At 54.1% G+C, this 115,283-nt stretch overlaps 2 protein-coding genes across 4 annotated transcripts; one reads left to right on the top strand and one right to left on the bottom strand.

The window, feature by feature from the left end:
• The first annotated feature begins 12,015 nt into the window (after positions 1 to 12,015).
• LOC111139268 (B9 domain containing 1) lies at positions 12,016 to 26,152 on the top strand. 2 transcript variants are annotated; one of them, XM_022491507.1, is made up of 7 exons: positions 12,016 to 12,197; positions 13,806 to 13,874; positions 15,436 to 15,547; positions 19,142 to 19,238; positions 19,923 to 19,985; positions 23,686 to 23,753; positions 26,058 to 26,152. In XM_022491507.1, the coding sequence occupies exons 1-7, from the start codon at positions 12,135 to 12,137 to the stop codon at positions 26,075 to 26,077; spliced, it is 492 nt and encodes a 163-aa protein (XP_022347215.1). In that variant the 5' UTR covers positions 12,016 to 12,134; the 3' UTR covers positions 26,078 to 26,152. The 2 variants fall into 2 exon arrangements, with proteins under 2 accessions (XP_022347215.1, XP_022347214.1); XM_022491506.1 differs by lacking the exon at positions 26,058 to 26,152 and adding an exon at positions 24,084 to 24,398.
• Positions 26,153 to 28,899: 2,747 nt separating this feature from the next.
• Positions 28,900 to 111,959, bottom strand: LOC111139248 (epsin 2). 2 transcript variants are annotated; one of them, XM_022491466.1, is made up of 10 exons: positions 111,907 to 111,959; positions 74,686 to 75,450; positions 72,745 to 72,915; positions 53,033 to 53,145; positions 51,171 to 51,263; positions 49,951 to 50,125; positions 36,144 to 36,317; positions 35,462 to 35,548; positions 33,454 to 33,669; positions 28,900 to 31,748 (listed from the first exon to the last, which is right to left on the bottom strand). In XM_022491466.1, the coding sequence occupies exons 2-10, from the start codon at positions 75,278 to 75,280 to the stop codon at positions 31,450 to 31,452; spliced, it is 1,923 nt and encodes a 640-aa protein (XP_022347174.1). In that variant the 5' UTR covers positions 75,281 to 75,450; positions 111,907 to 111,959; the 3' UTR covers positions 28,900 to 31,449. The 2 variants fall into 2 exon arrangements, with proteins under 2 accessions (XP_022347174.1, XP_022347175.1); XM_022491467.1 differs by lacking the exon at positions 72,745 to 72,915.
• Positions 111,960 to 115,283: the final 3,324 nt, after the last annotated feature.

Here is a 115,283-nt window from a genome sequence, read left to right as displayed (position 1 = left end):
GGTGCTACATCTGTCCCCCATCATCATGAGAGCAAATGCCTTCCTGGTAGCCCCCAGCAGACGTATACTTACATCTTAGAACTGTGTCATAGGCTATCCCCAGGTGCAAGAGAGGCTGAAAAACCCGGTACAGGGATGCCTGAGAGGCTCAGTCAGTTAAGCAGCTGCTTTCGGCTTAGTTCATGATCCCAGAGTCCCGGGATCGAGTCCCGTATCAGGCTTCTTGCTCAGCGGGGAGCCTACTTCTCCCTCTGCCTGCTCTGCCTGCTGTTCCCCTGCTTGTGCGCGCTCTCTCTCTCTCTGATAAGTAAATAAAATCTTAAAAAAGAAAGAAAGAAAGAAGCCCAGTGCATCCATAGGCACATTGCGGCCCCCCAAATCGGGGTTTGTTGGAAGAGAAGTGGAGAGCAGGTACTGAGTAGGTAACTCATAGGTAAAAGGGGAAAAGCCAGATCTACTGGGCACAAGGGCAGGCGGGAGGTGTCCTAGTGCCCAAGACCAAGACAGGCCTCTTCTAGGGGCCCCTGAAGGTTGGCAGCCCGGGCAGGGTCTAGACCCCCCATTTGCGGTCCATTTTCTCCCCAGGGCAACCATCCTCCTCATCTCTCCCAGCCTTTGGGACTCCCAAGCTCTTTCCAAAAGGTAGCAGCTGCCAAGACTGAGCACGGCCCAGAGCCTACTGTCTCCCCAGCGACAAGCAGGGCAGGGTGTGAGGCTGGTGCTGGCTGGCAGCTCCAGCTTGTTCCTCTGATCCCCAGCATTGCCAAGCCCCACAGGCCATGCACAGTCATGCCGTGACACATATGCACACCAGCAGTCAGCCCCCGGGGCCCACATGGGTGCCCAATCCACTTAGGTTCACAGACGTACTTGTACTCATACATGCAGGGACTCACAAGACACAGACACTGCTATGTACACACACACACAGGGGGGTGGGGACACACTCTCGCACGCACACTTGCATTCACACTCACAGAGGCGAGCAGAGACACATCCATCCACACAAGAAATATACACATGCAGGGACATGTCCACATGGAAATATACACACGGGACACAGGATATGACAGAGCTAGACCTTAGTGTGGCTGGGGGTATTTCAAGCCTGCCCCCCCCCCCGCAGGAGAGGGACACCCCCCCACCCCAGGCTGGCCTGTGAGCTCCCTGTGGTTTGGGTGGAGGGGAGGACAGGAAGCTTGCCAGAAAGTTGCCATCCCTGATTCCCAAAAGCTTGGGCGGGTGGCCTGACCTCATGGCCAGACGGCTGCAGTTGGAGGTAATTTGTGGCTTCTGGGCACCCCTCTTCACCCCTGCTTCCACCACTTCAGCTTACCCAAGCTGCCCAGGGATCTGGTTGGGGATGCTGGGGTTGGGGGGGAGTGGATATCATCACAGCTGTCCCAGTGTCTGGGGTCCCACCATTGGGGCTGCCATCCTTTGTGGTCCCTGGGGAACCCAGTAGTTTGGCAAACACACTGAGGCTGACCTTGCCCGGCCCAGGACACTCCTGTGTCACAGGCCTGCCTGTGATTGCCCAGAGTGTGGGGGGTGGAGAATTGTATCTGTTCCATTCTTGGAAAGATCCCAGGCCTGCTGGGGAGACCAACCCAGGATGAATGTCATCAGGAACATCAACCTCATAGCAACTCCCCTCTCCTGATTTCCCCTCCCGCCAATTTTCTGTCCTTCTCCAGAATTTTGGTATCTCAGGGCTCAGCCTGGGCGCCTGTCCCTTCCACACTCTGTTCCTCCCTGAGATCTCTGCACTGACCAGTTTGAACCCTGCTCCAGCCTGGCCCTCTCCCCAAGCTCCAGACCCAACAGCCAGGGCTCCCCAGATATCTTCCCTACAGACACCCCACAAGCCCTCCAATTCCTGTGTCAAACACCACGCTCACTGGCTCCCCATCCAGAGGACATGGTACCTCTATCCAGGCAGGCACCTGGGAGTCACCCGTGATCCCTCCCTCTCCCTCCCCCAGCACCCCCCCCATCTACCCCTCCAATCTACCACCTCCTACAGACCCAAATCCGAAACTGCAGTCACTGACTCCAGGATACAGAGCACCTAGCACATGCCAGATAGACACCATTTGGGGGTGGGTTTCTCAAATAAATAAAATCCCAGTTCGGGGGGATTCGGGATGTGAGACAGACATAAATCTCTGCCTTGAGGAACTCAGATTTTGGTTGGAAGAGAGCAGCACGATCAATCAACTCAATTACATGGTGTCTTAGAAGGTCACAATCACCTTGCAGAAAAACGAAGCAGGGGACGGAAGTAGGAAGTACTGATGGGGGCGGGGAGGGGGTATAATTTTCAATAGAATAATCAGGGAAGGCCAGACAGAGATGGTGACGTTGGAGCAAGGATTTGAAGGAGGAGAGGAAATGAACCCTGTGGAGATTTGATGGAAGAGCAGTCCGCGCAGAGGGAAGGGCAAGTGCAAAGGCCCTGAGGCAGGAGTGTCCCTGGTGTAGTTGAGAGGCAGGAGACAGGAGCTGGAGTGGGGTGAGTCGGGGAGCTAGAGTAGGAGAAGCGCCGTCTTTCCTGCTTACAGCCTAGTCCCACTATAGTTGTCTCCCATTGTCCTCTCGGCTTCCTCTCCTTCTCCTATATCCTAGTCCCTGCACAGCAGTCTGAGAGACCTTTCGGAAAACACAGATCGGATCATGTCCCTTGCGGGAGCTTCCTCCTCCCAGAGGACAAGTCCATCACCCAGCCCTCCACGCCCCTCTCGTGAAGAAGGAAAGGAGGTAGAGGAACCAGCTTCCCCAAGGTCTGAGGCCGAGTCCAGAATGCAGACAGCAGCTCACCTGGTTTCCTGTCAGATCAACCCCGTCACCCATCTGGGATCTGCTCCCTGCTCAGTGTTCCCCATCGGATCTGCTGGGGAAAGCTGGAGGAAACGGCTGCGGGTGTGCACAGGTCCAGGGTTCCAGGGTTGTCGGTTGGAGTGTGGGCTGGGTCAGCAGGAGGTTGGTGGGGGTCCTACTCTGCACACCCCAGGAGGGGGGAATGGCCATAAGTGAGGCTCCCACCCAGGGACCGGGCAGCAAGCCTTCCAGAATCAGCTGTGGACAGCTTCCTCTTGCCTGGTCCTTCACACCAGGGCTGCAGCTAAAACACAGGATGCCCAGTTACCTCAGACTTTCAGATAAGCAACGATTTGCTTTTTGCTTATGGGTGTCCGAAATACTGCATACATCCCATAGTTTCCTTTGCTCAATCTGGCAATCCTACCCAGATGGGCACATCTGCTTCCTCCCAGCTTCCCAGCTCCCTCCCAGCCTCCCAGCTCCCCGCCCCCCACCAACACACACACCCATGGTCTCTTCCTCACATGGTGGCCCCATACTCTGGTAAAACCCAGGCCACTTCACATTCTTCCCCCCGCCTTTTTTTTTTGGCACCACTTCAGAGGCCCTGGTGAGCTCTCTAAACCCATCTCCTACCCCTGGTGCTATGCTGTTGAGGTGGCTCTTGGGAAAAAAATAGAACGAAAATAAAATATAAAACATCGAAAGCCATGGACTGTGTGGGTGGCTCAGTCAGTTAGGTGTCCGACTCTTGATCTCAGTTCAGGACTTGATCTCAGGGTCATGAGTTTAAGCTCCATTCCCGTGTGGAGCCTTCTTAAAAAAAAAAAATTTTTTTTTAACTCAAAAGCCCTGATTTTAGCACTTGCCAATTTCTATGGTATAAATACTCCCTCTGTGGCTGATTTCATGCTGCCTACATGACATCCCTGAAGACACAGTTGTGCACAATTGTCTCTTGTGAGTCACTGCAAGTCAGCATGAGCCAGCTCCAGGCTGCCTCTCTGTTCTCCAGCGCATTCCACCTCAGGGCCTTTGCACTGACTGTGCTTTGTCTGGAAGTGCCCCCCCACCAAGCCCTTTACCCTGTTTTATTTATTTATTTTTTCCCTAGCAGTTATCCCTGTCTCACACCATTGTGACACCTGTTGAGTTGTCTCCCCTGGCACCAGTCAGTCAATCCACAAGGGCAGGGAGTGTGCCTGTCTTGTTTTCAACTTCATGGCAAGCGCCCAGCACAGTGCCTGCCACACAGGAGCTGCTCAGTAGACACCTACTGAATGAGAGGTAACGCTGGGCTCTCATGACCTTGGCGTTCAGTTTTTATGCTCGGTGGGAACAATTGCAACAGCCCGCGAGCCTCCGGTGGGAGGGGCTAATTGCTCCGCCCCCCAGGCCACGCCCCCTCGAGCCCGCCTGAGGCCGGCCAGCATTCTAGCTCAGCCCCCTCCTACCCCACTGTGCGGTCTGTGAGGCTCCCTGGGTCTTGGAGCCTCGTGGCTTTGTTCCCCGTGAGGGAGCTGCCGACTTCAAACTCCAGGGCTATTGCCGGGGATCAGGCGGCTGAACGGATGGGAAAGCACTTGCTAAAAGTGGCACTGGGAACCCCACGCACCCCATTTTGTAGCTATGAGCAAGGAACATCCTAGAACAGTCAGAAGTACTTATTATCGGCCCCATAGGATGTAAGAACATAACTCCCGTTCTTCTTTTACCGGTTACAATGTGATTTTACATGTTATCAAGTAAAAACCCAAGTTGGTTTGTTTTTGTGTTTTTTGCCCCTTTCAATGCGTGTAATTTCAACAGTCTGTCAAAAAAGAGCCAACAAACAATATCAACTTACATTCTGTTGGGTTTATTCTGTAACAGCATTTTTAAAAAAAGATTTTATTTATTTGAGAGAGAGAAAGAGAACATGAGCAGGGGGAGGGGCAGAGGGGAAGCCGACTCCCCGCTGAGCATGGAGCCTGATGCGGGGCTCCATCCCAGGACCCCAGTATCATGACCTGAGCCTGGGGCGGATGCTTAAAGGACTGAGCCATCCAGGCGCCCCTCCAGCTGTTTTTAAAGCAGCAACTGTGGATCCAAAGCTTACAACGGGGGCTGGTATCCTGCCGGCGGGAAGCGGTGTGACCCACCAGCGGGTGTCCCAGCAGGTTGGTTGGGCATGTTTTTGTTTGTTTGTTTGTTTGTTTTCTAAAGATTTTATTTATTCTCTTGACAGACAGAGATCACAAGTAGGCAGAGAGGCAGGCAGAGAGAGAGGAGGAAGCAGGCTCCCTGCTGAGCAGAGAGCCTGATGCGGGGCTCGATCCCAGGACCCTGGGATCATGACCCAAGCCGAAGGCAGAGGCTTTAACCCACTGAGCCACCCAGGTGCCCAGGTTGGGTATGTTTTGATCAATTGATCATCTAATTGCATGGGTTGGTGCCCCCCTTCCAGACTCATTCAGCATTCTAAACACGGCCCCCATCCTCAACAACTGCTTGAGGCGAAGCGGCTCCCATCATTTTCTTGCTTATTTCCACGCCTGAGCTTTTTCGCTTTCTTAAAGCAGAGAAATACTTCTGGCAGCCCAGGCCTTTGAACGGAGGAGGTAAACAAGCTAGAAGTGGAGATGCGCTTGTTAAGATCAACAGAAACAGGCATGGTTCTTGATGGAAGTGAGGACTTGGCTAAGTCAACACTCATTCTAACTGCCTTGTCCCTTGCTGTCCTACCCTGGGGAGGCTGGACAGAGAAACGCTCAAGTTCCCAGACTCCCTTGCAGCTAGACGTGCCCTGTGATGTGGGGCTGGCTAACGGGTTGTGTATGAAAGCCCTCATCCAATCAGCGGCTTGTAGAGGCTGTCCCGTCTATGTGCCAAGTCTTGCCGGAACCCCCTTGTCTTTGCCCCCTTCCTCTGCCCAGAACACGGCACTACCTCTGTACCTGAATGGGCCATCTTGTGGTTACGGGAATAGAAGCCACATGGAAAGAAGGTGGAGAGGGAAGCTAGAAAGAAGCTGAGTCCCCCGATGGCAGAGCCGAGCCTTACTGTCAGTTGAGGACTGTCTGGATGTTCGAGACAAAGGACCTCAATGTATTTAAGCCCCAGCTGAGTTTTCTGCTCCAGGCAGGCTCACCGCCACACCGTGTGGCCACCGTGTGAACTCTTGGCATGCTTCGGGTCCCTGCCTGGCTTTGGCTGCCATTGTGTGTAACTCCAGATTAAAGATGAAAGGTTTTTATTTAAAAAAAAATTTTTTTAAGATTTTATTTATTTATTCATTTGACCTACAGAGATCACAAGTTGGCAGAGAGGCAGGCAGAGAGAGAAAGGGGGAAGCAGGCTCCCTGCTGAGCAGAGAGCCCGATGCGGGGCTCGATCCTAGTGTCCTGGGATCATGACCCGAGCCGAAGGCAGAGGCCCAACCCACTGAGCCACCCAGGTGCCCCATAAAGATGAAAGGTGTTTTTTTTTTTAAGATTTTTTATTTATTTGACAGAGAGAGAGATCACAAGTAGAGAAAGAGAGAGAGAGAGGAGGAGGCAGGCTCCCTGCCTAGCAGAGAGCCCGATGTGGGACTTGATCCCAGAACCCTGAGATCAGGACCTGAGCCAAAGGCAGAGGCTTAACCCACTGAGCCACCCAGGCAGCCCCAAGATGAAAGGTTTTTAAAGACTTACAGTGTTTTCCAGAATTTGGCCAGCAAGTCAACTTTGTCTACAAGCAACATGGGCTTCAATCACATCACCGTCTTCACCGTGGAGATGCTGTTCCCACTTACTGTGCCCGGCTAGATAGGGGTGCCTGGAAAGCCGAGACTCAGGGCCACAAAACCCTCAGCCCAAGCTCATACGGCTACTGAGGGCCAGAATCTGAATTAGAACCCGGTGCTGTCTGACTCACGTCTCTACAGCTCCCTCTACTGGTTAACTCCTGGAAGAAGCCCTTCCAGTCGCTTCCTCCCTTGACCTTCAGGGATTAAGAGAGCATCCCCCATCCCCGGGCCAGGTTTGAAGAGGACTGGGATTGCCCCAGCCTTTCAAAGGACTCAACGGGAGAATGAAGAAGTCAGGACACTGCTCTTCTCTTGCTAATGCAGACCCTTTTGTCCAAAATAGGACAATCACTTACCCAGGGTCATACCGAAAACCGGGGACAGGTTGGAGATGGAAACTGAGGGCCTTACGCTCTATGCTGGGCTCTGCCTGAGACCCAGCCCTGATGATTCTGTCATGCTGCTGGAGGCTGGGGTCCCTCAGTCTTCTCCCCGCCCCCCCCTAACTTGAATCTACACCTTCTCTCTGGCTGGAAACTGCAGGCTCAGCCCTGGTCCTTAAGGCTGCAGCCCTGCCCCCTAAAAGGTCCCCCAAAGACCTCTACTCATTTACTCGTTCGCGCGATCATCCGACAAGAGCTCCAATGTGCCCTCCCTCCACGGGCGCTCTTGGAGTTCTCAATGTGGTCCAGTGTGGTCCACCACTTTGTGGCGGGGCTGTGACAGAGGGGCTGAGGGGTCCAGAGAAAAGGCAGGCAGAAGAAGGGGACAATTATCTGGACCTTGAGGTTGTTCAGTTAGAAGCTTTCAGGTAGCAAAGGGGGAAGGGCTATTTCAGGCATGAAGGAACTGCAGGTGGAAAGACAACAGGGCACGTTGAATTTTACCTTAAACATGGTTACTTTAGGGGAGACTGGGTGGCGCAGTCAGTTCAGCGTCCGACTCTTGATGTGGGCTCAGGTTGTGATCTCAGGGTCGTGGCATCAAGCCCTGTGTCGGGCTCCGGGCTCAGCACAGAGTCTGCTTATTTCTCTCCCTCTGCTCCCCGCCTCCGGCATTGTGCGGGCATGTGTGGGCACACACGCTCTTTCTCTCCAACACATAAATCTTCAAAATAATGGTTGCTTTCATGTTTGTGAATTCCACCTCAATGAAATATAAATGCATACAATTTGCAAGAAGGCGGTGTGTGTGCAGGGGTGCAGTACTGTGAGGCTGGGGGGCAGGGGATGGTGGGGCAGCCGCAGGAGGGACACGGGGTGGAGAGGGCCTGCCGGGCCATAAAGGACCTAACTTTGCATCTCCGGGTCCAGCCCCTCCGCAGAATAGCTGAGAGCCTGAGCCAGGAAGGGGGACCGATAAGGGCAGGAGAAGAAGGATATAAGGACTTGGAGTCGCCCAGACCGTGATTTGAATCCAACTCGGCCTCCAACACACTGATCTGGCCAAGCCATTCACTTCTCTGAACCTCAGCCGCCCCGTCTTTAATGGGGGGGGCGGGGGGCACGGAGCACCACTCCTGTGGAGTTGCTGTGAGAGACCCTCAATGCGGGCGCCCCAGAGCTCCGTGGGATGTCGGGAAAGGGAGGGTGGGAGTCTCCTCACTGCTGTGGATTGTGGCCAGCTGCCATCTCTGTCCCCTGAGACGGGAGGCAGGCCGGGGAAGGAGCCCCTGGCCCAAGTCACCGGGATGGGTCTGGGTCTGTAAGCGGGACACCTGCCACCCCCCCCAACCCCCAGCATCCAGGCCATAGCAGTTTCCTTTTCCCCAGGCACCCCTTTGCCCACTGACATGAGCCTTGTGTGGGTGGTGGGGAGGGAACACCGGAGAGGTGAAATGTCCTGGGGTGATGGAGGAAGACAGACCCCATGGGGACGGATGAGACCCAGGGCCGGCTGTGTAAATGTTGGTGGTGCTGGTGCTGCTCCTCTCTGGGGAGGGGCTGCGGGAAGGGGGCGGGGACAGGGGGCGGGGCCACCCATCCCTTGAGGACTTAGAGTCCGCATTCTCTAAAAACTGTTAACCCAGGCTTGCGTTCCAGTAACAGGAACTTGGGTGCGGGACAGAGATGGTGACAGGTGGGGGCGGGCGGCCCCTAGTCTGCAGGGAGGAGCTCCACGTGGATAGGGCTCCACCTCTGAGGGTGGGACCAGGTGGACAGGGTGGGCTACCTAAATGAGACCCAGCTGCCTCAGTCAAGAGTGAGCTCCCTGTCTCGAGAGAAAAGCAAGCAGAGCTGGATACCCCGCCTACAACCAGCTTCTAGGGAGGAGGGTGAGGAAATTGTCCCGGGAGGAAGATGGTGAGGGGTTGGGGAGAGGAGTTCAGAGAAGACTTCACAGAGATGGGCTTTGAAGGTTGAATAGGAGTTCTCTGGATGGACAGGAAAGAGATGATGTGCTGGATAGAAGGAAGAGCATGAAAAGGCATGAGTATTGCAAGAAGTGCTTTTAATAACAAGAAGAGTTAAAATACATCAAGCTTCAGTCTGCTCTAAGTATCTGACCTACGTTATCACATCTAATCCTGACCACAACTCCCCGGGTGTAACCAGGAAACAGGCTCTGAGAGGTTGAGTAGCTTTCTCCAAGTCACACAGGATCACATTGCAGGCAGTCTGACTTCCAGCTGGAGGGGTGAGAGGTAGGAGAGGGGCTGCAGAGCTTAGCAGGGGCCTGGATGGAAAGGTGGGGAGCCAGATAGGAAAGAGAGGAAGGCTACACGTCCCGGGTCAGGGGCCCCATGCGAAAGCATGTCCCATGTGGAGGAGCTGCTCCTGTCCCCAGGGGAGGAACTGCTCCTGTCCCCAGGAGGGTGTGAGGGCTCTGGCTCTGGCAGCCTGGCCCTGGCCCGGCGGCCAAGGCCACCATCTCTCAGCAGTGCCTTGCAGCCTGTCCCTCTGGCCACCCGGCCCTACCCCTTCCTCCTGTGGCAGCTCTGCAGGGGCCCAAGGATTTGAAGCTAATTTCTGCAGGATGGGAGTGGAGACCTGGGATGGTTGAAGGCAGCAGCGGTGCTGGACCGGGGTGAGGCAGGCAGCCAGGGAGGAGCTTGGGGCTCCTGCAGAAGCAGTAATCCCAACAGTCCCTGAGCCCCAGGAACAGCTGAGGCAGGGCGGAGGGGGAGCACGGATACCCGACTAGGTCCGAGTCAGCCCCCAGCCCCCGTGGCAGGCAGTGGACACCTTCCTGGTCCCCTCCCCAGGCTTAAAGCTTCCCTGGGAGGACTGTGAGAACGCAGGAGATGATGGAGCCCTAGTAGAGGCAGGTGGGAGTGGGGAGTGTCCGGGAGGATGTTCAGGGAAGGGCAGGAAATGGGCAAATCTGGATGTCAGTCCTGGCTGAGGGTCTGCCCCCCAAAACCCCCCACTACCCCCCACCCCACCCTCCCAGAGCAGATCCCTGCTGCACAGTGTCCACCCTGACTGTCCAGACCTGTAGGGTTTCCAGAGCACCCAGCCCCCTGCCACCCCCTTCCCCAAACTGGTGATAAGGGTTCCAGCTGGGCCCTGAGCAGGCCTCAAGATGCCCCTCCCCCTGCAGTCCTTCCTAAGCTTACCAGACCTGGGAGAGCTAGGCCTGGCCATCCTCCCACCCAATCCCGGGCCTCCCATTCCATATCACTTGGTTAGTGGGCTGGGCGGGGTGCAGAGGGAGAGACAGAAGGAGAAGTAAGCTCCCCGCTGAGCAGGGAGCCCGATGTAGGGCTCGATCCCAGGACCCCAGGATCATGACCTGGGCCGAAGGCAGATGGTCAATGACTGAGCCACCCAGGTGCCCCTGACACAGCTGGCTTATAAACTACTGGAAGCCCTGGTTATTTGATAATCACAAGCATTCTGCTGACAACCGACTTTTGTGTGATACTGAGCCTCAAAAGCCACAAGGAGGAAAGAGTGGTAGAATCCATGGGAGAGAGCATTTGAACTGGAAAGAAGGTATGAGGGGTGGGGGAAGGGATATGACCAAGTCCCTGGAAAGGCAGACAACTCTCACCCTAGCTCTGAGCTCCGCGTGTGGTTGCATTGGAGCCCGCACCCATCTGCCCTCTGCAACCTCAGAATCTCCCATCACACGTGGGAACCCTGGCTGCCCACAGCCCCCTCCCCCAATCCATTATCTCTGCTCACCTTTCCCGGAGTGGTTGGTGGGTCTGGGCTGACTTTGAACTCCTCCTTCCCTCTCCTGCACAGGTGCCTGAAGGGAGCCCCCTGGTCTGCTTCCAAGTTAGCAACTGGCTGCTGCAGGGGCATCATGACCTGGGGTCCCTGCTGGGGGCCTGAGCTCCTGGAAATCTATACACCTGTGCCTCCCTTCCTTTCCTGGATCAGAGCTAAGGTCTCTAATGCCATTTTTGGACACCATGGCCAAGAACTGGCCCGGGACCAGACAGAGGAGGCATTGAGGCTCTTTAGTCTGTGAAGTCTTGGCAGTGAACCCTGATTCAGCTACTTCCCTGCTGCTGTGACTGTAGCCCAGCCACCTCCCCTCTGTGATTCTCCTTCATTCATTCATCTAACACCGTTACCAGGGCTTCCGATGTGCCCCGAAACCAGAACACAAGATCAGCGTGGCCCCTGGGCTCCTGGAACAGGCGGGCTGTCTAGGGGAGGGGAGCCAAGCACTAGCTCGAGTCATATAAACCATGGTGAGTGCTCAGAGGGACAGAATACATGTGTTAACAGAAGCTATGACCTACTCCGGGCAGCCAGGGAGTAACTGTCATGTGAACATTAAGTTAGCAGAGCCGTGGACTCAGGCTCACTCTTCTTCCGATGGCTAGATGGCTGGGATGCCAGGTGCTAAGCCCTCCGTGGGCCTCAGTTTCCCTCCTTCACATGGAGGAGCTGTGGCTTGGACTAAAGATTTTTTTGAGGTCCCTCTCAAGTTTGTTTAATAAACTTTGGGGGGGCAGGGGTCCTCAAAAGCCCCAAGGGAGCATCCCTCTGGCCTGCGCACGCAGCTGCTGGGCCCCAGCTGGGGACTCTCCAGAACCCGGGCGGCCCCGCCCCTGGTGGGCCTAGCGGGCCTCGCGCGTTACTGCCGACTCGCGGTGGTAGTGGTGCACCTGCGCCCTGCAGTCTCCCCCTCCGCAGTCCTCCCAGTAGCGCCACAGCGCCATCTCGTGGCGGAAGGCATCTGTATCACTTGGTTTCCGACCGGCCTGAGTCAGGGAGTGCCTCTGCGCTTCGGGGCTGGCGGGGCCGAAGCCGAGCGGACACACACTCCCTGGGAGTGTAGTCTGATACCGCGGCGTGGCTAGGTTCCACGCAATAGGCCCATGCTCTAACCCAGCTCTTGTGGACTGCCCCAGCTTCCCCGGAGAAGGGTGGGGCTGCGAAGCCCCGCCCCCCAAGCCCCGCCCCCACACCAGCCGCCGCTGGCTGCGCCTGCGCACTACGGCATACACGCTTGCCTTAGCGAAGGTCCCATCCCAAGAAACGTGTCCCACGCGCCACGCCGTCGGTTTCCAGGGCAACCCGGAGCCTCTCCGCAATCCCGCGCGCAACTTGGGTACTTTCCTGGCGCCCCCAGCCTGGCCATGACGGCCGCGGGTCCCAGCGTCTTCCTACTCATGGTCAACGGGCAGGTGGAGAGCGCCCAGGTGAGCGGCCGTGGACCTCGCCCGGCCTACCCCACTCTCCCCGGAGGCCCATCCCGCGACCTCCAGGGCTGCCGCGTGGCCTCGGAGAGGTGCGTCGTTCCTCCGAGCCTCTGTCTCCCATGGTTAGGCGGGGGAGGGGAACCAGCGTTTGAGAGGCTTGCCTGCGAATCCTCAGCCCCGATGTGCGCGGGTGGAAGCCGACCTCGAGAGGTTGAGCTCGTGCCGAGGACACGCTCGGCCAAGACTTTGAGACCCCGTTCGGATCGTGTCCAGCTCGTTGAGTCACGGACAGGAACCTAACGCGGGTGTAAGGCGGGTAGCCGAGACTCGACCGGGACGCTGGGCCTCGGTCCTCGAATGCTCTGCGCTCTGAACTCTCAGATCCTTGAATTTGGGTCAGAACGGAGGTGATCTGTTGGAATCTGATCCAACGATGGGGGTGGTGGAAAGACCCGGGGAGAGTCTGGTCAGTCTGACAGAAGGGGACGCTACTACACTTTGTAAGAACCATTGGTCGTAGATAGATAAGTTCACCATGAATTCGCCCTGAGCCAGACTTGGTGCCCATCACTGCTCATTCGGTCCTCGCAACAACCCTGTGAAGTGGATATTATTAGCGTCCCCATTTTACAGATGGGACACTTGCCCAAACAGAGCGGCAAAGCTGGGATTTAAACCCAGGTCTGCCTGCCGCCAAAATTTTGATGCATTACCCTTTCAGGCTGTTGGAAGACGGTGTTTATTGTATTATTGTGAGGATTAAGTGAGATGGTTTGGGTAAAGTTCTGGGTCTCTCATGCCTCCCTGTTTCATTGGGCTCATGTCTCCATGCTCCCACCCTATCCACCTGCCCCTTGGCCTAGTGTCCATGACTACCTTCCCCTCGTCTCTTCTGTCCCATTAGGAATGGGACCCATTAGGAATGGTTCCATTAGGAATGGACCCCTTGGCTGGGCTGGATCACATCTGTGCACTGTCAGCACCCATGCCTGCCTCCCGGGGCCTCCCAGTCAGTTCTGGTCCCTCCCTCTCTCCAGGCCTTGAGCTCCAGTCTCTTGTAGGCTTCGTGTCCCAACAGCATCCTTTCACTTTGGCACCATTCCCTCAGACCTCTGGGCCGACCCTTGTGCCAGGCACTGGGGACACAAAAATGTCATCACACTTGTTCCCTGTTCACAGTCAAATGGGGTTGACAGAAATAAACAAGCCATCAGAGCTTTGATAGAGGGAAAGACCAGGGGCTGACAGAGCCAGGACAGGGGTGGGGGGGCAGAGGGGAGCCTGGAAGTTAGGACAGGCTCCCTGAAAGGTAAGTTTTGAAGGATGAACCGGAGTTTGCCAGATGGAGTAATGGGAAGGGCATGCCAGACAGAAGCCAGAGCTCAGGCAAAGGCTCAATGGCAGTAGCAGCCTGGAACTGTCCCTTGGACTCCCACATCTCGGGCCCCAGCCCCTATGCTGCACCCCGTGTCCTCAGCCCTGGCTGTTTCTTAGACCCACTCCAGGTGCCTGGTGCTCAGAATTCCTATTGGCTGCCCTTACGTAGTCAACACGTTGACCTCACCACAGGTCTCCGTAATCACAAGCTGTGTGTGCTTCTTCCCGCAGTTTCCGGAGTATGATGATCTCTACTGCAAGTACTGCTTTGTGTATGGCCAGGACTGGGCCCCCACGGCGGTAAGCTGGGCCCTCGGGTGTCCCTTATGCACAGGCTCCATGACTGATGGGGTTTCTGAAGGTGTCCACCTTTCCCCTTCCATTCCCAGTTCAGAACCCATGGAGAGGTAGACACTGAGTTCAGGGGGTTCCAAGTATGACTTTGTTCCTGGAAAAGCTGGAGCAGGGAATGCAGCCATCGGCGGGCTCCCGGGATCAAAGCTGCACTCGCTCACGTGCCCCGTCCCGGGAGCTTGCACGTGGCCTCGAAGAGGAACGTGTGGGCAGCCCGTAGAGCCTCTAGCCCTCTCCTAGCCCTTGGGGAGGACTCTGGGGAGCCCGAAGGCAGAATAGAAGCTCTCCTTGCAAGACTTGCCTCAGAGCAGTCTGTCTTCCCCAGACAGCCAGACGAGAGCCCCAGTCTTTGTGGAGCACACAACCTTGTGTGGCGAGACAGACAATAAGTACCAGTGTTCTAGTATGTTCTAGCATACTAGCAAGGGCCAGAGAGGGAGACCCTGGACAGCTGCCAGAAACTGAGGAGCGAAGACAGCACGTAGATGAGGTGCGGAACCAGGGATGTGGCAGGCACTCGAATTTCCAGTATATTGTGAAGGTGGGGGCAACAGGGTTTCCTCTTGGGCAGATGTGGGGCACGGGAGAAAGGAGTTAAGAATAACACGAAGCTTCTTAGCCCGGGAGCCTTGGGAGCAGAGCTGCCATTCGATGAGAAGACTGGGTAGCCAGATCTGGGAGAACTTTCCAGAGCTCTGCCCAGCATGTTTGGAGGTTGAGGTTCCCGGTAGACATCCAGCCGGGGTGCAGGGTCAGCAGTGGAGGCTGGGCCGTGGCGCTCTGGAGGTCAGAAGTGAGGACCGGCCTGCGGGTTTGGGAGTCCCTCTCCCCCACATGAAGAGGAAGTGGCGAGGGCAACACTGGGCCCCCCCACCATGAGGAGGAAAGACCCAGACTATGGTGTCCCAGAAGCCACGCAGGCGGAGTGTGTCCAGTGCTGCTGCTGGGTCAGGTAAACTGAGGACAGAGAAATGTGCGCAGATACAGCAACCCTGGGGTCCCTGGTGCTCCCCGCCAAAAGCTCTTCGATAGCACGGGCACCTGTGGTCAGACGGAAGTGGGTTCTCGAGAGGGAAGCGAGTAAGAATGGGGCCGGCGAGTGTGAACAGCTCGTTTGAGGAGTTGTGCTCGGCAGGGGAGCTACGAATAGGTTGGTGGGTGGAGGAAGACATAAGGCCAGCCTCGTTTCCTGATAGAGAAGCTCACCCACACGCGTGCACCGACGTATGTGACCGTGACTGAAGAGGGACATGACCCGCGGCTGCTTCCTCTGGTGAGGGGGCGAGAACCCGGGCCTGGGCCGGGTGTTGACGAAGCCAGATCCGACGAAGTGAAACCCAGAGAGGCTCAGGAGCTGCCCTGGTGCCCCAGAGTTCCAGGCATGGGAAGTTAGCGTGATGGCAGAAGGTAGTGAGGAAAACAGCCCTCCCACCTGCCCACCCAGGTCAGGGGAGCGGTGTGGCAGCCGGAGCATGGGCACCAGCTGTCGCCATCCCTGTCCCCACAGGGTCTAGAGGAGGGCATCTCACAGATCACGTCCAAGAGCCAGGATGTGCGGCGAGCGCTGGTGTGGAACTTCCCGATTGACGTCACTTTCAAGAGCACGAACCCCTACGGCTGTGAGTCTACAGGGGCCTTGCAGGGACACCCGGGTGGGGGCGGGGGGAGGTGCCCCCAGGGCCATCCGCTCCCAGCTCCTCTCTGCCCATCCCCTGGGCCCTTGCGACAGCCCCGTCCTCTGCTCTCTTGCCACCTGGCCGATTCCCTCCACCTCCCCCCCACCACCCCTACCCCGGTTCGTGGACAGGCGACAGAGCTGACCTTTAGGAAGCTCAGAGAGTATCAGTGCGGCCCCAGCCTGTGGCCATTGTGGCCCAGGTGGGCTCGGCCTATGCGGTGGACAGATCACTCTCTGTTTCTTTTCTCACGTTAGGAAACCGAGGCCCAAAAGTAACATCATTTGCCTTTGGCTTTACATCTAGCAGCTGAGCATGGATTGGATTTCAGGCCCATCTGATTTCACAGTCTGAGCCTCTCTGCTGCATGTGGCTTAGGGCCTAGGCTTGCTGGGTACGGGGTTTCCAAAGCAGGGGCTGCCTGGCGGTCCTCCTTGTCATTATCCACGAATAAGAGCACTTCCATAGGCTTCCTGGGACAGGGCACTGGATGGTGGGCCATCTCCTGCTGTTGAGGAAGGCTCGCAGAGGCAAATACAGTAGTAAAAAGCAAAAACAAAGCACAACTATTCCAAGGTTTCAGAGAGCTAGCAAAGTATTAGAGATTTACCAGGCCACGATCCCGGAGAATATAGAAATCTAGAGACGTGATCCCACTCACATCGCCTCGAGAGTATTTGTTGATTCCCTTAGAGGTGACTTAGAGGCTGACGGAGGCTTTTGACAGCTGCTCTGGGCTCGGGGCGGAAAAATCAGGAAAATCCCTGCAACTTGGACAGAGACCTCAGAGCGCTTGGTGGAGCCTGGGAGCTGCGGCCCAGCCCCAGATCGTTCCCGACCTTGAACATGGTTACAGAAACTCTCAAAATATTCATAAGCCTAATCTAGCAGGATGTAAAAGGGATAACATATGAACAAGTATGGTTTATTCCAGAAATATAAAGCTTATATAATATCCGAAATCAACCAGCGTGATTCACTGCTTTAAAAAGAAGGAAAGTCACGATCATCCCTATAAATGTAGAAACGATGATAAAATTCAGCATCCATTCATGGTAAACTTTGACAAACTAGGAATAGAAGGAAGCTTGCTTTTTTTTTTTTTTTTTTTTTATAAAGTCGTGGAGCCCACTGTGGGGTCTGAACTCATGACCTGAGCTGAGATCAAGAGTTGGACCCCCATGGGTGCCTGGGTCGCTCAGTCAGTTAAGCATCTGCCTTCAGCTCACGTCATGATCCTGGGATCCTGGGATCAAGTCTAGCATCAGGCTCCCTGTTCAGTGTGGAGTCTGGTTCTCCCTCTACTACCCCCGCCCCGCTCATGATCTCTTTCTCTCCATCAAATAAATAAAATCTTAAAAAAAGTTGGGGGGCACCTGGGTGGCTCAATGGGTTAAAGCCTCTGCCTTCGGCTCGGGTCATGATCTCAGGGTCCTGGGATCGAGCCCTGCATTGGGCTCTCTGCTCAGCGGGGAGCCTGCTTCCCCCTCTCTCTCTTCCTGCCTCTCTGCCTACCTGTGATCTCTGTCTGTCAAATAAATAAATAAAATCTTATTAAAAAAAAAAAGTTGGACCCCCAACCAAGTGAGCCACCAGGGGCTCCTGAAAGGAAACTTTCTTAATTTGATAAAGGCTATCTACAAAAAACTTAGAGCAAACATTAGCTTTTCTAAGTGAAATGGTGAACGATTTCCTTGTTGCTACCACCACAAACAAAAGGCATAAGAATTAGAAAGAATAAAACTGTCATTTTTCACAGGTGACATTATGTGTGTAGAATTTGCAAAATAACCCACAGATAAGTTACTAGAAATAATAAGTTGGTGTGAATGCCGGATAGGAGATACACAGGCAAAAACCAGTGGCTTTTTGTATGAAAATAAATGGACTATGTCTTCTCTTGCGCACACATGTGATTCAAAAATGATATATCAAAAAGAAATTCTTCACTCTAATATCAAAATATAACAGAGCTGCAAAGACAGGCCACGGAATTCACACACATACACACGGCATGTCAATGAGGAAAAGACTGGTAGAAATACAGGCAAGAGGCCGAGCAGGTCCTTCACGGAGGAGGGTATCCAAGTGACAGAGAAACAGAGCAAGGGCTTTACTTCAATGAGAAAGATTGCAGTGAAGGCAAAGGCAAGCTGTGGTGAGCTGCCACCCGTGCCCACGCCCAAATAACTCCAATCAGGAAAACTGAGGAGCCCTGCTTTGTGAGGACGTGGTGTGACGGGAACTCCAGGGCCTAGCAGGGGTGTGGGGGTGTCTGGGACGCGTGCCCAGCAGAGCCGTGTGCGTGCATGGGGCAAGGCTTGAACGAGAGCTCACAGCCTCACCACCTGGGGGCTCCCCAAGGAGAAACTGCCCACATGCCCATCGGCACCGGAGCAAACTCTGTCCTCCTGGTCTGTCCAGAGCCAGAATGTTCTCTAGCATTGAGAACAAGCAACATCTCCTACATGACAGTCTGAACGGATCTCACAGACACGACATTGAATTAAAGAAGCTGGGTACCAATACACAGACTCTACGATTCCATTTGTATAAGGTTTTATTTATTCATTTAAATGGGTAAAACCAGGGCACTGGGGTGGCTCAGTGGGTTAAGTGTCTGACTCTTGGTTTTGGCTCAGCTTGGAGTCCACTTGGGATTCTCTCCTTCTGCCCCTCCCCGTGCTCGCTCACTCACTTGCTCTCTCGCTCTCAAAATTAAAGCCCTTAAAAAAGTGGGTAAAACCAAAGTACCATGTTTGGGATGCCTTCTTTGGCAGGAAAGGCTTACAAGGAGCGCTTTCTTCAAGTCGGAATAGGGGCTCCCTCTGGGGGAGGGGGAGTGATGGGAAAGGCCCTGAACCCGTGTCTTAGGCTCACCGAGCACCTAACGCAGGGCACGGAGGTCGCCTAGAGGTGAGGGACCCGAGAGGCTGGGAGGTGAGTTGTCCGATGGCCTGAGGCCTGTCCTACAGGCCGCAGGTGCCTAGGCCTCCCTGCCTCACCCCAGGCAGCGACTTCTCCCCTGCCTTCAGAGGACGAATAGACTGACCCCGGAGAAAGGACCCAATGTACCTCCATGTTTACAGGGAACCGGTGGGATCGGCGATCACTTAAAGGAAAATGTGAGGAAGGTCTTTCTTTCCCTCTGACCTCCCCCGCGGCACCCCAAAGCCAGACCCTGTGGGCTGCAAACCTGGGAGGCCCACACTTGAATCTGACCACCTGTATCAGAAAGGAGGCTCCCAAGAAGCGGCCCCTTTGCTCACTTCCCGGCTGGGTCCCTGTGCCTTGAGCGAGGAGAAGAGTGCCTTTGGGGTTCCTCCCTGTATTGTCAAGGCACAGGATCTGCCGGGCATCTGGGCCTCGCCAGGGACCTCGCCCACTTGTCGCGTTCCCCACTGCTGTCCCCCCCTGCCTCCCCGGATTCTGGGTCGGCAGAAGCCCTTAGTGGAGAAGGGGGAGGGGTCCGGTGTCCACTCCTGTTCTCTGCCCTACACCTTCCGCCTGCTGACCCCTTGTCTTGTTCTTCCCAAGGGCCGCAGATCGTGCTCAGTGTATACGGACCAGACGTGTTTGGGAACGATGTGGTCCGAGGCTACGGGGCAGTGCACGTGCCTTTCTCACCCGGCAGGTGGGTTCTGGCTCTGACCAGGTCCCTGGGGCCACAGTCCGTCCCTTGCTGGGCCATGCTGGTTTAGGACCAGGGCACCCCCAGCAGGGCTTTTTCTGGGACAGACTTTGCCGCTAGGCTGGAAGTGTGCTGGCGTCCCCCTGGGGCCTGGGCAGCGGGAGCTGCCAGAGGAGTAGAGACACGGAGAGACGCGCAGTGACAGCTCTAGACAGGATTCTGGGATGCAGATGACAGGAGTTCGCCTAGAGTAGAACAGCCAAACGTCCAGAGTATTGTTGCTGAGACAGAAGGTGCAGGATGTTGGGGGAGGCATGTGGAGAGGAGGGAGGGCTGGGCAGTGAGGGCCAGGACCCCAGGCTTGGCGGGGAGGACTAGGGCAGGGGGCAGCAGCGGGGGGAAGGCGCAGGGAATCGCGGGGGGCTTCCTGGAGGAAGGGCATCCAAACCGGGCCTTGGAGATGGTGGAGGATTTGGAGATGTGGGGGACAGGGCTTCTGAGGGGCCCAGTGGGAGCTGGGCCCCCAGGAGTGATGGCTCTACCCCAGCACCATCCCGAGCCTTGACAAGATGCCAGGCCCGCAGGGACCCTGGGCCGTTTCCGGCACCTCCTGCTTACCAGACGCTCGGAAAGTCCCACCACTTTTCTGTTACTCAGCACATCTGTTCGTGAAAACATCTGTTTCAGGCACAAAAGGACCATCCCCATGTTTGTCCCCGAATCCACGTCTAAACTGCAGAAGTTTACGAGGTGAGTTTTGACATCCTCCTGCCAGCGCCTGCTTCTGACCTAGGGAGTCAGAGCGGAGGGAGGGAGGGGTGTCCCTGTCCTCCCTCACTTGCACTGGGTAACCTCATTGGGTCTCCCAGCTGCTTCGTCTTTGGGGCCCCGGGAAGTGGCGGCCGTGGGCTCCCGTCAGCCGCTGGTCCAGCCACATGAGGCCGGACACCTTTATACTCTGTGCCCCATTACTGGTCTTTGCGCCAGGGCAGAGCAAAAGCTCTCGACAGATGGGGAGATGCTCACGACGTAATAGGACATTAAAACATGAAAAAGGACACAGGAGGATACAGTGGTGTGGGAGGCCTCCTGGAGGAGGTGACATCCGAACAGAAAGTAGAGCGGAGATAAGGGCCAGTGTGGCTGATCTGGGGAAGGAACATTCCAGGTGTAGGAAACAGAGCAAGGTCCATGGGCTTAGTGTGCTCGGAGCAGCATGGATGTGGTGTCGCTGGTAGGTGGTGAGCAAGGGGAGTGTGGGGGAGACACCAGGGAAGCAGGGAGCCTCTTTCCCCTTACCACATCCACGTCTAGGCTTAGAGGGCTGCCAACTGCCTCAAGGTTGGCGACAGACACTCTTGTCCGCTCAGCTTGGCTGCGAGCCTCCACTGCTCCCCACCAGGTCAGCCAGGAGTGGGCCCTCTGTTCACAGCCAGGATGGGGGTGGGGGGGGAAGGAAGGCTACCCGGGTGCCCAGGTGCAGCTGACGAGCGGCCCCCCCCCCGCAGGCCTGGCCGGTATCGGGGTGAGCCTTGGCCGGAGTCCCGCAGGGCAGGACAGCGTTGGGCCTGCGCAGAGGAGGCCTCACTGAGTTCTGAGGCCTGGAGGGGAGAATGTGGGTGCCCCCCCCCCGAAGGCCCTCGAGAAGCCCCCATGATGGGAAGGTGCCCTGGGCCATTGTAAGCTAGACGGGACAGCACCCACCTGCGGAACTGTGGGGAAAATGGGGGCCGTGCCCATTAGTGGGGACAGGAAGAATTAAGGGCTTTGAGCCCATGCTGCTGTCCCGGCCGTGGCGTCTGTGCTGCTCTGCACCCCACAGCTCTGAGGGAACCTTGGGTCTCAGGGCTACGTCCCTCTGAGAAAAGAGTTCTCCATGCAGGACAAGTTTCTGGGTGTTTCTGCCAGTGCCAGAAGCTAGCAGCTGGGGGCAATGGGCAGCCTCCCCCGGGGAAGGCGTGTGTTTGCAGTCCGGACAGTGGGGAATGGTCTGATGAGCGAAGGTGGTTTGGTCAAAATCTTCCCAGAGCCTGTCCATAGAGGCCAGCCTTTGCTCAGCCCCCTGCCTGCCCTCCTCCCCTCAGCCCTGTATTAGTTCCTGGGGCTGGTGTAACCAACGATCACAAACTTGATGGCTTCAGAAACTTAATTGTCTCACAGTCCAAAACCAGTATCAGTGGGGTGAGATCAAGGTGCCCGCAGGGCCGTGCTCCTCCCGCCACCCCTGCACCCCCCGCCAGGCTCTTGGAGAGCATCTGCTCCTGGCCAGCTTCTGATGGCTGGGGCCCGCCTGGGCTTGGGGCCCGTCGCTCCAATCTCTGCCTCTGTGGTCATGTGTGCAACCTCACGTGTCACCCCCTCCCCTGGGTGTGTCCCCTCTCCCTCCCCCTCTTAGAAGGACACTTAGGGGGCATTTAGGGTGAACCCAGATAACCCAGGATAACCCCCCATGTTTAAGATCTTTATTTTAGTTAGATGTGCAAAGATCCTTTTCCCAAATAAGGTCACGTTGGTAAGTTCCAGGGACAAGGACTGCTGGGGCCGTTATCTAGCCCATGACAGCACCTCCCACCCAGCCTTCACAGAGTGACAAAAATGGTTTTCCTAAACACGCTGCTTTAGAAACACATCAAGCACATCTCTGCGTTTAGGATCAACTTTAGCGAGGGTGCTGGGCGACCCCGAGTTCTCCTGCCCTGCTCACCTCCGGCCCTCCCTGCAGCCCGCATGTCCTCCAGCGCACCGGGTCCTTCCTGGCCTCAGCTCTCGGCTGGACACTCTCCTCCACCCTGAACAGCCTGTCCTTGTAGACCTCAGGACAGAGCGGTGGCTGCTTCCCCTGCCTGTGAGGTGGAGAGAACCCCCTCCTCAGATGGAGAAACTGAGGCACACAGACGCAGTGGACTGCCATCCAGCCCTGGCTGGAACCCTAGCTTCCCAGTTCCCCTCCCATCCCCCTCCTGAGGCTTGGAGCCAGTGAGCCCCCTTACTGGCCTACAGACAGCAGGGGGCAGTCACTGCTTTGTCCGGCATCATCCAGACCGGAGCCCCACCCCTGGGCAGCACCCAGTGGACACCAGTGCCCTCGCTGGAGGCTGCACCCCGGGGGTCGGGGGGCTGGCCCAGGAGGGGTGGCCTGAGCCAAGAGGAGACTCCAGCGTGGAGCTGGAGGGCCTGCTGGTGGGGGAGGGTGCTGGGCAGCCATGGGGAGGGTGGGGGTGCTGGGGGGGTGCTGGGGTGGAGCACAGGCCTCCCGGCCCTCCCAGGTCAGCCACTTTAGCCGGAAGGCCGGGCGGAGCCTGCTCTGGGAATGTGGGACAGACAGACCGAGGGGCCTCCTGGGGCCTCCACTGCCCCCAGCTGCATCACTGGCCTCCCCCCCGCCTTCCTCCCGCAGGACCCTCCGAGCACAGGCTGGAGGTGCTCCTGGATCGGTGACACCCCCACCTGCCTGGCCCACCCCGCAGGGAATGTGCACCCAGATTGCTTCGGGCTCTGGTGGGTTTGGCGGAGGCGTGGCCTCTGGTCCGGAAGGAGCTGCGACAGGCTGTGGGGCCTGGAGTGGCAGGCCCGGGGATAGCAGCCCTAAGCATCCAGCCCGCACCTCTCTGCCTGTGGCCTCGGGCACATGGCCGTCCTGCTCTCAGCCTCTGGAAGATGGGGGTGTTTACAGATCCGGGCTCCTGGGAGGGACGGGTGGACAGCCAGCATGTCAGGGCCCTCGGAGGGCCGCACCCCTCACCTGTGACTGGGGTGAGAGGATCCAGTCAGGCACTGCGGAGCGAGCCCATCCTTGGGGCACCTGAACCTCATAGCGAGAGCCATGAATAAGAGGATGACTGTCCTGTCCCCCCGCCCCGCCGCCCCATTGCAGTTGCCAGAGTGCCTTCTCTAGCTCTGGGAGTTCATTCCATACCGCCGGGAGGAAGCCGGGCTTGGGCTCAGAGATGGGAAGGGACTTGTCCTGGATCCCACACTATTAAAAAAGAAAGTGGAGAGCCTAGATCCGGCCCCTCTGCCCACCACTCCAGGATGGGCCCTTCTTCCCCCCGGGAGGATGGAGGGGGTGTCACACTGCCCACCCCCAGCTGCTGTCCCCTTTCTGGGATTTCCACCTGGGCTCCCACTGTGCCCCCAGCCCCACATCTCCCTCAAAGCCACGGGGGATCGTGATGGGAAAGCTTGGCATGCAGCCAAGGAGGGGTGGGGCACAGAGCACCTCAGGCCTGGGGGGCAGCCTGCTGGGCCTCTGTGGATGCTGCCCGTGGCCCCCAGCCTCACCTTTCCCCAGCAGAGGGCGGGGGCGTGGAAAGGTTCTGCGAAGGGCCGGGCTCTGGGGGCAGGGGTTGGAGGGCTGCTGGTTTCTGAAGCCAGGAGAGAGCCCACGTTTCCGGTCTGAGGGATAGCCAGGCCGAGGACCTGCTCACCCCATGTCCTCCTGTCCTCCCAGCTGGTTCATGGGACGCCGGCCCGAGTACACAGACCCCAAGGTGGTGGCCCAGGGTGAAGGCCGAGAAGGTAAAGCTTGATCCCCTCAACCCCACCCCCTCCCCACAGGCAAGCTGGAGCCCGGGAGGGCCTGGGTGGACCCCTAGGAAACAGGGTGGAAGCCGGGGACCTGCCACGCACAAGATGGACTGTGGGAACACCCCAGGCCTCTCCCCTGAGCACTGCTCCCGCCTGGGCCTGGCTGGATCGTAGAGGGTCTGCCAGGTTTGTCGGTCCCTGGTGCAGCCCCCATACCTCCCTGGGGGGGGCATGGGCCAGCTGGCCATTCCCATTTTACAGGAGAGACTGCTGGGGCTGACACCCTAGAGCAGCCTGGCTGATGCCGCCTTCTCTCCCCAGTGACCCGCGTGCGCTCACAGGGCTTTGTCACTCTCCTCTTCAATGTGGTGACCAAGGACATGAGGAAGCTGGGCTACGACACTGGGCCTCCTGACACACAGGGCGCCACGGGGCCCAGCCCGCCCCAGGGCATCCCCCGGTGAAGGCCCCCACTGGGCCACGGCCACAGCCACTGAATTTGGCCATGCCGCCGCCAGAGAACGCAGGGCTGTCCTGGAGAGCTGGCCAGGGATCCAGCTGCTTGATGTGCAGCCTCGGGGGGGCTAGGAGGGTGGGGGCAGATTTTTATATAATAAAGCATCACCTTTCCCCAGAGCCCAGGCTCGGAGCTGCCTCCTCTCCCTTCGGCCCTGCCCCCCACTCCTTGGGAGCAGGTCACTGGGGCCGGCCTGCCTGCCTCCCTGAGCTGGACCAGGACCTGTCCTCCGCCCCGTACTGCTTAGGGCACAGAAGCTGCCCGGAGAGGCACACGAGACAGCCACCTGGGTTGTGAGCTCTGGTTCAGCCCCGCTTGGTCTGTGCGACCCTCCCCACACTCTTGCCTAACACAGGAGGGAGATGACAAGGTTTTGGGGCTCAGGAGCACCTGGCCCTTGTGCGAGGAGAAGAGAATCAGATCGATGGTAGCCACAGGGAGAGGGCCCCCGCAGCCCAGACACCAGGGCTGAAATCCTCCCAGAAGCCGGAAGCTGCTGGAATCTCAGCTCTCTGGGCTCACGGCAGGAGAGGAGAGTGGGCCCCTGCACTCAGTACCCAGCACTCAGCACACGGGTAGTGGAGCCGTCCACACACAGGTCCCCGCGGCACTGCTGTGGCAGTCACCCTCCCAGCCTGTCCCCCCTCTCTCCCGGGCATGGGGCCCACAGCCCCTGGATCTGCTTTCCACCTGCATTTTTTTTTTAAAGATTTTATTTTTTTCAAGTAATCTCTATCCCCAGCGTGGGGCTGCTCGATTCAATGGGAGCCACAAAGCCCCCGCCACCCAGCCTCAAGACCACCAGCCTCACCACCTCCCCCCCATTGCCCTGGCCGTCCGTGGACCCTGCCCTGCAACAGCACTGCGCCTGCCCTGCCCCTCCTCTCACTTAGCTCTCTGGACACCGGAAGTCTATGCAGCCCAGCCGGTCCCCCCCCCCCCCCCAACCGGCTCCCTGTGTGCTCTGTGACTCGTGGTCTGGCGTCAGCAACATTCCTGTGATTCTGACCCTCTTCTCTGAATGGAAAGTTCCCTCCATCTCGGTCCTGTGCCAATGCCTACACTGGCCCTTGCGGCCCTCTTCTGCTGCCCCGGCCCGTGGACCCTGGGCCTGGAGACGAGATTTGTGTCCGGACCCTGACTGGCATTTCCACCTCCCCTGTCCCAGCTCCCCAGACGCCCGGGGCCGGCGACCAACTACCGAAGCCCACCGAAGACCTGACCACCTTCCCCTGGGGCTTCTACTCCGGCCATTCTGGATACTACCACCTCTCCTCCTCCCCTGTGATGACCTTGGCCTTGCCCCTCAGCAACCACCCATCCCACAGCCTATTTCTTGTTACCAGTGATGCCACTGCCTCCAAGATACGCCCCCAATCATCCGCGTCCCCTCCTGGTGGTTCCTGTCCCATGGTCCTCCCACCAACAGTCCTTCATGGCCTCAGGGCCCCACAAGACCCCCCCCCCCCACCTGTCCCCACTTTGGGCCGCCCGTCAGCCCCTCCCTCCCTTTCCTCCTGGCCCAATTTATAATTCACAGGGGTCATTACAGGTACTGCCATCCTGCACTGCTGTGCCCCTGTCCCTGTTTAGCCACCCCACGGGCCTGTGACAGCGAGCAGTTGGCCGGGGCACAGTCATGATGGCCATCCCAGGACTGCCTTGCTCAGTCCACAGCCAGGGCTCCCTCACAGCAGCAGGCAAACCCATCTCTCCTCCTCCAGCTCTCCTCACCTCTCGGAGAAAGGGCCTCACCTTGTGTTTCTTTGCATCTCCAGTAGTGCTCACCCTCAGCTGAACGGCTCATGAGGAAACGGAAATGATCTAAGAGGGGTGCCTGGCGGGCTCAACTGGCGGAGCATGCAAGTCTTGATCTCGGGGTTGTGAGTTCGAGCCCCATGCTGGGGATAGAGATTACTTGAAAAAAATAAAATCTTAAAAAAAAAAAAAAATCCAGGAGCTTCCTCTTGTTCCAGCCTCCCAGAGACGCTGTGGTCCCACCTGAGGTCCCAGGAGACCCCATGCCTTCAAGTTGCTCCCACTCCTCCCCCCACTGTCCATCAAGGGCTTCCCACCTGGCAGGATCATGCAGTTGGCCTCTACCAAACCTGGGCCCCCTTCTCTCTCCCCTGCAGCTCTGAAAGGCTGAGCAACCCCCTGCCCCTGCCCCCCATCCTTGCCCATGCCATGCCTGTCGGCCAGCTCCCGCCGCTGCCCAGAAACCCCTGTCCCGTCAGGCCTGGCCTGCCAGCACCTCTGATGGAGTGGTCCCACCCCCTTCTCGTTCTCTGCCATCGTGCTGTCTGCCACCTTCCCACACTTGTGTTCTCATCCCTCCTTCCCTCCAGCCTGGTTCTAGTGCATTTCCAAGTAAGTCGCAGACAGCAGTGCGTTGTGGCATGCGTGCCTGCGACCGGAGCTCTGCATTTGTTTGTGGGCATCATTTGTGTCTCGCGGGACCACGGATGTGGACCGAAATGCACAGATCTCAAGTGTACTCCACACCGAGTCTTGGCCAATGTGTGCCCGACGCCCGGTCAGGGTCTAGAAGGCTACCGCCGCCGCAGAAAGCCACCTCATGCCTCTCCCAGTCAAGGCAGGAGGACAGAAACTTGGGAAGCTGCGGGCACTCTGCGTGGGGAGCGGGGTGGAGACCTGGGACCATCTACCTGAAGAACAGTCAAGGTGGGCAGCCCCAAGTTCAACCCCTACCATCCATTCTGTCCCCTCATGCTCATAAGACTCCATTCCCCGGGCCCCTTGTATCCAGGTGGATCTCTGGGAGTAGCGCTGGCCAAAGAAATGTGGGTTGAAAGCCTGTCCGGCACTGAGAGTTCTGATCAAAAGCTCCCCAGGTCGATCCTTCCGTCCTTCCCCATGGCACCCTGGAGAGCAGATCCTGAAGACGGAACACGGCAGCAACAGCCAGGAATGTCTCCACTGGGCAGTTTAGGAGCTACTTTTACCGCATTCTGCCACAGAGAATTTGGGGGTGGTTTCCGCAGAGCGTTCCGATCTGATAAGGAAATTGGACTCAGGAGTGGATTTCTGCCATCACCCAAACCCAAACCGAGTGAATGTGGTATTGGCTTAGCAGCTGGGCAACAGGCAGGCAGAGCACAGAGAAAAGGCTGGACAGCAGGAGAGCTCCATTATGCAAGCACAAAACTGGGTAAGACTTGTGCCAACAACATGGGAGGCAGGTTCGGTGCCTGGTGAGCCAACTCCAGGGGCAGGCAGGGGTGGGTGATATGATGCATGGGGCGGGTTGGCCGCTGTGGGCTGCATCTGGAAAGCCAGCATGGGAAGGCAGTGAGCTCAGGCAAAGAAAGGCCCGTTTGCAAGGCCAAATGACAGAAACAGAGAATCCAAAACTTTGGGGGCCTCGAAAGGTTGGGAAAGGAGACTACTGAGTCCAGAAGGCAAATGGGAAGAGATGAGAAGGAAAAATGCTTCGAGCACTCAAGTTCTAGTAAAAACTTCTCATGGGGCCAAGCAACTCAGCCACCTGGTTAAGCATCAGTTTTCAGGAGTTAAGCTCACTCCTACCATTATCCCCAACGGCCCCAACAGGAGCGACCAGGAAGCTGAAAAAAGCATGGGGCAAGGCAGCAAGGAGGAATTTTATGTGCGTGCCTGTTATCTGCTGCTGTGTGACAACTATCCCCAAACACTGTCGCCTAAGACCGCCATGTGTGATCTCCTGTGATTCTCTTAGAGACTCTACGATACCTCCCTTGGGGGAAAGGATATGCTTCACGTGTGGGGGAATGAAATCAGTATTTGGTGACCAGAAGGCCAGCTGTGGCAGAGACCAGCTGTGTGTGACCCTAACCCACTTCCCGGCCCCCGGGACACCAAGGAGGCCTGCATTTCCCCCAACCCCTGCTCCCAGTTGCCGCCCCCGGGGCCGGTGCTGATGAGGGAGGCAGTCAAACCCCCTGCCCGCCCTGGCCCCCTACGAGACCTCACACACTTCTCACTCTGCTCACTGCCCACAGAAGCAGAGCCAGCCTACACGGTAACAGACTCTGTGAGCGCAGACCAGGATGGCTAAGCCACTGACAGGGCAGCGTAGCCTAGAGCACCGTGACACAGGCCCCCCTCTCCTGTCCTGGGAGTGGCAGGCCCCACTGCTCCCAGCTGGGGCAAACCCTCCCCAGGATGCCTGTTGAGTCCTGCTCCCTGAGTGGCCACCAGGGGGCCAGGGCGGCCCCAGAGGCCAGAGCTGGGGGGGTCCTCTCAAATGGGAAGCCACAAGGCCGCCCCAGGCCTCCCTCCCCACCCCATGCTGGCCTCTGCCGTACATCCTCCTGCTGTCCAAACACCTCTTCCATCCCTGCCTGGAAAGGAAGGAGTTTCTGTCCTTCCGCTGTGGTGCCGCCTCTGATCACAGGATCCCAAGTCTGCGGGTGGGGAGGGGCACCCACCCACCCACCCAAGCCCTTGCCTTGCCCACCACCTGTCGTGGTGCCCCGAGGGCTGCCTCCCAGGCAGCCTCCTAGGCAGCCTCCTCCCCTGACCACAGAGGCTCACACAGGCACGAGGACCGGCTCCTGCCCACCCGTCTCTGGTGGGAGACAGAGACAGGGGCAAGGAAGGACACAGCCAGAAACCGCATCATGATACAAATGATAAATTATATTTGTACAGTAAATAAGTATCAATAGTCAACACACGTTCAAAACCAGCCACCGGCCCCTGGGACTGAGAAAACGGCTGGGTGGCGCCCCCTACCCCAGTGCCCATCGGGAGGGAGCATGACGGCACTTGCGTCACACGCGTGGCAGCGGCCGGCAGCTTCATGATCAGTGCAGCAGGCAACAGGGACAAGGTGCCTGGGACAGGCCTGTGCCCGGGTGGGAGGGGGTGGGGGGAGGGGGCGCAGTGGGTCTCGTGGGGCCTCGGTGGCCCAGTGGCTAGAATGCTGGGGCCTCGAAGTCAAGTCAGGAAGGGCTCTTGACTGTTTACAAAAAAGAATCACCGACGCAGTAGTCAGGTCTGGGCTACTGGCCTGTGAAGGGGTCCGGGCTCGCACCATGTGAGTGAAAGCACCTCCCGGGGGGAGCCACCTGCTGGGCCCCACCCTGTCCCCATGCTCCCCCAGGTCGGAGGAGGCCAGAGTGGGCTCCAGCCCGTGGTCCAGCCCCAGCTCTCTGGCTCTGGCGGAGGCATGGCCGTTCAGGAGCTCTGGGGGTGGCTCCTCCGGCCAGGGGACAGCCTTGGGGAGCGGCATGGGTGAGCTTTTAAAATGAGGAAACAGGAGAGGCCAGAAAAGGCTGTTCAGGACTCCGCCTGCTCATCTCCAGGCCTGTGCCCTGCTCAGGGTCCGACCTCCTCCCAGAACAGGCCACGGGAAGCGGAGGAACACCAGGGGGTCAGCTGTCCTTGGAGTTGGGGTGAAGTCCACAGTGGAAAGCGAGACTGCAGCGCCCACAGACAAGGTGACCTGACCGGAGGCAGGTTGGGGGTGTGTGTATCGGGGGCGGGGGGGGGGGGCTTCCTTCCCTGGGGAGAAGCACGTCTTTTCTGCTCTTTCATGAATTCATACTTTTCTTCTAGTGGTGGATGGGGCGAGGAAAGGAGGGAGTTGGGAAAGGGAGGTAATATTAGTGCATGTTTGTTAAAAATCCATGTGAGAGAATGACTTTTTTTTTTCTTTCTCTCGGAAACAAGAGATGATGAGAATTTTAAGTCTGCAGTGTGTGTCTGGAGTTAGCAGGAGGTGGGCCCCGGGGAGCCGTGGGCACTGAAGACACCTGCTGTCTCCACGCCATCCCCATCCTTACCCTGAGTGCGGATTAAGACAGAGAGGATCACAGACACACAAGGTTCAAGATGCCTCTTCCGTTTCCGATTTGCACGGGAAACGGAAGTCCTTGTTGATCCGTGCATGCCTTCAGTTATAAAAGGGAATTAGCAGATAAAAACTGGTGTGTCACATCCATCCATCAGATTTTTTTCCCTTTAACTTGATGTTGGTGTACCAGTAAGAAAAACAGCCTCTCTCAGGATCCAGCCCAGAAGGCTGCGGTTCAATCTGTTGGGTAAGTCACCAAAAAAGGGAGTAAAAGAAAGGAAAAGGCAACTGGAGGCTGGGTTTTTGTCGTTGTTGCTGTTGTAGGTTGTTTTTTTTTTTTTCTTTTTAAATAAACATCATCTTTTCTGTGTAATCAAATTCCCGTATTTTTCCCTATAAAGAATTTGCTTTAGTTTTTTTTTTTCATAAGGCATTTTTTTTTTGCTTCCTATTTAAATTTTCTTAGAGTTAAAACCATAAATAAGAGGGTTTAAACCACTCACATGACACGTGCCAATATCTTAATTCAGCCAGACCTGGTAAATTCTATCAAAACTAGACAGTTAAATAAGAACCACGTTATAAAAATATTAGCCAAAAAAAGACTATTAGGTAATTCTGCAAACTCAAATATGAAACTGTACTAAACAAATTATGTGCAAACGTATACAAGCATAGAGCCACGTGGCAGGGGTTATGCTCAGATTAGTTTAAAGCTCGCTCTAGTGGATTTAATTTAAGAGTTGTTCCGCGGTGGTGGGGTTTGCTTTGAACTCACACACGAGTCAAAGAAAAATAAAATATGCACAACCACTTCCCCGGAAGGTCAGCATCTCACGGAGCCGGTGCTTCATTCCATCCACACCTGGGACCGCCTCGGGTGTCGCTAGGGCTGGGGGGGGTGGTGGGTCACAAGGAAACGGCGGTGGCCGTTCCTAGGCCCAAGCCAGGCAGCGTCCCAGAGGCCCTCAGGCTGAGGCTCTGGGTGAGGTCAACGCTGACGACTCCCGCCCCCTCGTCCTGGGCCCCGGAGAGCTAGCCGGTCTCCAGGACCAGGACCTCGGCGCTCGGGAGGAAGTGGGGAGGCCACTGGGTTGGGCCCCTCCCGCAGGCAGCGGGCTGGGGACAGGCGGGTGGGCAGCCTCGGAAGGCGCGGAGACCCAAGTCTGACGTCTAGCAGGCCTGCTGCGGCTTGAGTCTGAGGGTTGGGGCTGTGCAGACAACCCTTCTATCAGGAAGCTGGAACTGGAAAGCCCTAACACCCACACCCCCACTCTCGGACACCATTCCACAATCGAGAGTCCCTGCTCGGCGTCCTCAGGCACGGAGGCTCTGGGCATGCGCTCTGTGGTGGGGCCCCGGCCCGGGCACTAGAGAAGGAAAGGGTTGGTTGTGCCGGTGGCCTGAGCTGCCGAGGGGGGAAGGCCCACGCTGCCCACCATGTTCATCGCGGTGGGGCCCAGGGGCGTCAGGGAGGACCCGCCAGCCCCCAGAGCCGGGTGTGGGGCCGTGGAGGTCATGGAGGTCACAGCCATGGGCTCCACACCTGGGCTAGGCCCAAAGGACGTGCTGGTCCCCAGGACAGGGCTCCCCCGAAGCTGGTTCAGCGTCAGCGGCTGGGGCTGGTTCACCTGGAAGGGGTTGACAGGGGCCGAGGTGGCGGCTGCACCTGGGAGAGAGGTGGGGCAGTGGCTTGAGTCAGAACAGACCCACCCCCAAGTCCAAGGGCGGGAGACGGGGGCGACCAGGAGCATGTGTGCACCTCTGGGGGACTGGGTGCTTCGTAGTGCCTGCTGCTCTGCAGAGCCCCGGCCTCCAGCCAACGCACGGCACACGTGCCCCCTGCCTACATCTCCAGCGTCTGGTCAAGGAGACCAAGGCTGTTCGAAGCCGAGTGGCTCATCCGGAGTCACCAAGCCTGACTGAGGCAGTGCCAGGAGCGTGCCTACTCAGAGCTGGCCCCCCAGGTCTCCCTCAGCAACAAACAGCTGGTCCCACCCCCCTAATCTGTCAAGCTCTGTGACCCCAGGTGTCCGGGAAAGAGGGGCACCATCAGGGAGCGGGGATCCTCAGCGTGCGGCCAGAGAGTGCCAGTCTCCACCCTGGACCCTGGGACCTGAGGGCTCGCAGGACTAAGGCTCTGAGAAGCCCTGCAGTCAAGAAGTGGAGGCAGCTCTGTCGTATCCAGCGTTTCCAGAAAGTACCATACATCGTCAAGGCTTTCTCCCCTAGCTTTTAGCAAAAATGTCTTTGGTGCACTGCCAAAGCCCCCGAGCGCCACCAGCACGGAGCCTCCAAGCAGCCCAGCCCTTGAGCACACAGGCTGCCCGCCGAGGAGCACCCTCAGGCTCCCCCAGGAGATGCTGCCCGCTCTCCAGCCCACCCTGGGGGGAGGCAGGCTCCGCTGAGGGCACAGCCGGCATTCCAGCACCAGCGCCGCTCCTAACAGAGCTCCTAACAGAGCAGCCCCGCCAGAGCTGAGCCAACCCGGAGGTGCCGGGAGCCCCCCTGTGGCGGGATGGCGGGACCCCAGGCAGGCAAGCCAGCCTGGCTGGGACACGGGGTTCAGATCTGGCTCCACCCAGGGAGCGAGGGGCAACCATGTCCTCGCCCTGCTCAAGACCACGGGGACTGGCTACAGTCCCCACCCTCAGCGCTTCTAAGACCCGGGGTCCATCTCTGCAGGATCCTCCGAGGAGCCGCGGGCCTGGGCGGCAGATTCCATGGTGTGAGGGAGGCTCTCAGACTGAACGCCCTGAATGAGACACACTGGGGAACCCCACGGCCCCAGGGACCCCAGACTCTAAAGCCAGGGCAGGGGGGCTTGTCTTGCAGCCCACAGAGCCTTTGAGGGGGAGAACAGGCATTTAGACGGAGCCTAACGGCAGAGAGGATAAATACAGAGGTGGGAGGGCAGGGATCCCAGCCCCAGAAAGACAGAATCCAGCACCTCAAATGGCTAAAGTGAAGGTCTGTGGGCCCCTTGCAAAGGGCCCCCTGAAAGGGGAATGTTGAACAGCAAACCCCAGCTCTTCCTCTCCCCGCCGCTGCCCTCCCGCAGCTGACCGAGAAGTGGTGCTGGCTGGAGGGTCTCCCCGGCCAAGGACACGAAGTGTGGGGCAGCTTCTGCTCAGTGGTCTCCATGGTGAGGAGGGGCTGTTTCCCACCCATTCCCCCAACCACACGTCAGCTTTCATGCCCCACCCCCCAGGCCCTGGAGAGGCCCAGGAATTCTGGGCATGCTTCCTGGGTAAGGCAGGAAGATCTCCGGAGGAGAGGCAAGAGGTGGAGGAGAGGTCAAGGCCCAAGACTAGCCCCAAACCCGTGGTCAGGAAGGGCAGACAAGCAGAGGGAGCCCCAGGAACTGAGCATACCTGGTGCCAGGAATGGGTTGAGGGACTGGGCTGGTGGGGCTGGCCTGGTCACCAGCGAGTCCAGGTTGACCAGGGCTGCATTGGGGCCCAGGAAGGACTCGGGTGTTTTCCGGGCGCTGCTGGGCTTGCTCGAGGTGGAGGTCAGGGGCTGGCACTCGAAGGGGTCTGGGCTTGTAGTTCCGTTGTTCTGGGACGGTGGCGAGGCCACGGCCTCAGCTACAAGACAAGAACACACAGGGGCACGGTGAGGATGGAGGGCATGGCCCCGAGACCCGCATGCAACACTGCTAACCCCAGCAGCATCCCACGCAAAGACACACACATTCTGGGGGACACCGGTGTCACCACACAGAAGATGGGGATGTCCACGGCAGTGTTGTTTCCAACAGACCTGGCCGGGGACAGTCAGCCACAGGGTAGTGTACAGAACCCTTGTTCGTGTACGCAAACTCAGAGCGCAGGGACAGGAGGCCTAGTGATGGGGAAAGAGGGCCGGATCGTGTCACGGGAAGAGCAGCAGTTGGCAAAAATGCATACGGCCCGGTCCTCCAGAAATATCAGGATGGTATTTGGGGCTGCGGGCCAGGTGCACGCAGAAGACGTATGTCGTGTGTTTTCACTATCAATTTTCTATAATGATCATGAATTTCTTGAGAGTGAAGAAAAGCAAAGACCATGTCAGCAGAGCTCAGAAAAACCGCTGGAAGGCAACACAGCAGCGGGGGGAGAGAGGTTTACAGAGGAGTTCCGTCTTCTTCCATACACTTTTCCAAATTTTCTACAGTGGAAACAGCTCTAGAATCGGGGGTGAGTGTTTGCAAGTGCACAGAAGGACTGTGCACGTTATAGGGCCACACTGCCTTCTCGCTGCGGCGCACCCAGGTAGGCAATGACCGCGAGGCTGCACTCCAGCCTGCAGAAGAGACGCATGGAATTTTGGGGTTTTTTTGGTTTGTTTTTTAAATATTTTACTCATTTATTTGACAGACACAGATCACAAACAGGCGGAGAGGCAGGCAGAGAGAGAGGGGGGAAAGCAGCCTCCCTGTCGAGCAGAAAGCCTAATGCAGGGCTTGATCCCAGGACCCTGAGATCATGACCTGAGCTGAAGGCAGAGGCTTAATCCACTGAGCCACTCAGGCGCCCCAGAATTTTGTTTAATGCAGCAAAAGACCCCAAGAAGCAGCACGTTCTAAGTTGCCTCTGGTCCCCTGAGCTGAGAGGGGGCCAAGCAGCAGTCAGGGGTACCAGGCTGCACAGACCTCAGATGGGAGGCCAGCTGGGCCTATGGCTGCCGCTGGGGGAAGCAGTGGGGGGAGGAGAGAGGGAGGTGAGGGGGTGGAGGGGCAGATGGAGATCGTGGCGGGGGCATAAGGTGAAGCAGAAAAGCTGCTCCATGTGGCTGGAAGATGTGGCCAGGAGGTGGACAGAGGCAGCCTGGCTCTGTCCCTGGCCCCCTCCCCCAGTCTGGACTCTCTGTTCCCCACCCTGATACCCTGCAGCCCAGAGGCACTGGGCTGGGGCTCTGACGGGCTGGGTGGAAGCCACAACCTGGGGTGATCAAGTAGAGGCAGAGACACCCTGTCCAGGCCCAGAGCAGGCGCTGTCTGGAAAAGGGGCACCGTGTGGAGAGGGAAGTTGGGAAGACGAAGGCATATGGAGGCAGCGGTTCAGATGGGGCGGTGGCGATCCAGGCTGGGCTGGAGAGGCGGGGGGAAGGGGGGGGGGCACCTGTGCAGGCAACCGCAAGGGGCCCAGGGGAGGGGCCGAGACCCAGAGGTGAATGAGACCGGAAGCATGGGCCCAACACCAGGAGAGGGTGAAAAAAAATCTCAACCGCATGACTTTTCACTCTAATGTGTGAATTCCTGCAACCAGCCACTTACAGCTCCCAAGATCAAGACACAAAGAAAATGCGCGAAGTTGAGAGGTTCTGAAAGCTGATTATTTCTGCCATAACTGGTCAAATGCACAGAACGTTATAGAAACAACCACCACCTTCACATACCTGTTTTTTTTGAAGTCCGGAGGTTGTCAAATTCAGAAAAGTCATCTTTAATGGTACCATTCAGATTACTGAAGAGATCAAAGGCCCCTGGGGGAACACAAGAGGCTGGTGACTGCAGTGTAGTTCCCCATGATTCTTCGTCCCGGTCTACAACCTAGGGCTGCTGGTGGCGGGCAGGGGAGGGATCGCTAGCCCCGCTCCTGGGGGAGAACTGAGAGCCAGAGGGCAGCTCGGGGTCACCGGCTGGTTTGGGCAGGGGCCGAGCCAAGAATCCAGGCCTCCCACAACCCGGCGAGGGGGCGTCTGCCTGCCCCTGCTCCCACCAGCCCCAGCCCAAACTGAAGGAGGGGCTCATGCGGGGGAGAGAGACTTCTGAGCCGGGTTTGGCGACGTGGATGGCCCCCACAGGAAGCTACTGGAAGGAGTGCCTAGAGCGCAGCCTGCCCAGGCGCCCTAGGGAAGTCCCTCTGGATGGCGTTTCAGGTGCCCCGGGGGCCTGTGGGCTCACTCTTCACAGTGGGCTTATAGCACTGGTGGTGGTTGAGGGGGAGGCTGGGGACAAAGGCCGCAGAGACAAAGGTAGCAAGAGCAGGCCACCATAGGTCCCATGCCGAGGAGCCAGGACAGGGGACAGCAGTGTGTCCAAAGGGGCTCTCAGAGCCCGTGCAGAGCGAGGTCTCACCAGAGGATGAGACGGGCTTGGTGGCCGAGGCTGCAGCCCAGGCGTCCGCTGTCTTCCCAGCCCTCAGGGCAGGCTGCTGTGGGGCCACCCAGGGGTCCGAGCCCTTCGGGCCGGAGTGTGTGCTGGCGCCAGTGGGCACACCCCACGGGTCAACAGAGGCAGCTGGCTTGGCACCTGTGGAAGGCAGAGTAGGCTCAGCTACGTCCTCAGAAAGTTCTGGGCAGCTGGGGTGAGAAAGGAAAGGATACTGGGCCACGTGAGCCACATCCGGGTCTGCCCCATGTCAGGACAGGCAGCTACCCTAAGGCTGCTGTCCCAGGCCTGCAAAGCTGGACTGAGCCGAAGGCCGGGGCTGACAGCCATGGGGGTTCCCACCCTGGGGGTGGGGTGTGCTGGGCCCAGACTACTGGGAAGGTACCAGACGGCACACAGCTGAGAACTTTCCCAAGTGGCTGCCACACGTGGTCTCACACACAGCTCCGAGCCATGTCCAAACCCGCCTCCCCAGAGTCCACCGGCCTCCTGTGCAGAGCGAGCCTTGCCCAGGCATCCGCCGCTGCAGTCGCGGGCCCCGGATGCCCCCTGTCCCCCACTGCTTTGAGTGGTTTCTGCTTTTGATAGAGGGTGAATAAAACAGATGAGGACCGTGTGAGGGAAGAGTAAACAAACGTCTATGTGCATAGCCGGTGTTTTCAGCCAGTGAGTGACGAACCAGTTTATGGGGTCACGACTGGCCTTTTTTAAGAGAGTATAACAGGGACACGTGAGCACACCTAACGGGCGGCATCCATCCAGCTGTGCGTACCTTTCATCTGTCATACGTAGATGTGGGCCTTACTCAGGCTAAGTGCGTACACGCCCCAAGCGTGCTTCGCCTTTGAGGACGGTCACAGCCAATGTTTAAAGGTCACCACTGCCTTTCAAGGAGCAGAAGGGCCTCCCCACTCCATGACACCTGTCAGCCCAATCTTTCCTTTGTGTTAGCCCCCCCTTGATCTTTCCTCTGGTTCTACCCTGCAGAGGTACCTTGAGACACTACTGATCAGCTGTGCCACTTTTTTCACTTTACACAAATGGAAACACTGCACACATTCTGTGTGACCGGCTTTGCTCACAGCGTACTGGCTATGGGAGATGTCAGCTGTGTTGACATGCTGCTGAAACCAGGTCCCTTTCCCTGCTCTAGAACCTTCCAGTCTAGCGGGGATCGGGCGAGGAGGAACCACAGCTGGTCAATCTGCTGAAGGTACTGGCTTGGTTTTGCTTTGGTGGTGCTGTTCTTTCTTCTCCTGTCCTGCGCACTCGTACCAGTGAGGACCTTGGCTCTTAGCTCCTTCCCCTCTGCCGGGTGACCCCAGTGTGGTCTCTGTGCGGTCGTGCCTTATGCTGTGTGCACACAAGTCTTAGCACTCCAGCAACTGGCCCCTCACCTCAGTAAGGCCTCCTGCTCACTTTCTGACACATTACAATCTGGCGGGCGTGCAAGGTCACCTGGCTGTTTCGATTTGCATTTCATTGTTCCTTAATGAGGCCGTGCCTCTTGCATTTGTTTGCGGGTCTTCTGTGATTCGCACCTATCCCAGTCTTTCTCTGCCTTCCTTTGGGTGTTTATCTTTCTCTTCTTGATTTGAGAGTTCTCATCAATAGGTGAGAATAGGGTTTTACTTGGGTTGCAAAAGCAAGGAAACTACCTCCCAATTTGTGGCTTTTCTTTTCTCTCCTTAAAGTAGATTTTGGGGGCACCCGGGTGGCTCAGTTGGTTAAGCAGCTGCCTTCAGCTCGGGTCATGATCCCAGGATCCTGGGATCGAATCCCACATTGGACTCCAGTCCCACATTGGGCTCCTTGCTCGGCGCGAAGTCTGCTTCCCCCTCTGCCCCTTCCTCTGCTTGAGCTCTCCCTCCTGCTCTCTCTCTCTCTCGGACGAATGGATAAATAAAATCTTTTAAAAATTAAAAAAAAATTTTTTTTAATTAAAGTAACTTTTGATGAGCAGACATTATCTGAAATTGGGCAGGGTGCAACCTATCAGTATTTTCCTTTGTAATTTGTGCTTTTCCTGACCTTTAGGAAAGGTTTCCCTACACCTCAACCATCTTCCTCTATAGCAACATCCAAAAGATCTACAGTTGGCCTTGCACATTCATGCGTTTGCCCCATTAGCAACTGATTTTTGCATATGGCACAAAATACAGATTTGATCTCATGCTTTCCTACCCCGAGTCGTCCTACCACTCTCCCCCAACGGACCTGCACACACTGCCGCCTCCACCACAAGTCCTGGCTTCACAGATTCATTCCTGGGCTCTCCCTTCGGATCCACTGACCCCTCTTTTCACCCCTGGGCTTTCTGGATTGTCCTCACGGATATTCTTATCATAATAAAAACGGCTCTCTGGTACCTGATAACTCGATCTTGTTCCTCGGGCATATCGTGGCTATTTCCAGCCCTTTGCTCTTCCATAATCATTTTAAAATCATGTCAGGTTAAAAAAAAAAAATGAAGGGACGCCTGGGTGGCTCAGTTGGTTGGGCGGCTGCCTTCGGCTCAGGTCATGATCCCGGTGTCCTGGGATCGAGTCCCACATCGGGCTCCTGGCTTGGCAGGAAGCCTGCTTCTCCCTCTGCCTCTGCCTGCCACTCTGCCTGTGCTCGCTCGTGCTCTCTCTCTCTCTCTCTCTCACAAATAAATAAATAAAATCTTAAAAAAAAAAAAAAGAAAAAGAAAAGAAGGAAAGAAAACCTTGGGGTGGGGGGCAGGAGCCTGGGTGGCTCAGTTGGTTAAGCACCTGCCTTCCACTCAGGTCAGGATCCCAGGGTTCTGGGATCGAGCTCCACATTGGGCTCCCTGGTGAGCATGGAGCCTGCTTCTCTTTCTCCTTCTGCCTGCTGCTGCTCTCTCTTTCTGTCAAATAAATAAATTAAACTTAAAAAATTTTTAAATTAAAAAAACAAAAACCTTGCTGGCATTTTGGTCAGAATTGCACTGAATCTCAGATCAGTTTGAAGTAAGTTCTTGTCACTCTAACAGCAAGTCTTCTGAAAAACCAAAGTCACAGGACATCTCTCCTTTCACTTAAGTCCTTCTTTAAATGAATGATTTCAAGTGAAAGATGTCAGTGAAAATCTTATTTTAATCTTTTATTTCTATAAGGGATTCATTTGTATAACTTCTGTAATACCTATTTCTAAGGACTGAAGTGTATGTATACACACACACACACACACACATATATATTTTTTAAAGATTTTATCTCAGAGAGCAAGCAGAAAAGAAGGGGGAGCAGCAGAGGGAGAAGAAGCAGGCTCCCAGCTGATCAGGGAGCCTGATGCAGGGTTTGATCTCAGGAGCTTGGGATCATGACCTGAGCCAAAGGCGCAGATGGTTAACCATTGACTGAGCCACAGGTGCCCCAGGACTGGTATATTTTTAAATTTTCATTTTTATTCGTTTATTGTATACAGAAAAATTTAATTTTATACACTGATTCTTATAGCCTGCAATCTTACTAAACTCTCACCTAATAATTAAAAGTAATGCAAATCATTTATTCTAAGGATTCTTATACCTCTTGATTCTAACAGAGTTATGCGAGTTTTTGGATAGTCTATGTACATGATGATATCACTGGCAAATGATGATGGTCTAATTTTCCCCAGTCCTTATACTTTTTCTTTTCTTTTCCTGTTCACTGTGCTGGCTGGGGCCACCAGTCCCAACGTAAAGCATGAGTGTGCAAAATCAGTGTCTCTGTCTCACTCTTCAGGATCCATTTTCAACAATTTAAATTAAAACAGTTGCATTTACCACTTGCAGGCTTTCTTCCTTCTGGAAGCCCTTTATCAGGTCATGGAAAATCCTCATCACTCCAACTTCGCTAGGACTTTTGCCATGAACGGCTGATGAATTCTGCCAACCGGTTTCTGGCCCTATTAAGATGACAGCACAATTTTTCTCTTTTGGTCTGTGATGTGGTACATGAATACGTCTTCTAAGGACCTGTTCCTTGTGAACAAAGCTTCTCATCATGTACTGTATCGTCTGTATATTTTTCAGTTTGGATTTGCAATTGTGTCTTGGCTTTTTCCGTCTGTGGTCGTAGCTAGCGGTGGCCTGGCAGGTCTGTTCTCACATGGTATGTCCCGTCTGTTTTTGGTGGTAAGGTGATGCTCATCTCATAAAACCAGGAGGGACACTCCCCACTTTCCTACCCTCTGAAGGAGTCTGTATAAAGGTGGAATTGTTTCTTGAATGTGTTAGAATTTGCCAGGTAAAGCCCTCTGGGTGGATCGCTGGGTGGGGAGGATTTTTGAGCTCTGACTCAATGCCTTCAATGATTATAGCACGATCCCTACCTTGGGGTTTTTCTATTGTTCTTTGGCCAGCTCTGCTAAGTTTTCCTTCTAAATTTATCCTCTTTACGTTTTCGGGTTTTGTAAGAACAGAGTTGATCAAACAGCCTCTCACTGCACGGGAATTCTTGGCAGTTATGTTCCCGTGGTTCACTCCTCATAGTGTCTGTGCCTTTCCTCTTACTATTTTAGGAAGGCTCCACGCCCAGTGTGGGGCTTTAACTCAAACCCAGAGATCGAGACTTGAGCTGAGATCAAGAGTCAGATGCTTAACCAACTGAGCCACCCAGGCGCCCCCTCTTTATTTTTTTTTTAAATTAATCTTGCCAGGGAATTTGTCTGTTTTATTACGCTTTCGAATTACCAACATCTGTCTTTGTGGATATGATCGTGTGTCTGTTCTAATGCATGGATTTCTGTTCCTATCCGTATTTTTCTTCCACTTTATTTGGGTGGCAGGCATTTTAGAATGCTACGAATGTAAACGCCGAAAAGCTGTCACTTCCCCCACACTGTCATTTCAGGCGCCCCACGAATTCTGAAATAAGTCTATCTACCTTATTGTTTTTGGTTCTCAACATTTTTGGTTCGCGTTATCATCTCTTCTTTGACTCAAGATTTCAGGAGTGTTTTTCAAGTGTCAAGTGTATGGAGTTTTTCTAGTTTTCTTTTAGTTGTCGAGGGTATTATGCTCAGAAAAGGTGCTCTGGGTGCTCCCAATTTCCAGAAATGGGTTGAGGCTCCTAGCCTTTACGCCCAGCATACGATCAAGTTTTTGCTAATATTCGAAATGTGTGTGCTCACTGGAAACAACAAATCCACGACCTCATGAACTGTGCTGCCCAAATTGTTACATTCTCACTACTTGTGGTGAAATACAATGAAATATACATATCGGTCTGCACACCCCCACTCCTGGCACAGAATTCCCGAAACCCCTGTCATTTCTTAAGTGACCAGGCACTACGAGCATCTCTTGCTTACTGAGGTGACCCTGAGTGGGTTCCTGGCCACCTCCTGGCTGAAGCCAGGATAACCAGAACCCCCAAGACTCAATAAGGAGCTGGGAACATTTCTGTTACCTGGAAATGTCGTGTTTTACCTTCCTTCTTCTTCTTTTTTTTTTTTTTTTTAATATTTTATTTATTTATTTATTTGAGAGAGAGAGAGAGAGACAGTGAGAGAGAGCATGAGCGAGGAGAATGTCAGAGGGAGAAGCAGACTCCCCGTGGAGCTGGGAGCCCGATGCGGGACTCGATCCCGGGACTCCAGGATCATGACCTGAGCTGAAGGCAGTCGCTTAACCAACTGAGCCACCCAGGCGCCCCTTTTACCTTCCTTCTTAAGGAACACCTTCACCGAATATACAATTCTGCAGGGTCACGGTTGTTTTGTTGGTGTTTCAAGATTTAAAATGCATTTTACCATCGTTCTTGGAAGAAAGAGGATTTTACTAGGTTGGGAATCCAAGGCAACGGTTTTTCTTCCAGTCCCCTGAAGATCTCAACCCATGGGCTTCAGGGGCTTGCCCCCCCTTTTCCATGGACCGTCTGCCCCCTGTGGGTTTAGCATGTGGGGAGTTCTTTTATTATATCCTGCTTACGAATCACTAGGCTTCCTGGATCTGAGAAGTAGCACCTTGCTGCAAACCTAAAAACCCTCAATCACTCTTTTTTCAAACCTAAACTCTTCTGGAACTCCAAAGAGAATGTGTGTTAAATGACCTCGTTCTGCCTCTGCTTCCCCAGCCACACTGACCTCCCAACCTCTCCCCAGATGCACCAAAGGGCACGTCCACTGCCTGCAGCCTCTAGGCCTCGAGGTCCCATCTTTCGCCCTCTTCTTGCCTTCACTAACTCCTGGAATCGTTCAGCCTTCCCTGGGCTGTGACCCCCCCTCGGGGCACAGGTGAGCCCCTCCCGCTGCAGGTGGGAGGGTAGCACCTGGGACAATGTGGCTGAGCTCCGATGCTCAGAGAGGGCAGGTAGGAAGGGCAGTGAATGCCAGTCTCATAGAAGACCAGAGATGCTCGCCAGGCCTGCAGGAGGACCCAGAGCCCAGAGCCCCATTCCCGGGCATGCCCCTCTTAGCACCCCTAGCAGTCGTGTGCGGGGACGGACATGTGGGGAGGATGGTCCTTGACTTTCAGAAACTTTCAGAACGCTGCTAGGTGTTTTGCTGTGCTGGCTTTCTCTCTTCTGGGCCCTGAGATGCTGAGTGCATTAGAGCGGGCCTGTCCAGCCCGTATTAGCCGCCACCTTGACTGTCTTCTCACTTCTGGCTGACAGCAAGTGGGAGGGGCGCAGGGAAGGGGAGGACAGGCTGCCTTTGCTACTTCCCAGACTTGTCACTGCAACCACAGTAACGCTGGGAGCTGGACACGGGCCAAGGCAGATTCTGACTTGCAATGTTCGTTCCCACCATCCCTGGGACATGTAAGCCTGTCAGCTCCTGTGAGGACTGGGGCTGCTGCTGCCTCAGACCCAAAACGCTCCAGAAACACCTGCCTCCCTCAAGAAGCTGCTGTGACCTTTCCCTCCCGGTCTTCTCAGAACCACACACAGAGCCACAGTGACGGCAACTGCTCTCCCCAGGCCCACCTCTGCTGGGCGTGACACAGGGCCTAGCAGGACACTGGGCCCAGCTGGAATCACACTGTGGGGACAGGCTGTTGCTCTGCCCCCACATGGTGCCTCGCGGGGCCAGGGCTCTGCAGATCAACTAGAGCAAAAAACACAGTAGAAACTATGTCCAGGAGAGAGCAGGAGTGCAAGGAGATGGGCTATATGCTCAGAGCCGTCTGGGATGCAGTGCAGAAGCCCTGGGATTGGGTCCACAGGAAGACCTGGGCCAGGCTGCTTTGAGCTTCCTGTGAGAGCGGGGGTGTTAACACAGCTTCTGCAGCCTCCCCTTGCTCACCAGCAACCACGACAACTGAACGCACTTGTGTCAGGAGACGCCAGCTACCCATTCCACAACCTCCTCTCCCGCCAGCTCACCTGCACCGGAAGGATATGGCTCGGAGTCTCACACGCATTCCCGTGCAGCCCTGACCACTTGGCACTGTGGGAGAGCGACTGTCCTTCCCTCCTCGCCCTCGTCAGGGGACTCCCGGGTGACTTTCTAGCACCCTTCCCCATTTCTCCTGAAAGACACCCTGACTTTCCTTGGGAGAATTACCCCCTCGCTTACTCCCAAGTCCCAGTCCGAGTGGAAATGACCTTGCTCTGGCAACAAGGGAGGGTTTCCACCAACTAACATCATCCTGCCAAGTTTGCCGCTCCCAACGCCCCACTCCCAAACCCCGGATGGTAGAGTGGCTACTGAGAAATCCTCCCCATCCCTGGACTGTGGACTGGGAACACGAGGGAGGCCCTAAGGCAGCAGGACCTGGGGCTTCTGAGGCCAGAGGGGAGAGGTCCCGGGCCCAGCGGGTGGGGTCCTGGTGATGATCTCTGAGCCAGAACATTAAGTTCCCCATCTCTCCTGAAGCCGTCTGCAGGGCAGTTTCCTAAATGGACTGCCTCCCCAAGCTGTTGAGGGTGTGGAGGGATTGGGCGCGCGAGCACGCGTGTGTGTGTTTGCCAGAAGGCACGAGCGCCACCCTATAGCCTCCACACGACCTCAGGCCACAGCCACCCAGCAGCCCCGAGCCCCTCATAAGGCCCGCGCCCCCTGCTCTTGCTCATGTGGGACTCTGTCTCCCCAGCTAGGGCGTAGTTCACAGAATGGGGCCAGGTCCGCTTGGCCCACTCTGCTCCCACTCCCTGGGCTCAGAACGGAGCCTCACACACCCAAGACGCTCAGCTGCTAAGCGGGGGCTGGAGGGAATCCCTGAAGGGTCGGGGGAACCACAGAACCCCGGGGCTGGAGGGACTTTGCACTTCCTATACTCAAACCGCCTCCAGAGAGGTGTCTGTGAACACTGGAGTTCAGTGGCCGCGTCTTCTGGACGATTCCAGGTAACCGCCTGCATCGGGCGTGAGACACACCCACAGGAGGGAGCCCTCCGGCCTCCAACGGTGCACAGAGTGCTCCCACACCTTGGACTGGGCAGCGTGTCCCTCACCAGGCTGTTCAGAGGCCCCAGAGAAGTGGCTTTGAACTGTGGTCATCCTCAGGAACCTCTGCAGCGATGTCAGGACAACACACCATCTCCTCCATTCACACACACAGACTCTGGCAGGGCCTGGGCATCTGGAGTCTTAGAAGCTCCCCAGGTGACTAGAATGGGCAGCCGGGGCGAGGGAGAGCCGCTGAGTTCCTGCACACTCAGGTGCCCGGCCAAGGCTTCTCGGAAGTTGAGGCCACCATTGGCGGGTCAGCTGGACACATAGGCCAGCGGGGCCCAGCCCTGCCCCCCCCCGAGATGGGAGGTCCTCGGAGTCACCCTGCTCTACCTGAGCAACAGCTGGCCGGCATTCCCCAGGCCCAGGCTCAGGTCCAGCCTCTGCGAGAGACACAAGAATGTATCCACTGCAGTAAGCACAGGGGGTCCCAGGGGCCGGTGACCACGGGATGGGGTGAGGCAGTCCTGTGGACCGGGGGACTGTGTCTTCCCGAGCACGATGCCTGAAGCGCGCATTCAACAGCACATAGGAGTTTACCAAGGTAACAACTAAGCACCCGGCGCTCATGAGAACCCGGGCAGCCCCGGCCCTCGGCCGCTACCCTCCCGGCCTCCGCACGCGGGCCGTGCCGTGTGCAAGGGCAGCTCTGGCCCGCATCCAGACCCTCTCTCAGACAACGGGGCTCCAAACATGCTAGCTTTTCCCTAAGCTCACAAACACAGGTAGGTAAGAGTTGAACCGAAGTCCTGCCATCTTTCTGGAAGTATTCTACCCACCCAAACGCTGCGACCTGCGAGGCCGCCGATGCTGTGTGCACCTTCATGCCTCCTCCCGGAGCCGGCACCGTGCTGGGCTGGGCACTGCCACCCGGCGGCCGGGGCCGTCCCCAGAGATGGTGGCTTGCAGGCGAGGCTTCTACCCAGAGCCCCCCACTGCTGCGCAATGCCACCTAAACATTGTTCGGGAGCCTCTTTTGACCCTTACAGTGACTTCCCACAGGCCCTGCTTCCCTGTGAGAACTTGCTCAAACAACAAAACCCACAGCGTGGCCAAGAGCTGTGAATCCTGCAAAGGCCCAGAAAGCAGCCTGGGCCCGCCAGGGCCGCCACGCTCAGGGAGCTCTGGACGCAGAAGGAAAGATGCCCTTGGTTCAAACCCTGGCCAGTCATCCAGATGACCCTGAATAAGCAGCGCTGGCTTGGGGAGCTTTGGCAGGCTTCCACGGGTGGTGGCGGGGACCTACGTGCGTTTGGGCCACCGTGCTGTCTGCTCCACGGCAGCCACGAGTCACGAGAGACCACACCGTGGCCCCTCACTCCCCTCAAACCTGGGGGAGACAGGGAACGTGGGCTACGCGGGCTCGCCCACAGGGGCTGACTGCCCAGCTAAGCAGGGCTGTGGGAAAGCAGGCGGCAGCGGGGGCTGACACGGCAGCCCCCCTCAGTGAACGCCTGCTGACAGTGAGGCCGCGGGACCCGGCCCCCCGCCTTCCTCCTCCATGAATGGACAGTAGCTTTGCTGCAAGGCTCTTCTGTGCTCTGTCCTTCAGGTCCTTGAAAGGGCCCGGGCCATGCCACACACCCAATAAATAAATGCTTGTTGAAAGCGCAAGTGAATGAGAGCAAAGGAGGATGGAACCCAGGGCAGAGAGATCAAGCAGCTTCCGGCCTCGTCCTCTGTGGGCCCATTCATAGTGAGCACGTGTCCCGGGGCCCCTCACCCGCCGGCCCAGCTCCTCCGAAACCCCACATATGAATATTCATGTGCCAGGGGGGCCATCACATGGTGGGGTCACAGAACTGAGGGGCAGGGGTCACCAAGAAACCAGCAGCACCACCTGCTGCCCCTGGGGCGGAAGCCGGCCTCTGTCCCGGCCCGGGCAGCGAGTGGGCCCGCGGCAGCCAAGGCCTTCTGAATCACCAGGCTGCAGACCCCTGTCTCCCCAGGTGGCTGCTTGTGCATCTGGAGCAGAGGAAGTGCCCAGCCGACCCGGCGGGCGCCAACCGCCCTCCTCTCAGCCCTCAGCACTTCCTCCCAAGGCCTGGTTGACCGAGCGGCTCCCAGTGCCACTTGGAAAGAACTGGAAATGGCAGGGCTGGCTACAAACAGCGGCTTTCCAAACAGTGCTCCTTTTATCCAGAGGGCACAACTATCAGGGCTCGGGCGGAGACTCTCGATCTTTCCAATTTATGAATGTGTTTCCGGGCAATGGGGTGGCCCAGGAAACATACCCAAGCAGGCTTCACTAGCGACTTGTTGGTACGTCTGACAGCATGTCTTGCTGTGAAGGATGGAGGAGAAGGCACGGTTCCCACGCTCCCACAGAGCTGAGAAAGCGGAGCACAGGAACGCCACCACCTCTGGGGACAGCCCTGAGCTGCTGCATGACAGTGTCCCAGCCCAGCACTGTCCCACTGGAGCCTCTAACGCTCATGACACAGTGCAAACGGAAATACTCCTACCTACTTGTCAAACTGTAGATACAGTATGACCAGAACGACGTACAAGCAAGGGCCCAGAAAATACAGGAAGCAAAGAAGCTAACGTGTAAGCACTGGTTCCCTCTCAACCCTAGAATCGGAGGTGACTTTTCCAGGACCTGCTTGGCCACAGAAGGTTTCTGCTGCGGTCCAAGATGGCATGATAAGTACTGAACCTACCCCTGACTTGCCCTGTGGCCCCAGAGGAATGAACGGCCTCTCTGGGCTTTGGCGTCCAGTTTCCTCCCCAGGTCGCTGGTTAAAATGCAAAGTGTGTCAGAACCAAGGAGAGGGCCCTGGGCTGGGCAGGAGACAACAGATGCCAAACTAGCTGTGCCTAAACCACACTGACCCCCACAAAGATATATTCCCCAACCATGTTCTCAATTTTTAAAATTCATTGTGACCATTTAAAAATAGATTTCGAAAATTTAGGTTTCAATCTTCTCTTTAAAGAATTGGATTCACAGTAGCCAAAAAGTGGAAACAACCCTGAAGTCCATCAGCTGTTAAACAGTTAAACACAACGTGGTCTGTCTATAAAGCGGAGTATCATTCAGCCAAAAAAGGGAACAACAGAGGGACACACGCTACTACACGGATGAACTCTGGAAACGTTATGCTCAGTGAAAGAGACAAAGGCCGTATCAGGTCCGACTCCATTACGTGTCTGAAACATCCAGAACAGACCCGGAGACAGAAGCCAGCAGCTGCCACAGGTCAGACAGAGACGCAGCAAGGAGCGACTGCTCAGTGCAGACGGAGTGACGGAAATGTCCCAGGATCAGCAGTGAGGGCTGCCCAGTACCATGAATGGCTACGAACTACCGCACTGTCCACCCAAAGACACAGCATCCCTCGGCGAGGGTTGGCTGCCACTGGGCGGCGGCTGCCTCTCCTGGGCTCTGTCCCTGTCTCCGGCTGGCTCCTGGTGTCCGCTGCGTGCAGGGGTGTAAGAACCCCAACAGCGGAAGGTGGCCCCACTCTGCCCACCAGAAGACACCCCAGCACCCCGTGAGGTGTGCTCAAGACACCCAGCTCCGAGGCACACAGTACCGTCCACCAGCCAAAGGAAGGGAAGAACCACCTCCTTCACAGAAAACTCGTAAATCTGGTCTCTCCCGACCAGGTAACACACACCCTTAGTAAATTAAGTGGAACAGTATAAAAAAGGTAGACAGTGGAAGTCTGTCCCCCACCGCCCCCCCCAGGCCCCACACCAACCACCTCCCATCAGCCACTGACTCAGCACAATTCAATCCTCTTCCGCTCTGGCTTCCACCCAGACTGCTTTCTCTCCTGGCCGCTAGAAAAACGTGCAGTCTGCATAATGACCCATTACACAACTGTGAAAGGGATCGAGAATCTTTCCTGAGGAACATCCTACCCATAACTCAAGGAGGCCAGCACCTTACAGAGGAACTATTTTCAGATTTAGCATAAAAGTCAAGAGCCACTGTCTGGAAGGGGCCCAGGTGGGCATTTCCAGAACTGCCTTTGCTATCCCCATGTAGGCTAAGCAAGACTTTAGCCCACAAGCTCCCAGGGCCATAGCACACAGGCCACCGACCACATGAACCGCCAAGCTCCCTGCCGCCATGCGACTCTGGCTTTCAGTGAGTGAGACCTGTAGGCCATTTGGCCTGCAGTCTGACTCCAGGCCCAGAGGGCTCCTGCCAAAGGGAGTCTGGGGATCTGCCCAGGTCCCCGCGGCCAACTGCATTGCCAAAGGACATCTGGGACTGACACAGCCTTCTGGACATGACTGCCAAGCCCCGAGTGGGCAGAGCCCTGACCCCACGCCCCTGCTCCCCATGGCGTGTCTCACACCCACCAAACCACTGCACACTCTTCGGCTCTCACAAGGCCAGCCCTCCACTGGGGACACCCTTGCCACATGCCTGCCAGCTTCCTGAACTAAGTCCCGTCCCAGGATGCTGGTATTCCCACCTTGCCTACACCCGCCCAAGACCTTGAAGGCAAGACCATTACCTGTTTGTGTCTGGGTCCCTGGATAGCACGACAGAGCCTGGCATTTGGCACACTTCGGCAAACGTCCAGGGAACCGAGCTGAATACGGAAGATGGTTCCAGTTTGGGGAAACAGAGACCCCAAAGAGATACAGGCAAGTTGCCACAAAATATACAAATGCAAGTTCCTAAACAGATCAGCTGAGGCTGGCAGGGCTTGGAGCACCCAGAGGGAACCTCCCAGAGCAGCAGGCTGGGTTGGAAGCCACCACCAAGCCCGCAGGCCAAGCCCTGCGTCCAGCGATCAGGAAACTCCATGCCCAAGATTTCTACCCAGATTATACTGATTGTGTCACACTCATGTTGCAAATATTCTCCCACAGATTCTCTTACATCTGGCATTAAACAGAACTTTAAAATAATCCACTTATCCTAGTAAACGGACTTACTGTTGCTTTAAGTAACAAGCAAGCAGAAGGACAGCAAATGTATCTTTTCATTAGCGATCACAGTACTCACATCCTAATTTCCACTAATTACAGTAACCTGATGGAGATGTTTCATGCTGTGTCTTACGGCTTCTTTACCTGGGGTGCTGGGTGCAATTCTGAGGCCAAGAGACTGGACACATGTCCCAGAAGAGGGCCAAGGCATTTCTGATGTGTGTAGGAAGCACAGAGGAAGTCAGCTTTCCCTCTACCGAAGCAGAAAACCATTCAAAACAGGAGAGCACTGTACCACAGTCATCAGGAGGATGGGACTGGGTGTTACAGTCTGGTAACACCTGAGAGGGGGACTGGAGAAGCCTGGGCACCCATCACCAAAGACCTACCCCACTCCCACCTCCACCTGGTGAGAGAGCAGGAAGCTCGGCCCCAAGGCCCTTCACACATCTAGCAGGCAGGCAGGGGACACAAATGAGGAGGGTATTTACCGAACGGTGGCCAGGGGTCTGAAGTGCTGGCTGGTGCCGCCGGCCCGCCCCAAGGGTTTGTCTGGTTAGCTGAGGCTGACCGGCCCCAAGGCTCTGCTTTCTGGGCAGCAGGGCCTGAGCTGGGGAGGGCGTCCATTAAATCCAACAGAGTAGTCTGCTGTGGGTGGGAGCCATGCTTTTAAGACAAAGAGAGGGGACAGGTTTTACTTTGCTACAGTTAACAGCAAATATCTATGAGTTAGCCATTTGACGTAAATACCATCCCTCTTGGGACTAGAAGCCCTCTGGGCGGGGCCAAGAGGAAACTGAGCAGGCCCCCATGTCCTCCCATCTCCTGCCCCACCCAGCCCACCACCCCACGGACCCACTCCCCCCTCCCGCCCAGGCTGCACCCACTTCCCCCCCCCCGGCCCAGGCTCCACCCACTTCCCCACCCCAGCCCAAGCTCCACCCACTTCCCCACTCCAGCCCAGGCTCCACCCACATCGAGCCTTTTACTTTGGGCTCAAAGCCCACCCGTTTGCTGATTTTCCAGGATAACACAGGCTTTGCACCAGGCTGCAGCATCCCTCCAAAATGCTGTCCCCACCCACCGACCTCGGTGTCCCCTGCAGCCAGCCATCATCCAGGGCCCCCTCTCCCAGGGCCTGCCCTGCCCTCCAGTTCCCACAACCACCAGAGCTGCTGTCAGGGACCCTGTGGCACCGTGATATGGGAGACCACCAGAACCCCGGCACAGTGATGGGGGCGGGGGGGGGGAGCCTGTCTTGTGACCAGAGGAGCTTGTGGGAGCAGTATCATGTCCTGGTCGCCTCAGGCCCCATGCGGGCAGCCTGGCGCAGGGTAAGGCTGATGACGGCTGCGAAGCCCAGCACTACTGAGCCTTTCCCTGTGCCAGGACTCTGTTCCAAAGCACCAGACGCTTGGCTCCTGTAACAGTCACCTGACCACAGGGCTACCACTCGCTGGTGTACAGGGGAGGAAACTGAGGCCCCGGTACACGGAGGCCCCTTGCCAGCGCCCACCTTCTCTCCGGCTGGTCTCGGGAGAGCCTCTGGAGGAACGGCACAGGCGGAGGTGTTTTCAGTCACGTCCTCCCCTCACTCATGCTCATCACGGAGGGGTATACAGAAGGCGTCCTGCCCTGTGGGTTGGGCTTGGACACTCGGCAACCACGGTGGGACCGGCTCCCACACTGACCTCTCCGATGAGGCGCTTACCTCCTTCTTTTTGGGAACCTTAACCGTGTCTCTTCGGCTTTCTTCTAGGGCCATCTGCAATCTGAGGTCGTCACCCCGCCTGAGGCGTTCTTCCTGCAGAGGACAATGGCACTGTGACAACATCACTGAGCGGAACAGGACAAAGCAACACCCGAAGCGAACATGGGTAACAAAATCTGACCACGCAGTATTGCAAAGGAAGATCAGAAAACAACCTGTAATACAGTTATTCTGTCCTGCAAGTGTGGCCCAGAGGGCTCGTCCCCCGCCCCCCCGCCCGGCCCATATGGTTTCCCTGGTTTTGGGGTCCCAGTGGGCAGACGGGTGGGGGGGAGGGGCAGAGACACCACCAAGTCCCGGGAAAGGGAACACTTATTCTCCAATGCTTTTATCTCAAAATGAAAATGGCTTTATATTCTAATTAAAGAAGCAATGCATCTCCTTGTAAAATACAAAAGCCTGAGAGCCCAGAAAGGAATCAGGAAGAGGGTGAAAATCACCTATCACTGCATGTTTATTTCTAGGATTTCAAAAAGAAAGGATTCATTATACAGTTGACCCTCCAACAACACGGGCATTAGGGGAACCAACCCCCACCCTGAAAATCCACATATAAATGTTGACTCCTTAAAAACCTAACTACTAAGAGCCAACCTCTGACTGGAACCCAAGTAAGTCACCGAATGCATATTCTGTGTATGTGTGACTATGCTGTGTTCTTATAATAAACTAAGCTGAAAAAATGTTATTAATAAATTAAGAAACAGGTAATAAATTTACAGCCCTGTACTTATTGACAAGAATCCACACTTAAGTGGAGTTGTACAGCCCAAAACTCGTGTTCTTTAAGATACGTGTTCACCTGTATCTAATTAATATTCGTTTAAGGCGAAGTCACCCCATGCAGAAGACTGGGCTGTCCTAGCTTTTATGTCATCACGAATCAGAAATAAGTTCCTTGCATTTTACTTATTACAAATATGATTAATCACAGAGATGAGTTATGGACGAAAATGGGCTCTGTCTGTCTGTCCGTCCCTGCACTCCTGCTCCTTCTTCCCGGGCCGTCTGGGACAGAGCCAGGCATCCACAGGGACGGATCTAACGGCTGGGCTTTCCCTACTGTGAACAGGGAGGCTGTAACAGAAACTGTCCACCCCCCTGAGGTTCAGGAGGTTCCAGTTATAGCGACACAGATCAGCCACCTCTGCACTTCGTCCAACTCTCCCTAATATCTGCATCTGTGCATCACTTCTAGGAGACAGAGAGCCTCGTGCTACCTGACTCCAACCACCCTCCCTCACCCAAGGTCAGCAGGGACAGACCTGATCACTGGGACCAAAGGGACGACAGCTCTGAAAGGTCATTTCCAACACGCCTTTCCCTCCTTCTCCATGCTAAAGGCAGGCGTGATTATTAGAGAAAAACAGGAACTGAGAAAAGAATTGAAACTGCACAAACAGCCGTCGTCGAAACATAATAAGGGTTCTTAACTACCTGCAGCTTTCCCTCCCAGCCTTGCTTCTCAGCATTCAAATGTTCCTGACCTGTCTTCCAAACTGCCTTCCCTGGGGGCTAAGCCCACATGCCTTGCACGAAGGGACCACGATATGTGGCTGTGTCTATAGCAGTGTTTCTGGGGAGCCCTGTGACCAGCTCACCCACTGGCCCACAAAAAGGACGCCTCCCTGACCGGGGGTGGGGGTGTGGTGGCAGTGGGTGGCACCAACACCGCTATGGCAACGCCCAGTCCCATCTCGGGAAACAATGAGGCCAGGGCCTGCGTCTGTCACTGTCCCTGCTGTGACCCACGCCCCACCTGGGGACCCCCCAGCGTGCAGTCCCACCTGCCTGGCACCAACCTGCTCAGCGACTTCTCTGCTCATGGCAAGTGCCAACTGCAGCTGTAGCTCCTCTTCTCCACTGGTCTGCGGCCGGGCCTGCTCCAGCTCAGAGGACACCCTCGGGGAAGTGGCTGTGGGGGAAATGCAAAGTCACCACATGCACAGGACAGGCTCCAGCTCGCGGTCACCTGGTCAGACCACTCTCCGTCCCCACCTCACACCCACAAAGCCCAACAACGTGGGAGCCGTACAGAGAAGGTCTGCGAGTACGTCCAGGTTAAAATCCAGTTAACGCCAACACGTGGATTTTCAGGGACATAAGCCACGTGGCCGGCGGACATCAAGCAAGAGGCCTTCCAGGGCAAGGGAGGATTAGAACCTCCGTCTTCACTGCAGAGCTGTCCTCCTTCAAAGAGAGAAACTAGCTTTTTTTTTTTTTAACAAGATCAGAAGTATTGCTCTTGAACATCCAGATCAGAGAGTGTCATTCATACCAGCACAGGGCTAGACCAAGAACTTCACTCAAGATTCCCACAACATTTTAAGAATCTCACTTTGGATCTCATGGTGGTAAAAACCATGGAAAATGAAGCCCAAGTGTTTCTGCAGCAACCCCAAAAGTTTTTGTTTTCTATGTAAAACTGCATCAACTTGGGAAAAACACTTTTTTTTTTTTTTTTGCTATTATCAATTAATAGTTAGCTAGTATCAACTAAACAAGTTAGCTAGTATCAACACTTGCAAGCAGCTCCTGGAAACAGTTTTCTGAAGGGATGAGATGTGGACTCCTGGCTGATGCAGGACACCTCCAGGAAAGGCATCTTTATGCGTTCACACTCATCACACTGGCCTGGGCCTCCCCAGACGGAAAACGTGGGGGCTCACACGGCCATCGGGATTTCGGTGCATCAGGGAGTGTAGGTATCTCCAGAAACCAGACACAAAACTTTGGGAGCACGGTGCCACCTCTGCCTTCACCACAGGAGAGGATCCACGGCTTCTCTGAAATTCTCAAAGCCAGGTCCCACTGCCTCTGATGGTTCCCCACTGAGCCTCTACGCACGCCATCCCCTCTGCTCACCCAGCCAACTCCTCCGTTCTCAGAGCTCAGCCCCGATGCCCTGATCCTCCTGGACCACCCTCCTCACTGGTGCTGGGTCAGCAGCCCCTCCCCGCCACAGCACTTCCCCTACCCTGCCGTTTGGTAGATCATGCCAGAAGGTACGCTCCTTGAGGAGGCTCCACACCTGTCTTCTCACCATTACATCCATCCTCAAAGTTTGGCAGAGCTGCTGGCAAATACCCACTGGCCAGATGCACAGAAGCATGCAGAGATGGATGGACGGACAGATGGAGAATTCAATTTCGTGGCAGATGGGTACTTGCTTGAAAATGCTCTAAGTGTGTATCAGTTTTCTTCCTTCTTTCATTATGTCCATTCCAGCAAACCCAACCATTACCACTCACTCACCCAAATGCTGCTCCCACCTAAAACTCCAATCTGAATTTGCTGCGTAGGACTGCCTCTTTGGGAGAAAGTAAATAAGGTCAGGAATGGTTCCTGGAAGGTGAGGTTTCCAGTTGGCTAGGCTCTGGTTATCGGGAACAAAACAGGAAAAGAGGTCTAGGTATAGTTAGGGTCATAGGAGGACCAGGCAGAGCTGCAAGGGGCAGGGGGCGGGGCAGGGCAGGGCAGGAGACTGTGAAAGGCAATGCTTTCTCGCACAAGTTTTGTGTCACACACACAAAACATACAGCTGTTAAGAGTTCATCCAGAACAGTCCCATGTCATGAAGCACAGTGCATTTGCTCTGATTTACTGTCAAGTCAAAGAAACAGGAAAAAAAAAAAGCCAGCAAACAGTTGCCCCACATCTACTCTAAGCTCCATGAACAAGACAAAGATGAAAGACAAGTTGAATCCCAGGCTAGTTATATCACATTACTTTTTCCAAAATACTTGTTTTAAAAATACAACTAGATGGTAAGAACATGTCAAGTCCACCTTAATAAACTGGCTCATTAACATACCAAGACAAAAGCCTTTTTTTTTTTTTTTTTTTTTTTTGCTGTTGCTGGTTTTGTGCCCAAGCCTCACCGATGGGTCACAGTGCTTAGGTCTTGGGCTTTCCTGTACCTAGAGGCAAAGGTGTCCCCACCCAGACTGCTGGAGACTGAAGCCGCACAGCACCGGGGAACGGCTCTGGAGGCTTCTTCCCAGCTGACTGTGGCTCTCACACAGATCCCTGACCACCGGGCTGCCTGCTCCCAGCCTCCTTCCTGATGATCTCGGAAGCGCACGTCACAGAACTCTCTGTTTAGAACGAACACAGCACACTCGGCACCTTCATTCACTACCACACGGAAATGGGGAGTACATAAAGAAGACCTATATCCCATCCCACACCCCGAAAAAGGGCTCTGAAAAATGAGCCCCATCTTGGCTCTCCCTGGCAGGGGAAGCTGCCACTTGGCTGTACCGCCACAGGGCCCGATTCAGCGCCGCCAGGGATGAATGGGACGGGGCTCTCAACAGGGACCTTCTAGAGAAATGAGCCTCCCTTGTCCTCTGACATCTGCAAGGCCAGACTGGCTTCAAATGCAAATGGACATGTTCCTGTCTGCCGTTAAGGGACGCCTGCCGAATTAATGCATAGCCAGCACGTGCGGAAATAGCTTACCACATCAATGTGGAAATTAAAGACAAAGGGTATTCCCCTAAATGCTGTGGTTTTTGTCAACGGATGTATGGCTCTCAGTTCCACAGATGGCAGAATTCACAGCCATCAGCCCCGAGAATCAGCTGAGCGCGCACAGCGGGCTGCGAGGGACAACACCCGCGGAGACGTTCTTGCCTCAGTGACGGCAGCCCGGCCCCCAAAAAGGGCCCCTTGTACCCACGTACATGACAGCGAACACAGATGTGCCTGTGAGACGGGACTGAAAGCTCCTTTGTGACCACCTGGGCCTGGCCCAGCTCCGAGGGGCTGCAGGTCCACGGTTCACAGGGACTCCTGGAAAACTCAGGTGGCCCAGCGACGGTTTTCCCACCGGCCGCCTCCTGGAGGGAAGACTGGGAACTGCCAGCGTAGGTGAATCACTAGTGGAACCACACACAGGCCATCACCCTTCTCCAACCACTAAGACGTCTTTCTGTGTACGGATCCTGCCTGGAGAAACTCGTCAAAGTCCTCACTTGCTGCTGCGAGAATCAGAAACATTGGCCAGGGCTCAATTTGATGCTTTCTGGCCTGGTACCGGGCTGAGAAAGCCCAGGGGAAGGGCTGAAGAGGAAGGAAAGCCTACAAAGGCCAACTTTTCCCTCCAAATACAGGCTAAGAGGAAGACCAAGAAATATCTCCCACTGCAGGGAGACGAGCCTGTCTGGTGTTCACGCCAGCCCCGGGCTGCAGGAGGGACCCTGGTTCCCAAACGCACCCCCTCAAGCAAAGGCTGGAAGATTTTCTAACAAAGAGGCTTCAGTTGGGCAATCTTGGGCAACTGCAAAGAAGAAATCGAAGTAGTCAAGGTAACAGGAAAATAGGAAATCACCACTTCTCAGGGCGTTTCGCTGTCTTCCTAGAAAGCACTACGCAACGTCTGCAGTCACACTGATTAAAGGGGACGGGGCGCCTGGGTGGCTCAGTCGTTAAGCGTCTGCCTTTGGCTCAGGTCGTGATTCCAGGGTCCTGAGTTTGAGCCCCACATGGGGTTGCCCACTCGGCAGGAGGCCTGCTTCTCCTTCTCCCATTCCCTCTGCTTGTGTTCCCTCTCTCACTGTGTTTCTCTTTGTCAAATAAATAAAATCTTAAAAAAAAAAAAAAAAAGGTAACAGACATCTCTGAACATGACCTGACCAGCAAGGGCTCTGAGTGAGTGACCAGCAGGACTTGGGATAAAGCACTCCGGCCACTTGAGCCCCACACAAGGTGAGCAGCCAATCCTGGGCGCACAAGGCAGAGCTGACACCTAGGGAAGAATGGAAGGTCACCGGGCCTTGGGGGCCGGAGAAGACCCCATCTGGATCTTAACACTGCTGCCACCTTTTATAACCCTGGGCGTGTTTGCAGACAGGTATGCTAGGGTTCAAACCCTGTCCTCGCCACTTACTAGCAGGGAGGTCACATGCAAATAAATGGCCTGCCCTCTCCAGGTTCCATACCCACATCTCTGAAATGCAGACAAACGGGGTCTGTGGGAGGGGCCAGGGATGCCCAACACACAGCTGGCTCTCCCCAGAAAATGGGCCTTGCCCCAGGTCACATCTCCCTGCTCCGACCCATGACCACCAGATTACCTAGGGACTGGAGCTGTCTGGCACTCCCACTCCCCAACTTATACAGCAGAAGCTGTAAATAGGTACCCCGTCATACCCTAGCCCTTCCCAGGCCTCCGTGAGAACGGGACTGGGGCCATGGTCCTTCAAGGGGGGAGACGGAGAGCGGACACTGACCCCACAGCCAGCTTCCGCCCTCCAGTGACCGGTTCCCCGGCCGGCTGAGTTCCTTCCTCATTACTGAACTGCACCGAAGTGCTTACTGGATCTTTCTCGATGTGGTGACACCTTCCTATGGCTCTATGGGCTACTTCCTGAGTCACCAGTGAAACCTCGGCCACCCCCACCCAGCAGCCTGGCCCGAGCTGAGGCTTCCAAAACCTGTTCCCACAAAAGACCCTCCAGGGTCTTCATCTTACCTCCTCACAGGGAGGAGTGGGAAAGACGGTCTTTAGTCAACTGAGGCAAATTATGAGGAAATAAGTTCAGACCACCCCAGGTCACATTAAAAGAGAAAAAATATACACACATGGTTGGAAAAGTCAAAAAGGTACAAGATGAAAAGTGCATCCAGTATCATCAGTCAGATCACTTTCAGACCAAAGGGTGTGTGTGTGTATGTGTGTGTGTGTGACTTCACAACAGAGGGACAAACCACAGCCCCCCATGCTGTGGCCACCCTCTGCCCGTCACATGACATCACCCACCTCCCAGGACAACTCGGGCGAAATCTCTGATCTGACTCCAATCCAGACCCTAGACTGATTCGGGGCTCACAGAACAACAGGGCGAGGACAGAGCCAAACAAACCCAGACCTAGGGACACTCTATGGGACAACTGGCCCAGTCTCTTAGCATATTAAGGTCACGAGAAAAAGACCATCTGCTGCAGACAGACCAAAGGGACAGGATGGTCAGAGGAAACTTGTGGTCCTTGGGGGAACAGGGGCGGGTGGGGGGTGTCCCCAGTTTAGACAGATCAGCTGCAAGACATGCTGGGGACAACTGACGAGACCCGAGTATGGACTGGGTACTGGTTGAGACCTGAGCATGGACTGGGTACTGGTGAATGTTGGGGCTGTGGGATAAGGGCACCGTCGCTCACTCTTGGGGAGGAGACACATACTGAGTATTTACGGGTGGATCGTGATGATGCCCGTAACTTATTTTTAAACACGACAGCATAAAAGGAAGCGGGAGCCACACCTCTCATCCTGCCCCCATTCCTCCCCCAGAGGAAACAGCTGTTGACATTTTCTTATGATTCTACCCAGAAAGCCGCTGAATGCCTACTCCGAGTGGCTATGCGTGGGCGCGCGTTTCCGACACTTAGCCCCGGGAAAGCACGTCTGTCCCGGTTATGCATGCCGCGTCTCTTTGCTGCAGCCCGATCTGGGCTGAGCGTTTTCCGAGTAAGCTACAGCCCAGCGTGGAGAGCAGGTCTGAAAGCCTGCGCTCGGATCGGGGCTCCACCACTTCTCACCCCGCGACCTCCACCTAGGCAGAGGATCCTCCAAGCCTCGGTTTTCTCATCTGCAAAATGGAGCCAGAGTACCTGCGTCCTAGACCCAGTGGGCTAACCTGTGGAAAGCATCAGACCAGCGCCTGGCACATGATAGTCCTACAGCTCTCCCTAGTATCTCGATGAACCCTCAGTCCTACTTACAGACCAGGGCTAGGGCTCTGAGGTGAAGGGACCCACCCACGGTCACTCAGCCAGGGAGAGACCAAGTCTGACCCTTACAGCCTCGTTTTTTAATGCCACTCTTTTCACAGAGGAGGTAACTAGAGCCCAGAGAGGCTAAATGACTTGTTCACAGATGAATTCAAAGCAAAGTCTTAGGGCCAAACCCCATGCTTGCCCAACATCCTAAAAGTACTGTGAGACTCTCAGTCATAACACTCAGTGGCCACCAGGCTCCGTGCTGCTCTAGGTCTGAGGGAAGTCCCTGTTCTCCTGGAGTTTGTGTACCTATAAGGACAGATGACAAGGGAATAAAGAAAGCAGGGGGACGGGGTGCCCAGGGCAGAGGAGAGCTGGGCTCTCTGTGTTCAGAGGTCAGGGCAGGCCACTCGGAGCTACTGGAGCAGCATGGGTTGGGGAAGGAGGCCAGACCAAGATAGGTGGGAGCTACACTCGGGATGGAGGGCAGAGGCCATGAGGCTGGTAAAGGCTAAGGGTGCCCAGAGGGCCATGATGGAGGAGCCAAGTGGTTCTCGGGGCTCGTGGAGGGACTTTGGAGAACGTGGGTCTATGCAGAGCGGTGATGCAATCTGACTGGTCCCAGGGAGAGACAGTGGGAGCACGGGGCGGGATGGTAGCTTTGCAGGTGAGCAGTGGCTGCATTCGGGATACATTTAACTGAGAGTCCATTATACTTGAAAATGCTCCTGACCGTCCAGCCTGAGGCCACAGAGAGTATCTGTGACCCTGCCCAGCGTGGTGCACAGCTCACAACTGAAGCAGGCCTTCAGGGTCTACGTCTGCAAGGGGCAGACGTAGGTGTTGCGGGCAGAGCTGGGTCCCTCGAATTGTCCCAGTGAAGTCCTGACCATCTGTACCTCAGAACACGACCTTCTTTGGAAACAGGGTCATTGCAGATGTGATTAGCTAAGATGAGGTCATCCTGAAGCAGGGCGGGCCCTAAATCCAGTAAGGCTGGTGTCCTTCCAAGAAGGGGAAGAGTCACAGGTGCCCGAGCGTGGGCACACAGGCAAGGGGAGGCTGCCCGTGATGGAGGGCAGGGACTGGAGTGCTGCCAGCTGCCAGCCCGAGGGACACCAAGGACTGCGGCCACTAACAGAAGCTAGGGAAAGGCAAGTTAAGAATTCTCCCCTCCAGGCTTCAAAGAAGTATGCGCCTGAGGACACTTTGATCTTTGACCTCTGGCCTCCAAACGGGTGTTGTTCTACGCTGCCCAGTCATGGTCAGAGGCTTTCCCAGTCCAACCTCAGGGTCTTCCCACCACCTGCCTGCACACACAGACGTGGGCACCCTCGTCACGCAGGGCAAGGAAGCACCGCCCCTCAGCTCCAGGACTGACTTTCCTCCCCGAGGCTGCTCACCAGCCTGTCCTCTTCCCAGGCAACCCAGCTTGCCAGCCTCCACACTGGGCCTAGAAGCCTCCTTCCTGCCTCTGTACCCCTCCTGCTGTTCTTCAAACAGGAAAGGAGAAACTCCTCATCCCAACTGTCAGCTCCAATGCCGCCTTCTCAAGCGCATCTTCCCCGGATCATGCCATTAGGACTCCTGCTGGCTCCATCCCCGCCGACTCTCACCCCGGCACTTAGAGCAGGTGGCCTTCTCTGACCCTCTATAATCAGTATTATGCATTCTACACTGTGGACCACAGTCCGGCCACCTCCCGACCTGACCTGGCCCAAGGCTCTGCATACACAGGGGCCACATCGGCGTCCACACAGACACAGGACATGAGGCCAAACACCTGTTGGCTCATTTTCAGGCTGGGTTTCCAGGGAAAACTAGCAATGGATGTAACCTCCAAGGGCACACTTCATACACTCCTCTGCAGCACCGTGAGACAGTGGTGCCGTGAACCCCAGTTCAGAGGCAGAAGCTGAAACCGGGGTGGAAGGGGGCTGAGCCAGAACAATGGCCACGTTCCTCCCTAGGCCGGGCTGGAGACTGAGCTGGGGGAGGGCGGAGCAGAGACAAAAGGCAGTCCTTTTATTTGTCTGAGGGATTCAAAGCCCATCCTCTGTTCAAAATAAAAGAGCAAGTTTGTGCTGTTCTCTTTGGGCTCCTGATGAAATTCTCTCCATGACCTGATCACCAGCTTGCGAGGTGGGGCAGGGAGCAATCCCGTCTCATTACTCTTCTCCCAGGAGTCCCTGTCATTCCTGTTGTGGTGAAAGTCACTCTCCGGGTAGAGCCCTGCAGGCGCCCACAGATCTCCAGGCAGGGGCTTGGGAGGAAGTGCGGGGGGGTGCTCGGAAGCCCGCTTGGTCCCAGTGGAGGTGAGTGAACACTGGCACCCAAACTTGTAAGCAGGCCTAGGGTGAAGCGTGAACGTTGACCAAGATGGAATTTCTCTCTTTAATTTTATTATTATTATTTTTATTTTTAAAAGATTTTATTTATTTATCTGACAGACAGAGATCACAAGTAAACAGAGAGTCAGGCAGAGAGAGAGGGGGAAGCAGGCTCCCTGCTGAGCAGAGAGCCCGATGTGGGGCTCGATCCCAGGACCCTGAGATCATGACCTGAGCCAAACGCAGAGGCTCAACCCACTGAGCCACCCAGGTGCCCTGGAATTTCTCTTTTAAAATGAGTACTCTAGGGGCGCCTGGGTGGCTCAGTTGGTTGGGTGACTGCCTTCGGCTCAGGTCATGATCCTGGAGTCCCAGGATCGAGTCCCACATCAGGCTCCCTGCTTTGTGGAGAGTCTGCTTCTCCCTCTGACCCTGCCCTCCTCTTGTGTTCTCTCTCTCTCATTCTCCCTCTCTCAAATAAATCAATAAAATATTTAAAAAATAAATAAATAAAAATAAAATGAGTACTCTGACAGTGGCTTCCATCTATGAAATTGGTGATGATCTGGGGGTCCTGGGTGGCGTAGCTGGAAAAGCATCCTACTCTTGATTTCGGCTCAGGTCATGATCTTGGGGTCGTGAGAGTTGAGCCCCATGACCAGGGAGTCTGCTTGAGATTCTCTCCCTCTGCCCCTCCCCCCACCTTGAGTATGCGTACACAGTCTCTAAAATGAATAAATATATCTTTAAAAAAATTAATCTGTGACTATCTTAAAAAAGAACAAATCACAGTACCCATGTTAAGTTCTTCAGCCGTCAACCGAGGACAGTCACCCATGCTGGAGGGTGCTGCACACGGGCACGATCCGTTCGGAAAGCATTTGTAACGCTTCGGGAGACAGAAGGACGCTCACACCCTTTCCCATTCATCTCACTGCCGGAGACTCTATACTGAAGACCACACTGAATCTAAAGACTCCTTTTATTTTTAGGTATTTATTTCTTTTTTAAGATTTTATTTATGTGACAGAGGGAGAGACAGCTACAGAGGGAACACAAGCCTCGGGAGAGGCAGAGGTAGAGGGAGAATCAGGCTTCCTGCTGAGCCGGGAGCCCGACCCAAGACTCGATCCCAGGATGCTGGGATCATGACCTGAGCTGAAGGCAGCCGCTGAAGGACTGAGCCACCCAGGGCGCCCCTAAGGACTCCTTTTAAAAGCACGCTTTCTGCCCAAAGTTCACTGCAGCATCATTTACACTGGCGAGAACCTGAAACAGCAATTCTGATGGCAACGATGATAGTAAATGACCCATTTATGGTGCGTTTCCTTTGTGCAAGGGAGTGTGTGCACAGCGCTATGTCAGCACAGGTAACTTACACAACAGTCCAGGAGAGGCTACCCTTACCCCTAGGTTACCAATTACAAGACTTAAACTTGCAGCAGTTAAGTCATCTACCCAAGGCTTAACCTGTCAAACTAAGGCTAACTTATGCAGCGACATGGAAAATGCACACAGGAAGTTGGGCGAAAAGATCAGACTGCCAACTGTATTATTTCTCATGGGAATCCTGAGTAAAGAGTCAGCTGAAGGGCAACCTCTGTCACACGGGGATTCCTGCCACCTGCGGTGACTGCCCACCTCTCCGCCAGCTCGCCCCGTCCCGCTAGGCGCAGTGTGCGAACAGCCACATGGACAGAAGCTCTTAGCCCCCTGCCAGTCCCCTCCCAGACACCACAACCGGTACACCCTACATGTGTCTGTCTCTCCGACACGGGAAGCCCACCAAGGGCAAGGCCTCAGTGGCTGACTGTGATGTAAGACCCTTGGTACTCAGCGTTGCCCCTGGCCCACACAGACTTACAAAATAAGAGAAAAAGGCTAATGTTTTGGGGACACCTGGGTGGCTCAGTCGGTTAAGGAGCTGCCTTTGACTCAGGTCATGATCTCCGAGTCCTGGGATGGAGCCCCGAGTCAGGCTCCTTGCTCAGGGGGGAGCCTGCTTCTCTCTCTCCCTGCCACTTCCCGCTGCTTGTGTGCACTCTCTCTCCCTCTGCTAAATAAAAATCTTAAAAAAAAAATAAATAAAAACTTAAAGTTTTGAAAAATGTGCTTTGCAAACGTCATGTGGTTATAAATGGCACTTGTATCTTGTCCTATTGTCTGCATAGTACAAACATGAGATTTGTTCTGTTTTCACGGAACACTGTTCAGACGTGTGACCCAGATCTGTCAGGACAGCTGCCCTTTGGGGATGTGGGTCCTGATCTGGCCTTCAGTTCCTTTCTACATCACGAACCTGTGTGCTCTGCCCACAGAAAGATGACCACCACGAAACCACATACACAGGGGCCGGAAACCCCCTGTGCTCATGATCCAGGTAGTGCACCCTGGCACGGAAAACAGCCGAGCTGTTTGCTGCGAGCTAGAGGAGTGAAGGCCCGTCCAGCATCAGGCCAGGATGAGCTAGGAAGCCCCACCCAGTGGAATGCCGAGTGCAGCTGTTAAAATGTTTACAGGGTGGTGGAGGAAGGGAGACAATGCTCCCGTTACAGGATTATGAGACAAAAAAGCAGGGACTCGAAGTTGCATTAGCGAGGGTACAATCCTGGAAAAGAAAATGATTGGGACAAAGTCCGTAAGGAAATACGCCAACACGTGAACAGCAGCTGTCTTTGAGGAATAAGATTATAGGCTATTTCTCTTCTTTTTGAACTTCCGACATGGTACTTTTATAATGAAACAACCAGCAGTTTCTTAGTTCACATCCACACTGGGTTACCAGTTAGTACTGGAGAGGTGGGCCACCGAGTGAGCTGGTGTCAAGGGTGCCAGACTAAGCTAGTCCAGTAGGAGACTAGCAGTCAGCAAGACGACACTGATTCCATAGACAACAACAATTTCAAGCTGCTCCAAGTCCAAATCACCCCTGCTGACGGCAACGTTCTGGAAGGGCCCTGCACTGGGCATCAGCTGGAGAGAGCGGAGGAACAGAAGCCTTCAGCTCCACAAAAGCTGACACAGAACAGACCACTGGAGGAGCGGTGCCTGGCCCCAGGCGCACACTGTGATCACCAGAAACTTCCGCCCACTGGGAAGCCTGGGCCCATCCCCGGGGTTCTGACGTCACTGGTCAGACGCGTAGCCCAGGCTCTGGGACATTTAAAAAGCTCAGGGCAGCCAGCTTGAGGGCAGGTGGCTGAGGGAAAAGAGAAAAGGCAGCTGGCAGAAAAGAGGAACAGCGTTTTATTACTGAACAAAAACTAGTGTCTACGAATTATATTGCTGCTAAACTCAACCTTACTGCACAAAGACATAAAGTATTTCTTTATTCCTGGAAAAGCCCATAAAATGTATTTCCAAGAGACTAAGGCTCATGCTTGGGCAGATACCAAGAGAGAGGAGCACAACACACAGAAATACCACCAAAAAAAGGAAAAGAAAAGAGAAAAGTAAGGGGCGCCTGGGTGGCTCAGTGGGTTAAAGCCTCTGCCTTTGGCTAAGGTCGTGATCTCAGAGTCCTGAGATGGAGCCCCACATCGGGCTCTCTGCTCAGCAGGGAGCCTGCTTCCTCCTCTCTCTCTGCCTGCCTCTCTGCCTACTTGTGATATCTCTCTGTCCAATAAATAAAATCTTTAAAAAAAAAAAAAGAGAGAAAAATTAAGGTTTATTTAGCATCTGTTCAGGGGTGCCTACGTGGCTCAGTTAGCCAAGCCTCTGCCTCCGGCTCAGGTCATGATCTCAGGGTCCTGCGATCAAGTCCCAGTTGGGCTCCCAGCTCAGTGGGGAGCCTGCTTCTCCCTCTCCCTCTGTCCCTCCACCTGCTTCTGTGCTCTCTCTCTCTCTCAAATAAATAAATAAATTCTTATTTAGCCCCCATTCATTCATTCAGTGTTTACTGAACACCTTTCCTGGGTCGGGCAGTGTGCACTGAGCACACACAAGGTGCCCTGCTCTTGGAGTGTTCTTGTGCAGGGACACAGAAAATTGAGTCATAATTTCAGATAGTAAAAAATACTGTGAAGACAAAATAAGAGAGTGACACGCTCTACAGTGATTGTAAGTCCATTACACAGTCTACTTTCCCATACCAAGAGAAATCTGTCTTCAGACAGTCCTTCTTATTTCTGCTTATATTATTTTTTAAATGCCCCCTTGAGGCTGACTATTCGTAACCAGCCACTGGGCAGCCGTGACTCAGACACCGTCACAGCTGTGTGACTGTTAGCGACCCTGACTTAAACCTCCTTTTTCCCCATTTCATTCTCCACTTACTGAGAGTTATTTACCTCTACTACAAAGGTGGCTTTGAAGAAAAACGGGCAGATACAAATATAGTATTCATAATTCAACTTTCTATGGCACAAGTCAGCACTGACCCTTCACTAATTGTCCCGTCAGCAATCTGGACAGCTGTGTCTCAGTCTCACGCTGACAATCACAGGAGCTCCTTAAAACCTGGGCCCCTTACCCAACAGTTTAAAGAGGTTTCCCTGCTTTCAAAAACCATGTAAGGGGGTGCGGGCGCCTGGGTGGCTCAGTGGGTTAAGCCTCTACCTTTGGCTCAGGTCATGATCTCAGGGTCCTGGGATCAAGCCCCACATAGGGCTCCCTGCTCAGCAGGGAGCCTGCCTCCCGCTCTGTCTCTGCCTACTTGTGATCTCTGTCAAATAAATAAATAAAATCTTTTTTTTTTAATGTAAGAAAAAAATTACATGAGATGGGCCAAACCACCTTAAAATTGCACTAGGTGTACACTGTATATTCATCTATTTTGTAGAACAACTTAAACATTACTTTTTTGTTGGGAAGTAGGAATACCGGAGTTCTGGGAACCTTGGGTTCAAATTCCAGCTTCACCATTATGACGGAGTGGATCTGAGTTAAGTTCAACGCCCCGTCCTTATCAACAAGGTGCCCCACCCACCCCCTCGGGCAAGTGCAGCAGCAGAAGGACCAGTCACAGGGGAAAGCAGAGGAGGGTTGGTGGCTCAGCCTTCCGACTGTCTCCCGCAGCTGCTGACTTGAGTGGCAGCCTCACAGGGCACATTCAGACCCCACGAAGGACCCAGCCCTCGTGGCAAGAATAAGCATCGTTGGTGTCAAGCCTCAGACAGGGTGTCCCCGTAGGACTAGGATTACAAACAGTACTCAGCGGCTTCCTCTGTGATTCTATCTGCACTTGAAGAGATTAGCTCCAGAGTAAGCTTAGTGTTGCTAGCCCAGCACCCGCCTTTGCCCTGGGGCGGGCTGCAGGCCTAAGATGCAGGGATCCCCGACTTACAGAACATGTTTACCCCAGCAAAAGAGAAGTAAACCGGATCCCATCTCCCACCAGATTCATAGTCCATCCCACCTGAAGAACTATCTGCCACCAGGTGAAAGGCCGCTGAGGGCTGGGAACATTCTCTACCCGGTGGCTGTCCCTGGCCTATCCCCGAAACCACTGGGCAATTATCTGGCTGTCAGCCAGCAACCACCTCTCAGCCCTGGGCGTGTCCCCCACCTGGTTCCTGAGCATTGTCACCCAGCCCCACACCTGGAAGCTTCACTCCCCTCCTCCTCCTCCACTCTCAGGAGGCCTCAGCTGACCCAGGCCCCTTCCAAGTCCACACCCCGGGACGGACAGGCTGGCTGGGTCTGATTTTTTTTAAACAATAACATATTGTTATTATATAGTCCCACATCCTCAAGTTTTCAAAAACAGACCTACGGAGGCCTCCCTTTCTCGGCTGCCTAGTCTGTATTAAAATGCCTTAAAATGTATTAAGTTAAATTGTATTTAAATTAAAATGGGGCGCCTGGGTGGCTCAGTGGGTTAAGCCGCTGCCTTCGACTCAGGTCATGATCTCAGAGTCCTGGGATCGAGCCCCGCATCGGGCTCTCTGCTCTCTAGGGGAGCCTGCTTCCTCCTCTCTCTCTGCCTGCCTCTCTGCCTGCTTGTGATCTCTCTGTCAAATAAATAAATAAAATTAAAAAAAAATTAATTAATTAATTAATTAATTAAAATGTAGTGGCGCCTGGGTGGCTCAGTGGGTTAAGCCTCTGCCTTCGGCTCAGGTCATGATCTCAGGGTCCTGGGATCGAGCCCCACAACGGGCTCTCTGCTCAGCAGAGAGCCTGCTTCCTCCTCTCTCTCTGCCTGCCTCTCTGCCTACTTGTGATCTGTCAAATAAATAAATTAAATATTTTTTAAAAAATAAATTAAAATGTATTAAAACTACTAAAATTAAATGTAGTAAAATTAAAATGCACTAAAATGTGAAAATCTGTATTAAAATGCGTGTGCAGGTGTTTACCCGCTCCAGCTGCCCTCGCAAAAGTCTGGCTGCCAGGGCTGGGGCCGCAGCGACTCTGATTTTCCCCTGAGGTCCCCTGCTGTGGAGAACCAGCTTCCCCGGAGAGTTCCGGAGGCCTGAAGCCTCTGGGCTCTTCCCCACACACATGTGAACCAGTGCACACGGCTGCTTTCAGACTCTCCCTAATGGGCTTACGAATGGCTGAGCGTGTGGAGGGAGGGAGAAGGCCGTGCCGTCCCCCCACTCCGAGAGACCAGGAGCTCTCCTGGACTCAGGCCAGGCTGTCAGAGTGGGGCTCAGGCCCGGCGTGGTGGCCCTGCTGTGGCAACGCAGTCCGGACCAAGGGCTCCCCGCAAGGGCCCACACAGGCTGCTCTCGGGCCCTGCTCTCCCCCTGCACCGGGAGCACCTGGCCTCCTGCGCTGGATCTGGACCTGGATCCTAGACTCTTGCCCAGAAGCTCAAGAGCACTTGTTCTCTTCCGGGCTGCTGGCTGAGAAGTTCAAAGCCAAATTTGGATCCCTCTCCAGCCCTCCTACGTGACTCTGGCCTTCTCTTACTTTCTCACCTTTCCTTTCAGCCCAATTCCTTGGATCTATTTAATCCTCTGGCACTGCGTGCGTTTTGGAGGGCAACTCCAACCCTTTCTAGAGAGAAGCAAGACAAATACACGAAAGGCTCGTCATCTCCAGTAATCACTCGGGGAGTCACCATCCACTGCGTGTGAGGGGGTGCCGGCCTGTGTGAGGGGCGCCCAGCCCGAAAGACGGGCTGACCTGAAGGAGGCACGGACATGTTCCCGGGAGCAGAGCTGAGCCACCCCACAGGAAGCTGCTGCATCAGCCAAAGGTGTCACCCAGACAATGGACCCATCAGGACAGCCTGAGACCTGGCCGCAGGTGGTATCGGGGACCTGGGACAAAGCACACAACTGCCCACTCTGGCTCTGGGTTCTCTGGTGGGTTCCAATTCATGTAGGGAATCAGAGGCCAAAGAGCAATTCTATTCTGTCTTCCTTGTTGCTTTCTCCTTGCTCTAAGAACAGGAACGCTGGCAGCTGGTCTCCCACCCAGGAATCCACAGTGCCCAGCACCACAGGACACACTCCTGCTGCAGCAAGGCAAGTGTGGCTCTGGCTCTGGGGGCTGCCAGGCCGAGTACTCCTTCCTTCCTGGGACAGCCTCCATCTGCAGAGGCCAACCCAGGAGAGAGAGCAGGAGAGCGGGAGGCCCGCCCTGACTGGACTGTGCGCATCAGAGAACAGCGGCAATCCTATATTCAAGTCTCCACCTGGACTCAGGGATCATTCTCCTATCCGCCCCCCTTCTCCCTAGGCCACCATCCCAAGAACTTCTGCAATTTCTCCACAGTCTGCTGAACGTCATAACCAGCTCCACAGAACATAGGAGGGGGGACAGAGCCAGAGTGGGCCGTGGGGGGGGGGGTAACAGGCAGGTGTCTCCCAGCCTGCTCGACCCAAGCCAGCTGCCCTGTCTGTGGTCTCTGGCAAACCCTGACCTCTCAGCCCAAAAGGCCTTCCCCCTGGGCCCCACAGCCTCCCCTTCACACAGCAGTCCTGAGCACCAGCTACCTATCAAAATCACATAGGCGGGGCCCCCCGGGTGGCTCAGTGGGTTAAGCCTCTGCCTTCAGCTCAGGTCGTGGTCTCGGGGTCTTGGAGCCCCGCATCCGGCTCTCTGCTTGGTGGGGAGGCTGCTTCCCCCCCTCTCTCTGCCTGCCTCTCTGCCTACCTGTGATCTCTCTCTCTCTCTCTCTCTCTCTGTCAAATAAATAAATAAATAAATCTTAAAAAAAAAAAATCACACAGGCAGCCATCACAGGCAAGCCCCAGACCCAGCCCTGGGTGGGGAGGGCAGTTGGGGCTCCAGGGAATACAGGAACAGGAAGGAAACAAGAACGCCAGGTGAGGCCAAAGAGCTGAAGGCCTCTCCAGCCCCGAATTCTCCCGCAGGCCCTAGACTTTTCAGACCTTCTCCACACTTCCACCTGCATGTCCAGTAGCACTCTGACATGTCCAGAACATCACCCCAACGCCATTCAACCTGCTCCACTCACAGCCACCATCTCCCACTGGCTTAGCTAGCAGTCCTCTACCGCTCCCTCCCCTATCCCGTCCTCCAGCAAGCCTGTCAGCCCCTCTTTAAGAGGTCCACAGCCCTGCCATCACCCACCTGGATCAGGGGGGTGGTTTCCCCACCCAACACACAGCCGGAGGAGAAAACACAGTGAGAGAAAGTAGTCAGAAAGCTTTAGAGCAATCTGACATTGCTACAACATCTAATCACTGATACAAAGTATCAGGCTGAGCCCATCCAGAATTGGAAGAGCTGTTCCCTACCAGAGGCAGTTTGAGAAGCTGCCCTCTACCTTCCCCGAACCCACACTCTGTCATACCCCTGCCTTGACCTCACCGGCCACTCTGCCTCACTCAGTTCCCGGCACCTGGGGCCGCCTTCCTGGTCTGCAAACACCCCTGAACACACCCACCCCAGGCCCTTTGCACTGCCTAGAATGCTCTTCCAAACCTTCACACAGCACACTTCTCATCCCCCTTCAGCCTTTGCTCCAACATCACTTTCTCAACGAGGCTTATTCTGACACCGTCCTTAACACTGCAGACCACCTTCCCTCCTCCCCAGGCTCGACTGGGTCATTTGGTTTTTGTGGGCTGCTTCCCAGAGCACTCGTCCTAGAACGTGCTGGATCACGTCTTAGGTTTATTGTGTCTCTTCCCATGAGGAGGGGCAGACGGCTCTGTGCTTTGTGCTTAGGCATACAATAGGAATTCAATACACACTTGTTGAGTGAACGCGGGAACTTGGGAGCCAGAGAGCAGCCAGGGCGGGCCGCACAGACAGCGAGCCTGGGAGCGGCCCTCCGGGCAGACCTCAACACATCTAAGCCGTCAGAGGCCAGCCAAGGACCATGAGGGGCGTTGTCTGCCATGTCAAAGACTGCACTGGATCCTGGGAGAGCCTGGAATCTAGGGGAGCTCTCCAGGTGGACACGGATGGGGGAGGCTAACAGCAAAGAAACCAATCAAGGAAAGTGGACACTGAATTGAGGTCATGGGACTAGAGATGAAGGGACAGAATTCGAGAGGTTTCCAAGGTCAGATCTACAGATGTCTGTGGGAGGTAAGTGGGAGGGAGGAGGTACGGGGAGATCAGATGGACAGGATACATGAAAGGAAGGTCCCCTCAAACATCATTATGATTTCTGTGGGTCAGAGCGGCAGCCAAGGTGAGGGGAGGCTCCCCACAGCACCTGCTCTCCCACGAAGGGCCTTTCTCAGCTATCTGCCCTCTTCCTCATGCCGATTCTGCACCAGTACCCACCAGGCCTCCCCTGCAGGGTCTGGGGTCCCAAGGGTGCCCCCCAATTCGTCTCCCCTACATTGCGGCCTGCATTTCAGAAGACCACTTCCCAAACAGCCAGCATCCACCTGACTCCCCCACTGCTGCTTTCCAAGCCGGTATGTCTGAAGGAAATGGCCGCTGTGCGTACAATCGGCACTTACCTTCCACTGAACGCCTGGTTAGGGGCCAAGGAAGAACAGATAGCCGTCACCAGCCAGGGTCCTGCCCCCCGCAACAGCCTCGGGGACCGGCAGCGTGTGAGATAACCCACGCATTAACCAGGTAAAGGATGACATGGTGACACTGTGTAACACTCCGCCCCAAACTCTTCTGGGACATGAGAAACTGTCAAACAAGACCTACTCGCTTTGATCCTTCATTTCTGCCAGAACCAAAGGAGGTGAGACATGCGCAAGAGCTGTGTACCTGGAGCCACCTGCCCGTCATGTGTGTGCAGGGGAGGTATCCGGTGGAAGAGAAGCAGACGGGACCAAGGCCCGCCCGGTGACACAGGGTGCGGTCCTTCCCAGCCACAGCGGGAGGGACGGCACAGAGGCTGAGGCAGGTCCGCCTGAGGTTAATACACAAACGTCCCAGGAAAGCCAACCTGCCACCAGTGAACCCAAGACTCGAAATAGACCTTCCCAGTTACTGACTCAACCCTGGAGTCCTGGGGAACCCAGGCAGCCTGCCCAAAACAGCCCACAGAGACCTGGGGGAAGAAACTGTATGTACCTGAAAGGCCTCTGCGTGAGCCTTCAGACTTACTTGTGACTGTCTGCACTCTCTGCGGTGCAAGGCTGGTCCTCCGTACAAAATCATGCATAAAACAGTGAGGGGAAGACAGGAGTGCAAAGGAAAACACCCCAGAGCTAAACCCAGTGATCACCCGCATACCCAAGTCAAACGAGCTATAATATTAATGAGGCATGAATGAACCGTAACTATCTCCAGGGCTGAATAAAGGCTAGCCACCTTATCAGGGAAGTCACACAAAGGCTCCTCGTCCGTGCCCCTTCTTGTAGGAGCAGAAGAGAACAGACAGCTTTCTTCTCATTTAGCCAGGCCCCACTTGGGGGCTGGAGTGGACCGGGAACGTTTTCTTATAGGCAACAGGAAAAAAAATCTGTTTTTACTTTAACCTGCAACAGTTGTAGACTCTGACCACCATACATTATTAATTAGTCAAAAGAGAAGCCCCACTTTTAGTTACCCATTGAATCAGGTTATCTTCACTGTGACCTAGAATTGACAGTACAGCTAACTCTCTGTTTACCATGGTAATGGGGATTTCTGGAAGGATGGCAGTTAATTGAGAAGCGAGAACAATCCCATTTTGTCCTCATCAAGGCACGTTATCACTGCATCAAGGACGATGGCTTCCAGCGACTGTCCACCGAGGGCCTCGGCTTTGCCTGGCGTTGTTAGATTTCAACCTCACTTTTCTGGCTCAACAAGCCAAGTGGTGTCTGGCCCCCCCCACACCTGGGCCTGGCCCACAGCAGAGCCCCCTCCAATTTTTCTGGGCGTGGGGACACAGGGAAAAGCAAGGGCAATCACCCTGTGCCTTAGCCAAATGACAGCAGAAGTTATACCAAGTGACAAAGATGGTCAGAGGGGAGCGCCTAGGGAGAAAGGAAGACAGGGCCCTGGGTCCGCGGGAAGCTGGATGGAGAGGCCCAGGAGGAGATAGGGAGAGAGTTGGCTGTACTGGACCCAACAAGCACACCCCCAGCAAGCTGCCCAGCATTTCTAGGAAGGAGAAAAGCAAACCGCCGTCCCACCTCGGGCTGCGCGGTCACAAGTGAGGCAGGGCTGGGACCAGTCGCCATTTGGGCGGGCAGCCAGCCCCAGGTGCGGCAGGAAGGGGTGGCGCTGGCTCAGCGGCTGCAGCTCCTCGCTCTGACCCAGCGGGGCCCCTGCACGGTGCTGGGGACACAGCGAGGCCTCGGGCGCTGTTGGGCAGGGACACACACACACATACACACAGAGAGAGACACGCCATTAGAGGGAGTGGGAGCGGCAGAGTGTGGGCTGGGGCCGAAGCCCCAGGCGCTCAGGGGTGGCCAACAGTCTGCTGACCACATTCTGACCCTGAACATGCAGCTCAAGCTCAAGGTCTGAGGGAACCGGAAACTGTGAGAGCTGGGACCGTGGCAGCAGCCATCAGCCCAGTGGAAGGCTGGCAGGACCTGTGACTGGAGCCCGATCCGGATCCTGCACCTGGACTATCCCACAAGCTATCAATGAATGGGATGCTGTCTCAGCTCCTGCTTTGTATCCTCTGGCTTCTCAAGAAAAGTGACCACAAAAGCGATGTGGAAAGCAGAGCAGCTGCCCATGGCGGGACAGCGCAGACGCAGTCACTTCCCAGAGGCAGCTTGAGACCGACTCAACCCACAGCGGGCCTTTCTGGGGGACGGAGAGGCTACATGAGAGAAACAACTTCCCTCCTTATAGGGCAATCTTCATTCCGGGAGGCAACCTGGCCCTGGCGGAGAGGCAGGTCACAGTTCATATCAGGCAGTTTCCCGAAGGTCACAATCTTTGCTTCAACAGAGCAGTTCAAACTAAGAGGGAAACAACAGTAACTAGAAACAGGACAAGAAAAATGCTAACCTCTCTGAGCCTTTCGTAAGAATTTGGAATTCCTAGAGGCAGGAAGTCTGCCTTGGGGATGCAAATCTCCCAGCCGCCACATCTCTCGAAATGCTGCTGGTGGCAGTAGGGTGTCACACGGAAGCCCGCAAGCAGGAAACACTAGTAGGTGGCCTGGTCACAGAGCCACCAACTAAACAAGGGCCAAGGGGAGTCTGCCAGGCGACAAACAACTTCCTTAAAACGAGAAAAAAATGTGCTGTTATGGCGACACGGTGTTACTGACTCCAGAAAGAAAGGTGGTATGGGGGCCTTCTGTTGTTTCAGCCAGAAAGACACAGTGTGTGCGCCACCCCCGCACAGGCCACCTGTCTTGACACTGCCCTGGGACAGCAGAGGGGCGCCTGTTCCCAGGACCACTTTTCGTGAATGCCCAGGAAGCCCACACGGCTCACAGAGACCAGCTTCCATCAGGCCCTGAACTCCACATCTCTTCCCTGAAATTTTGTCTGAATGTGGGGTAAGGACCCCTCAGATTCCCACATGCACAAATGAGCAAACAGAGCGGCCCCACCCAGAGCAGCCCCAGCCATGCAAGCAAATCACCAAGAACGCTCATCCCCATGTCGGAGGAGAAGGCCTTGCTCACACGGACCCCTGTGGAGCTTTCTGCCCTCTCCCTCTCTGACTGAGACACAGACCTCCCGTCTCCCTCCCCTGGGATGCTGAAGGAGAGTGATGCCCTGGGCCAGTTGGGAGACCCACAGCCCAGGCATCAGAACAACATCTAACAGATTAAAGAAACAAGGTTATCAAGAAGGAGCATCCATTTCCTCCTACCTACCAATCACCGGGCTCCAGCCCTGCCCAAGGGTCCTGAATCGGACCACAGGGCAGCGGAAGGTCTTGAGACTCCTGAGCCAGAGCAGCCAAGGGACCCAACACCCTCCTGCAACCATAAATGGGTGCAGACCACCGACACTGTTTTCCGGACAGCCAAAAGTGGAGAACGGAGGACAGACGCAAGCTCTGGCTTACCCCAGGGGCACCCACCCTGCCCACCGCCCAGCGCTTCCGTCTGTGCCCGGCACCCTCTGGCAAGGGTAGGGAGCGTTTCCATTACTCACAGCCGTGGTAGGAGGCTGGAGACCCCCCAGCCTTGCCGTACTCCTGCTCCGAGTAGCTGGTGGACAGGTTGGGCTGGCTGGAGCCGCGGCCAAAGGTGATCTGGTTGCTGCCCATGCCCGTGGCGACCTGGGCCATGCGCTCTTTGGTTTTGAGAGCCTGGGCCCTCTCGGCCTTCAGCCGCTCCTCGTCCTTGAGGAGGCCTACCAGCTGCTTGGACTTCTCGCGCACATTGATGCCCTGGTCCTTGCCGTCACGGTCGATGTACTGGAAGTCCTTCAGGGTCTGGATGGCGAAGATGTTCTCCCGGCACTGCTGGGCCACCCGCTCGGAGCCCGTCTTGATGAGGTAGTCCAGCAGCGTCAGCGCCTTATACACGTGCCGCCAGTTCTTGCCGTGGTCATTGAGGCGCTTCCACACCATGCTCATGATCTCCGAGAAGGCCACCACATTGTAGGTCAGGTCGGCGATCTCGGTCATCAGGGAGCTGGACGGGCCCCACGGGTCGTTGGAGGTGGCTTCCCGCACTTTGATTTCAGCTTCCGAGTAATTGTTCACAATGTTTTTCATTTGCCGTCTGATAGAGGAAGTCGCCATTTTCACGTTTCTTTGTGACAAATGTCAAGCCCTTCAAAGACAGAGACGCTCCTGTACTGGGCAAGTTCGTGCCCTGCGAAGGTTCAGTCTCCGTGACAGGCGTGGAGCACGAGCCTGGGCAGTCATTTCCTCCACTGAAGCCTCAGGTCCGAGGAGCCAGAAGCCATGACCTAGAGAAAGAAAGAAAGAAACACTCCCTGTAGCACAAGCTCCCCCAGGACAGGAGGAGGCTTGGCTCAGCCCTTTCTGTAAAAGGCAGGTACAGAGGTCTGGCAGGATCAGGGGCGCGGGGATGAGTGGATATGCCCCAGCCTCCAGAGGAGGAAAGAGATCCACCTTTTCCAAAATTACAACAAAATCAGTATTACAAGTTAACAGTGAATAAAATCTAAACTTGAGGTCAAGCCTTTGGCAAACAAGTAAACATTTTGACCGTTGTTCTAATTTTCAAAACACTTCCACTGGCATGGCTCTGCTCTGGGTTGTATTTTCACGCACAGCAAAAGCCAGTGACAGAAGAATCCTAACACTGGAGGCAGTCGGTCCTGACGAATTTTAAATTATCTGTGGGAGCAAGAAAGCCCCTCATTTCAGGTGTAGCTTACCTAAAAAATGCCCATCAATACCTCTTTCCCTTTTTAAGTAATCTACACCAACACGGGACTTGAACTCATGACCCTGAGATTGAGTCACATACTCTTCTGACTGAGCCAGCCGGGTGCCCCTAAGATGCCTAACTATGCCTTTGAAATTGTTCAACGTCTGGCCTTGGTCCACTGTGTTCCTACCTGCCCAGGACGTTTTCTGTGAGCACTTTTCTCCTGACTTTTTATGAAGGTTTCCAACTACTCTGGCAGAGCACAGCCAAGGCCTTCTGCTGGGCTTTCGAGGTCTCCAGCACCCGGCCTGAGCTCATACAACCCTAGAAAAAAATCTGGTTCTAGCCCACTCCCCTCATCTCAGAGGGGAAAAACTGAGGCCCTGGGTTACACAGTAACGGGTCCACCCAGCCCTCCCCAACGAACGCAAATCCCCTCTCTCCAGAGAAGAAATATTTACTGGGGTAGAGCTAGGTCCACATCTCTGACAACCCTGTTTGGTCCAAAAGTGTTGTCCTGTTCACCAGTGACCACCCAGCACCCAACACTGTCACTGACGTGGACAGAAATGGTGCTGAATAAATTTACAAAACAGATTGAAAACAGTGTCCCTGTCCTCAGGAAGGCCACAGTCTGGCAGGGGATAGAGGTGAGCACAGGGGGTCTGAGGATGCAAAGCTTGAACCACCAGCTCCACCGGCAGCTGGAGGCTGTGAAGGCAGGCATGGGAAGGAGTTTCTGCCAGAAATAACTCTCGCAGTTATGTCTTCAAAGCTGAGGAGGGCTTGGCGTGGGAGGGGGGTGGGGTGGGGGTAATGCAGATTATCCCTCATCTATAAAATGAGAAAACTAAGGTCCAGAAGACTCGGGGATTGCCCAAGACAGAGCAGCACAGCTGGAGTCTGGACACAAAGCAAGCGCCCTCCCCTTGCCCATTCCCCAATCCTACCTGATGGACACATTCTGGGCTTGGGCCAGACTCTACCTCACTTCATGCTCATGAAAACCCTCCAGTAAGGTAGAGATGAAGAGCAGGAGGACCTCAAGTCACAAGGTCAAGCTGACTAAGGTCTCCTCCTCCAAAGCAGCTCTCTGGGCGGTGTGGGGGGTGTGGGGGGTAGCACCTGCTCCCTCCTCCTGCAGTGGTCCTCGCTCTCCACACCAAGCTCCTGTGCTGCTTCTGCCAGGGAAACAGCCGACAGCCCCCTCCTTCCTCAACTAAAGCCTCAGGCAGGCAACAGGAACATCAAAAAAATAACGAAGTAAATGTAAATTGTTGGGGCTGGTGGTGGTGGCGGGGCAGGGGGTGCAGAGCCACAGGAAACGCAATGATCACTTACCACATATGACCATACAAACAAGAGACAGCTCACACAATTTCATCCTGCTGACAACCCATACATCTGCTACGGTGAACACAGCCTCCACTCCAGCCTCAACTATGCCAAGAATTCTGTCTCCATCCGAAGCTGCAGAATGGGGCTTCGGCAGAAGGTGGCCGTATTCCATCTCCCCACGGATCCGGCCTGCTCTGATAAACCCTCTAAAGCCTGTCAAAGGACAGGGATAAAGATTTTCACGGTGACCTGCACATTTGTTTCAGTTCGGTTTTTCATTCACAGCAACCTTTGCCACTGGCAGAGATGGGATGGGCCCCAGAAAGCAAAAAAGAACCCTTTGATTTTTAATGAGCATCGGCCAACTTACGGCGCAAATACTCATCAGAATCAGGAGTCACATTCAGGTGTGCTTAATGCCTAGGGGCCACCAGGCAGTTCCATTTGTCCCTCCATCTGGTGTGCAGCAGGTACAACCATCCCACCCTCTGAGAAGCAGGAGGAGCTGGGATCCGCCGCTGAAGAGGTCCTCTGCCACCCTCCTCCAGGTCAGGAAGCAGCTCTAAGCATGACAGCACATGGTCCTCCTGGTTAAAAGGCCTCAAATGGTTAGAACTATAATGAGAAAAAACAAAAACAAAAACAAACAAACAAAAAAATTCCCGAGGAAGAAACAATGCCCCAGGCTCTGCTGCCCTTCTAGTCCAGCCACCTTGGGCCCAGTGTCCTCCTCTGGAGAGGTCAGGGGGAGGCCATGAGGCTCAGCCAGGGCATCCACCAAGCCTCCTGGGCCTCTGGTGTAAAGAAAAGGCACCAATTCCTCTGATCAAGGGCTGGAGCGCCCTCGGCCATGCCAGACACAAGCTGGCAAAGGAATTTCAGACAACCGAGAGCCCAGGGCTGTGGACCTAGGCAGGGGTCTTCTCTAACAGGCTCAACTTGCAAAGACATCTGTTAGCACTCTCTTTGAAATGTTTAGGCCTTAAGAAGAAGGAAAAAGGTAATAAAACATTTCTTACAAGTCAGAAAAACATATAAAGCCCGTATAATTGGAACGGCTGCCTGCCACTTTCTGAAAGCTATCGTAGACCAGAGCGGCTTTCAGGATGGGCACACGGTGAGAATGGGGAGATGTGGGGAGAAGAAACTCCCGACAGGAGAAAGGACACCAAAGGCGCCTCCACGAAACCATTTCCTAGGCCAACCAGGTGATGCACACCTCACAGGGAGACTCTGGAGATGGACACCGCCAATTCCGGCCGTGAGAGAAGCTGGCGACACGGGAGCAGGCGGCAGGACCGAAGCCCCTGCTGCATGCACTTGAGGCTCTCCCAGGCGGCCCCAACTGAAGACAGGGACGTGGGCGGCTCCGTCGCACTTGTCCATGTGGGCCTCAGACCTTGCTCTTCCCATTTTAAAACTTCTCCCCTGTCCCAACCTCAGGACTGGGCTGTCAACACCTAAACATCTCCTCTCCCAGCAAACATCTGTCAGGCACGTCCTCCCAAAAGCCAGGCTGAACACACTCCGCCCTCAAGCATCCACCCTGCGCTATTTCCAGAACCTAAGTTTCGTTTTGTTTTTGCTTTTTTGAGCGGTGTGTGTGCCCTGCCTTCCGAACTTTCCCTCTCAACCTGCCAGTTTTCTTCCCTTTCCAGCTGAGCCTGAAGTAACCAGCACAGGACCATGTGTTACCTCCTGGGCTCCTGACTCCAGCTGGGGAAGCTGTGGTCGGCTCCCAAACACCCAATCATTTATAAGGAGCTTCTGCTCAGATATGGGGAAGGTGTAGGGGGCTGCCAAATCACGGGAAAAATAAACTTTGTTAAAGGTTTAAGACCAAGGGGTACCTGGATGGTTTAGTAGGTTAAGTGTCTGCCTTCTTCTCGGGTCATGATCCCAGCATCCTGGGATCAAGCTCCGCACTGGGCTCCCTGCACCTCGGGAAGCCTGCTTCTCCCTCTCCCACTGCCCCTGCTTGGGTTTCCTCTCTCACTGTCAAATAAATCTATAAAATCTTTCAACGAACAAACAAACAAACAAAAGGTTTAAGACCAAGACAGCAAAAAAGAAAGGAAAAAAAAAAGAAGGGGGGCTCATTTCCATAAATTACATACCAACAACTTGGGACAAATGCCATCAGAACATCTGAACCAGAAACGCCTTAAGAAATGGAAGTTCCATCAGGGCATTGGGGTGGCTCAGTTGGTTAAGCATCCGACTCCTGATTTTGGCTCAGGTCATGATTTCGGGATCATGAGATCATGCCCCACACCGGGCTCTGCACTGGGCATGGAGCCTGCTTACTTACGATTCTCTCCGCATCTCCCTCCCCCCATTTACCTGTGCTCGCTCTAATAAGAAATTTTAAAAATTAAAAAAAAAATAAAAGAAATTGAGTTCTATCATCAGGAATTACGTAGAACTATTTCACTGTAAGTGATAAAGTTTGTACAATTCTGTTACAACTTTAAATATTTTCTGAATGGAGACAAGTTAGAATTTCTATTCAAAGCAACACATTCTTCTGCACAGAGGCCAGAGGACGTCCATTTAGTTCCCTGGATGGTATGACCAGGGGCCCCCCCACAACCCCCGCCCCACTCCAGCCCCAGCCTGAAGAGCATGTTCCACAATCGTATTAATCATTCATTTTATTAAGAATCAAGGCTTCGGGGCGCCTGGGTGGCTCAGTGGGTTAAGCCTCTGCCTTCGGCTCAGGTCATGATCTCAGGGTCCTGGGATCGAGCCCCGCATCCGGCTCTCTGCTCAGCAGGGAGCCTGCTTCCCGGTCTCTCTCTGCCTGCCTCTTTGCCTACCTATGATCTCTGTCTGTCAAATAAATAAAATCTTAAAAAAAAAAAAAAAACTAAAAAAGAATCAAGGCTTCTAATGCACATGATGACCACCAGTAACCTCGCTGAATTGATAAAATTTTAAAAACGGCAACAAAACTGAACGTTTCAGCTGGCTTGGGGAAGTCTCACCATGGGCGATGCACATTACTGTCAGGCCTTCCAAAAGACCCTTGGGAGCTCTGGATCAAAAGCCACAGTCGCTTCAGTATAGAAGGAAACGCTCATTTTTCTACAGTCAGGCCCCAGTACTAGAAAAGTTTCTTTAAGCCGAAGAAATATTTCATTTCTGTTCTAGAAATGGAATCTGCTGCCTCTGCCTATGCAACATCCATATCCCCTTGTCTCAGAAAGATCCTTGGTCTTCCACGGGGGAGGTGGGCAGTTGCAGCCCCAATCAGAGTATCACAGCCTCCCACCCTGGGGGCTTGATCAGGGTCAGGTGCACGGTCCAGCCTCGGCTGCCCGAGCTGCCAGAAGCCACCAGAGGCCCAAGGTTTCCCTAAGTCTAAAGGGGACACCAAAGCAAGCAAAGAGCAAAGGGAAGGAGCAGGAGCAAGACAGAACAGGGCTGGAACCGCTGGGTCCACCTTCGCCAGAAGCCACTTCTGCACGTCTCTGCAGCAGTAGCCAACATGGTCAGCTGTGACCTACAGCAACGTGTGCTAATCAAGAAGCCTGAGCACAGCCAAACAGCAGATATACGGTGAGGGGGCCTCCCCTGAGCCTCCAAACAGGCCTCAGGTAGAAGCACAGGAATACCAACCAGCCTCTCCTCCGTCACACCTGACCTGTCACCTCAGGCTGACCCGGGAGCTGCGTCCTTCCCACGGAGGCTCGTCACTCCTCAAAATGCAGACACCCCAGCCAAGGTCTGGCCATCACCTTTTGTCAGAGCGGCTAATGATAAGGCGAGAGCTGCATCATGACATTTGCAGGGGCAAGCCGGGGAGGAAAACTTCTGAAAACACAACCAGAAATCAAAAGACACTAAAGACTGGAAACAGGCTGAATGAAACAGCCAAGAGAAAGAAACTAAACAAACAAACAAAAACTTCCAAGGCCAGAGTGGTGCCCCTGGAGGCAAGAAGAATTCCACGGAAATGTGCTCCAGGGGTTTGTGGAACTGGGTGGGGAAATTCCTTCCGAATTTTGAGTTCCCTAATCCCCGCAGGAGGAGGAATTTTGAGTTCCCTAATCCCCGCAGAAGGAGGCTCTCTCCTGCCCAGGTGGGTCTCTCCTCCCCGACGGGCTTCTGGGATGCAGAGGCGGGATTCTCACCCTGTCTGCTGAGGTCTCCGCCACATCCCTAAAGAGGTTTCTGCAGTGGCTTTTCAGGGATCGGGGACCCTCATCAGGGGTCAGGACCAGCTCTGAGGCAACAGCAACAATTAGCTCTCCCGACTCCCCAGAACCAGTCACGGGTCAACCGATCCGACTGTGACAGTCCGGGCAAGACCAGAAAGTATCACCGAGCGCCCTGGTCGGACAATCATCCCCCCAGATGACAGCCCACACTATCTGTGCCTGGCGGCCTCCCATGACTGCATGTGCACTTAATTCTCCTCCGGGCAGATGACAGGGAGAGCTGCGAGAGGGGGTACTGCTGCCTCTCCTACAGAGTCTCACCAGGGCCGCCCGCAGTCGGGCACCTACCAGAAGCTCCTGGCTCCCCACACACGGCACCTCGGGGGGCAGCGCTGAGGGGATGTGACACTCTGACCAAGCACCTGTGGGGACTTCTGAATATCCTGAAGCGAGTGCCATGGTGTCACCGTAGGACACACATGAACAGTAAGTTCTGGAACACTGTGCAAGCCTAATTGGCTTTCACTTTCCTCTGCATGCAATCCATGAGTGAGGAAACATCTCCACCTTCCTACGGGGAAAAGGGTACCACGACCATGACAAGGAGGCTCAGTCAGGGTTGGCTGAGACCACAGCTCACATGACCAAACCGAGCCGCTTTCCAGAAGACAACGGTCCAGTTAGGACAATATGGACAGTGCCACATTCTTCTCCACAGTAATCACTTCAGACTAAAGAGAAAGGACTATTATGAGCCTGCATCAGCCAAAAGCTCGCAGTAACTCAGAGCCTAATAACCATCGCTCATGCAGGGGGAGAAATGAAAAGGAAAAAACAAAAACAAAAATAAAAACAGAAAAACCCTTTACATCCACCAGAAAAATGGTGAGACTCAGCCAAAAAAAAAAAAAAAGAATGTTCTCTTCACTAGCTGAACAGAGAAATGGAATTTTATATCACCATCCAAAAAGTGGGATTTAAAAAAAAAAAAAAAAAGCTTGTTCCATTCATATACTTAGAGGGTAGGGAGAAAACAAACATGTTAGACTTGACTTCCAGATGATAAAGCAGGTCCCCTTAAACTGCCCCTGCACATCTCCTCGCTCCCTTCTAGGGGACAAAAGCCCCAAGGGGGTCCGTTAACCTACCACCAGGTGGAGGTGAAGGACTCCGGCCCCCACGTTGGGTAGGGCCAGGCCGCCCACGAAGCAGGAGGGCCTCCCGCACAGAGCCTCCTGGGCAGCCTCTGCCAGGGCCTGACAGTCACTGGAACAAGGCAGACAGCCTCCTACGACTTTCCGTGTTCTTAATTTTTCCAAAAGCAGAAGGACTGAAAACACACACGAGGTATTTCATCTTTCTTTACCAACGAGCCCCGAGCACGGGGTCTCAGAGACGAGCAGCCTGTGGGTACAGATTACACAGGTGTTGAAATGCACTCATTTTTCAAGATCATGTGGAAGTGGGCAGTAGGAACGCGCCTGGGTGGCTCAGTCGGATGGGTGTCCAGCTCTTGGTGTCTGCTCGGGTCGTGGGATCAAGCCCTGTGTCCGGTTCCACGCTCAGTGCACAGTCTGCTTGTCCCTCTGCCTCCCCCCACTTGGCTTGTGCACTAGCACACACAGACACACACACGTTCCCTCTCAAATAAATGAAATCTTTTCATAAGTAAGTGTATATGTACACATACATACGTATGTATCACGTGAACCAGGGTCAGGAGCCCTGTTCTGGTCATTCCGGCTGCACCCTCAGCTGACGCAGCCTGACACAGTTTCACTCCCTGATCAGGGACAGGGTGTGTCAAGCCGTACCACCCCTGCAGGGTCAAGGATCAAACACCTTGACAGTTGGACCAAGGCGATGCATAAACATGCAATAAAGGAAAAAAGAACGGAATATTTTTAAGATTTTTTATTTATTTATTTGACAGAGAGCACGAGTGAGAGAGGGAACATAAGCAGGGGGAGTGGGAGAGGGAGAAGCAGGCTCCCCACTGAGCAGCTGTGGGGCTGGGATCATGACCTGAGCCCAACGACTGAGCCACCCAGGTGCCCCCAAAAGAAAATTCTTTATTGCTCCCTACCTCCCTTCTATTCTTCAAAGTAGTTTTGCAAGTGACCAATCACGGACAGTGTTCTTAAAAAATCATGCCAAAAAGCAAACAATATGGTGTTGTAGACGCACAGAATCAGGAGACAGGAAACCAGGGATCTCTGAGGCACCAAGCAAGCCAGTGACTGGCCTCCTCTCTTCTAAAATGATGAGGCAGACCAGCTGCTCTCCCTAAGGCCTTTAATTTCCCAGACCCTCTTTCTGACAAATGGCTCAATCCCTTGCCATCTCCATGGTGTCCCGGGGAGCCCAAGCTTCTGGCCAGCCCCAGCCACAGGTCACTGACTGCAGGGCTAGAATTCTGGCCAAGGATCCTCTTGGTCTAGGGAGGGCTCAATGGTGGGCCAAATAGCAGGGCTTTTGCAAGTGTGAAGCGTAGCCCTCAGAGCCCTTCCCTCTCCCAGGAAGGCAGCTTGTATGTGACCCCTGGGCTAGAGAGTCTCTATTTCTAACACGCTGTGACTCTGCTACTAGAAATACCCACTAATAAGACAGGGATGCTGCCCAGGGACTGGGGACCGCAGAACGGGGACTTCTGACAGCTAGCCACACCCAGCCCACAGCGTGGAGCAGGCCCAGCTATGGGTCACACTTTGAGCAGTGCAAGGCTCCAGCTTGAGACATTTGAAAAAAATGCAAAGCTGCATGGGAAAATTTAGAATTCCCATGATTTCGGGCTTAATTTAGCCCTGGCTGGTCAGTATGATGGCACTAAGTCCTGGGCTGCCGTCATCTCCTGAGGAGCCAGAGAGAGCACAGAAGCAAAGTGAGGGTGAGCTAGGGGTCCCCTCGGCCAGGACCCCATGGACTTGGTTTCAGGCACGGTGGTGACCTAACACTTCTCAAAAGGAGCTCGAGCTTGCCAAGAGGAGCCTTGCAGGAACGGAACAGGTATTTCCACCCTTTTCAGTGCAAAAGCAAAGCAGGAGGAAAATGACTGGTTCACTCACCTCTGTCCTGCCACCGGCGGCTGTTCCGGGAGGTCGTGTGGGGTCTCCTCACCACGGCTGTGAAGGAATGGGGCGGATTTCTGTGCGCAGCAGGGGGAGTAACTTCCACAGACACCAGATACGTGGGACCCTCAAGGCTGGCCCCAGGGCACCCCACCCCCCACCCCGAGAAGCAGGGAGGTGGCGCATGGTCAGGCCAGAGCCTCAGAGACCAGAGGATAGGCTCACCTCAGCAAAAGAAAAAAAACAAGAGGCCAAAATTATCCTAAATTTGGGCCTGGGCTAAGGTGGGGAAGGATGAGACTCCAAGGTTAACTCTTCCCGTGCCACCGTGTGCCACACCCTCTTCTGCAATCACTCTCCTTCTTACTGGGACAGCCTGCTCCCTGTCACTTCACAGAAATTCCTGGGCTACACACTGGCCCCGCCACACACCCCACCCACCTGCTGCCTCTCCCACCTGCATTCTTCCCACCACCGTCACTGGACGGGCTTCCTCACCAGAGCCCACTTTTAAGCATCGCCGCCCTGGGCCACCAGTTGCCCTGTTTTGTCACCAGCCTTGATTCTCAGCAAAGCCCCGCTCCCTACTGGGCATTTTCTGGCTTGTGCACCTGCTTATCTCCCATGCCCCCCACCCCCGACCTCTGTGAGAGCAGGGTCCTGCCTATCTTCCCCTCGCACACAAGGAGCACCAGGTAAAGCCAGGGGCAGCCAGTAAGAAAATCTGAAAAATGACCCGTTTCCCTTTTTGCTCACTATCACAGGAGTTCAAAACAGCTGCTCACTGCAGGGACTGCCCTGCCTGGAGCCTCCTGGGTGCTCACGTCAGGAGAGCGGACAGTCGCCCAAGCCGGGACCCTTCGGGGCCGCACGAGAGCCACAGAGCAGAGACCACTCCCGACGGCCTGGGCTCAGAAGCAAGGCCGGCCAGCGCACGAGGGCTAACACAGGGGCTTCTCAGGCCGACCCTAAGCACCGACATCTTTCCTTTTCCAGCGGGGAGAGCTGAGCAGGCCGATGAGCTCTCCTTAGCCTCTGCGTCCACACCTGTCGGCTGCAGGCAGCAGCTGCCCAGGCAGACACCGGCAAACCATCGGTGTCCGAATGCCTGCCTCCTGTCCCCGGCAGCACCGAGGGGACAGCATCTGGAGTGATGTTCCTTGGCCTGTCCCTGAGGACAACGCACAGAGAACGCCCCAAGCGGGAGCGGAAAGGCCGCAGAAGCCTCTCGGTGAGAAATGTGCCGGGTGCCTGGGGTCTGCCCAGGTGCACAGCCACCTCCCTCCCGAGCACACAGACCATCTGTTAAACACGGTCTCCGTTCCAGCTCCTGCCCTTTGCGGCTGGCATTTCCCAGAAAGGTCTCAGACGGGCTCATTCTTTGAGATCAGTAATTGTCACAGAATACCGTTGGAAGAGCAAAAGAAAAGAGAAGAGGCCTCTCCAAGAGAAGCCAGAAACCAGTACCTGAGGCCTGACCATCGGCTGTGCAAGTTCAAGAGCAGACGTGTGACCTCATGAAGTCTTCCTAATGGTCCAAGCAGGAGTGACTCTTACCACCCTCATTTTACAGACGGGGACGCTGAGGCCCAGAGAGGCTCGGGAACCGGACCAAGCTACACTGCTGGCATGGGTTAGGACCAGGATGTGAATCCAGGCCTCTGGCGTCTGGTCCCATACTGGGATTCCTTCTGGCTTCACGCCAGTCCAGCGCCCAAAGTCATGACAGCGATGAACCTGTCCCTGCTGAAGCTGCAAGTCTAGGAAGGCACCTCCTGCCTACATGTTTAAGAGGCCAGAAGACGGGGGAGAAGCGACCGTTGAGCAAGAGGGCCTGTCCCCAGCCAGCTCACCAGGCCAAGTAAGCAGGGGCAAAGTCACTGGACCTAGGTCTCAGGTCCCATCTACATGCAGACACCGAGGCCCAGAGCAGTTTAACGCTGCACCTGGATCAGACTCTGGCACTCCCAGCTCCTACCAGCGTGGCCAACCAAGGAAGCAGGTTTTAATGCTCTTCAAAGAAAGCTTCCCCTTGAAAGGTATACGGCTCTGTAGGTCAGCAATACAATGAAACCAGTCAGGAAATACCGCAGAAACTCCAAAGCTATTTCTAAAAATGTGCTTTAGGGGCGCCTGGGTGGCTCAGTCAGTTGAGTTTGACTCTTGATCTCAGCTCTGGTCTTGATCTTGAGGTTGTGAGTTCAAGCCCCTGGCTGGGCTCCACACTAGGTATGGAGACTACTTAAAAAAAAAAAAAAAAAAAATAATAATAATAATAAAAAAAATAGAATTCAAATTTAAAAATGTATTCTTGGGGCGCCTGGGTGGCTCAGTGGGTTAAAGCCTCAGCCTTCGACTCAGGTCATGATCTCAGGGTCCTGGGATAGAGCCCTGCATCAGGCTCTCTGCTCAGCAGGGAGCCTGCCTCCCTGCCTACTTGTGATCTCTGTCTGCCAAATAAATAAAATCTTTTAAAAAAAAAGTATTCTTTAGAACTCACATCCTTAAGAAATGATGTCTCTTTGGCTGTAACCCTGTCTCCTACTAAATGAGTCACATCAACTTGAACAACCTAAAAAATCTACATTATTCCTTTGAAATTGCTGCCATTCTCTGAAATACCACTCAGAAAAGACTGGGTCGCAATGCTGAAAGGTAAACTTCCTTTTTCGGTACAAAATAAAAAATATTATTTCCCTCCTTCCTCCTCTGCTGGACACATTCCCAGTGTTTTATTTACTCTGCAATACTGACTGGATATATTAGGAGGAAATGTTCCTTCTAACTCTTAAATGTCAGAGTCTGCCCCAGAAAAGGCATGAGCCAGCCCTAATGTCTTCTTGCTGTTCCTCTTGTTTGCTTCGATTTCTATTATGTACTATTGGATGCACATAAAAGATTAAGTGCAAACCACATGTGAGGCACAAACCAAAGGGGCCCGTGACCCCCACATTCTCCTCAGGGCATTGCACAACCGCAATGCCCACCCAGAGGGGTCCCTCCCCTCCCTACTTCCTCTGCCCCAGGCACACAGTTCAGGTTCTGGGTTCTTCAGTCCCTGGTATTTTTTTAAAAATATAATTTTACCACAAGTGTTATAAAACCAAATAACGTAAGTCTTCCACAGCTTGCTTCTGTCATTCAATGCTGAGTTTCTAAGACTCATCCACATTGCTCCTCCGTATGGCGGGCTGCAGTCTACCCATTTCGTGTTCGTATTTAACAACTGACCCACGCACTGTCCTGTCCATGGGCATCTAAACTCTTTCCAAATTTCTGCCATCATGGATATGTCTGAAGTCTGGTCTGTGCCTCTGTCTCCTGGGACACACGTGCAGAGCTGTTCCCGGGTATGTTCTTGAGAGCCGAAGGAACGGCTCAGCCCATTTACAGGGTGTGCAAATCTCTCTGCATATCTTAAAAATATTTTTGCTGCCCTAATTTCTAACGTCATTTTATCGTTACAGAGCAGATCTATTAATGGTTGAACAAGCACTCTTTACACACTCAGTGTGTAAAGAACAATGCCCAGGGGGTGCCTGGGTGGCTCAGTGGTTGGGTGTCTGCCTTCGGCTCAGGTCATGATCCCAGCGTCCTGGGATCGAGCCCCACATAGGGCTCCCTGCTTGGCAGGAAGCCTGCTTCTCCCTCTCCCACTTTCCCTGCTTATATTCCCTCTCTCACTGTCTTTCTCTCTGTCAAATAAATTTAAAAAAAAAAAAAAAAAAAAGAACAATGCCCACAGGCCCGGGGGGTGGGGGTGGGGAGCTGTTGTTAGGGAAGCACAAGGCGTGCTTTCTGGTCTGGGCTGGGGGTAGAGCAAAGGCAGGTTACAAGCTGGGTGCTCTAGCAAGATCAGGACCAGCTTGCGGGATACGGCAGGTGCATCTGAGGCAGTGGGGTTGAAGAACAAGAGGCACGAGCCTCTGTATGGGGGGGAGAAGGCCATGCAGGCAGAGCACAGAGACAGTGGGGGGTACGTGGGAGTGCGGAGTCCGCAGGGGGCAGGCGGGCTGGTGGAGGCCGCAGGGCTTCAATCGGCACATGACGGAATCTGGACTTGCCCACTGTGCTTATTCACTTTCAAGATTTTGCCATATCCCTGTAACAACAATAACAACAGTGGATAACACACAGCATGCACTGTGTGCCAGGCACTGTCTTAGGAACTGTCTCACTGAATTCCTACTATACGTGGCACTATTGTCAGTTTACTATTTTTCTTTAAGTCCATTTCCTTTTGGCACAACTGGGTGGCTTAGTCAGCTAAGCCTCTGGCTCGGGTCGTGATCCCAGGGTCCTAGGATCGAGTCCCACATCGGGCTCCTTGCTCAGTGGGGAGCCCGCTTCTCCCTCTGCCTGCCGCTCCCCTTGCTTGTGCTATTTCCCTCTAACAAATACATACAAATCATTAAAAAAAAGTCAATAATTTTTTTAAAAATCTACTTACTTTTACATTCAAATACCCACTTTAACAACATATGACGAGATCAGGGATCACTGTGATGGCATTTTGGAAGAGGGGGGCCTTCGTGTTTCGTTTTTGAGGTATCACAGAGAGCAAATAATACTCACCATCTTTGAGTGTCAGTTCACACCTACAACCGAGCACAGTCACAGCGCTGAACTACCATCACCGCTAATTCCAGAACATGATCATTACGCCCAGAAGGAAACCTGTACCCGTGAGCAGACCCCTTCCCCCGGCCACTAAGACGTTCTGTCTCTAGGGATTTGCCCATTCCAGACATTACAGATGAATGGAAATCATCCCACCTCTGGCCTTCTGTCTTGTTCTTCCACCGAACATTTTTTCAAGGTTCGTCTGTGTTGCATTACGTATCAGTACATTCCTTTTCACGGCTGAATAATTTTCCCCCGTATGGATACACGTTTTATCTGTGTTGGAGGACGTCTGGGTGGTTACCCCCTTTACCAGCTATCACGAATAGTGTTGCTATGAACATCTGCATCCAAGTGTTTGCACGGACGGACGTGTTCAGCTCTCCTGGGCATACACTGAGGAGTGGACCTGCTGGTTCACACAGTCAGTCCACGTTGAACTTTCTCAACTGCCATAGTACTATGGCATTTCTAAGATAACTTGTGAAAATGAGTAACGTTCAAGTGCGCACCACTTAAAATTATTTTAGGAAATACTGCTGGAGCGAAGCTACGGATGCTGGCTTTTGTTTTGTTTGGGAGCAGAGGAGTGACGCTGTTGGAAGAGTATTTCTGGAATCCTGACCAAGCAGCACAGGGTGAGAAGGCCAGGGTGGGGAAGAGGGAGGGTGATATGGACGGAAAAGGACTTACGCCGACCCCAAGGGAGGCGATGAAGGGAACTGGGGCCTGAATGTGGGTGCAGCAGGGCAACAAAAGGGCAGGAGACCTCAGACTTAAACACAGAGCAGGAGACTCAAACCCTGATGGCCACATGTCAGTGCGGGGTCCAACAGGTGGGGGTGGAAGTAGCCAGGAGGACAGAGGCTCCCTGCACAGAAGATAAAGGTGGGAAGGGTTTACAAGTTTCAGGAGAAGGAAAGAGCCAGAACCAGTGGTTTCATTTCAAACAGCCAAACGTAGCTGGAGGTTCTGGCAAAACAGGCATGAAAAAGGCTGAATGGCAGCAGTGGCAGCCAGCACCTAGAGCTGGGGAGGGGAACTGGGGTCCGCATGTCCCTCTGGGAGGGGCGTGTGAGAGCATCTGGGGAGAACAGGGTAGATCAGGGACTGGGATGGAACTCAGGAGGCTGGCAGTCTCTGGGCAAAGTCCGACAAGGGCAGGGGTGCCAGGAGACACAAGAAGAACCCCCAGCGCAGGAGAGGGGAGAGCTGGGAGTGCTGGGAGTGCTGCTGATCAGCAGGGACAGAGGAGCATTCAAAGGATGAGGCAAGGAGCATGCTTCTGGGTGCCGTGAGCAGCAGCGGGTGACTGGGGGAGCCCGGCCTCCTCCTAGTGACGCCAACCAGTGGCTCAGACACTCTCGCGAGGGAGGCCCCACGGAACTTCCCGCCCCATAGCTCCACGGCATATGCTACCTCCTCCCCAGTCTCAGGGCAAAACTGGACCCATCACCCAATTCCCCTTCCCACCAGGGATCCTCTGCTGGAGGATCCACCACCTGCTGCCCACCGGGGCTTCCGGCTCTCCCTCCACTTCTCCCTCCTTCCTCCCACGACCTCTGGACTGCAGCTCTTGTGGGACAGAGGCCCCGACTGTCTCCACACTGCTGCCTGCCTCACAGGGCCTGGCACAGCGCCTGGCACACATCTGCCACAGGAATGAATGACTCCACAGGGCACCGAGTCCAGCCCCACCTGCTCACACACTCCCCCCAACTTCCCCTCCCGGCATCCTGTGCTCCTCTCCGTACCTCCCCCCACCTACCAAACCTCCAGATGCTCTGACGGAATATAAAACACGACCTGTCGATGCTGTAGTTCAGAAATAACAGTTAGGCAGAGTGGAATGATGGCCACTCTCCCCACCACTATCTGGCCCCATCACTGAATCTCAGTTTTCTCTGGAAAATGGGAATGGCACCCTGCAAGACACCATGAGACAGTGGACAGGAACAGGTTGTGAGAACTGGTGAAAGCTTTGGCTTCTACTAGTTTCCATGCTTGCCCACATCATTAGCAGGCCCGTGGCCCCTTGCCACCCATTGCCAACTCAGAAGAAGAGTAAAGCAGGACCAAGCTGATGGGGGCGGGGCAGATTTTTGAGTCAATTTCACACTAAACTGAACAAGCAGAAACAAACAGCAGTCTGCAAACCATGTCTTTTTTTTCCCCCTAATTCTTAAAAGATTAAAGTATGCTGCCAAATGTCAAAACACAAAAGCCAAAAAGAAATTAAAGTTGTTATTTTCCTTTTGGTTTTATCTCCATTAGCCAAACGCTTTTGTTCAAACAATGTTTACACTGCCATTGTCCTGATTTGTTTAGAAAAATAATAAAAGGGGGCACTTCCAGCACAGAGGCCTGAGCGCATACACAAATCTGCCCAGTTTCTCCTGGGCCCAGAAAACACTCCAGCTGAGAAATCTGTTGCGCCAGAGGCTGAGGAAGAACTGTTTACTTGCCTCAGAATCCTCACAGGCCACGTCAGTACCCAAGCCTCCTCCTCCTCCGGCCACCCTGGGGATAAGCAGCTGTGAGAACAGGGCAGTTCTTCAGCACGCTTATGCCTCACAAAGAAAACGTGAACCAGAGGCCTGGGGATGGCTTGGGGACGGCTTAGGGATGGCCAGGGGACGGCCACTGAGCAGAGAGCCCAATGTGGGGCTCGATCCCAGGACCCTGAGATCATGACCTGAACCGAAGGCAGAGGCTTTAACCCACTGGAGCCACCCAGGAGCCCCCTGGCTGTGCTTCTAACATACTCTGTGCTGACTATGTGCCCGAATTCTGCAGGGGAGGCATTTTACAGGTGAGAGAGGTGAGTAACACAGAGCATGAGCTGGGGGAAGTCTGTGCCCCTACCAGAGCCACAACACGACCTGTGGAAACCCGGGACGAGCGCAGTCCTTAACCTGGGCTAATTTAAGGTTACTCCGGTGAGGCTGCCTTTCTCCTCTCCCATACCATCATCACATGCTCCCTCCCAAGCCGCTCCTTGGAGGATCTGAGGTCTTCCAAAGGACCAGCTTTCAAGGCTGACCCATTTCGTTCCAGGTAATTTCTACCCTGGAGCTCCCACCTGACTGATGAACCCTTCCTGGCCTGACCTGTCCCCTGACCTGAGAGCGGAATCGCTCTCCTGGGTCCCACAAAAGCCCCTTGCTCTTCGCTGTAGTAATGAGTTCTACTCACCAAGTATTTCCAAGTCAGTCCCTCTGCGTTTCTCCACCCCCTCTGAGGTCAGTCACGGCACCAGCCAATAAACTGTGCAAGAAGTGACATGTGGCGTTTTTTTGTCACTTTAAAAGCCAGCGTGTGATTCTCTGAACTCCCTTCTCAAATGGTGGTGATGGTGGAGGCCTTGAAGATGGACCTCCTTATCTATCCGCGGGAAGGGAAACCGTGTCCACACGCAAACCTGTGCACCAATGTTCACAGCAGCACTGCTTATGACAGCAAGGTGGAAAGACCTTTGTCCGTCGGCAGATGAATGCATAAAGACAATGCGGTATAGCCATAAATGGAACACTGTGCAGCCTTAAAAAGGAATGGAGTACAGATACGTGCTACAACACGAGGAACTTTGAAAATACGCTGAAGAGGAGACAACCACAAAAGGTCACAGAGTGTATAATCCCACTTATACGAAATGTCCAGAACAGGCCCACCCACACAGACAGGAAGGAGACCAGAGGCTGACGGAAGAGGGGGGGAGGGGATAACTGCTTAATGGATATGAGGTGTTTTGGGGAGTGATGAAATGTTGTAAAATACAACTGTGAGGGATGGTTGTACAACTCTGAATACACAAGAAACTACTGAACTGTACATTTCAAACAAGTGAACTTTACTGCATGGTATATAAATTGTGTATCAAAGCTGTTAACCAATAACAGAAAAGCAGACAGGGTGCTTCCATCAGCCTGGGCCCATGAACGACTATGATGACCACACATGCCGGACACGCAGCAAGAGGACAAGTAAGGCCACGGACACGCGAGGGACTGCTTGTTTTCCAACATCGAGTGGCCCATCCCCATGCAGACTCCAAATGCTTCTACACTATTGTATGTTCACGTTGAAAATGTGTCTGCGGTCAATTAACTTAAAAATCATGGAAGGAAGCCAGGGTCGTGGTTCTGTCCCAATAGAGACCAGACTCTGTCCCAAGGCCACAGTCTGAATCCTTAAACACAGGAGATGGGGTGGGAAGGAAGTACTTGGAAAAAGTCTGGCTAGATTGAAATTAATTCCTAGCCTGAGAAATTTTTACAACTCACAACACAACAAACTCATCTTCCAAAAACCTAAAGAGCTCACAGAAATTAAGAAATAAACAACCAATACCCCATCTCAAGATGGGAAAAGAACTGTCCATGCAAAAATAGAAATGGTCTTTAAACACTTCAGAAAAATCTAAATTAAAACTACATTGAGCAGAAGCAGTTGGGTTCTTGGATATCAAAACAGCAAAACACCAAAAAGGAAGTTGAGAGGACCCCACTCCCACTATCCAAGCCACTGTCAAGCCTTCCTGACACCCTATAACCGTGCGCCTTCCACCAAGTAGAAAATGAACACCAAAGCAGCAAGCAAAACAAACAAACAAACAAACAAACAAAAATAAACCACATGGAGATACTTTGGACACCCGTCAGGTTGGCAAAAATCCAAACATCTGACTATACGTTCTCTTGGCGAGGCTGTGGGGAAACAGGCACTCACAGTTGCTGATGCAGCACAACGGCAGCCAGCCCTGCAGAGGGCAAGCAGGCAAAATCAATCAAACCACAAACGTGTTTACCCGCCCCCGCCCCAGCGATGTCCCAGGGACCCGACCCTCAGGTCCACCTACAGGTGCCCGAAAGGACGCAGGTAAGGTGACTGGGTGTAGGTGCGTGAATGCCGCTGCAGAGGGGATGGGACAGAAAACGAAGTAAAACAAGGGAAATGACTCTTGTTCCTCCAAGAAAAGGGAATACTACATAGCTCAAAGAGAATGGTGACGACTCTCCAAGTACTGACGTAGAAAAGTCTCCAGGCTACAGTGGTCAGTCAAAGAGCAAGGTGTAGAGGCTAGGTGCGGGAACAAAAAGGGAGAAGGAAGGATGTAAGTCTGAGAATTTGTGTTTGTCTTATTTGTGTAAAGGAACACTAGAAGGATATCCAAACTACTGAAAGGGGTTGTCTATTAAGGAGAAAGGAGGTGGGGAACGAGGCAGATGACATCAGAGGTGAAGGACAAGATCTCTCAGAGTATACTTTTGTATCTTTTTTAGACCTATGTCAACGTGTGGCCCATTCCAAAGAACATAAAAAGAAAAAGAAACATAAAAAAAAAAAAAAATGTAAGGGGAGCCAGGGTGGCTCAGTGGGTTAAGCCTCTGCCTTTGGCTCAGGTCATGATCTAGGGGGTCCTGGGATCGGGCCCCGCATTGGGCTCTCTGCTCGGCAGGGAGCCTGCTTCCCCCCCCCCCCCCCGCCTGCCTCTCTGCCTACTTGTGATCTCTCTCTCTGTGTCAAATAAATAAATAAAATCTTAAAAAAAAAAATGTAAGCCCTATCCTCATTAAAACAATATCAAAGCCCTTGGCCAGCAGGTCCCAGATGCCGCTGGCCTCAGCAGGACAGGAGTAAGCGTCACCCAGGCCCTCTGTTCCTCCGCTGGCCCACCTGTGAGAGCCCCCACAACCCCGGGAAAGCTCAAGGGCAGGCACCAGCAGCCAGCCCCGCCACGGTCTCTGCCAGGCTCTGCAGGTTTCACACCTGGAAGGCTGCAAATGGCCTGTGGTGGTCTTTCCCAACTGTCCACACCCCTTTCCAACCTGCACTCTCCCCTGCACTGCCCAGAGATCTGTGCACCCCCATTCCCACCCTCCCATCCCTACTCACCCCTCCTACCCCTCACCTCCACTCCACCCCATGCCCGCCCAGGCCCCGAACAGGTCTCTCTCTGATCAGCAGGGGCAAAGGGAAGGGAGGGAAGAACAAGAAGCCGTGAGCACCCCCAACTTGAGCAGCAAGAGAGTCCCCAGCACCGGCGACCAGCCAGGCAGCAGCAGAGTGTTGGGGCATGCGGGTCGATCCAACACAAGCCCTGTCTGCCAGGACGGCACATGACACAGCCCATGAGCAGGAAACACAGCTGACTCCTTACGGTGGGAGCCCAAAGGGTACAGACCAGGTGTGGACTGGGCAAGGGGGTGGTCAAGGCGGGCGAGCGGCCCGCAGAGCACACTCCAAGCAAAATAAGTGTCTCGGTCCCCAGCGTGGCAAGCAGAGAGAGGAGAGCGGTGAGAGGTGAGGCCAGGAGAGACTCTTCCTCCAGGCCCCCCAGGGCAAGGGGCACCCCGCCCTCCAGACCCACCAGACAGTGCAAGCTCCCCGGCAGGCAGCCCTCCTCCCTGCCCATCTCTCTCTCTCTCTCTCTCTCTCTCTCTCTCTCTCGGTCCCTGGAGAACTAAGGGGGAAAAGCTGAAAACAAAAGCTGCAAGTGAGGACAGGCTTTGGCCCTCAAAGGGGTGATACTCATTCAATGGTCTGGAAATTTCTCTCTGAAGTGACTCAGTGCTCAAAAGATGCGAAGTGAAGGAGGTAGTGTGCTCTCTCATCTTCAACAAAAGCAGCAGCAAAACCGTGTTTCCACGTGACCTCCCGGAAGGAGCGCGACCTTAGGCTGACTGATTTAAATGATATTTCCATGAGCCTCACAGGGCAGTTTTTTTTAGAAATCTCATTTCTGAGGCCTCAATTCGCAAAGCCAGTGGGTTACAAAATGAGTTTTTTCTCTTAAAGAAGACAACATTTCCCCTTTCCAAATTTTAAATGGATTTCCTTCTTCCAATTTGAAAAGAACAAAAACAAAGACCTTGATAATAGCTTTTAAGTTTCTATCAAAAAGATTTCTTAAATATTCACCAGTCGGTAGTGTGAGGCAGCACCCAAACGCAAACTCAAAGTGGTGAGTCTACCCCATGCCACCCCCGCCCCCCGCCACCAGGCCCCCAGCCAGACGCAGCACAGAGCAAGGGCCTGCCCTCCTCCCGGGACAGGCAGCCTTGTGGGAGAGCTGACTCTTCCACGGGGGATGGCTCAGCAACCGGGCAGGCGTGCGTCACAGCGGTGGGCAGAGAAATCAGGGGCCTTCCCCCGGTGCGGCAGACCTGCTCATGGAACCCCTCTCGTGTCCCCATGTGATGCCAATGCTGAGGGCCCCGGAAGGAAATGACCGTCACAGACAGGTCACGGCTCTCCCTGAAGTGAGCGAGCTGACCACGACCTAGACCAGCTCTCTGGACTGGATCAGAGTGAGCTGGTGAACCTCAGGCAAACACGTTTCCTAAGGAACTGGCCTGTGGCCTCTTCTGGGGGCTTCTTTTTTTTTTTATTTTTTTTTAAGATTGATTGATTTATTTGACAGACAGAAACAGCGAGAGAGGGAACACAACCTGGGGGAGTGGGAGAGCAAGAAGCAGGCTCTGCACTGAGAAGGGAGCCTGACATGGGGCTCGATCCCAGGACCCCAAAATCATGACCTGAGCCGAAGGCAGATGCTTAACCATCTGAGCCACGCAGGCGCCCTATCTCTTCTGGGGACCTCTGAAGAGAGCGGCAATCAACTGTGTGGGAGGAACAGGCTGACGCCACCTCAGCAACGTATCATGGGCTCAGCATCACCAAACGGAAAAGCCACATTCAGCGAACAAAAGTGCTGCTGGCTTGGCCGCTGCTCTTACCTAAGAACAGAAGACAACATTTGAGCATCAGATTAGGTATGGCTTAGTCTACTCTCTAATGTACATCTGAGATGGGGAAACTGAGGCCCAGAGAGGCCGGTGTGCCTCTCTAGAAGTCTCTGAAATGCACGCAGTGCTACAGGTCCTTGGTTCCCCTATCTAGCTCTGAAGTTATCCTCCCCACTGACTGCTCCCTTCCGTGCTTCCCCATCTGAGCACCAGCACCAACAGCCCCGCCCGCCCTCACCCACAGCCACCTGGTTAATCAACCTCTCCAGCCAGCAAAGCAGAGTTCCTCTCGGCCTCCTGGCACCTCTGGGAGCTGCAGACCCCGCTGCCCCCAGCAACGGAGGAGGGGACAAACCACCTCTTCCCACCATGGTCGTTCAAGGGAAAGCTCTGTACCATCCTGGTGATGGTCGCACAGGGTGTCAAGACCCCTGGGTAATAAACAAACCAACGATTTAGAGAAAACAAACCTAGCTACTAATAGCAACTGCAGTGACAAGGCCACAGGTCAAGTTCGAGTCCGATCCTTCCTACTTTCAAATTTTCTTCGATGACCATTAAAACAGGCACCCTGAACATTCTCCGAGACTCAGGATAAAAAAGAAAATCAGCCTGGAAATACCGTATTATAGACAATCTATTTTGGTAGAGCAGACTGAAACTCAAATCAAAATTAAGCACGAACTAGGTCCCAAGCATGGGATGTGGGTCCTGAATGGCCCAAAAGACCTGGTTACAAAGCCATACTCCCCCTAGGCAGGCCTGAGATCTTCAGAGTCAAATCCCCAGGCTCCTCCCCAACCCTGGTCCAGGAGTGAGGGCCTCTGCGGTTCTGGCCCCAGAGAGAAGTCCCTCGGAGCTTTCCCACTGGTTCCACTGGCAGGAAAACCACTGGACACCACATAATCCTCTTTACCCAGCGTCTCTGAGCTTAAACCACCCTACTCTGGGGAAGGCTGTCCTCCCAGATTCCTTCCTTGTCTATTTACCCCCACCTTGTTTGCTAAACAAATATGAAATGGCCTCAAGTAGCGGGTTCCCAACTCACACATGTGAACCTCTGGGGAGCTTTGGAAACATATGTGGGCTCAGGCCCCCTCCCAGAACAATTAAAACAGAAGGTAGTGGGGCACGAACACTGGCATTAAAAAAAAAAAAGCAACTCCCTAGGCGATTCCGACAAAGCACAGGAGCCAAGCAGAAAACCACTGGCTTAGAGACACCCAGAGGACAATGAAAAGCACCTCAACAAAGAAATCCAGGCAATGAGGAAAGGAGGGGGGTGCTGGGTTAGAACCCAAAGTACAGGCCACACTGGAGCTAGCACAGACTGACTTTGAGCTGAGCTTCCTGATGGCCAAAGCAAAGAGGGTTCTCTGTCCACAAGCGAGAAATAAAGCAGATTCACAGAAGTTCTTCCTTGCCCTGGGACCTGAGATGAACGCCTCCCTGAGACCCTCCGAAGGAGGACACACACCGTGATGCAATGAGAGCGTATGCCACTTCTCACCCCACAGGGCAGCCTTCGGAAGGGTGCCCACCAGTCCGCAATGAGCGTATCCTGGGCTGCCCTTGAAATCCATGCTAGAAATAAAAGCCTACCCGAAATCAAGGTCCACACATAAAATATGCCACCAAGTTCACTCTGTCTTCCTGACCACGACGTACCTAGCCTGCTCCCCTGAACTCCAGCGCCTTGTCATGACAACAGAAGAGCACAGACGCTGTTTACTGAAGTAGAGAAATAAAGGAAGTGACTCATGAAAACACCAAGAACACTGAGACTGTCCCCATAACGCAGGAGCGGAAAGAGCAAGCACTTCTCTCAGTGCCAATGCAGAGAAAGGCCACTGCTCACCCTCAGACCCACTGCTGGGATCTCTCAGCTCTCAGAGCTCTCAAGACTGGCAGGCCGTAAGCAGGCCTCACGGCCACCAAAACCAAAAAATGACAGAGGCCTCCGAGTCCCTTACACATCGTATACTTTGCTGTTATGTATGATATACCTCGGGAAGAAGTTCTCTATAAATGTGTTAAAATCAAAGGATTCAAGAAGTGACGGCCCTCCTACCCCTTATTCGTGACGTTTTCTTTTTGGTCTGTGCACTGCATCACCACGTTTCAAAGTGAGCACTGACAAGTTAGAGCGGTGACTACTCACAATCACCAAAGGCAGAAACAACCCCAGTGTCCACCAGCGGACGGGCAGATGCTCTGCGGTCGAACTACACAATGGAATACTATTCAGCTATAAAAAGGAATGACACACGTGACCCCAGGGCTGAACCTGGAAAACACGGCTAAGTGACAGAAGCCAGACACAGACAGTCACGTATGGAGGATGCCATGCATGTGAAATGCCCAGCACAGGCAAATCCTAGGGACAGAAAGCAGATCAGTCCTTTTCAGGGGCTGGGTGATGGGAGGATCAGGCGCAACTGCTTAATGGGTACGGGTTTCCTTCCGGGGTGATGAAAAAAGTCTGTGAACGACGCTGTGGTAATGACTGTCCAACAGCGTAAATATACTTAATAGCCCTGAATTCTTAACGCTTTGAAATGGCTACCAGGGTAAATTTTGTGTCACATGTATTTTACAATAAAAAAATTAAAATGGGAAAATTCTCATTGTTCTGGGGCACTTGGGTGGCTCAGTCGGTTAAGCATCCAACCCTTGATTTCGGCTCAGGTCATGTTCTCAGGGTTGTGGGATCGAGCCCCACATTGGGCTCCATGCTCAGCACGGAGTCTACTTAGGATTCTCTCTCTCCCTCTTCCTCTGCCCCATCCCTGTGCTGCGTGTGCCCACTCCCTTGCTCTCTCAAATAGATAAATAAAATCTTTTTTAAAAAATCATTGTTTGGGGGCGCCTGGGTGGCTCAGTGGATTAAGCTGCTGCCTTCGGCTCAGGTCATGATCTCAGTGTCCTGGGATCGAGCCCCGCATCGGGCTCTCTGTTCAGCGGGGAGCCTGCTTCCTCCTCTCTCTCTGCCTGCCTCTCTGCCTACTTGTGATCTCTCTCTGTGTCAAATAAATAAATAAAATCTTTTAAAAAAATAAATAAATAGGGGTACCTGGGTGGCTCAGTGGGTTAAAGCCTCTGCCTTCAGCTCAGGTCATGATCTCAGGGTCCTGGGATCGAGCCCCACATCGGGCTCTCTGCTCAGCAGGGAGCCTGCTTCCCTCTCTCTCTCTCTCTCTGCCTGCCTCTCTGCCTACTTGTGATCTCTCTCTCTCTCTGTCAAATAAATAAAATCTTAAAAATAAATAAATAAATAAATAAAATAAAAATCGTTGTTTTGTTCTAATAGAAGTGCTAAAAAAACTCAACCCACATTAAGATTTTGTATAAAGATGCATCACTGGGGCGCCTGGGTGGCTCAGTTGTTAAGTGGCTGCCTTTGGCTCGTGTCATGATCCCGGGGTCCTAGGATCGAGCCCCACATCAGGCACCCTGCTCAGCGGGAAGCCTGCTTCTCCCTCTGACACTCCCCCTGCTTGTGTTCCCTCTCTTGCTGTGTCTTTCTCTGCCAAATAAATAAATAAAATCTTTTTTAAAAAGTGCATCATTATTCCACATGTGCAGAAAGTCAGCTTCAATCCCAGAGCATTCAAAAATCAAAATTAGGATGGCAGGTGATCAGTCTTCTCTTAAAAACAAGTTTCCAAAGAGCCCGTATCTGCTTGCGATGTGTATCAAGGCACTTATCCATGATGTAAGTCTGGGATTTGCTTTGAAAATAATCGAAGAGGGGGGAGGGGGCAGGATCCTAGATGAGCACACTCAAATATTCTATACTTATATGATTGAAATTCTCCATAATGGTAAGTTGTGCTTTGTTTTCAAGCAATTCCCGAATCTTTCATATTCTGGATAATGCTCTACAGAGGTAAAAAGAACTAGATGCTCCAAGGCTGTCAAGTTTTGGTGGCTCTACCTGGGGCCCTCCCCCTGTGCCCTACAGTTTACGGTCACCGGGGCAGGCCCATCCACAAGAGGCCACATACAGGGCTCCCCGGTAAAGAACCAGAGCCCCAGTTCACACCGCCAGGCAGCAACACATGGACTCATCTGACCTAGTCCTTCAACCTGCAAATCGATACATTATCTAGACTTCCAAGATACCTGCCCCGAATTCAGCTATCAGCTACGGTCAGGAAACAGGGAAATCTTTCACTGGAATGCCTTTAACAGAGCTATGGAACCCCCACCGCTGCAGACAGAGCTCGCCTCCCAGCACCGAGGAAGCAGGATGCTTCCAGGCTCTCATTTCACCTCAGGATGCTACAACAGGAGGCTAAAATTTCAATTGCCTATCCACTTGCTTCTCCTCCCTCTCCTTCATCTTCCAGAACTAGATGAGGGGTGGGAGGCCAGGCAGGTATCCCTCCCTCCCTCCCTGTTGTCTTCCCAGTACCTAGGAAAGTGCGTGGCCTATAGTAGGTGCTCGACTAAATGTTGTCTGATCCTGACTTCTGATGGATACTATTCTAAAGGTGCATCATAAAGACTAGCTATTCACAAATGCCAGTGCAAGACATCAAATGGAAGGCACCAGAATGTACCAGTGTTGGGTGCCAGAAAAGGAGAAGACAGGAGACAAGGGGTTATGGTACAAACAATACCACCGAAAATAGCATCAGAGATGCTCTGGAATGTAGAGCCCTGGGTCACAGAGAGGGGGGCATGGAGAGGAGGGGTGGCTGTGTGCCAGGCAGAGGAGGGTGCAAGGCGAACGTCTAAAGCAGGGAGGGCAAGGAGGAAGGCATCGAACAGGGAGGCTGGCGAGCTCTACCAACCTGAACCCAAGACACGTCCATGACCAACGCTGTGTAAGGCCCTGGTCTCCAGAGCAGGGCCCAGGGAACGAAGGGAAATGAGGAGGCATTATGGGAGGGGTGGGGGCTGTGGAGAACGGGCACATGAAACCCCATCCAGAGATGGCGCCGACATTGGCGCTGACCCACTGTTGCCAGGCAACAGTGCAGGCCCCTGGCTGCCAAGTGTTCTGATTTGTCAATGAAGCTCCAAGTTTGGATGGCTATGTAAGATCTCCTGATTTTCATGTTGGCGACTCTGGTAGACAGAATAATGGCCTCCCAAAGATGTCCACATCCTAATCCCAGTTACACGGCAAAGAGGAATTAAGATAGCTGACGGGATTAAGGTTTCTAATCAGCCGACCTCAAAACAGGGACAGGAGCCGGGATTATCCAGTGGGCCCAATGTAATGGCAAGGATCCTTAAAAGCGGAAGTGGGAGGCAGAGGTCAGTGTCAGAGTGATGCAGTATGAGGACAGGACCAGCTACTGCTGGCTTTGAAGACAAAAGGGCCCATGAACCAAGGAACATGGACACCCTGTAAAAGCTGGAAAAGGCAAGGAAACAGATCTTCTCCAAAAGCCTCCGAGAAGGAACACAGTCCAGGCTACACCATGATTTTACCCCCCTGAGGCCTGTGTTGGAAGTCTAACTCGCAGGACGACCATTTTAAGACACTGCATTTGTGATCATTTGTTATAGCAGCCATGGGAAACTAATACAACAACCAAATTTCATTTTTAAAAAAAAGGACAGTACAGCCCCAACAAAACACATCTGTGGGCTGAATGGGGCCCATGAACCACTTCCGTCCAGTCTACTCCAAGGAAGAGTTGAAGGCTGGGAATCTCCTGGGTACTTTGCACAGTGCCTGGCCCAGGAGCTCTCTGACACGCATCCCAGGGTTAACCACTAGGTCCCTTACCTTCAAACCCACCCACAAAATTCTCCAGGGATTTCTGGAGAAACAGAGCTGCCTGGGGCACCTAGCTGGCTCAGTGGGTAGAGCATGCAACTCTTGCTCTCGGGACCACGAGTTCAAGCCTCATTTGGGCATAAAGCTTCCTCACCAAAAAAAAAACCAAAAAATAAAAGCTGCTTGAGTGTAAGCATCGGGAGCTCCATTCCCAGCGGACCTGCTAGCCATAAGCAATGCAGACACACGCCCAGACCCCACCTAGGACCTGAGACACTGGCCTACAGTATCATGGACGGGCTGAGAACCCTTTTCAACTCTGCCTTCTCCTGCAAGCATGGAGAAGGGAGGGCTGTGCAGCTCCCTGGGGAAGCCTCCAGGCCCCACCGCCAGCCACCCACAGGGCACCCTCTGGCTCAGTGACTCCCCGGCACCGACAGCAATGAGATCACTTTGGGTTTTTTTTAAACAGCAGAGGAACACTTTTCAAAGGAGCTCTTTTTAGTTTCCCACGTTCAGAGCGGCGCAGAGCTGCTCTGATCAGAGGCAAAGTGGAGGACCCAGAGCACTGCCCACTCAACCACCGAAAGGTTGTGCGAAAGCCACCGCGACTCAGCGCGCCCTGCCGCATATCCAGCCCTTCCTCCTCCCCGCCCGCCCTGCTCAGCCAGGCTAGAGCCGCCCTTCAGGCCCTCGGCAGCGCAGATCTCTGGCCCGGAGGCCTCTCATTGGTGTGCCCCAGAGCTCCCACTTTTCCTTCCTACCTAACATCTCCTCTGAAGCCTTCTGGGACACCCAGATTCACTCTCGGGGTCTGATACCACTTTTTCCATTCCTCCCTCCCTGGGCTGCCATTACTTTCTCTCCATCAGGAGCAGCTCTCTGCAGAACACGAGCTACTCGAGTCAGGAACACACAGCTCTTCACGGATGCATTCCCATCCTACGGTGCACAGTACATATGTGCTCAATAAACACTAAAGATGGACTGGACCACAAACTAATTTTTTTCTGGAAACATCCAAGTTACGATATGGTGACATGCATCAGATGCACCAGGTAAAACCTCCCTTCTGATCTTCCACTGATAAAGTGAATCTGCCTCAGTCGGGTACTCTGAACCACAACTATCTTTAGGATCAGCAAACAGGTGGGGCCCAATCTTTTCTCCTGCCCTCACCGGGGTTTACCGTCTTGGCTATACACCAGCTCCCGCTGGCAAAGCAGCTCAAAGGCAAACTCCAGCAGCCCGGGGAGTCATCTGTCCCTGGCACGATTCCACCTTCTCTGCCGCCCCCTCCCTCTTTCCCGCAGCCGGTCCTCAGCTCCTCCACAGTAGCTCAGGGCCCAGCACCCCACATCTCCTCGCTGCACAGGCTTCTGGCTCCAATGTTCTCCCACTTCTAATCCCTGACGTTCCCAGAGGCTCCCCTGAGCACACAGTTCATCTCGTCAGCCCACGCATACCATGAAAATCATCTGGGGCACTTCTAAAAAAACTCCTGGCTCTCCCTCCCGGGTCTGGGGTGGGGCCCCAGCACAGGCATTTTTAAAAAGCTTCCCAGGCCATGTGATCTGCAGGTGCAGCCAAGGAGGAAAACTTCGGGCTCGCAGGCTGTCCCATCCACACTTCCCAGCCAGAGCCAAGGCCTCCAGGGCCCCTGCCTCTCCCCGAACAGACCAGGGCTCCAGGACCTCCCTTCGCGCTGACACACACCTTGTGCTCTCTCTGGAACTGCGACCCATCCAGTTTCACCAACCTGCCCAGTCAGGCCCTGCCCCAGGGTCCCTCCCCCAAAGACTTGAACTCCCTACTGCTAACAGCACTGAATCCCGGGGCCGCTGCCTCATCAGAGTCCATGGCCATTGGGCCACCTTAGTCCTCACTGTTCCCAGCAGGCATCCACAGAGCAGAACTGCCTCTGTGAATGTGGGGTGCCCCAACCCATCCCAAGCTCTGCCCCCTGCTGTTCCCTCCATCTGAAATGACTTCCCATCTGTCTTCTGTACCTGGACCCTGCCCCCTGTCCTCTGAGGTCCACCTCAAATCCCACCTTCTCCCTGATGTCTTCCCTGACCCTTCCAGACTCTTCTCCATTCTCGATGCCCTGACAAAAAATCAAAATCACGGCTCAGCAAACCACCAGCTTCTAATTGTCTCACAAACGTTAACTTTGTCTTCTCAATCGGTGGCAGGAAACATGGCCTTTCATTTACACCCATCATTTTGACTAGAGACCACATGCTGCATATTTTCCAGGCCGACGCCGACCTCAAATATTCTGCTCTAATGTCATGAAATTGTCCTTGACTTGATGCCCATACGTCTACATCAACTGGACTGCTTCTCATAAAGCAGCATCAAAATTCTTCCCCTGTCCTCTGTTTCCCAAATTTTTGGACCCAAAGTACAGTCACTGTACCCCAGGACAGCAACGGATATCAAACAGGTGCTCATGGAGAGGTTGCTTTCAAGTAAAAATGTGACTTTTCAGGCTGTCACTATTCCTCCACTACGACTTTTGCGGGGAGGGAGGGGAAGGGTGCAGACTCTGAACAGCCCAGCTTCTAGCTCTCACGATTTATTCACCTCAGCCTCAGAGAGTTTACAAAACAACAAATTTGAGTCCAAACCTCCCGGGCCTCCCGAGAGCACAGGGCAGGTACTGACACATAGCTGTTTACCATTCCTTGGCTTGGGAGCTGCAGGCCATTTTCAAACCTTGGGAAAGCGATCACACCCCAACCTCCACATACACTATTAAGACCAGAAAAATCACCCAGTTAATTGCCCGCTGAGGAAGGAGACACTTTATATTTTTAATTGTAGAACTTTTTAAGACTATCGAGTTCTTCTACAGGAACCCGATCACGTTTTAACAACCGGCATTAACCAGGAGACTTTTTTTTAGTCCTTAATCCCCATGTGTCATGTTTACAGAGCCAATGTGCAGAGCTTTAGGATTACAGAGTAAAAAAGAAATGAGCCCTTTCCTCAGAGCAATTTGGGCAATTATTTTAACACAGTTTTGCAAACACAAAAACCCTTACCAGCCCACACAGATTTCCTCCCAGCCAACCCAGCTGGGGTCCTCCCAGGTCCCTGCTGTACGCCACCAGGCAGACAGAGGTCTTTGAATTTACTTCCGTGGCCCCGGACAGGGAGGTGAGGGGTTGTCACAGAAACGGCTTCGTGAGGCTCCAAAACCAGACGGATAGGTATGAGACTGACTGGGGGCACAGGAACAAGCCTGACCCCTCTGAGCCACAGTCTGCTCATCTGTTGTGAAACGCGTACCTCCCAGGTACAGCGAGGCAGTGGGAGCACCTGGCAGGGCTATAGAGTGAGGGAGTGGAAATAATGTGGTTTTGACTCTGACACAGGTGGCAGCAAATACCAGCTGGGGTAACTTAACTGGCTGTGTGGCCTGAGGCAGGCAGCTGAACCCCTCTGAGCCTTAGTTTTTGCATATGCAAAAAGAGAAATAGTGACCCTGCAGGATGACAGAAATTCAATATTGTGCATAAGAGGAGTAGCATAGGGCCTGGAACATAGAAGACATTCAAAAACTGTCAGGGCTCTCTTTCTCACACACACACACAGGTTTGGTTTTGATGGACAAGCTGATAATTACTATTGGAGGAAAACAATCCCCCCCACCAAACTCTAAACACCGAAGAATATTAAATCAATCTGAACCGTTGGAGGGAGGAGGATTGACTTCCATTAACACCAGTGGCCATCCCTAATGGCCCCGTGGGAGTCTCTTGGTGCCCTGCCCTTTCTCAACTGAATTTCTAAAAAGCCTTGACAGTGAACGTCTTGTTGATGTGTGGGAACGATGAACTGGCTTTTCTAACAGAATCCTAGATTTACTGCCCCTCCGAAGGGCACTGATGTCTTACAGCCCCTTCATGAACGAACACACCCCAACTAACTCACACAGTGATGATGCCTGGGCCCACAGTCCCGGTTCTGATCACAGAAGAACAAAAGTGAAAACATCTCTTTGACAAACGAAACTCCCTTCTCAAGGGTCATGCCATCATCTTGTGGGCGATTCAGGCACATTTCAGAGGCAGAAAAGCACCGCTGTGTTTGAGTGTCCCAGCAGTCAGGCACCCCCTTCGTATTCAGTCCTCTGGGCCAGGGTCCCCAGATCTGGGTCCGGGGCCAGGAACGTGCGCAGCACCTGGAAACTGGCTGAAAATGTACTTTCTCAGACTTCACCCCAAACCTACTGACTCAGACACTCTGGGGTGGAGCCCGGCAATGTGTCTAACAGGACTTCTGGGTGATTCCAATGCACGCTTGGAGTCTGAGAAACGCCAGTCTCTTCTGCAAGATGGTTATTATTAGCCCTACTTGGGAGAGGAGGAAAACACAACTCAGTGATTAGAGTGCTCAAAGCCACCCAGCCAGGAGACCAATTTGTACCCACGTCTGAATCCAAAGCTATTTCTCACATGGCCTTTGTAGTCAAATTGTCTGTACCATTTGGTGCCCTCCGCTACTGAGCCACCGTGATGCGACGATGACATTAGCTTAAGAGGGGTAGGAGTGAGAGGAAGGCTGAAGCCTGCACTCAGAAGTGATTAATTATAGATGCTTTTAAATCCACATCATGCATCAGCCTTAGACGGTCAGCCATCCCTCAGGACGAGCCTGCTTTTCCCTGTTCCATTTATCAGCGGGGTTGCCATGAAAAGAAGGGGGGGGGTGGTCCCTTCATTTACAGCTCTCTGTGCACCCGCTGCCTAGCACTGCTTTGAACAGAAAGAGGAGAAGTTACCTGTTCTGTCTCCAGAGCGCTTGAAGTGCAGCCTTGACCAACAGGAAGGCTTGTCGGTGCCCAAGCACAAAGGTTCCAGCACCTGGGGATGCTGGGAATGAGTCACCAGAAAGAATCCAATGCATGTACACCGAGCATTTTAACAATGTTGCCGATCTGGTTCAAAGGACTCAGGCCTTTTTTTTTTTTAATCTAATCCTAAATCTGGCGTCTATCAGTTCAAGTGGTTCATTAAACTCTTGACATTCAACCCACAGGGCTTTCACAGATCCTAGGTTAGGAAAAAGTCCTCTCATTCGCCATTCCCAGCCTTCTACATTGACTTGGTGGTGATTTTCAAGACCACAAGTGTATGCCATAATTTAGATAAGCATACCTAACACGGAGGGGCTGGTGGGGTAGAAAGCCAGGTTTGGGAATCACCCAGACCTTGGTTTGACTCCCAGCTGTGCCAGTTCCCCACAAGTTACTTAACCTCTCTGGGTCTCTATCTCCACTTGAAGATGGGTGGGGTAATCCCATCTTACATGGTTGTTTGGTTTTTGTTGTTGTTTTTTTAAAGAAGGCTTCCTGGCCAGCGTGGAGCCCAATAGGGGGCTTGAACTCACAATCCTGATATCAAGATCTCGCTGAGATCAAGAATAGGTCACTTAAAGATCTGAGCTGAGATAAGAAAAGGACACTTAACAGGCTGAGCTGTGCAGGTGCCCTTTTTTGTCACCCTATTTCTATGTTGATGTGAAGACAAAATGAAATTACGTTAAAAAAGTCTGCTGACACAACTTTGCATTTCAAGACATAAAAAACTTAACCACATGACAGGAAAATAGATCTAGTCAAAAAGTCCATAGATGGGTTACACTCAATACACTCACTTAAGGGCCGACACTTCCTTCACTCTATTTGTTTTTGTAAGTTTCCATTCTTAGACACCTCGAATAAGCTCAATCAGACCAAAGAAAATTCCATTGACAAAGTGATCAGAAAGCATGTCAATTTTCAAAAACTCAACAGATGGACATAAACAGTCATTTCACAGTGCAGCTGACAAAAACAAAATGTGCTCTCTCCCGCCCTCCTCAATCTTAGTTGCATCGTCCCACAGGACTCAGTCCGCCATCAACTTGCAGTAGGCCTTGACGCAGGTTTCTCATCTCTGTGATACTCGGCTTCTCAAATGAGAAAGCAAGTATAAGAATATCTCCGAATCCAACAAACCCCTTCGAATCCAGGCCCCATCACTTACTAGCTGTGTGACCTTGAGCACATGGCTTAAGCCTCTGAGCCTCACTCAGCTTCCTCAACTGCAGAAGCTGGATAATATGCCTGTGGCTGATGACACCCATGTGTCACATAACATGACAGACCCACATGACATATGACAGCTAGACCAACAGTAGTGGTTTTTGCAAGAGCAAGAGATAACCGTGAACCCTGCAGTAGGGGATCAATAAAAGGTTGCTCCTCCGCCCCCGCCCAGGACAACTCATTCACACCTCAGACTTTTACTGAGCATCTACCATGTGTCAGAGACTGGAGTGGGGCTGGAGAAGCAGAGCAAGACTGGCCTTGAAGATGTCACAGTGCCACAAGAGCCCCAGATACAGAGACCAAGTGGTTATGTGCTCGCTCCAAAGACTGTTGGGGGGGGGGCACTGAGGCTTGGAGAGAAGCAATGGTGGAGGTGGCTGGCAAAGGCTACACAGAAGACATTGGTTTAAACTGAACAGATGAAGAGAGTTCAGCAGACAGATGGGGGGCAGGGTCTGAACTAGAAAAATCCTCATATCCCCCAACCTCAAGTTCCCCAAATGCAAGCCTTTTCATTTTTTTTTTAAGATTTTATTTATTTGACAGAGATCACAAATAGGCAGAAAAGCAGGCAGAGAGAGAGGAGGAAGCAGGCTCCCCGCTGAGCAGAGAGCCCGATGCGATGTGGGGCTCGATCCCAGGACCCTAAGATCATGACCTGAGCCAAAGGCAGAGGCTTAACCCACTAAGCCACCCAGGTGACCCAAGCCCTTTCATTTCTGCAAGGCTCAGGGTCACCAGGTACTCATGCCATGAAAGGACAAACACCACAGTCATCTATGATCTGTCAGTATGATAGGAAGGTTCTGGGGGACAAGAGGAACAACTGCCAAAAAGCCTTAAAAACTTTAATGCACTTCCCAAGAGTATGAAAGGACAGTTCCATGCATGAAAATTTCTTGGCCCTTTAGTCCACAAAGAACTGGAAGTTACCCTCATCCTAATGCAATCTTCGGCGGTGGGGGGCGGGGAGCCCACTTTTAAGTTCTGGAAGCCATTAAAACAAATCAAGCCATTAAAACAAATCAAAGTCCTAAAAACCCTCCATCTACTTTTGGAGGACTCTTATCAGAATCCCAACTCGGGAAACTCGCACCTTACCAGGGAAGACAGTTATGTTAGGAGGCATCAATTATACTTCTACAAAGGCTTTTTTTTTTTTTTTTTTTACAAGGGATGGGCCATTTCCAAGGCTGCATACACCAAGCTAGGTATCATCACTTGCAAGTGACATCTCTGCACATCGGCTACCGTGTTTGACACAACACACCTTGCTGGGACAGAGTTCTCCATCAAACCACCCACCTGTCAAACTCAAGGTTCAAGGAGGCAAAAAGCTTGCGTAAAGGGGGAGAGATCAGTACATCCCACAGGACCATCCAAACTTGGTCCAGGGCCCTGTGGGATGCAATCCTGAATTGTGTCTTAACAATAATTTGCACTTTCCCTAACTCTTTACTGGCCAGTATTATCTCATGCAACGCTTACAGAAGAAAGCCCAGTGGTAACATGACCAAGCCCATATTAAAACTAAAGAAACTAGTAAGCTTTAAAAATATAAAAGCAAAAATACAGATAGAGAAAAGAGCAGATCTTGGTGGCTTCTCTGACACCATCACGGATCCCAAATACAATCACTGGAGCAAGAACAAGTCAGAAAAAAAAAAAAACCCTGTAGTCCCTTCTGATGTTCATTTAAATACAGATGAAAACTTAATTATCAGTATGAACTCAATCACTGCTGTGCAGCATTCAGTATATGATTTTGCCAGCACCTATCATCTGGTATCTAGAGCTACAAGATGTACATGTTTTCTGCCAAATCCTCATTATCTTACGTAATTGGGAGGGGGGTAATTAAAATTCACCTTTTTCAATTATTTTAATCCCCTGTTCCAACCTCTTCTTTCACAGGGCATTTTTTGGAGGTAGAAAGGAAGAACTCATACTTCACATCTTTCCCAGCCCATTATCTTGTGTGAATGTTAAAAATAAAAAGGAGGAGGGGGTGTTATCCTGAAGATCTCTCTTAAAAAAAAATTCTCAAATGTGTGGAGAGAGCACCCCGGAGACCAAGCTTCCAGTTCTGGCAGTGACACGGTATCACCGCATGACCTTGGGCAAATCACTGCATCTCTGGGCCTCAGTTTCCCCCACCTGAAGCCCCACATGGTCAAGCCCCATCCTCTCTTAAAGCGCAGACTTCAGAAGCATCTCCGGGCCAAATCAGTGAAGGGACCCCAGGCCATGCCCCTGGGCGTTGGAATGGACTTTCACAGGCCCCTGCTGGGGTTTCTGGGGAGAGCAAGCTGCACCCATCCTCCCCAACCCGCCCCGCAAAGCCACTGGGCCAACTTCAGGTCGCAAACAAAAACCTGTTGGCACGGAGTCTTCTAGGAAAGGCCAGCCTCTCTGAACGCGCTCGGCTCAGGGGGAGCCGCCCCACGGGCAGAGAGAGGAAGGGTCTCCTTGAAGAGGCCGGCCCCCACGCACCCATTCACCCACCCGGATTAGCCGAACAGGACCGTCGGGCGGGGTCTCTGCCATCCCACGCGGAACAAAAGGCAGCTGGAACCAGGCTCTGCCGCCCCCGTCCCCGCTGTGCTGTGGGGGTCGGGGGTGGGGAGGCAGAACCTGGTCCCCGGGGAGGGAAAAGAGCCCCACTCCAGCCCGAAGGCGAGCGGGGACGGGACCGGATCCTAGGACAGAGAGGACCCCTCCCCGGATTCCTGAAGGAAACGGGGCTGGGCTGTGCACGGGGGCGGGAGGGAGATCGCGCTCGGCTCCGGAGGAAAGAGGCGCCTGGCCCGAGGAGGGGAGGAAAGTGCTCTGGGGAGGTGGGGCGGGGTTGTTCCAAGCTGAAAGGTAGAGGATGAGGGCCTGAGGAGGATCCTGGATCTGGGGTGGGAGTAAGAGAGCCCCAGACTCCGGAGGATGTATAAGGAAGAGCTCCCAGATAGGAAAATGGGGGGGGGGGGGGCCCCTTGCAGCGGAAAGAGGGATCCAGATGGGGAGGGGGCCATGCTCCAACCCGTGGGGCGGGGCCTGGTGGGAAAGAAAGGGGTCCCACCTGAGGTGGGGACCCAGCTGGGGCACCTGGGTGCATGCTCTTGGGGGCTGGCTGGAGGGGAGCGGCGCCGTGAGGTAGTCCGTGCCCTGGGGAGGGGAGGGGCCATGCCCTGGGGAGGGGAGGGTCCGCGCCCCGGGGCCCCGCTCCCGCCCCCCGAGGCTCGTGGGCCCCGGCTCACCTCCGCTCCTCCGAGCCTGCCTGGGTGCGCGGCTGCGGCCGCGGGTAGCGCTGGTGAGGCGGGAGCGACCGGAGCCTGCGGAGCCGCCGCAGCCGCCGCCGCTGCCGCCGCCGCCGCCGCGTCTAGCTCCGTTTGACACCCACACACCAGCCAACATGGCGGCCGGGAGGGGGCGCGCCGGCGGCGTGCGCGCGCCCGCTGGCCCCGCCCCTCCACCCTGCCGATGCCCCGCCCCCGCCGAGGCCCCGCCCCCGCGACCTCCCCCCACATACACAAGACCCCGCGCAGACTGCGGAACGCTCCCGCCGCACCCCTCGACCTACGCCCAAATCCCTCAAGCGTCCCTCCAAACTCCACGCATGCATCGAGGACCCCCCCCAATCGCCCACAAACCCTCGCGAATTCATACCCGAACCCACGCACTCAGACACCTCCCCACAAAATCCCCCATCCATACTCTACAAGCATCTCACCACCCTAAGGTACGCACACGGAGCCCTCCACCAGCGCGGAAACTCGGTTCTGAACCTTACAGTGTGCACTTGAAAACATTATTCCCACAGGGGCTTCTCTCAGGAGGTGGAGCCTGGAAGGGGCCAGGGGCTCCGGAGGAGCTGGTCACTTTCAGTTTCTTGAGCTGAGTGCTGTTGTCACAGGTGTGTTCACTTTGTGAAAATTCACTGATGTACATTTCAGGTGTGTGCCCTTTTCCGTATGTGTGTTAATTCTTCAAACACACTCAAAAATTTGAGAAGGGATGCATCGGCTTTGCTAGACAGCCAGAGGGATCCTTAACACTAAAAATGGGGAGCCCTTGGCTCACCGTCAACCTCACATGAGGAATTTACACGACCTGAAACTCACAAAAGCAACACAGCTGCCCCTTCCATCTGGTTCATCCAGTGCCCGTGAGGCACCAGGCTCTGTGCAAGGCTCAAAAGGAGTCGAAGACGAAGCTGGACAAGAGGCAGACCTTGGAGAGGTTCCTGGGACCTCACGGCTGACTAACCCACTCCAGACAGGGTGGGGTCAGCAGAAACCCCTCAGAGCAGATTCTGAGGTGTGGTTCAGAGTTCGCTGGGTTGGCAGACAGCACCATCCCTGTTGCCTGTGTTCCAAGGAGGCCCAGATGACATCAACACTCTGCCAAGCTCTGGCTTTCAGGGAAGCTGTGTCTCTGAGTCCCATTCTGCCCTCAGTTACTAAGAGACCTTAGACAAGTCATTGCACTTCTCTGAGCTTTTTATTCCTCCTCTCTATGAAGATGTCCAATGGATGAAGACCTCCCTTCTGTTCTTCCAAGCTGAAATCTAGACTTCCTTTCTCAGGGAAAAGTATAAGAGCAAAAGAAAAGGGGAGAAGAGAGAGAGAAACAGAGGGAAGGGGAGGAAAGAAAGGAGAGGGAGGAGAAGGAGAGAGAGGGGAGGAGAGGGGGATGAGGAGAGAGAAACGCAGAGACTAATGCAGTTGTGAAGTCAGGTGGCCATTTTTCCTCTACAAAGCCCAACACTGGTGGTTCCAGATGTTAGAAATTCCTCCCCCGGGGTTTGCAACCCCCTCCCACTGCTCAATGTCCCTTCTCCACCGGGATAGTGAATTAGCCTCGTGGCAGGAACCCAAGCTCCCCATTTTGAACTTGGCCCGCCCCTCTCCTGGAGAAGGCCCTCAACCAGTCCAACACTCCCCGTAAGCTGCAACTCACTCTTTGCTGGGCCTTCTGGAAGAGGAGAGCTTTCCATGAAACCATGGTCCCTCTCCCCAGAGTTTGTAGCTTCCTATGAATTACACACTCACCCTGTGGGCGCCCGGTGCGGGCTCGTGGGCTTTCCCTAGATAGAGCTGCCCCATAGTGCTTCCTGCAATGATGGAAATGTTCTCTAGCTGTGCCATCTACATATGAGCGCTTGGGATGTGGCTAATGTGACCCAAGGAGCTGAATCTTTAAGACCTTATTTAACTTTAATTAATGAACTTAAATAGCGACGTACGGCTGGATGCTGGACCACACTGAACAGTGGCCTCCCTAAACCTCACCACAGCCCCACAAGGTGAGCAGTCTTATTGTCCACATCTTACAGATGAGAATTTGAGGTTTGGAGAGATGCCAGGACTTGGTCATCGAGGCCAGTTTTTCCGCGTGTAGAGCCCATTGCCTTCTGCACCCAGCTAACAAGTCTGCCTAGCCGCAGAGATAAACATGCAAATTCTGGGGAGAGACCTGGATACAGATAAAGAGACCATGGGGTGCAGGTGCATGGCTGGCTCAGAGAAGCAATGCAAAGCTCGATCTTGGGGTTGAGTTTGAGCCCCACGTTGGGTGTAGAGATCACATACATAAATAACAAATAAATAAATAGTCTTAAAAAAAAAAAAAAAAGAGGGAGAGAGAGAGTAATCTTAAGTACAGCCCAGGAAGGAAATTGGAGAGCAGGAGAAAGAGCCAGGCTGGGGAGTGGAGCAAGGAAGGCCCTCTGAGGCCAAAAGACCACCACCCAAGTGCAAGGTCAGAGGGGACATTCCTGCATTCCTCCAAGAGGTGTCTCCTTCCGGAACTGCTTTGAGATGTGAAGCATCTCACTGTCTTTCATGGTCCCTCTCTGAATACACCTTCACTATGAGCCCTTAAGGTCAGCAGTCCTAGTCCCCCTAGTTCCAGATGAGGAAACAGAAGCAGCAGCCAGCCATGCTGCAATTCAGACCCAGGTTCTGGTCCAGAGCATGGAAACAGTCTTACAGAAGAGGCTGCAGGATAAGCCAGACACTGTGCCTAAACCCAAAGCAGTCCCAGGGCACAGGGGTGGAGCTGACACCTCATCCGCCCTTCCTCATGGAGCCAGGGCCCAGGGGTACATGGGTGCCTGGCTCTGGGGGTCCCAAACAGACCCACCACTTGCCCACCACTTGCCACTGACAAAATCCAAAGGCAGAGAGACAAGCAGAGTTAAAGCAGGAAAGGAATTTATTTCATTGAGGCCAAACCAGGAAGACAGTGGACTCGCTTCTCAAAAACGGTCTCCAAAGTGCTGAAAATACTTCCAGGTTTATGCAAAGAAAATGTGGGATAAAGGTCAGTGGGTCCCCGTAGGTGGGCAGTAAAGATATGTCCATCACTGTCTTGGAGTAGATCCCCTGTGGGTGAGGTCTTGCTGGCTCAGGGCGTCCTTATTGCTTGAAGGGGATAGTTTCCATTCCCCCAGGGGATGATTTGCAGGGTCTTTTAAGAGAAGCTGGAAAGAAGAACTTAATTAGAACCTTTGAGGTCAAAATGGAGGTAAAATCCTCTTTCACTAGGATTTGGAGGTTGGTTCCAGATGCATAGTGAGGCACTGGTCAGAGTGGTGTTCTGGTCAGAGTGGTGTTCCAAAAGCATCGAGATG

This window comes from Enhydra lutris, unplaced genomic scaffold (genome assembly GCF_002288905.1).
Source record: "Enhydra lutris kenyoni isolate GAN:26980312 unplaced genomic scaffold, ASM228890v2 scaffoldscaffold97, whole genome shotgun sequence".
Classification (NCBI taxonomy): domain Eukaryota; kingdom Metazoa; phylum Chordata; class Mammalia; order Carnivora; family Mustelidae; genus Enhydra; species Enhydra lutris.
This window is presented reverse-complemented; position numbering and strand designations above follow the sequence as displayed.

Bases quoted from the DNA above. Each gene is read 5' to 3' on its own strand.
- LOC111139268 (XM_022491506.1), top strand. From the start codon at position 12,135: ATGACGGCCGCGGGTCCCAGCGTCTTCCTACTCATGGTCAACGGGCAG. The intron at 13,875-15,435 runs GTAAGCTGGGCC...CTGTCCCCACAG, and splicing joins AGGACTGGGCCCCCACGGCG to GGTCTAGAGGAGGGCATCTC. The intron at 15,548-19,141 runs GTGAGTCTACAG...GTTCTTCCCAAG, and splicing joins GAGCACGAACCCCTACGGCT to GGCCGCAGATCGTGCTCAGT.
- LOC111139248 (XM_022491466.1), bottom strand. From the start codon at position 75,280: ATGGCGACTTCCTCTATCAGACGGCAAATGAAAAACATTGTGAACAAT. The intron at 51,264-53,032 runs GTTGGTGCCAGG...TGTCCTCTGCAG, and splicing joins GCAGAGAAGTCGCTGAGCAG to GAAGAACGCCTCAGGCGGGG. The intron at 35,549-36,143 runs GTGAGACCTCGC...GTGTTCCCCCAG, and splicing joins CAAGCCCGTCTCATCCTCTG to GGGCCTTTGATCTCTTCAGT.